Source organism: Onychostruthus taczanowskii, unplaced genomic scaffold (assembly GCF_017590055.1).
Source record: "Onychostruthus taczanowskii isolate IOZ18803 unplaced genomic scaffold, ASM1759005v1 scaffold112, whole genome shotgun sequence".
In the NCBI taxonomy this organism is placed as follows: Eukaryota; Metazoa; Chordata; class Aves; order Passeriformes; family Passeridae; genus Onychostruthus; species Onychostruthus taczanowskii.
Genome location: NW_024497852.1, coordinates 846,227 through 984,962, shown reverse-complemented (window position 1 = coordinate 984,962; position 138,736 = coordinate 846,227). Strand labels below are relative to the sequence as shown.

General features: G+C 55.7%; 3 protein-coding genes across 4 annotated transcripts in view; 2 read left to right on the top strand and 1 right to left on the bottom strand.

The window, feature by feature from the left end:
* TIMM44 (translocase of inner mitochondrial membrane 44) overlaps positions 1-13,468 on the top strand; it is a 15,932-nt gene extending 2,464 nt beyond the window's left edge. The window contains exons 5-12 of the mRNA XM_041424906.1: positions 722-861; positions 1,480-1,565; positions 3,066-3,158; positions 4,070-4,194; positions 5,497-5,547; positions 6,604-6,693; positions 8,791-8,901; positions 12,298-13,468. Of these exons, the coding sequence (XP_041280840.1) occupies positions 722-861; positions 1,480-1,565; positions 3,066-3,158; positions 4,070-4,194; positions 5,497-5,547; positions 6,604-6,693; positions 8,791-8,901; positions 12,298-12,417 (816 nt within the window). The 3' untranslated portion in view covers positions 12,418-13,468. The remainder of the gene's footprint in view (positions 1-721; positions 862-1,479; positions 1,566-3,065; positions 3,159-4,069; positions 4,195-5,496; positions 5,548-6,603; positions 6,694-8,790; positions 8,902-12,297) is intronic.
* A 14,846-nt stretch (positions 13,469-28,314) lies between these two features.
* CTXN1 (cortexin 1) lies at positions 28,315-34,363 on the top strand. 2 transcript variants are annotated; one of them, XM_041424978.1, is made up of 3 exons: positions 28,315-28,442; positions 32,086-32,161; positions 32,828-34,363. In XM_041424978.1, exon 3 carries the CDS (start codon positions 32,973-32,975, stop codon positions 33,225-33,227), a length of 255 nt encoding a protein of 84 aa, XP_041280912.1. In that variant the 5' UTR covers positions 28,315-28,442; positions 32,086-32,161; positions 32,828-32,972; the 3' UTR covers positions 33,228-34,363. The 2 variants fall into 2 exon arrangements, with proteins under 2 accessions (XP_041280912.1, XP_041280903.1); XM_041424969.1 differs by lacking the exon at positions 28,315-28,442 and adding an exon at positions 29,681-29,777.
* A 2,615-nt stretch (positions 34,364-36,978) lies between these two features.
* Positions 36,979-114,743, bottom strand: FBN3 (fibrillin 3). Its single transcript, XM_041424737.1, has 61 exons — positions 114,562-114,743; positions 105,653-105,735; positions 104,736-104,834; positions 101,330-101,425; positions 98,485-98,580; positions 89,666-89,863; positions 87,935-88,060; positions 82,141-82,367; positions 77,042-77,255; positions 75,868-76,011; positions 75,632-75,751; positions 74,545-74,820; positions 74,110-74,163; positions 72,814-72,939; positions 71,188-71,313; positions 69,997-70,116; positions 69,420-69,557; positions 69,097-69,147; positions 68,671-68,796; positions 67,217-67,444; positions 66,981-67,106; positions 66,444-66,572; positions 64,763-64,888; positions 64,215-64,340; positions 63,779-63,901; positions 63,347-63,472; positions 63,119-63,244; positions 62,636-62,758; positions 61,882-62,004; positions 60,754-60,879; positions 60,277-60,399; positions 59,879-60,001; positions 59,109-59,270; positions 58,602-58,670; positions 58,240-58,365; positions 57,659-57,784; positions 57,165-57,314; positions 56,839-56,910; positions 55,756-55,881; positions 55,404-55,529; positions 54,418-54,543; positions 52,486-52,602; positions 52,260-52,388; positions 50,407-50,526; positions 50,032-50,157; positions 49,800-49,952; positions 49,223-49,288; positions 48,828-48,953; positions 48,473-48,592; positions 47,746-47,868; positions 47,182-47,313; positions 46,154-46,279; positions 45,524-45,730; positions 44,696-44,821; positions 44,012-44,134; positions 42,475-42,591; positions 41,189-41,317; positions 40,652-40,771; positions 39,633-39,864; positions 39,142-39,310; positions 36,979-37,353 (listed from the first exon to the last, which is right to left on the bottom strand). The coding sequence occupies exons 1-61, from the start codon at positions 114,726-114,728 to the stop codon at positions 36,979-36,981; spliced, it is 8,334 nt and encodes a 2,777-aa protein (XP_041280671.1). The 5' UTR covers positions 114,729-114,743.
* Between the last annotated feature and the right edge of the window lie 23,993 nt (positions 114,744-138,736).

The window sequence follows — 138,736 nt, the reverse complement described above, 5'->3', positions numbered from 1 at the left end:
GTGTGAAATCCTGAAGGGCTGAAATCCTTCAGGGATGAAGTCCTGAAAGGCTGAAATCCTGCAGGGCTGAAATCCTTCAGGGATGAAATCCTTCAGGGGTGGAATCCTTCAGGGATGAAATCATGCAGGGCTGAAATCCTGAAAGGCTGAAATCCTGCAGGGCTGAAATCCTGCAGGGGTGAAACCTGAAAGACTGAAATCCTGAAAGGCTGAAATCCTTCAGGGATGAAATCCTTCAGGGGTGAAATCCTGCAGGGGTGAAATCCTGCAGGGGTGAAACATGAAAGACTGAAATCCTGCAGGGCTGAAATCCTTCAGGAATGAAATCCTGCAGGGATGAAATCTTTCAGGGCTGAAATCCTGCAGGGATGAAATCCTTCAGGGATGAAATCCTTCAGGGATGAAATCCTGCAGGGCTGAAATCCTTCAGGGATGAAATCCTGCAGGGCTGAAATCCTTCAGGGCTGAAATCACACCTCCCCATCAGGGCTGAGCTCCTGGGGAGCTGCCTGCTGCAGGGTTGGAAGATGTCCCTCTCCAGAGGGATCCCAGCCTCCTCAAATCCCTCTTTTTGCAGGAATACAGAAAATCTCCAATCTTCTGTGGCTGCCCCACGCTGGCAGCGCCCCGCGCCTTCTGCTCTCCCAGCCCATCACAGGATGGGATTTTCAGCTCCTGGGAGAGCCATAAACCCACACTAACGGGGCTGTTTTCCTTGCAGGGAGTAGAAACTGTGAAGAAGGAGCTAGATGAGAGTGTTTTGGGCCAGACGGGTCCCTACAGACGCCCGGAGCGGCTCCGGAAGCGGACGGAATATTCCGGAGAGAGGATCAAAGAGCAGCGAGTGTTTGAAGCCAATGAGTAGGTGGGGGGTCCTCTGGGGGGGGGATATTTCTGTGTGTAATTTGATGGAAAAGGTAAAAAACGGGCCAGGGAGTTAAAATCCAGGAGCTGTGGGGTGGGAGCAGCTGGGTCTCCAGCACATTCCCAGCAGGAGCGGATGATCCCGGATCTTCTGTGGTAAAACTGGAAATTTCAAATTCTAAAGGTGAAATTTAATGTTCTGAGGTGAAATCCTGAGCTGAGCATTGTTTTGTGTTCAGTTTTAACTGTGCTGCTGGGTGAGGCTGAGCTCCTTTTTTCTGGACTGCTTTGCTCCTCTGAGTTGAGTTTTATTTGTCTGGTGCTTTATTAATCTGGGGTTTTGTTTATCTGATGTTTTATTTATCTGGGTTTTTATTTGCCTGGCGTTTCATTTATCTGGTGGATCATTTATGGGGCTATCATTTATGGGGCTGCAATTTCTTTTATAATTGATGAGGCCATCGTTTATCTTGTAATTGAGCTCATCATTTCTGTGCTGTCAGCCTCGGTGATGCCAAGTGCTGCAGGGATATTCCTCAGGGTGTTGTCTGTATTTGTTACAAGTTAATTTTTCCCAAATATCCACATTTTATCCCTGTTTTCTGCTCTCTCTAGAGAAGCCATGGGCATGGTGCTGCATAAAGACTCCAAGTGGTACCAGCAGTGGAAAGATTTCAAGGACAACAACGTGGTTTTCAACAGTGAGTTTGAGCCCATTCCCTTCCCAGCTCCCATCTGAGCCTCCAGCCCCAGCAAATCCCAAATTCCCACTTTTCTCTGTGGGTTTGGAGCCAGTGCTGGGAGTGCTGAGAAGGGAGGGAGGCAGAGCTGAGAGCTCTGCAGCTTCTCCAGTCCCTGTTCCAGGACACCAGACCCTGCTCAGGGGGAGCTGAACTCGTGGGTTTCCTGTTCTTCCCTCCTCAGCTTTGTTCTGGCACCAGGGAGAGGGAAGGCAGCTCTGCTCCTCCCCAGCTGGAGCTTAAAACCAGGAAAATCCTGAAAAAATCCAGGGAGTTTCACACAGCTTCCAAATTGGTGAAAGACTTAAAAAAAAAATGCTGTGATCTTTCTGTCGTGTAAAGCTGATTTTTGATATCATCTGAGGCTGTTTCTGGTGCAAATGCCCTGAAAACAATCCCAGAATTTAGCTTGGAAAAGGCCTCCAGGACCTTTGAGTCCAAGCTGTCCCTGACCCCCACCTTGTCACCCCCAGGGCCCCAAGTGCCACCTCCAGGGATGGAGACTCCACCAGTGGGAGCAGCACTGCTCAGAGTGAGCCTGATCCTGCATTTGCTCATTCCACTGGATAAATACCCTTCCCAGGGGTGTTAAATCTGAGTGTTAGCAGAGGAGGAGTTGCTGAGAGATCAGAACATTGCAGGAAAACGGGGAAGAACATGGGGAGAAAAACAGGGAGGAAAATGGGGAAGAACTTGGGGAGAAAACAGAAAAATGGGGAGGAAAATAGGGAATAAAATGGGGAGAAAACTTAAAAATGGGGAGGAAAATGGGGAAGAACATGGGGAGAAAAACAGGGAGGAAAATGGGGAATAACATGGGGAGAAAACAGAAAAACAGGGAGGAAAATAGGGAATAAAGTGGGCAGAAAAACAGAAAACAGGGAGGAAAATAGGGAAAAAAATGGGGAGAAAACAGAAAAACAGGGAGGAAAATAGGGAAAAAAATGGGGAGAAAACAGAAAAACAGGGAGGAAAATAGGGAATAAAATGGGGAGAAAAACAGGGAGAAAAATAGGGAATAAAATGGGGAGAAGACAGAAAAAATGGGGAGAAAAATAGGGAATAAAATGGGGAGAAGACAGAAAAAATGGGGAGAAAAATAGGGAATAAAATGGGGAGAAGACAGAAAAATGGGGAGAAAAATAGTGAGTAAACTGGGGAGAAAAACAGAAAAGTAGGGAATAAAATGGGGAGAAAGCAGAAAAATGGGGAGAAAAATAGTGAGTAAACTGGGGAGAAAAACAGGGAGAAAAATAGGGAATAAAATGTGAAGAAGACAGAAAAATAGGGAATAAAATGGGGAGAAGACAGATAAATAAGGAATAAAATGGGGAGAAAACAAAAACGGGGAGCAAACCAACTCCCAGCTGGTGCCTGGTGCTGAACAAAGGGATTGAGCAGAGCTTGGGCCCTGCAGGTCGTCCCTGGCTGGGAGGGCTCTGAGCTCTCTGTTCCCTGCAGGGTTCTTTGAGATGAAGATGAAATACGACGAGAGCGACAACGCCTTCATCCGAGCGTCGCGCGCCGTCACCGACCGCGTCACCGACCTCATAGGTACAGGGACACCAGGGTACACCAGGGAGGTGTCATGGGTACAGGGACACCAGGGAGCTGTCATGGGTACAGGGACATCAATGGGCTGGTCATGGGTACAGGGACATCAGGGAGGTGTCATGGGTACAGGGACACCAGGGCGGTGTCATGGGTACACCAGGGAGGTGTCATGGGTACACCAGGGAGGTGTCATGGGTACACCAGGGAGGTGTCATGGGTACAGGGACATGAGGGAGGTGTCATGGGTACACCAGGGAGGTGTCATGGGTACAGGGACATGAGAGAGCTGGTCATGGGTACAGGGACATGAGAGAGCTGGTCATGGGTACAGGGACACCAGGGAGGTGTCATGGGTAGAGGGACACCCCGGGGCTGCTCCTGGGTACAGGGACACCCTGAGCTGTTCCTGCAGCTGGGGCTGCCAGCCCTGGGCACATCCCCGAGCTCTGCAGCGCTTCCATGGGTCACTGTCCGGGTGAGGGATGGGAGGACAATCCTTGGGATCCTCCTCAGGTTGAGCTTCAAGGCTGGAGTCGTTCCCAGGGTGGCTTTCCCTCCCTCTGTCACCAGAGGTGTCCCTGTTCCCTGGTGGCTCTCCTTCTCTGTCACCAGAGGTGTCCCTCTCTCTGTCACCAGAGGTGTCCCTGTGGCCATGTGGCTTTTCCTCCCTCTCCTCTGTCACCAGAGGTGTCCCTGTGGCCATGTGGCTTTTCCTCCCTCTCCTCTGTCACCAGAGGTGTCCCTGTTCCCTGGTGGCTCTCCCTCTCTGTCACCAGAGGTGTGTCCCTGTTCCCTGGCTTTTCCCCTCTCCTCTGTCACCAGAGGTGTCCCTGTGGCCATGTGGCTTTTCCTACCAGCGGTGTCCCTGTTCCCCGGTGGCAGTGCCAGCCCCCACGGAGCCGTTTTTGCAGGGGGGCTGTTCTCCAAGACCGAGATGTCGGAGGTGCTGACGGAGATCCTCAGGGTGGACCCCTCCTTCGACAAGGATCGCTTCCTGAAGCAGTGCGAGCGCGACATCATCCCCAACGTGCTGGAGGTGCTGGCAGCCCCTGCTTCCCTTCGCTCTCCCCTTCACTACCCCCTGCAAAATTGGGGGTTTTTTTTTAAATTTTTCCATGGCTAAAAGCAAAAGTTGGGTCAGGATTTGCTTCTCCAGCTTTGCACAGGAAAGGTCTTTGCACAGACCTTGGGAAAGGAATCAGATCCCACATTTGGGTTAAAACTGTGGGATAAAATATTATCCCATATATATATATATATTATATATACTATACATAAAATCTATATATTTTATATATAAAAATATAAGTATTTTTATATATATAAGTCATATATACATATAAGTCTTTATATACATATATGTATATATGTATATATAAATATATAAATAAATAGATATAAATAATAGATACAATAAATAGTTATAAATAATGAATTTTTCTGGCCTGGAAAACAACAAATGAGGTGGGATCAGAGGGAAGTGGGTGAGCAAATGGTGATAGCAGAGGGATAGGGGAAGGAATTTGGGTTTTGATCTGGGATTTGGGAAGAGCAGCAGCTTGTGAGCAATGGTTCCGTGGTCATGGAAGTGTCTGGAATTTGAGGTTTTTAGGGATTCAGAGTGATGGGAGATGTGGCTCTAAGTGGATGTGGGTCCCTGTCCCTGCAGCAGGAAAGACAGAGGGATTTGGGATTTGAAATGGAGCAGGAATTGCTCTGAATTTGGGATTTGAAATGGAGCAGGAATTGCTCTGAATTTGGGATTTGAAATAGAACAGGAATCGTTCTGAATTTGGGATTTGAAGTGGAGCAGGAATTGCTCTGATTTTGGGATTTGAAATAGAACAGGAATCGTTCTGAATTTGGGATTTGAAGTGGAGCAGGAATTGCTCTGATTTTGGGATTTGAAATAGAACAGGAATCGTTCAGAGAGACTCAGGAGAGGCTGGAAGAGCTGGGGCTTGAGGAGCCAGACGTGGGATTGTTCTGTTCCTTCTGAATTTTTCAGTGTGGGAAATTGCAGCTCTGCTCCTGTTTGCTCCCAGGCTTTCTGAGCCCTGGGAGCTCTGCTGGCTCTGGCAGGCTGAACAGGAAGATTTAATGGCAAGATCCAGCTGGAAGCTTTAAGAGAGTTTAATTATCCAAAGGTTTATTGGTTTATTTATCCCTTGGCCTGTGTTTTCATAGAAATCCTTTTTGCTGTTCCCCTTTGCAGCTCCAATTTCCCCCAGAGCCCCACAAAAAGTGGGATTTAAGGTGTTTTGCTGCTGGAAGGGCTGCTTGGTCCCACTTTAATCTAGGAGGAGCTTTAAAATATTCTGTCTGATTTCCTCCTCAGGCTCTGATCTCCGGGGAGCTCGACATCCTCAAGGACTGGTGCTATGAGGCCGTGAGTGAAGCTCCCAAAAACCTCCCAAAACTTGGGATTCTCCCTTGAAAATGGGGTTATTTGGAGGGGTTGGAATTCAGGGAGATCCTGGAAGCAGAGCCTTTCCTGACAGTGTTAGTGGGCTTTTATTTGGGTCTCCATTCCTCCAAAATTGCCGTGCTGTAAAATCCAAAATAATTCTGCTCTTCCAAATCCCAAATTAATTCAAGAGCTGAATTTCTCCAAGTGAATTGTCTGTTCTGTTCCCCACCACCAGAGGGCTGGGAGAGCCAATTTTTTTCATTTAATAAATCCTGATCAGCCTTTTCTTTTTTTTGTAACAATAATCCAGTCTGAAAGCAAAGAATCTTCCCTGCTTCCAGCAGCCTTGGGAATGACACCTTGGAGGGAAGCAGCAGCTTCACTGCAGTTTGTGAGGCCAAAATCAAACATTCCCAAGGCAGCTGGAATTGGAAATGAAGCTCCTGAGTCCAGAGTAATCAGTCACATAAGCCAGGGCAGGAAATGGGAATTTTATCCCTGAGAACCTGGGGGATGAAACCTCTTAATGGATCCCACGGGATGCTGATTCTGGTCACTGAACTCCCTGTTTCTCCATGCTTTTTCCCTGATTTTCCCAGTTTTTCCTTGTTTTCCCCTGTTTCTCCCTATTTTTTCCCTGATTTTTCCTGATTTTCCCAGTTTTTCCTTGTTTTTCCCTCTTCCTGCTGTTCACTCCAGTTGTGAGTCCCTCAGCTCTCAGCTGCTCTCAGGTCCTCACATTCTTCCCAGTAAAAATGGGATTTTTCAGTGGGATTTTTGTGCATCCCAAAGCATTTCCTGCAGTTCTTTGATCCCTTCCTTCAGCACATTTACAGAAAATGTGACTTTTTCTCCTGGTTTTTTTTTTTTTTTTTTTTTTTTTTTTTCGGAAAATTTGGTTTTTTTTCCTGGTTTTTTTTTTTTTGTTTTTTTTTTTTTGTGGCTCTCTCCAAGCGAAAATTCCCTTTTTTTTTTTTTTTAATGGTGACAGAACAATTCCAAACAATTCCCAACCCAAGTTTGTTCATCCCTCAGACCTACAGCCAGCTGGCCCATCCCATCCAGCAGGCCAAAGCCTTGGGGCTCCAGTTCCACTCCAGGATCCTGGACATCGACAACATCGACGTGAGTTCCCTGCCCAGCTTTCCCTTTCTGGAGGGAATTCAACCCAGGGGCTCAGGAGGGGATTTTTAGGGTCAGGGAGAGTGGAAAAATCCTCCAGGATCAGCAAGTGCAACCTTCTTTGCTCTGACTGCTGGGTTTGAGCTCTGGGGTTTGGGATTTCTGCTCCCAGAGGGGAAATCCTGGGATTTCCCCAGGGAGAATCCCAGGGAAATCCCATTGCTGGAAGAGAAATCCCAGTGCTGGAGGGGAAATCCCAGAGCTGGAAGGGAAATCCCAGTGCTGGGAGGGAAAATCCCAGTGCTGGAAGGGAAATCCCAGTGCTGAAAGGGAAAATCCCAGTGCTGGAAGGGAAATCCCAGTGCTGGAAGGGAAAATCCCAGTGCTGGAAGGGAAATCCCAGTGCTGGAAGGGAAAATCCCGGGCTGGAAAGGGAAAACCAGATACTGGAAGGGAAAATCCTATTGCTGGAAGGGAAATCCCATTGCTGGAAGGGAAATCCCAGTGCTGGAAGGGAAATCCCAGTGCTGGAAGGGAAATCCCAGTGCTGGAAGGGAAATCCCAGTGCTGGAAGGGAAATCCCAGTGCTGGAAGGGAAATCCCAGTGCTGGAAGGGAAATCCCAGTGCTGGAAGGGAAATCCCAGTGCTGGAAGGGAAATCCCAGTGCTGGAAGGGAAATCCCAGTGCTGGAAGGGAAATCCCAGTGCTGGAAGGGAAATCCCAGTGCTGGAAGGGAAATCCCAGTGCTGGAAGGGAAATCCCAGTGCTGGAAGGGAAATCCCAGTGCTGGAAGGGAAATCCCAGTGCTGGAAGGGAAATCCCAGTGCTGGAAGGGAAATCCCAGTGCTGGAAGGGAAATCCCAGTGCTGGAAGGGAAATCCCAGTGCTGGAAGGGAAATCCCAGTGCTGGAAGGGAAATCCCAGTGCTGGAAGGGAAATCCTAGTGCTGAAAGGGAAATCCCAGTGCTGGAAGGGAAATCCCAGTGCTGGAAGGGAAATCCCAGTGCTGGAAGGGAAAATCCCAGTGCTGGAAGGGAAATCCCAGTGCTGGAAGGCAAATCCCAGTGCTGGAAGGGAAATCCCAGATATCCACGATATCTAAAATATCTTGGAAATTGAGTTAGGCTTGGGTTTGGGTGGAAAACTGGTTTTTGTTTGGATGGATTCAGCTCCAGTGTGGATGGGGCAGCTCATTCCCTGGGATCAGGCATGGGAACGTTGCAGAGCTGTTGAGATTCCCTCAGGGAGCAGGAAAATCACCCTAAAAATAAATGTATTCCTTTGTGACACAGCCCAGCCCTGTCCTGGTGCTGCTTCCTTTATTAGGGATAAAACAGAATGTTTGGGGACATTTCAAAAGAGGAAAATCCTGCTGTCCTCAGTCCCTGTGATTCCTTTTGGGGCAGCACAGGCAGGAATTCCAGAGCTGAAGAGCAGCAGAGCATTCCATGGCATCCTGCATTCCCACAAAAAAAAGGGATGCAAAGAGATTTCCCACAATGGGCAGAAAGAGAATTCTGGGTTTTTAAAAGGAAAAAAGCTGAATTTCCACTCCTCTTGCATTCCAGTGAATAAAGTCTTTAAACATTTAATGGAACAGCCTGGGAATAGAGGGAAAAAATCCTGGCAAACAAAAGGTTCCCACCTTGAAGTCTTTCTGGTACAGTTTTTGTCTGGTTCAGAACAACTTCCTGGCAAAAAGTGATTTAAAAGCAGGAGAAAAGCTCTGTTTGATCCTTGTGGGTCCTTCCAGCTCAGGATGTTATGATTCTGAGTGTTTCCTTCAGAAAATTCCGTTTTTTGGAGAGCAGGGTGGCTTTGATTTGGCTTTCTAATATGGGAATAATGGAGCAGAGCTCGTTCCCATTTCCCAGATTTATGGACTTGGGGAAATAATGAAAAAATCCACAACACTTTTGGGGAAAGCTTTGACGGTTCCCAAGTTTTTCACTTGGAATCTTTTTTGGGAAGCAGCTTTTCCACCATATCAGGATCACGGAATTGATGTGATGGAGCAGCCAGGGGGAGTTTGGGGTGGTGGGAGCCCTTCCCTGAGCCTGCAGGAGTGGGGTGATTCCAGGGAATTCCCTGTCCTGCAGCTGGCCATGGGGAAGATGATGGAGCAGGGCCCGGTGCTGATCATCACCTTCCAGGCCCAGGTGGTGATGGTGATCAAGAACCACCAGGGAGAGGTGGTGGAAGGGGACCCGGTGAGTGGGGACACTGGGTCTGGGGCAGCTTTGGGGTCTGGGGTGGGTTTGGGGTCTGGGGCAGGTTTGGGGTCTGGAGTGGGTTTGGGGTCTGGGGCAGGTTTGGGGTCAGGGACAGGTTTGGGGTCTGGGGCAGCTTTGGGGTCTGGGACAGGTTTGGGGTCTGGGGCAGCTTTGGGGCCTGGGGCAGCTTTGGGGTCTGGGACGGGGTTGGGGACAGGTTTGGGGTCTGGGTCATGTTTGGGGCCTGGGGCAGAATTGAGGTCTGGGGCAGGTTTGGGGTCTGGGTCACATTTGGGGTCTGGGGCAGGTTTGGGGTCAGGGATGTGTTTGGGGTCTGGTTTTTTGGAGAGCAGGGTGGCTTTGATTTGGCTTTCTAATATGGGAATAATGGAGCAGAGCTCGTTCCCATTTCCCAGATTTATGGACTTGGGGAAATAATGAAAAAATCCACAACACTTTTGGGGAAAGCTTTGACGGTTCCCAAGTTTTTCACTTGGAATCTTTTTTGGGAAGCAGCTTTTCCACCATATCAGGATCACGGAATTGATGTGATGGAGCAGCCAGGGGGAGTTTGGGGTGGTGGGAGCCCTTCCCTGAGCCTGCAGGAGTGGGGTGATTCCAGGGAATTCCCTGTCCTGCAGCTGGCCATGGGGAAGATGATGGAGCAGGGCCCGGTGCTGATCATCACCTTCCAGGCCCAGGTGGTGATGGTGATCAAGAACCACCAGGGAGAGGTGGTGGAAGGGGACCCGGTGAGTGGGGACACTGGGTCTGGGGCAGCTTTGGGGTCTGGGGTGGGTTTGGGGTCTGGGGCAGGTTTGGGGTCTGGGTCACATTTGGGGTCTGGGGCAGGTTTGGGGTCAGGGATGTGTTTGGGGTCTGGAATGTGTTTAGGGTCAGGGACACATTTGGGGTCAGGGACATAGAGTCAGGGATACGTTGGGGACCTGAGTCACATTTGGGGTCAGGGGCAGGTTTGAGTTCAGGGGCAGGTTTGGGATCTGGACGTGTTTGGGGTCTGGGACACATTTGGGATCAGGGACACCTTTGGGATCTGGACACCTTTGGGATCAGGGACACCTTTGGGGTCTGGACACCTTTGGGATCAGGGACACCTTTGGGGTCTGGACACTTTGGGGTCTCCCACTGCAGCTCCAGCTCCATCCCGTTCCCGCCTGGCCCTGCTGGGTTTCCCTCCCCCTTTCCCTTCCCCGGGGCCCTGGCAGGGCAGAGCCCTCTGGCAGACAGGCTGGGAGCAGGGCTGAGTCCCTGGATCAAAACACCCCAAATCCTCGTTTTCAGCTCCCCACACTCACACCAAGAGTTCCATGGAAATCCCACAGGAAGCCCTGGCTGGAGCTGGGGCTGTGAGGGGTTCCTGGGGAGCAGGGAGGGATCTGTGACACAAATCCCTCTGGACACCTTTGGGATCAGGGACACCTTTGGGGTCTGGACACTTTGGGGTCTCCCACTGCAGCTCCAGCTCCATCCCGTTCCCGCCTGGCCCTGCTGGGTTTCCCTCCCCCTTTCCCTTCCCCGGGGCCCTGGCAGGGCAGAGCCCTCTGGCAGACAGGCTGGGAGCAGGGCTGAGTCCCTGGATCAAAACACCCCAAATCCTCGTTTTCAGCTCCCCACACTCACACCAAGAGTTCCATGGAAATCCCACAGGAAGCCCTGGCTGGAGCTGGGGCTGTGAGGGGTTCTTGGGGAGCAGGGAAGGATCTGTGACACAAATCCCTGGCACAAATCCCTGGCACCTCCTGAGTGCCCTGGGCTGGCCTTGGGGCTCTTCCCTCCTGGGGGGTTCCAGGCTGAGCCTGGCCCATGGAATTCCCTGAGTTTGTGGCAGCAGCTAGAGGAGGTTCCTGGAGTCCCTTTATTCCCAGGGAATGAACATTTCTCTCTCCAGAAATAATAATATTTATATTTATACTTGTATTTATTTATATTTATATTTATATTATTTATTTATCTCTCCAGGCAGCTCCAGCCTGTCCTGGGCTTTAGTGCCTCAGTGACACCTCACAGTGTCAGAGCTGGAGCTGCCACTTCCCAGCACATTTTTCTTGGAATTAATACAGGCATTTAACAAATATTGGCTTTTGCAACCCTGGCCTTTGGTCCAGGCTGGAAAAATGGGATTCATTTGAATGATGGGGCTCATCTGGGCTGATTCACAACCAGGGCAGAAACAGCTGATCCAGTGATTCCCTGCATTAAATTCCTGCATTCCTGGGAGATAAATATTGATGGGATAATTATTGAACAGGATATCAAAGTCTGTTTGCTGTCAGATTCCTGCAGGGCTGCAATAAATCAGGGAGAGGAATTCAAATTCTCCAGTGGAGCCCAAAGCTCAGCTTTAATCAAGAGCCTGGGGTTGGGTGGAGCTGCTGCAATATTGAACACGGAAAGGTTTGGGGAGAGAGGAGCCTCAGATCCCCAGAGTTCTGGGGGTGGAAGGAGCTGGAAGGATTGGAGTGTGAGTGTTGGGTTTTGGGGCTGGAAGCATTGGAGTGTGAGTTTTGAGTTTTGGGGGTTTGGGGCTGGAAGGATTGGAGTTTTGGGCTGGAAGGTGCTGGAAGGATTGGAGATTGAGTGTTGGGTTTTGGGGCTGGAAGGATTGGAGTGTGAGTGTTGGGGGTTTGGGCTGTAAGGATTGGAGTGTGAGCGTTGGGTTTTGGGGCTGGAAGGATTGGAGTGTGAGTGTTGGTTGGGGCTGGAAGGTGCTGTAAGGATTGGAGTGTGATTGTGGGGTTTGGGCTGGAAGGATTGGAGTTGTGAGTGAGGATTGGAGTTTTGGGGCTGGATGGATTGGAGTTTTGGGGGTGGAAGGATTGGAGTTTTGGGGTTGGAAGGAGCTGGAAGGATTGGAGTGTGAGTGTTGGCTGGGGCTGGAAGGATTGGAGTTTGAGTGTTGGGTTTTGGGGCTGGAAGGATTGGAGTTTGAGTTTTGAGTTTTGGGGCTGGAAGGATTGGAGTTTGAGTGTTGGGTTTTGGGGCTTTGGAGTGTGTGTTGGCTGGGGCTGCAGGGTGCTGTAAGGATTGGAGTGTGAGTTGTCTGGGGCTGCAGGGTGCTGTAATGACTGGATGTGAGTGTTGGCTGGGGCTGCAGGGTGCTGTAAGCATTGGAGTGTGAGTGTTGGGGCTGCAGGGTGCTGTAAGGACTGGATGTGAGTGTTGTCTGGGGCTGCAGGGTGCTGTAAGGGAGTTTTGGGGGTTTTGGGGCTGTAAGGATTGGAGTGTGAGTTTTGCGTTTTGGGGGGTTTGGGGCTGTAAGGATTGGAGCGTGAGTTGTCTGGGGCTGCAGGGTGCTGTAAGGATTGGAGTGGGAGTTGTCTGGGGCTGCAGGGTGCCTGCAGCTGCCTGCAGTGACATCTCTCTCTCTGGCAGGACAAGGTGCTGCGCATGCTCTACGTGTGGGCGCTGTGCCGGGACCAGGACGAGCTGAACCCCTACATGGCCTGGAGGCTGCTGGACATTTCCTCCTCCAGCACGGAGCAGGTGCTCTGAGCAGGGCTGGGCTGGGCCCTTCCCACCCCTCTGGAAGCAGCTCCAGCCTGGAATTCCCCACGGGGAGCAGCCCAGGCTGGGGGTTTGGGAGAGCTCCAGCTTATCCCAATCCCTGAGGAATGGGAATTCCTGCTCGGGAACGTCTGGGACGAGCAGCTGCTGCTTCATCCTCGTGCCTCAGGAGGCTCCTGGGCAGCTGGGAACCCCCAAAGCTGTCATTCCCACCTGCTGGCACCCTTGGAGATCCCTGGAAAGGCCTTGGAGGGGCTCCTGGCTGCCAGTCTCCTGCCCTGCCGTGTCTTGCACTTTCCCAAACCAAATACAACCAGGACTTTGCACATGGAGGTGTTGGATCCTCAGGTTGGTGGTGGGATGGGGCTGATAATTGCATATCCAGGGCTGAGGTTTGTTTATGCACAGCTTGCAAGGGGCAATGCTGTTGGTTCTGGTCACAAAGAGCCACAGCTGCGTCCCTCGGGGTGCTGGGGAGGGTGTGGGACAGGAGGGGAAGGGCAGAGGGAGTGTCTGAGCAGTGGGACTGCTTTTGGGAAGGCTGAATTTTTCTGTCCCATCCTGTCTCATTCCCAGGAGGAAAGCTGTGCTCCTTGCTCAGCTCTCTGGGCTTCTCTGCTCCTCATCCCTGCACAGATCCCAGGTCCAGGAGCAGAAACTTCCCCATTTTGCTGCTGGAGCGTGGGGTGAAATCCCCTTTCAGGCCCAATCTAAAAAATGGGGTTTGAAAATCCCAAATCATGGAAGAAATTCCCTGAATTAATTTTCCATTGGCAGCGTTCAGTGGGGTTTGGGACCCTCTCCTTCTTGAGCTTCTTTCTTCTGGGAGGAAGAGCAGGGGAATGGCTGAGGGGGAGCAGAAATTGTGGGATTTGGGCTTCTGGAGGGGTTTGGGAGCTGAGCCAGGGCCGAGGCACCTCCTGCCCGTGGGAAGGGAGCTTGGGAGAAGGTTTGGAGAGGAAATCCAAGGATTGCTGTGGTGCTGAGGGTGAGGCAGGGGAGCTCTGCCCCGCCAGAGTGATTAAAGAGAATAATTCCAGTTCCTCTTCTCTTGTGAGTGTCCAGAGCTTTGAACATCCCTGGGGTCTTCCCTGAGCCCTTTTCCCTTGGGATGTGACAGCTCCAGCCCTTGCAGCGTTCCCAGGGTGTGGGGATGCCACATCCCCTGTCTGGACCAGCCCCAGGGCAGGCTGGGGGTGACATTTGGGTCACAGCCAGCCCAGGGGATGCTCCAGGCTGGAAAGCTGGGATGGAGCAAGTCCAGGGAAGGGGCTGGAGCCCCAGGGGAGGATGAGGGAGCTGGGAGGGGGCTCAGCCTGGAGCAAAGGAGGCTCAGGGGGACCCCTGCACAGCTCCTGCCAGGAGGGGACAGCCAGGGGGGTCAGCCTCTGCTCCAGGGGACACCAGGACAGGAGGGAACAGCCTCAGGCTGTGCCAGGGGGGGTTTAGGCTGGATATTGAGAAAATTCCTTCATGGAAAGGGTTGTAAAGCCCTGGCACAGCTGGAATCCCCATCCCTGCAGGGATTTAAGATCCACGGGGATGTGGCACTTGGGGACAGTGCTGGCTTCATGCTGGTGGCCTTGGAGGCTTTTCCAGCCTTGGTGGAAGGGCCTGGGGGGTTCTGTGGTTCTGGGCTGGGCACTGCCAGCCCTGCCTGGGCTCCATCCCCGGGATGCCTGCGGGGTGAGCGGGGTTGCCATGGGGATGGGGATGCTGGGATGGTGACTCAGAGCTGCTCTGCAGCCTCTGACATCCCGTGGGCTGTTCCCATCACTCGTGGGGGGCTCTGAGCCCCCACGTCCCCCACACCTTCCCAGGCTGCTCCAAACCTGCAGCCTGGCCTTGGGCACTGCCAGGGATGCAGGGGCAGCTCTGGGAATTCCCCTGCAGGGCCTCGCCAGCCTCAGGGAGGGGTTGGAACCATGATTCCAGCCCATTCCAGCATTCTGTGATCCCAGAGCTGCCCCTGGGAAGGCTGGGCCATCCCTCACTCATATCCCGAGGCTTTTGGGGCTTTTCCCCAGATCCTGCAGCGCTGGAGTTCGGACAGCCAGCCCTGCCCTGAGGGGTTGGTTCAGGATTTTCCCAGTTCCGTGCTGGATTTGATGGAATGTGATGATCCCCAGTGCTCCCTCAGTGCTCTTTGCTCCTCCCTTCCTCCCTCCAATGCATTTCTGGGATGCAGCCCCTGCTGCCAGGTGAAATTGTCCTCCCTGGGCCTTTCTGGCACGGGGGCTCTTCTTTCCAGCCTTTAGCACACAGAGCATCCCTGCCAAATGAGAGCTCCGAGGGCAGAGCTGAGCCAAGCCCGGAGCACCAGGCTCGTTTAGGAACAATTCATTAGAGGGGGGAGGATTTTTTGAATGAGGTGTTTTTCATCTGGGAAGGGAGCTGGGACAGACCCATGGAGCAGCAGCCTCCTGTGCTGCCTCTCCAGAGCTCAGCTCCTCTGCCAAAGCCTTGGAGATGGTTTTTTTTTTTGGTTTTTTTTGGTGGTGAATGATTCCAAAATGATTCTTCTCCTGTCTCAGATCAGCTCCAAGAGCTGTGAGTTCTCCCTGGAGCTGCTGGAAGGAGCGGGGGCTTTGGCAGGCTGGGTGGAGGGATGAGTTACTGAATTCTTCTGGCTCTGACTATTCCTGCCAATTAAGAGAAATAAATAAAGCTCAATTAAGGCAAAGGCTTAGAGAACGCTTCTCCCCACGGAGCACGGGGAGGAAATTCCACTTGGAAAGGTCCTGCCTGTGGCTGCCCCATCCCTGGAGGAGTCCAGCCGGGCATGGTGGGAGGGGGTGGGACTGGAGGGGCTTTCAGCTCCCCCCCAGCCAAGTCCCAATTCCCTGGCTCAGCCCTGGAGCAGCAGCAGGAAAATCCCAAAGGCCAGCGCTGAGGCTGGGCTGGGCAGAGGGCAGCAGAGATTTTTTTTCCAGAGGGAAACATCTTCCAAAATCCCCGGGGAGTGGCTGGGAGCAGGATCCTGACCCAGCATCCGGAGGGGCTGGAGCAGCTGGGACGTGCCAGCAGCCCTGGCTGTCACACAGCTCCCGGGGATGTCCCTGCGGGGCTGGAAAACCCCGGGAATGCCGCAGGGAGATGGGATCCAGCACCTCTGAGCTATCCCTTCAAAGCCACGCCGGTTCCAGGGCGGGTTGGAAGGGCTGGAGTCCAAAGCAGCCCTCGGGAGGGAAATGACCGCGGGCTAAGGGATGGATCCATTGATTTCATCCTGTCCTTGATCTCCATCTCGCCTTTCCCTGGGATGTTTTCAGCGGAGGTGCCTTTTAAAACGGCTTTAATTCATTTTCCCTTGGCTGCTGTAGTGCTGCTAATTGGGAACTGGGACTATCTGACAGGATTTACATAGATTTTGAAACGGGAAAGGAAAAACTTCCAAAAATACCTCCCTTTTTAAACGCAAATGCAGCAGAAACTTCATGAAACCGTTTTCTTAAAATACCCTGAAAATCCGCGGTGATTTTGATGGATCCTCTCTGCCAGCGAGGTTTGCCCTGGGAGAGGATGGATCCGAGATCCCGGCAGGCTCTGGCTGCAGCGGGGTCTGCGAGAGGCTCGCCATTCCCTGGGATTGAGGGAGGCTCGGCATTCCCTGGAACTGAGAGTGATTTGGCATTCCCGGGAGCACAGGCTCAGATTTCCCGGGAACACAGGCTCTGATTTCTTTGGGAGCACAGGCTCGGCATTCCTGGGGGCACAGGCTCAGCATTCCCGGGAACAGAGACTCAGCATTCCCGGGAGCACAGGCTCAGTTTTCCTTGGGAACACAGGCTCAGCTTTCCCGGGGGCACAGGCTCAGCTTTCGGGAACGAGCCGGGCGCTGGACCCGCGGCTCCCTCCATCCCACCCGGCCGTGGCACGGGCTCTCTCCTGGCGTTGTTTTGATCCCCGGGCTGTGAGCGGGACCTGCCCAGGCGGGGATGAGCCCCGCGGTCTCCATTGGCACCGGCACGTCTGAGTTCCCCGGGAACGTCTGCCACGAGCTCCCGTAGCCATGGAGACACCGAAGCCGTGCACAGAGACACTTTTCCAGGCGTTTTCTCCCTTTTTTTTTTTTTTTTTTTTTTTTTTTCCCTGCCAGCCTCCTCGGGTCCGTGTGACTCTGTTGTGCCCACGGCAAGGGCTGATAATTTTAAGGGAATAGTGGAATTTTCTGTGGAATGCCAGGTGGGAGCTGGCAGAGCTTATCCTTGCTCCCAGCATCCCGCTGCTTCCCAAGGTCTGTGCCACCCCAACGGGCAGCTCTTCCCATCTCCAGCCCAAAGGATTCCGTGTGGGATGGGGCATCTCTGCTCTGCAGCCGGGCTGGGAGAGCTGGGGGTGCTCAGCTGGGGAAAGGAGGGATCCAGGGAGAGCTCAGAGCCCCTTGCAGGGGGCTCCAGGAGAGCTGGGGAGGGACTGGGAACAAGGGATGGAGGGAAAATAGAGTCACCCCCTGCTCTGCCCCGGGGGTGTGGAAGGAGTGCTCCAGAGGGACGGATCCAGCCAGGAATGGTGCAGCAGCAGGGATGTGCTTGGCTGCAGGGAGGCTCCGAGGGTGTGCTGGAAGCTCCTGGCTGGAGAGGAGCAGCAGCTCCATCACCACGGTCCTGTCCCTGCTGCCAGCCTGTGCTGGCCTCGGGAACATCCCAGAGATCCTGGGCAGGGTGGGATGAGAGGGGTGGGATAGAGGGGTGGGATGAGAGGGGTGGGATGAGCAGGGTGGGATGAGAGGGATGGAATGGGCAGGGTGGGATGAGAGGGGTGGGATGGGACAGCATGGGATGGGCAGGGTGGGATGAGAGTGGTGGGATGAGCAGGGTGGGATGAGCAGGGTGGGATGAGCAGGATGCTGACCACAAGCAGCAGCAATGCTGGAATTCCAAGCTGCCATTTGGAAGGGATCTTGGCCAAAAACCCCCATGGGGCCTGGATCCCTCCTGCCTGTCCCAGCACGGCGCTGCTCCAAGGCTTCCTGCCACCCCCACGGCCCTCCTGTCCCCCACATCCCCAGGGCCACTCCCATGGGTGCCCCTGCAGCCACCTAGACCCCCCAATCCCGTATTTTCACAGCATTCCCATGGTTCTGCTCCCCCCTGCATCCCCAGGGTCCTCCTGCAGGACCACACCCACTGCAGCCCCCTGTCCCCAGGGCCCTGCACATCCCTGAAATCCCCCAGGAACCACATCCCTGCATCCCTCCACTTCACCTGTATCTCCAGTTTACCACATCCCTAAAATCCCCCAGGAGCGGCGGGGCGGGCGCGGCCCCCGCCCGCCGCCCGGAGCGCAGGTGAGCGGGGAGGAACCGGGGGAAAGCGGGGGGAACCGGGAAAGTTTGGTGGCGGAGCCCCGGGGCTGCACCGGGCACCGCCCGGCCGCGGCTCCGCAGGGGCGGTGCGGGATGCGGGGGGACTCCGCTCCCGGGGCCGCTCCCGGGGCCGCTCCCGGGGCCGTTCCCGGGGCCGTTCCCGGTGCCGGCTGCTCCCGGCCCCGGGTGGGCTCCCTGCAGGGGTGGGGGGTCCGGAGAGGTGCGGTGTCCCCGTGGTCGGGGTGCGCCCGGGGGTCTGTGCCAGCCTGGGGTGGGGGGAGGAGAGGGAAAAAAAAGGGAATTTTGGGCGGAATATCGCTGTTGGATAAAATCTGGGATGGGCATTTTGGGGAAGAAGAAGTGGAAAACAAGGAATTCCCGCAGCTGCTGCAAAGCCGCTGATTTTGGGGTTCCGCTGTCGGGGAGCAAAGGCGAGGCTGCCGAAGCCCCCGAGCGCTGAGGGGATTTGGGGGTCCCCACCCGGGGTCTGGGAGACGCGGGGAGGGGGGCGGTTTCGGGAAACTTTGGGATGAAACGGAGCCGCTGGGTCCCTGCTGGAGCCGGGGGTCTGTGCGGGGGCCGGGGGGGTCCCGCGGAACCCCGGGACAAAGGGCAGAGCCGCGGAGCTGCCCCTTGGAGGAGCCGGGGCCGTTTCGCTCTCAGCCCCTCGGGAGGAGCTGCGGGAGCTCTCCGGGAGTGCCGGGGAGTGGCAGAGGGAATTCGGGCAGGCTGGGCTCGCTGGAGGCAGTTTTTGCTGCAGAGCCTCGTGTTGCACATGAGATGAAGCTCCAGCAGTGCCAGCTGTGGGACTGACGGCGCTTTGGGGCTCCCGGGACCCGCTGCCATCCCCTCGTTCCTGCATTCCCGGCGTTCTGCCTCCTCCCAGCTGCTGTTACCGGGCAGGAAGGTGTCCCAGAGCCGGGGGGACTCCGGTGCTGCCCCGCGGTGGCTCCGGCGGTGCCGGGCAGGGCTGTGCGTGGGACAGGAGCCGGGGATGGTTTTCCTGGCCAAGGGACGCGGAGGGAGCAGGATGTGCCTGGTTGCTGTGGCAGCGCAGCCCCGGCCGCTCCTGGCAGTGCCCAGATCCTCGGGTGAGGCTCAGTTTTACCCTGAGCAGCCCTGGGAGGCTGCCTGGGAACGTGTTCGGGGTCTCTCCGCACGGTTCCTGTGTCAGGAGGGGAAGGGACAGAGGTGGGATCATCCCTGAAATCTGCACGGGTGGAACCCCCGAGCTGCAAATCCCCCCGGGAAATACAGCTGGGCACGAGGACAGGGCCTCAGGCTGGGCCAGGCAGGGCTTAGCTTGGATATTGGGGGAATTTCTCCACAGAAAAGGTGTCCAGGCGCTGGCACAGCGGCACTGGGGGTGTCCCCATCCCCGCAGGCACCTCAGACCGTGTGGATGTGACACTTGGGGACGGGGGTCGGTGGTGGCCTGGGCAGTGCTGGGAAACGGGCTCGACGGTCTCGGGGGACTTTTCCAAGGTAAAACAATTCCCTGATTCCATAACCTGGCACAGCTCCGGGGCCACCCAGCAGCGCCTGCTGTCCCCATCCACCTGTTGCCGGCGGCCCCGGCCGGGCGGCTCCCGCTGCCGGCGGAACCCGCTCGCCGCCGGGGCCGGGGCAGCGTTCCCGGGGCTCAGCGGGACGGAGCGGGCCCTGCCCAGCCCTGCCGGGCCGGCCCGGGGCTGGAGCAGCAGCAGGACCGTGGGCGGCTGCCGGAAAAACCGGAGCTGGGAGCGGCAGCCGCGGGTCGTGAGCTCCGCGCCTCCCCCGGCGCTGCCGCGGTGACAGCAGCGGGTGACAGCAGCGGGTGACAGCAGCGGGTGACAGCAGCGGGTGACAGCCTCGGGCTGGCGGCGCCGAGCTCGCTGGAACTGCCCGCTGCCGGTAAATCCCGAGCCGTGCTTTGGGAGCGGCTGGAAGCGCCGCCGGGCTGGAGCCGCGCTGCCCCCGAACATTCCCCACAAAGTCAAAGGGATGGAGCGGAGCTCCCGAAGGGAACTTCAGGGCCATTAGGCTGCGGCTGCAGCCCAGGGCGGGGCGTTAAACCCGGGATTAAAGGAATAACCAGGGATGGGGAGGGAATTGCGGGATGGGAGCGCTCCAGGGGGGGAAAACTGGGATTCAGAGGGGAGCTGGAGGCTGTTTCTGGAAGAAGGAGCTGAAACCTGCAGAGAAGAGCTGTGGGGACCCAAAAGAGGGATCTGGAGTGGGTCTGGAATTGCTGATCCCGGTTGTGCCTGGCTGGTGGGACAGAACCTGCCCGTTCCCATTCCAGCCGAAACCTCCAGGGAAGAGCTGTGGGGACCCAAAAGAGGGATCTGGAGTGGGTCTGGAATTGCTGATCCCGGTTGTGCCTGGCTGGTGGGACAGAACCTGCCCGTTCCCATTCCCACTCCAGCCGTGCCTGGCGCTGGATCTGCCTGGAGAACCCCGAGGGAGGGACCCACCAGACCATTCCCCGGCCACCCTGCTGAGGGATTCCGTGGTGTGGGAAGGGCAGACGCTGCTGGGAAGCTGGGACCTGCCTGAGGTGCAGAGCTGGAGCCAGGGAAGCTGCCAGGGTCGGGCAGCACAGCTGTGCCCATGGAATTTCACATCCTCCCAAGCCCTTGTGTGCCCTTCCCTTCCTGGCCTGGCAGACCTTGGTGCCCGCCAGGTCACCAAGGCAGAACCTCCATCAGGGGAAGAATTTTGGAATCCAAACCTTTCTTTGGAAGCACATTTGGCTTCCGCTGGAATTCCCCAGTCCTTGGGAATGGTTTGGAGCAGAGAGCCCTGAGCCCACAGGACAGCAACAGCTTTGTGGTCATGGAGAGGAGCAAACTGCTGGGAGCTCCCAGAGAGGCAGGGCAGGAGCTCCTGGATGCTCTTCCAGCCTGGAATGGGCCTGGGACAGTGGGGGGTGTCCCTGACCCCATTCCAAGGTCCCACAGCTCCCTTGCTGGTGTCCCCGTGTGAGCAGAGGTGGCTTTGCCATCCCAGCCTCACTGTCCCCACTGCCCTGGGGCTCCTGGCCGGCCCAGCCCGGGGGGATCCTCTGGGCTGGGAGAGCTCTTGCTGTGGTGCCAGCTCATGGAATTCAGCCGGAAAATCCCTGGATCAGCCCCACGGAGCTGCCCGGGGTGGGAAGGGCTCCTCGGGGCTCCTCAGGCCGGAGACTCCGGTGCCTGAATTCCCGGGATCTCCCGCAGCCCCTCTGCATTGCAGGGCTGGGAGTTCCTCTCTAATTGTGCCTGTGCTAACGAAGGGATTAAGGTCTGGGAGGGCGAGCGGTGCCGGCCAAATTCCCCTCCCTGCTCCAGGGCTGGTGTTTTGTAACGCTGGGGCTGGGCCACGAGTCCCCAGCAGCTGCTGAGCCTTCCCGGGGCTGTGGGATGAGGGAACACCGGGATGGAGCCGGGCACTCCCTTCTCCCTGGATTCCCCGTGCTCCAGCAGGGATGGGGATGGGCTGCAGGGAAGGGGAGAGCTGGGGGATGCTCTGGAAGGAGCAGCTGCTCTCTGCTGGACCCCACGGAGCTGCTCCATCCATGGGCTCCTCTTCTTTCCAGGCCAGGAGCTCCTGGGATGCACCCAAGGCTCCAGGAAGGGAGGGGGCTGGACCTGGAGCCGCTGCCAGGAGCAGGGGATGGAGTAAACACATGGATTCTCCAGAGCTGTGCAGGACAGGGGCATCGGGAGCATTCCCTGAGAGCAGCAGGGAGGGAGCCTTGTCCCCAGGGGACCTGCTGTCCTGCCAGGCTCGGGGCAGACGCCGGCCCTGGAGGGGATCCCGGCCCCAGCCCGGCCCGGCCCGGCTGCCAAGGTGCTTCCAGGAATGCCTCCCTCCACTGGGGCATGGCAGCGACACAAATCAGGCAGTGATGGAGAGTGCTTGGCACTGGCATGGCACAGAGTGTCCTGGCACGGGCGGGGACAGGCGGGACCGGGCTGGGATCCTGGCACGGGGCCGGAGCCTGGAGCCACGGGAGCTGCAGGGCTGGGGGAGCTCGATCCCCGGGCAGGACAGGGGGTCCCGGCTGCAGGGGGACAATCCTGTCCCCCTGTCTGTCCCTGCCTGGCCCGGGGGGAGCAGGAAGTGTTCCAGCAGGGGGATGAGAGGATTTGGGGTCTGGTGCTGAGGATGCTCCGTCCCTCCTGCCCTGTCCCGTGTGTGCCACTCACCCCAGCCCAGCCCAGACATTTCTGGCCCTGGGGAAGCCATGGAGGAGCCTTTGGGTGAGATGGGAGATGGGGATGGGCTGGAGGACCCTGCTGGGATTTAGGACCCTGCTGGGATCTGGACCCTGCTGGGATTTAGGACCCTGCTGGGATCAGGACCCTGCTGGGTCTGTGGCCATTCCCGGTTTCCCTGATCCTGCCCATCCCACAGCACATCCCTGGAGCAGAGTCTGCATCCGGGGAGCCTCAGGAAGCTCAGGGCAGCCCCTCTGATCCACCAGCAGCTCCCAGGTCCTTTCCCTGCCTGGTTTGCTCCAAGTGCTGGGAACCGTGGCCAGGTTTGCTCAGGACCCTCTCCGAGGGAAGCAGGAATGGGATCCCCCGGCTCCCCGCAGCCCTGAGCCTCCCGAGGGTGGATAAAATCACCGTGAGTTCTCAGCATGGGAACGGCATCGATTTCCGGGAGCTGAGCCCTGGCCCTGCCATCGATCTGCATTTTTATCAGCTCATCTCGGTGACGGGAGCGGCTCTGGCACTGCGGGGGAGGAGAGGAGGAGGAGGAGGAGGAGGAGGAGCAGCAGCTCTGCTCTGGGGGTGCTGGTGGTCCCTCAGCTCCTCAGGGCTCCTGCTCGGTCCTGCAGTGCCTGGAGGGAAGGAGGGAACGAGGGATGCAGGGAATGAGGGATGGAAGGGATGCAGGGAGGGAAGGAATGAGGGATACAGGGATGGAGGGAATGAGGGATGCAGGGATGGAAGGAATGAAGGATGCAGGGATGGAGGAATGAGGGGGATGAAGTGATGGAGGGATGGAAGGAATGAGGGATGCACGGATGGAAGGAATGAGGGATGCAGGGATGGAAGGAATCAGCCATGCAGGGACGTTCTCCAGGTCAAATCGCTCCCCAGGGAGAGAGGCTGGGACACTTGTTGTTCTTTTCAGAAGGACATGGACCCAATCCAGCCAGGCTTTGCTTTCCGTCTCCACCTCCCTCTCCTGCTCCCGTTTGCCTCTGAGCTGGGTGGGTGGAGGGGCAGAACAATCCCAGAGAATTCCCGGGGCTGGGGGGCGGGTCGCTCTTGCCACCTCTGGAATTCCTTGACGACAACAATCAGCCCGTGCTGGCCCTGGGAAATCCTTTTCCCTGGGCCGGGGGGCACTTTGCATTCCAGGGCAGGGAGAGCTCGGGCCGGGCTGGCCCCTCCAGCCCTGGCTGCACCCCTGGCGTGGCAGGAGCCGCTGGAATCCCACCTGGAGAGCTCTGGGATCCCACCTGGGGAGCTCTGGGATCCCGCCTGGAGAGCTCTGGGATCCCACCTGGGGAGCTCTGGGATCCCACCTGGAGAGCTCTGCGGGGTCAGCCCTGGCCTCAACCCCTGCTTGGACCTCCCCAGGGGCAGACCTGGACCTTCCCAAGTCCAGACGTGGATTTGGGATGTTCTCCCCTCTCAGCCTCTGCTGCCTGCCCAGTCTGGGTTTTATGGGGCTGGGAGCACCCGGGGACAGCAGGAGGGGTCCAGGGCTGGCACTGGGTGGGATTCAAGGTCCCCCAACCCAACCCAGCCCAGTCTGGAGTTCTGTGACAGGAGCAAAGCTGGACAGCCTGGGATCGGCGATCCCACCCTTGTGCTTTTCCAGCCCGGATTATTTTGGGGGAATTCAGCTCCGTGATGCGCTCAGAGCCTCGGCGGCTGCTCCGGGTCTTGGAGCACGTGGAGGGCGCCTCCCACCCAGGAATGATTAAAAAACCCTTTAATTGCAGCACCGGAGTTCCTCGGAGCTGAGTCTTTGCCCATTAGCTCAATAATTCATGGCAGAGCCCGGTAATTAAATGCTAAAGACCCGATTTGCCTGGCATTGTTTGCAGTTCCATTGCTGCTTGAATGCAAGAAATTACCGAGTCATTTAATTGGTAATTAAAAGTAATGATTGCTTCCCATGCTCCAGGAATTACTCAGCATTTCTGGGGTTGTTTGCACACAGCAGAAACGCCCTCCCTGTTTTCCAGGCTGAATTCCTGTAAACTTATGCCTGGATTTGTGCTGAGGGAAGCCTCGTGCTGCCCCATCCTCTTTTAATGGCTCATAAAGGCCGGGAAAAATGCAAATTAACACCAAATGAGGCAGCGGGGGCTGCCCGTGGGAAACCCCTGGGTTTGATCCCTGTCCCCTTCCCAGGCTCTCCCACTGCACGTGGCCTTGGCTGGGTGGGTCTGGGGGAGTTTGGAATGTCCAGGTGCTTTTGGGGCTGGATTTGGGATAAGGGAATGTGGGGCTGTGTTTATAAATATTTATAAATATTCCATCCCTTAAACCGTGCACGGGCAGGGCCCTGGGGGAGCTGGAACCCCCCGGGAGGGGCTGGAGCTGACATTTCCCAGATCCTCAGGGAATGCTGCCCCAGCCTCGGACTGGGATTGCAATTCCTAAATTGGGGCCAGGGAATAATTTCCATATTTTTGTGCAGAGCCCTGGAGCTGAGCGTGGCTGTGCCATGCAGAACTCCAGGCACGGATAACCTTTGTTATTCCCAGCCTGGAGTTACCCTGAGCTGGTTTTTTTGCTGCCTAAGCCCTTCCCTGCCCTTTCCTGCTCTGATTCCCAAATTGCCGGCTCTGGAGGCATCTCGGAGCCAGAATGTGAATTAATAATGTGCTAAGAAAATAAAGACACTTCAACAGCCTTTAAATCAAGGGGAACAGCCTGTTAAAGGCTTTGGACAAATCCCATTACTTTGTGTGCAGTTTTAGGGCTGGCAGGAATAAATCTCCCAGCAATTTATGGATGGTGACAAATTCTTTCAGGAAGAGCCGGCCCAGGGGATGCTCCTCGTTATCCAGAGATGCTCTGCAGGAGTTATGGAGCAGATTGATGTGTCCCACTGGGAGTGGCAGCACAATTTGTGGCCTCAGGGTCACCTGCCTGCCATCAAACTCCATTTTGGAGCCTGGGATGTCCCTCCCTGGGCTCTGGAGCAGGGCTGGGGTGACAGGACCAGAGCAGCAGGAGGGGACAGGGGCTGGGAGTTTCCTGATGTTGATGCATGGCAAGGAAAGGGGGATCAGGGAATTTTGTGGCTCTGGAGCTGCTCAAGCCTCTCCTGGGGTGGCTGCAGGGAACTGGACCCTGCTGGTGTCACCGTGTCCCCAGAGCTCCCTGTCCCCTGCCCAGCCAGGCAGGACTGACCCCTCTGTCACTCCTGTTTTTGGTGTCACAAACCTCTCTGGCTCGACCAGGAAAGGCTGCTTTGGATGGAAAACTGTTGGAATTTGGTTGGGATTGCCCACAGCCCCGGGTTCCTGTCTGGGGACACTCAGGGCTCCCTGGGAATTGGGGTTTCCTCCCTGTGTTTGCCTGACCCTGGAAATTCCTGCTCCGGGAATTTCCTTTTCCTCTTTTCCCCTTTGGAGCATCCAAAGGACCAGGACTGCCCTGGTGCCCTCTCCCCAGAGGTTCAGGGAAGCTGCAGGGGCCAGGATTCTGTGCAGGGAGAGCAACCAGGGAACAGCTCAGGTGTGAAACATCCCTCACCTGGCCAGGAGAGCTCTGCGGGGCTGGGTTTGGATCGGGAAGAGGCAGCGAGCTGGAATTCTCTGCTCAATTGAGCAGGGGAGCCTGGAAAGGACAGGACAGGACAGTCCCTTCCCTCAGTGTCACCAGGAAATGTTGGGAATGAGGCCTCAGCCCTCGGGAAGGGGCATTGTGTCCCCCTCAGTGCTGCCCAGGAGGGGTGGGAGGGAACCCCAGCAGTGCCAGGGTTTTGGTGTCACCCAGAATAATCATGGAATTGGATAAAACCTCCAAGGCCATCGAGCCCAACCATCCCCAGCCCTGCCAAGGCCACCCCTGTCCCCAGGTGCCACATCCCCGTGGCTTTAACCCCTGCAGGAATGGGAATCCAGCCCGTTCCGAGGCCTGCCCACCCTTTCCATGGAGGAATTTCTCCTCCTGCAGCCACCCAGGCTCCCAAGAGGTCCAAGGTGATTTTATTTCACAAATGGTTTTCCCCCCAGCCACGGGCAATGTTTTTTTGCCTGGAACTGGAGCAGCCAAGTGTGGGATTGTCCTCCAAGCAGGAACAGTCACTCGGTGCCACAGGGCTGTACCCAGAGCAGCCAGTGCAGGCTCCACAGATCCCTTTGTCAGCACAAAAAAAGGGCTCAGATCCTGCAGGAGGTTTCTGGCATTTTGTAGGGAAGGGAGCTGAAATTGGAGAAACACTGGGATTTTCCTCTCCCCACCCTGCAGGGCTGAGTGTGGGACAATGCAAAGGCTGAGCCTCGTTTCATTATCCAGCAGGAAGCAGCTCCTTTCCTGCCTCCACCTGGAATTTCTTCAGCATCCCCCAAACCCCAGATCCCCCCGAGGCTGCAGCTCCAAATCCCAGCTCTGAGGCAGGGCTGGGATTGATATTCCTGCATGCCAGAATTCCTGAATATTCCTGGATCCCTGTGCCTCAGGGCACCTCTGTCCCCAGCTTTTTGTGTCGTGAGAGGAACAACTCCTCAGCACGGGGATCTCCTCCAGCTCTGAGAGCCTTCCAAGGAGAGAGGGCAGAGTGGGAAGCTCCACTCAGCAGCTCCCACAAGGATTTATCCCTCTTTACCAAGGACTTTCTCCTTTATCAAGGACTTCAGGAGAGGCAGAGGAATTTTGAGACAAAAGTCTTGAAATTAAACTTGAATTAAAGCGATGAATCCCAGAATGGCTTGGGGTGGGAGGGACCTCAAAGCTCCTCCAGTCCCATCCATGTCCCAGGGTGCTCCAAGCCTTGTCCAGGCTGGCCTTGGGTACTGCCAGGGATCCAGGGACGGATGGATGGATGATGGATGGATGGATCCATGGATGGATGGATGGATCCATGGATGGATGCATGGATCCATGGATGGATGGAGGGTTGGAGAGGGAGGCACTGAGGGACTTTTGGCCACATTTGGGCTTTGGGCACAGGGACAGAGGATGGATTTTTCCAGAGGAACTCTGGGAACCGCCAGGGCAGCCACACCAAGCTCCAGTGGCTCTTCCAGGAGCAGGTGGGAAGGAGACCTTCAGGAATTGTCCATCCATAGGAGCAAAGCAATTTCAATTTGCCCCTGCTGAGGCTGCCCAGCGCCCCGGGCACCGAGCGTTCCCTGGGCTGCTGGAGTGTGGAAAACTGCCCTGGGCACCTCCCAGAAACCCCCCCTCCACCAGAACCGAGCCTGGCACAGCAGGAAAGCACGAGGCTGTTTCCAAATATTCCCAAGGAATTTTCCCTGCGGGAAGGGGACGCGGGAGCTGCAGCACTCTGATCCCAAAAAGCTGCATCCCTGCAGGAAGGTGCCTGTGACCCCAGCTGTGAGCCCAGCGTGTCCTGAGGCTGATCCTGGTCCCAGTGCCATGAGCAGGGGGGGCTGTGCCTGCCTGGGAATCCTGGAGCACCCCTGGACAGACACGGACACGCCGGGGACAGTCCTGGACCTCGGGGGGACAGGGCAGCAGGAACTTCCCGGGATCAGCAGGATGGATTTTGGGATGCAGGATCTTCCCAGGGGTCAGAGCAGATTTTTGGGATGCAGGAGCTTCCCAGGGATCAGAGCAGATTTTTGGGATGCAGGAGCTTCCCAGGGGTCAGAGCAGATTTTTGGGATGCAGGAGCTTCCCAGGGGTCAGACCAGATTTTTTTTGGGATGCAGGAGCTTCCCAGGGGTCAGAGCAGATTTTTTTGGGATGCAGGAGCTCCCTGGGGGATCAGAGCAGATTTTTGGGATGTAGGAACTTCCCAGGGACCAGAGCAGATTTTTGGGATGCAGGAGCTTCCCAGGGATCAGAGCAGATTTTTGGGATGAAGGAACTTCCCAGGAGTCAGAGCAGATTTTTGGGATGTAGGAGCTTCCCAGGGATCAGAGCAGATTTTTTTGGGATGCAAGAGCTTCCCATGGGTCAGAGCAGATTTTTGGGATGCAGGAACTTCCCAGGGATCAGAGCAGATTTTTGGGATGCAGGAACTTCCCATGGGTCAGAGCAGATTTTTGGGATGAAGGAACTTCCCAGGGATCAGAGCAGATTTTTGGGATGCAGGAGCTTCCCAGGGATCAGCAGGGAGGTTTTTGGGATCACAGGGATGCAGGAGCTTCCCAGAGATCAGAGCAGATTTTTTGGGATGCAGGAGCTTCCCAGGGGTCAGAGCAGATTTTTTTGGGATGCAGGAGCTCCCTGGGGGATCAGAGCAGATTTTTGGGATGTAGGAACTTCCCAGGGACCAGAGCAGATTTTTGGGATGCAGGAGCTCCCCGGGGGATCAGAGGGGTTTTTTTGGGAGCGCAGGGTGCGGAGCCGGGGCGGGGGCTCAGCTCAGCCCCAGAGCCCGAGCACTCCCACGGTCTGGCTTTCCCAGGGAGGCGCCTCAGGAAACTTCTCCGGCTCCGATTGCTGCGCTCCACCTTTTATTCTAATTGATTCCGCATCGCCATAGGAACCCGCTCCGGCGGCAGCGAGCGCCGCCGCTCCCGGGGCTCCGGGGATGGCCGGGGATGGAGCGGCGAGCCCGGGGCAGCCAGGTACCGCATCCCGGGGGGCAGAGCTGGCAGCCCGGGACCCCCAGCTGGGTGGGCTCGGGGGCTGGCAGCCAGGGAATGTTCCAGTGGTGCCGTCCGGGAGGGTGGAGAGGGCAGGCGGGCGGGATTTGGGGTGGGAACAGGGTTGGATGGGGTTGGGAGAAGGGTCCTTGGCAGGGTCAGGGGTCTCAGAGCCTGGGATTTGGGGAAATCCATCCCTGCTTGGCTGGGGCCGGGCTGAGCCTTCCCCGCGGCTGCTCCTGAACGGGATGGGACATCCCAGACACTCCGTGGGGCTGATCCTCTCGGATCTCCCTGGATCCGGGCTCCGTCTGCCCCGAACTGCTGGATCCGGGCAGGATTCCAGCCTGGGGGAGCTCCATGGCTTGGGAGAGGGGCTGGAGCCCCCCCAGCATCCACAGGCTGCTCCAGCAGGGAATGCCCCAGCTGGAGGAGACCCTGGGAGCAGCTTTGGGACGTGAGGGGACTCCAGACATCCAAGGAATCCTGAGGAGGCTCAGGATCCTCCCTGGGCACGTCCAGACCCAGGGCAGGATCTCTCCTGGATCCCTTTGTCCGTCCCACGGGGCTGGGGGATGGAGAGGGAGCCCCTGGATCCTGCTGGCTCCTTGGGAAGGGCTGGCACTGCCTGGTCCTGGCTTTGCCCGCTTCTCCAGGGTGGGATGGAGCCGCTGGAGGGGCAGGGGGGGCTCAGCACCCCCCCAGGCAGGGACAGCATGGGAAGAAGGGTCTGGCCCTGGCAGGGAATAACAGGGAAGCTGGGAAGGGGAGCTGGATCCCAGTGATCCCAGTGGATCCCAGTGATCCCAGTGGATTCCTGGCATGGGGAACCCCTTTACTCCTGCTGGGCCTGGGGAGAAGCCCTTGGGGCAGCCACAGGCAGGAGTAGATTCCAGGGATAAATACAGCTAAATAGGGATAAAATCAGGATAAAATCAGGATAAAATCAGGATAAAATCAGGATAAAATCAGGATAAAATCAGGATTGTCCCAGCCCCATAAAACAGGGGAACAGCCCTGTGCTCTCCAGGAGCTCACACCCTGCTTTGATTGGGGCACAAACCCCCGGGGCTGGAGCCAGCTCCCTGTCCTGGGCTTGGATCCCCTTGGAAGTTCAGGTTTCCCTGGCAGAGCCCCTGGATGTGCTCCAGAGGCAGCCAGGCCCCGTCCCAGCAGCAGCATTTACTGAAAAAGGCAATGCAGAGGCTCCAGGAGCTGCCGGGGGAGCACCAGGGTATCCAGAGGGGCACGGAGCTGCCTCTGTCCCTCTGGACACGGCTGGGACACGGCTGGGACACCAGGACCGCTGCTGTGGAGGTGAAGGGAAGCAGGGAGGGACCCCCATGACCCGGCCAGTGAAGCCTTTCCCCACCTTTGAGGAGTTCAGGCACCAAAAAAACCCTGGGGAAAAAACGCTCCGAGGAGATTTTCCCACGCTTATGAGCAAGATGAGGGGGGGTAATGGCTTTGAGGGAAAACAGGGGAGATTTGGGAGTGGAAATGAGGGAGGATGAGGGTGGGGAGGGGCTGGGATGGAATTCCTGAGCAGCTGTGGCTGCCCCATCCCTGGAGATGCCCCTGGAAGGTGCCAGGAGTGGCTCTGGATGGGCTTTGGGGTCCTTCCACCTTGATCCTGCCCTCCATCCCACCTGGATCTCACCCAGATCCTGCCTGGCTCCGTGCTGCCTCCCTCCTTTGTTCATAATAAGCATCTCATTAGATATTCGCCGTTCCCAAATTAACATTTAATTCGTGCCTCATTCCCAGAAAAACCTGGGCACAGCCTCCTGGAATTGTTGACAGTGATCCTGTTCCTTTGTGAGCTCTGTCCCTATTAAGCAATTTCCTCGCCTGTGTCTTTTGAGTTACTAAGGGAACGGGAATAAAATCTTAATAAAACTCCATCAACTGTTCCTGAAATAACAGCAGCCTCCTTCGAGGGGCCTGAGCACAGGGATGGGGCTCTGCTCCAAATTCCCAGGAAATCCAGAGCACAGAGCCATGCATGGGCTGGAAGGGCCCAAAGCTTGTCAAATTCCACCCAATTCCACCCAATTCCACCACCCCAGGCTGCTCCAGCCTGCCCTTGGACCCATCCAGGGCTGGAGCAGCTCTGGAACCCCCAGTGATGAAAAGGCAACACATCCCAAAAGGGAACAAATCCTTTATTTTCAGGATAAATAATATTTAATACAAACAATATCTAAACGATAGGAAGATATGTATTATTAATACCTAAATAAATAATACCAGGGTTACCAATTAGCAGGAATTTTTCTCTTTTCTCCTGACTGTGCCTGATTCTCCCTGGATTTGGGACCTGAGCCAGTTGGGCATCTCCAGGATTTATTTGTTTATTTATTTATTTATTTATTGCTATCCTGAGCACCACAAAGGGGAATTATTTAACCCAATATATCCGTGGGAAGCACGGGGAGAGGTTTAGGCTGGATGTTGGAAGAATTCCTCCGTGGAAAGGGGTGGAATCCCCATTCCTGGGGGGATTTAGGATCTTGTGGATGTGGCACTTGGGGACAGGCTCAGTGGTGGCCTTGGGATTGCTGTGTCTTGCCCTTCCCCATGGATAATGGGTATTGGATTTTGGATATTGGGTATTGGATTTGGGGTATTGGGTATTGGATATTGGATAAATTGGATATTGGGTATTGGATATTGGGTATTGGATTTTGGATATTGGATTTTGGGTATTGGATTTCCCTGCCAGGGAGGGCAGGGGATGCTCCTGAGCTCTCCCAAGGAGATTTGGGGTTTTTTTTTCCTGGAGCCTGATTGGATTTTGGGTATTGGATTTTGGATATTGGATTTTGGGTATTGGATATTGGATATTGGATTTTGGGTATTGGATTTCCCTGCCAGAGAGGGCAGGGGATGCTCCTGAGCTCTCCCAGGGAGATTTTGTTGTTTTTTTTTTTTCCCTGGAGCCTGGATTTTCTGGAGCCCGAATTCAGGCTCCAGGATGCTGCAAGGGGATTTTTGGGTGGACATTCTAGGGGGGATGGTGTGGATGTTCCAGGGGGGATGGTGTGGATGTTTTCCCAGGGGGGATGGTGTTGTGGATGTTCTCCTGAGGGGGTGGTGTCAATGTTCTCCCAGGGAGGATGACGTGGATGTTTTCCCAGGGAGGTTGTCATGGATGTTCTCCCAGGAATGTTGGTGTGGATATTGCAGGGATATTGATGTGGATATTGCAGGGAGGTTGATGTGAATATTCCAGCCACCCAATTCCACCAATTCCAGGGGGTTTGGTGTGGATATTCCAGGTCTTTGGTGTGGATATTCCATGGATATTGGTGTGGATATTCCAGGGTCTTTGGTGTGGATATTCCATGGATATTGGTGTGGATATTCCAGGTCTTTGGTGTGGATATTCCATGGATGTTGGTGTGGATATTCCAGGAATGTTGGTGTGGATATTCCAGGGGGATTGGTGTGGATATTCCATGGATATTGGTGTGGATATTCCAGGGTCTTTGGTGTGGATTTCTCCCGTGCTGGCCCGGGAGCCTCTGGGAATTGCAGAGGTGTCCCGGGATGTGCTGCTGTGCTCCCTGCAGTGGCCACAGCCCTTTTAACCCTGTCCCTGTTCTCTCTGTCCCTCCCACAGCCCCGGACAGCCGGACCCCAGCTCGGTGACGGGGCTGTGCCTGGCCCTGCTCCTGTCCCCACGCCGCTGCAGCCAGGTGGGTGCCCCTGTTCCCTCGGGAATCAGCTCCCTCTGCTCCAAACCCGGGGAAGCAGCAGCTGGACACGAGTCCCCAGCAGGAATGAGCCCCCCTGTCCTTGCTGAGTCCATCCTGGGGCAGCTCCAGGCCCCCCCTGAGCAGCCCCTGTGTCCTTTTTGGTGGGGGTCACCTGGGATTTGGGCTTCCAAAGGGTCCCTCAGCACCAGCCTGGGCCTCTCCCGGGATTGCTGGGGATTCATGGTCAGAGGAGCAGCCTCTGCACAGCACCTGGAGCTGCCCACCCGTGCCTTGAGCCCTCACGAGTGGCTTCCTGAGCTTGCCAGGAAACCCAGAACTCCCTGAGCAGCTCCCTGGGCCTGTTGCTGCATCCCAGGGCTGGTTCCTCCTCCCCAGCCATCCCTGCTTTCCCCACATCCCATTCCTCTTCCTTCACCATCTGTTTTAACACATCCAACTCCTCCTCCCTCACCATCTCTGCTTCCCCCACACCCAATTCCTCCTCCCTCACCATCTCTGCTTCCCCCACACCCAATTCCTCCTCCCTCACCATCTCCCCATGCCTGTATCCCATCCCTGCTCCCTCACCCCATCCCTGCTCCCTCACCCCATCCCTGCTCCCTCACCCCATCCCTGCTCCCTCACCGCCTCTGCTTTTCCCCCCAGGAGCTCTGGGCTCTCCCAGGAGCCCATCCCGAGGGGTTGCCCATGGAATAGGCGTTTTTCCAGGCGCCTGGGCACAGCGGGAGGCTGAAGTTGGTTGCCCCGGGGCACCCGAGCTCGCCGTGCCCTGGAGCCCCCGGCCTCTGCCATGAATGATGCATCCACCATGGATTATGAACTGCTCTCCCCGTCCCTGGTGGAGCACCCCGCCGGCGCCGCGGGCATGGACGCCGAGCAGAAAACTGTCTTTGCCTTCGTCATCTTCCTCCTGGTGTTCTTGGTGATGCTGATGGTGCGCTGCTTCCGCATCCTGCTGGACCCCTACAGCCGCATGCCCGCCTCCTCCTGGACGGACCACAAGGAGGGCTTGGAGAGGGGCCAGTTCGACTACGCCCTGGTGTGAGGGGAGCCCGGGGTGGGCTCCAGGTCCCCTCCCCGCGCTGGCCCCGGCCCCGGCCCCCCTTCCCTCCGCGGTGCTCCCCGCAGGGATGCTCCGGGCAGGGGGGCTGGCGGGGGGCTGCGGCCCCGGGGAGGTTTTCTAGGGGTTTCTCTCTTTTCTAAGCACTTTTCGGTTCTCTTGGCAGCCCGCGGGACGCTGGGGGCTGGACGGGGCTCGGGCTCCGCGCGGGCCCCGCTGCCCCTCGTGCCCCCGGGCACGGCGGAGGGGACGGGACGGGGCATGGCGGGACCTGCCCCCGGCCCGCGGGACCCCTGGGCTGGGCTCTGCCCGGTGCCAGACCCGAGCTTTGACCCCTCCTGCCCCCCCGTGCCCCCCGGCGGTGCCCCCCGGGGGTGCCCCCGTGCTCCAGTGCGTGTCTGTGTGTCCTGTAGCTGAGCTGTGTCCGTCAGGGGTTTCTCGGCACCAGCCCCCAGTGCTGGCTTTGTTCCTCTCTGTGCCAGTCCCCAGCACCCCAAAAGGGAGGGGAGGGTGGTCACCCCCCCTGTGCAGCCCCCCTTGGCCTCCAGCCCTGTTCCCTCCCCTCTGTCCCTGCCCAGCTGGTGACAACGCAGCGAGGGGCAGTCCTGGGGACACCAGGACGGGTCAGGGGTCCCCAAAACCCCCGGGAGAGGCTCCTGTGCCAGCACGGCGCTGGCAGCGCCCCGAGCATCCCTGCTGGGGTGCCCGGCCCTTCCGCGGCTCTGGCAGGGCTCTGGAAGTGCCGAGGGGCGAGCGGGGGAGCTGCGGGGGGCCCCGGGGCTGCCAGAGGCCGAGCTGGCAGCGGGAGGGTTCGTGCCAAGGGATTTGGGCCCGGGAGGGGTGGAAACCTCGCCCCCCCCTCCATGGAAATAAAGCAGCACCGTGCCGACCCCAGCCGGCTCCTGCTCCGCTCTGTGACGCGTCCGGGAGGGGAACGGAGCCTCCCCAAATGCTGGGAGTGACCAGCAGGACACGGGGACACGGCCCGGCCGCCTCCTGTCCCAGCACGGTCCGGCACAGATCCCCTCGCACGCACGGAGCTGTCCCAGGACATTTTCCGGCTGGCCGAGCTCCCGTTTGTCCCCTGCCCGGTTCTGTCCCCTCTGCCCGGTTCTGTCCCCTCTCTCCCGGTTCTGTCCCCTCTCCCGGTTCTGTCCCCTCTCTCCCGGTTCTGTCCCCTCTCCCGGTTCTGTCCCCTCTCTCCCGGTTCTGTCCCCTCTCTCTCTCCTGTCCCCTCTCTCTCCCGGTTCTGTCCCCTCTCTCCCGGTTCCGTCCCCTCTCCCGGCCCGGTGCTGCAGTCCCGCCCGCCCTCTGCTGGCACCGGGCTCCGTCTGTGCTGGCAGCCGGGAAGCGCTTCCAAAAACCGGGAATATCAGCCTGGAAGGAGCGTCTGGGCTCCAGCCCTGCCATGGCAGGGACACCTCCCGCTGCCCCGGGGACTGCCAGCCCCAGCTGCTCTGGGAATTCCATCCCAGCCCCTCACAGCCTGTCTCCCCCTACGCTCCCCTCTCCCGACCTGTTCTGTCCCCTCTCTCCCGGTTCTGTCCCCCCTCCCTGCCCGGTTCTGTCCCCTCTCTCCCGGTTCTGTCCCCTCTCTCTCCCGGTTCTGTCCCCTCTCTCTCTCCCGGTTCTGTCCCCTCTCTCCCGGTTCCGTCCCCTCTCCCGGCCCGGTGCTGCAGTCCCGCCCGCCCTCTGCTGGCACCGGGCTCCGTCTGCGCTGGCAGCCGGGAAGCGCTTCCAAAAACCGGGAATATCAGCCTGGAAGGAGCGTCTGGGCTCCAGCCCTGCCATGGCAGGGACACCTCCCGCTGCCCCGGGGACTGCCAGCCCCAGCTGCTCTGGGAATTCCATCCCAGCCCCTCACAGCCTGGAATTCCCTCCCAATACCCACCCAAATTCCCCCGCTCCCGTGTGAAGCCATTCCCTGCGTCCTGTCCCTCCATCCTTGTCCCCAGTCCCTCCCCATCTCTTTCTGGAGCCTTCTCCAGGCTGGACAATCCCAATTCTGCCTCCAAGGAATCCTTCTCCAGGCTGGACAATCCCAATTCTGCCTCCAAGGAATCCTTCTCCGCTGGCAGCCGGGAAGCGCTTCCAAAAACCGGGAATATCAGCCTGGAAGGAGCGTCTGGGCTCCAGCCCTGCCATGGCAGGGACACCTCCCCCTGCCCTTGGCACTGCCAGCCCCAGCTGCTCTGGGAATTCCATCCCAGCCCCTCACAGCCTGGAATTCCCTCCCAATACCCACCCAAATTCCCCCGCTCCCGTGTGAAGCCATTCCCTGCGTCCTGTCCCTCCATCCTTGTCCCCAGTCCCTCCCCATCTCTTTCTGGAGCCTTCTCCAGGCTGGACAATCCCAATTCTGCCTCCAAGGAATCCTTCTCCAGGCTGGACAATCCCAATTCTGCCTCCAAGGAATCCTTCTCCAGGCTGGACAATCCCAATTCTGCCTCCAAGGAATCCTTCTCCAGGCTGGACAATCCCAATTCTGCCTCCAAGGAAGCTCCAGGTCGGAGCTGGACGGGCCCAGTCTGTGCCCACACAAAGACACAGCCCCACTTAACCCAAAATAATTTTATTGTTGCCGTTGCTTCTGATACAAAAAAGGAATTCCACAAAGAGCCACCTCTCTGTGCGGGACAAGGGGCACAGGTTTGGGGTTTCAACATTTCCCCCCAAAAAAACCAACCAGCAAGAAATGTCAATATAAAACAAATTTTAAAAAAACCAAAAAAACAACCAAAAAAAAACACCAACCAAAAAGAAAAACCCAGAAAACAAACCAAAACACCACACCAGAGAGGAGGAGAGGAAACTGAGCTTTGAGACTTTGGCTCAACACACGCACACAAACCCAGCTCTGCTAATTTATTATTATTATTATTAATACTTTTTGGATTTTGGTTTTTCTTTTTTTTTTTGGTTGGTTTTTTTTTTTTTAATTATTATTTTTGGTTTGTTTTTTTCCGACAGGTGCTTTTTTTTAAAAAAAAGCACCTGTCGGAAAAAAACAAACCAAAAATAATAATTAAAAAAAAAAAAAAAAAACAAACAGAAAAAACCAATCCCAAACATCAGGCCACCCATCCTGTCACAAGCTCTGGGACTCTTGTAAAATCCAGAGTCTGGAGCTGCTTTGAAGAGTTTTCAAGTTTGCCTGGAGCCCCGATACAGTAAACACACACATCCCCCACCCCAGAGAAATTCCCACCCCTCCAAAAACAGGGAAAGCTACAGGAAAATGCACTCCTGACAGCACCGAGCCAGCATTCCTTTGGTGGTTTTCCATAAATATGGGAGGGTGGAGAGATACAGTGCAGAACGCTGGCCAGGAACCAGCACCCAGGAGGCAGTTCCGTGGGGCCCTGCAGGGATCAGCTGGGAGAGGCAGGAGGGGAAGCCCAGCCGGGCAGAAGGGGCTGCAGACCCCCCAGAGCAGAGCATCATCCCCAGAGGTGCTGACCCCACGGGGACATCCCCCAGGGCTGATCCCAGGGACATTCCATGTGTCTGATCCCAGGGACATTCCCGCGGCTGTCCTGCTGGGTGCTGACCCCAGGGACATTCCCCGTGGCTGACCCCAGGGACATTCCCCGTGGCTGACCCCAGGGACATTCCCCGCGGCTGTCCCAGCGCTGGCGGCGGCGGTGGCAGGAGAGGAGCCCGTTGTTCGCGGGGTGGGTGGCGAGGGGCAGGGCTGCGCTGTCGGGTGGGACTGGGGGGGTCTCTGGTGCCTTCTTTAGTAGAGCTGGAGCTGCAGCTTCATCCTCAGCGCCTGGCCCAGCTCCCCCGCCAAGTAGTCGAGGTGGTTGCTGGCCTCGAGTTTGTGCAGTTCCCGCCGGCGGGGCAGGGCCACGCTGACGATCTCCAGCAGGTAGGTGCCCGGCAGGATTTTCTTGCGGCCCAGGTGCAGGAAGCTGAGCCCCTCCTTGTGGTGGATGCGGAACAGCCCCTCGTCGTTGCCCTGGGCGATGGCGTAGCGCACGCGGTTCTCCAGCGGCTCCAGGGCCGGCAGCAGCTCCAGGATGTGCTCCTTGTGCGCCAGCTCCGACAGGTTCAGCGTCATGGACAGCGGCGCCTCCACGTCCATGCTGGCCAAGTTCACGGCGTGCTCCTGCCAAGGAAAGGGGGCAGGTGTCACCCAGGGGACAGCGGGGACAGTGGGTGTCACCCAGGGGACAGCGGGGACAGTGGGTGTCCAGCAGAGGCAGTGGGTGTCACCCAGGGGACAGCGGGGACAGTGGGTGTCCAGCGGAGGCAGTGGGTGTCACCCAGGGGACAGCGGGGACAGTGGGTGTCACCCAGGGGACAGCGGGGACAGTGGGTGTCACCCATGGGCAGACAGCCTGTGGTCAGCAGGCGGGAAGAGACACTTGGTTATGAGAAACCTGCAGTTCTTACAGAAATCTTATAGAGTTCTTATAGAAACCTTATAGAAATCTTATAGAGTTCTTATAGAAATCTTATAGAGTTCTTATAGAAATCTTATAGAGTTCCTATAGAAATCTTATACAGTTCCTATAGAAACCTTATAGAAATCTTATAGAGTTCTTGTAGAAATCTTATAGAAATCTTATACATTTCTTATAGAAATGCTATACAGTTCTTAGAGAAATCTTAGAGAAATCTTATAGAGTTCTTATAGAAACCTTATAGAAATCTTATAGAGTTCTTGTAGAAATCTTATAGAAATCTTTAAAAAATCTTATAGAAATGCTATACAGTTCTTAGAGAAATCTTAGAGAAATCTTATAGAGTTCTTATAGAAATCTTAGTTCTTGTAGAAATCTCATACAGTTCTTATAGAAATGCTATACAGTTCTTACAGAAATCTTATAGAGTTCTTATAGAAATCTCACATAGTTCTTGTAGAAATCTTATACAGTTCTTAGAGAAATCTTATACAGTTCTTGTAGAAATATCATACAGTTCTTATAGAAACAGTGGTGGAATTAAGACCTGATTGGCCTTTAAGAATCTTCTTTCATGCTATGTGTGACCTATGAGTAGTACACTCTGGAGAACTATATCTATAAACAGATGAACTATAGATGAACTATTTCTATCTATATATTTATATATATATCTAATAGAGAACTGTGCCTATAAACAGATTAACTATATTATCTATCTATCTATCTATCTATCTATCTATCTATCTATCTATCTATCTATCTCTAACAGAGAACTATATCTATAAACCATATCTATGTGGTTACAGAGAGAGAGATAATAATTGCTGGAATTCTTTAGTCTAAGTTTCTCACAGCTTCCCAGGATTGTCTGGGAGAGCTATGGCTCTCTCAGTTCAGAGAATATGGAATTACTACATTCAGGGAAGGCTCAGGGGCAGGAAAAGGTGGGTTTGGTTTAGGGAAATTCAGCCCTAAATCAACTTTGGGAAGTGACAGCTTTGGGTTTCTTGGTGTGCTGGTTGTGCCTCTGGCACTGAATTCCCAGCACACAGCTCCCACCCCGGGGAGGATCAGTAACTTCATTCTCCTTCCAAGCCCTAAAAGGACCTCTCCTGCCCAGGGCTGTGAAATTCCCGGGAGAGCTTTGGACAGAGGCCAGAACTCCCTCTGAGGAACAGCACCATGGAGTGGTCTGGGCTGAAAAAGACCTTAAAAAGTCTTGTTCCAGCTCCATGGGACACCTCCCACTATCCCAGCTTGCTCCAAGCCCTGTCCAGCCTGGCCTTGGAGAATTCCAGGGACGGGAAACGTGAGCTTTATTCCCTGTTTTCACAAGAAGGGCTTGGGGATGCCAAACCTGGGCAGACAGGGATGAGCTGCTGGCTCTGCCTGGACTGAGGGAATGGGATCCACTGCAGTTGTGTATTCCTGAAGGGATGCAGCTCCTGCCTTGCTCCAGCCCCTCCAGGATGCCCTGGATTTCTCACCTGGTGCCTCTCCGTGCCGTTGACGCTGCGCCGCTGCCGGCCCCTCTTGGGGTACCCGTTGATCTTGCACTCGTAGCAGGTCTCGGGGGACAGCAGGTTGTCCTCATCCTCCTCCTGGGGCGCAGGCAGGTAGGGACCCTTCCCAAATCCCAGGCCAGAAATGCAGTGGCTGGTGGCAGAGGAGCAGAGGGAATCCATGAACCCAACGGAAATGCCACCGCTGCCGGGTTCCCCGTGTGGGAAACACCCAGGGGAACGTGTGGGGTGCGGCAGAGGACGTGCCCAAGAGACACCACAACAAGGTGGTTTCATTAATTAACAGATTAATTAATGCACTGGGTGTAACCACAGAGCACCTGCTGGCACCCCTGGCATCAGGCACGCAGGGCAGGAGACGCGCTGGCACAGGCTGAAGGAGGAGAAGCTGGGGGCTCCTTGTCCCACATCCCCCCACAATTCCCAGCTGGGGACGCCCCTCTGGCCCTCCTTACCCCTGTCCTGCTCGGAAGTAGCCCCCAGGGCAGCCACAGAGGTACCCCCCGTCCGTGTTGGAGCAGCCGTAGCTGCAGGGGCTGCCCCCGGCCGAGCACTCGTCCACGTCCTGGCAGCCCCCGAAGGCCTGGTCGAAGTCGAAGCCCGAGGGACAAACGCACTTGAAGCTGCCCAGGGTGTTGTAGCAGGAGGCAGAGCCACAGGCAGAGGGGCTGGAGCACTCGTTCTCATCTGCACGGAGCCGTGGAGGGTGGAAAGGTGGGGACACGGAGTCACCGAGTGATGGCATGTCCCCCATGGGTACAGGGTAGCTCCCATGGGTACAGGACACTCCCCATAGGTATGGGGTACACCCCACAGGTATGGGATACACCCCACTGGTACAGGATACACCCCACAGGTGTGGGCTGCATCCTACAGGTACAGGATGTATCCCACAGGTATGGGATACACCCCATGGGTACAGGATACACCCCACGGGAACAGGATACACCCCACGGGTATGGGATACACTCCATGGGTACAGAATACACCCCACAGGTACGGGATACACCCCACAGGTGTGGGGTGCATCCTACAGGTACAGGATGTACCCCACAGGTATGGGATACACCCCACAGGCACAGGACACCTCCCCCAGGCAGGGGACACCTCCCAAGAGCAGGGGACACCTCCCCAGGGAGGGCACAGCTCCCAGGGCAGGGCACAGCTCCCCCAGGGCAGGGCACAGCTCCCCCAGGGCAGGGCACAGCTCCCCGGGCAGGGCACAGCTCCCCAGGAAGGGGACACCTCTCCCAGGCAGGGCACAGCTCCCCCAGGGCAGGGCACAGCTCCCAGGGCAGGGCACAGCTCGGGCAGGGCAGGGCACAGCTCCCCGGGCAGGGCACCAGGGCACAGCTCCCCCAAGCAGGGCACAGCTCCCCCAGGGCACAGCTCCCCCAGGGCAGGGCACAGCTCCCCGGGCAGGGGACACCTCTCCCAGGCAGGGCACAGCTCCCCAGGTGTGCCCCCCACTCACCCACGCACTGGTTCCACTGGTAGTGCTGCACGTAGCCCTGGGGGCAGCCGCAGCGGTACCCCCCGAGCACGTTCTGGCAGCCATGCTGGCACCGGTGGTTCCCGTCACACTCGTCCACATCTGCACCCGAGGGACACACAGCGAGTGAGGCACTGTCCCCTGGCCCTGGCTCAGCCTGGCACCCTCCAGGCTGCTCCTGTGCCTCCCTCTGGCTCTGCAGTTCTGCAGTTCTGGGAGATGAGTGACACCCCCGGCTCCCAGGCATCCCTGCTGGGATGTCCCTGACTCCAGCTGAGGCCTGGGCTGTCCCCAGCTCTGCTCTGCTTCAGGCTGAGATGTCTCCTGCTGGAATTTGGCACCATTCCCTTCCCCAAGGATCATCCAGTCCAACCCCCAGCCCTGCCCAGACCCCCCAACAACCCCACCCCGACCCTAAGAGCGCTGTCCAGACACCCCTGGGAGCTCCCATCTGGACTGGGGCTCCTCAGAGAACCTCAGAACTGCTCCCATGGAAGCTCCCTGGAGCCCCAGCCTCACCTTCACAGTTGACCCCGGAGCTGTCCAGGGAAAATCCCTTCTGGCACTCGCAGTTGTAGCTGCCCGGGGTGTTCAGGCACTGCCCTTTGGCTCCACACAGGGAGGGCTGAGCTGTGCACTCGTTGTTGTCTGCAAAACACCACCAGGAGGGCTTTGTGGCCACCTGGAAACCCATCCCTGGCCACTGGAAATCCACCTGGAAATCCACCTGGAAACCCATCCCTGGCCACATGGAAATCCACCTGGAAATCCACCTGGAAATCCATCCCTGGCCACATGGAAATCCATCCCTGGCCACTGGAAACCCACCTGGGAACCCATCCCTGGCCACCTGGAAACCCATCCCTGGCCATCTGGAAATCCACCTGGAAACCCATCCCTGGCCACCTAGAAATCCACCTGGAAATCCACCTGGAACCCCATCCCTGGCCACCTAGAAATCCACCTAGAAATCTACCTGGAAATTCACCTGGAAACCCATCTCTGGCCACCTGGAAACCCATCCCTGGCCACCTGGAAACCCATCCTTGACCACCTGGAATCCCATCCCTGGCCACCTGGAAATCCACCTGGAAATTGGAAACCCACCTGGGAACCCATCCCTGGCCACCTGGAAACCCATCCCTGGCCATCTGGAAATCCACCTGGAAACCCATCCCTGGCCACCTAGAAATCCACCTGGAAATCCACCTGGAACCCCATCCCTGGCCACCTGGAAACCCATCCTTGACCACCTGGAATCCCATCCCTGGCCACCTGGAAATCCACCTGGAAGTCCATCCCTGGCCCTGTGGCCACCTCAGATGCTGGGGCAGAGCCCAGGCTGAGCAGCAGAGGGACAATGCAGCCACTGCCAGGGTGAGTGCAGAGGGGCAGGGATCAGTTTGGGGAGTCTGAGGGCTGGGAAGCCTCTCCTGAGCCAGAGCTGCTCCGAGGGAATGGGCAGGGCAGGAATTCAGGAATTCTGCACTCACCAATGCAGGAGGAGTGGTGCTGGGTGAAGCCAGGGGGGCACTTGCAGTTGAAGCCCCCGATGACGTTGACACAGAGGAACTGGCAGTTGTGCTGCTTGGTGGAACACTCGTCCAAGTCTGGAGGGACAAGGAAAAGGTCTCAGCTCATCCCCCTGAGGCTGTGACACCTCAGTGGCCCTGTGGATGCACAGCAGCAGCCCCGGGAACAACACCCCTGAAGTTCTCCCAGGGGAAGGAGAAAGGAAGCCTCTCCTGAGCCAGAGCTGCTCCGAGGGAATGGGCAGGGCAGGAATTCAGGAATTCTGCACTCACCAATGCAGGAGGAGTGGTGCTGGGTGAAGCCAGGGGGGCACTTGCAGTTGAAGCCCCCGATGACGTTGACACAGAGGAACTGGCAGTTGTGCTGCTTGGTGGAACACTCGTCCAAGTCTGGAGGGACAAGGAAAAGGTCTCAGCTCATCCCCCTGAGGCTGTGACACCTCAGTGGCCCTGTGGATGCACAGCAGCAGCCCCGGGAACAACACCCCTGAAATTCTCCCAGGGGAAGGAGAAACCTGTCCCCACCTCGGGGTAACACAGACACATCTGGAAAATGCAGGGGTGCTCCCCTGCCTCTCCTGCAAGTCACAAATCCCAAGGGCACAGGATACACCCCAAGGGCACAGGATACACCCCATGGTACAGGATACACCCCAAGGGCACAGGATACACCCCATGGGCACAGGATACACCCCAAGGGCACAGGATACACCCCATGGGTACAGGATACACTTCACAGGTACAGCATACCCTCTCCTGCAAGTCACAAATCCCAAGGGCACAGGATACACCCCAAGGGCACAGGATACACCCCATGGTACAGGATACACCCCAAGGGCACAGGATACACCCCATGGGTACAGGATACACCCCATGGTAGAGGATACACCCCATGGGCACAGGATACACCCCAAGGGCACAGGATACACCCCATGGGTACAGGATACACTTCACAGGTACAGCATACACCCCATGGGTACAGAATACACCCCACAGATACAGGATACACCCCAAGGGCACAGGATACACCCCATGGGTACAGGATACACCCCATGGGTACAGGATACATCCCAAGGGTACAGGATACACCCCATGGGCACAGCATACACCCCATGGGTACAGAATACACCCCACAGATACAGGATACACCCCAAGGGCACAGGATACACCCCAAGGGCACAGGATACACCCCATGGGCACAGGATACACCCCATGGTACAGGATACACCCCATGGGTACAGGATACACCCCATAGGCACAGGATACACCCCAAGGGCACAGGATACACCCCATGGTACAGGATACACCCCAAGGGCACAGGATACACCCCATGGGCACAGGATACACCCCAAGGGCACAGGATACACCCCATGGGCACAGGATACACCCCATGGGTACAGGATACACCCCATGGGTACAGGATACACCCCACAGGAAGATGCAGGGATGTTCCCCAGCCTCTCCTGCACGTCACACCTCCCAGGCTCTCCCAGATCCTCAGGCCAGGCTCCTCAGCACTGGGGGGGTGGGCACAGCCCCAGCCTGCCTGGTGACAATGCCACGTGCAGGGGACATCCCTCTGAGCTCCCTGGAGCTCAGGATATGCTGTGCAGATTCCAGCCAAGGGCCAGGAGCATTTTTTTCCCCTGATCAGGCACACCTGGAGCGTGGGAGGGTGAAAGCCTCACGCAGCAGCCCAGCGTGGCACCTTTCCCCACATCCTCCTGCTGACATTTGTCCCTGTCTGGCTGGGCTGTCCCCTCTCCCCCAGCTGCCAGGGGGAGGCAGCTCTCTGCTCCTGGCTCTGTACCTTTGCAGATCTTGCCGTCCTCCTGCAGGACGTAGCCCCGGGGGCAGGAGCACTGGTAGCTGCCCTCGGTGTTCTTGCAGATGAAGTTGCAGGGCTTTGGGGACTGGTTACACTCGTCCAGATCTGCACTCCAGACACAAAACACATCAGGTTGTGCTGCTGGGCAGGGTCCCCTGTACCCTTCAGACCTCCCAGCCCACTCAGGGTCTCCTGAACACAAGGTGGTGCCAGGGGTGAGATATCCCCATGGATTCTGGCATTTCTGGACAAACACCCCATTTTCACTCTCCAGGAAGCAGCTGAGCAGAGCCAAGGGCTTTGGGGGAGCAGCTCAGTTCGAGCCAGCACAACAAATCTGGGACAAATCCTGCTGAGAGAGCGCTGTGACTCCAGATGTGCCTTTTATGCCTACATCTGGATCCCAGCACGGCGCTCAGCCTGGGGGGGGGTGGGGGCTGGCAGCTCCCAGATCCCAGCTCAGCATCCCAGTCCTTGCCAGCCCCTGGGCTCGGGGAAGACACGGAGCTCATTTTTAAGGAGTTAAAGAAGGACCTGGAGGTGAACAGGGGGGAGCAGCACAGCCACAACCCTCGAGGAGCCGAGGGAAGGGCGGGTCCCGGGCGGGGCTGAGGAGCGGGGAGGGCAGCCCGAGGATGCTGGGGTCGCACAGGGGGCCCGGCTCACCCTGGCACGCCGTGCCCGTGATGTCCGGGGTGTAGCCCAGCCGGCAGTGGCAGCGGAAGGAGCCGATGCTGTTGATGCACTGCCCGTTCCTGCACAGGTTGGGCAGCACCTTGCACTCGTCGATGTCTGTGGAGGGGCAGGAGGAGCTGTCAGCGCCACAGCTGCTCTGTCCCCAAATGCCAGGGCAGCTCGCTGGCCACGAAAAGCTTATCTGGTGTTTGTTATCAGATAATTCACACAGCACAAGTGCCTCGGAGTTATTTTGGCGCCGTGGTCTGGCAGCTCCCAACTGCCAATAAACATCCCCCGGCTAAAGTGGGAGCTGGGAAGAGAAACTGGGTTTGTGGCTGAGCTGTCACAAAGCAGAAATCCTCTGCCCATTCCCTGGAGGTGTGTGGGGCTTCTCCCCAGAGCAGGGATGGAGGCTGAGGGGACTCTGTTAATTTATCATTATTTCCATGCTAAGTTACATTTGGCTCCTGATCAATCCTATTTCTTTTGCCAGCTTTAACACCCCGATATCTGCACAGTTTATGTTCTGCTGTAGTCTACCACTTTTCATTTTACACTGTGTGATAAGTAATTCTGATTAAGATCTTTTATCTCCTTTGTTAATAAACAACTCATTCTACAACAGACCTGATCTTAAAGGCCTAAACCCTTGAAGGCCAGAGGGATTCCTTAAAATTAATCCAAAAATCCAAGGCTGGTCTGAAGCTCCCCTCACCCCATGACAGGCTGGATTCTCCCACAGAGCTGGGGAACCCTGCAGAGGCTCCGTGTCTGCTCTGGGGGGACCATCCCTGTGCCCACCCCTGCCCCACTCACCTCTGCCATCCGTGGAGTAGCCGGGGCCGTGGGGACACATCTTCTTGTAGTGGGCAGTGCCAGGCAGGGGGCAGAGCTCGCACTGGGGGCCCCAGCTGCGCCCGCTGTTGCAGCAGCACTCGGACTTGGTGACCAGGTTGCGGTTGGTGGAGGACATCTGGCACATGGTCTGCAGCACCTCCGTGAAGCAGAAGCCCTGGCGGGTGTCTGGGCACGGAAAGGGGACACACAAATGCAGGGTCTGAGGCAGTGCCAGCACCAGGGGGGATGGAGCAGGCGGTGCCAGGGAACCTGGGGGGGTTTGGATAAAGGCGATGCTCCGACAGTGGTTTGGGTTGGAGGGACCTTAAACCCACCCTGTGCCACCCCTGCCGTGGCAGGGACACCTCCCACTACTCTAGGGTGCCCCAACCCCCATCCAACCCGGCCTTGAACAGCTCCAGGGGCAGCCAGAGCTTCTCTGGGCACCCTGTGCCAACCCCTCCCAGGGAACAATTCCCATCCGCCAGCAGGAAGCCATCCCCTGTGTCCCTGTCCCCAGTCCCTTCCCGCTCTCTGAGCCCTTCTGAAGACCCCCAGAGCCGCCTGCTCCGCCGGGGGGGCGCTGCAGCAGCCCGGGAGGGACATTACCGATGCACTCGGTGCCCGAGGGACTGACTTCGAAGCCCTCGTTGCAGTCGCAGCGGTAACTGCCGGCCGTGTTCACGCAGCGCCCGTTGGGGCAGATGCCGGGCTTGGTGCGGCACTCGTTCTCATCTGCAGGGAGGCACCACACACACACAGCCCTGCTGAGGCCGGGCACAACCCTCCCCAGCTCCCCACTCCCCGTGGAGAGCCCTCACTGAGCCCCTGAGGATCCCTTCTGTGTTTGGGCAGCTGGGAGGAACCTCCACCTGCCCTGGGGAGAACATCCACCCATCCCAGACCTCTTCCAGAGTAGGGTGGGCAGAATTCAGCTTCCCTGGCTTGCCCATGCTCCAGCTGCTGCTGGGACTGGATTGGACTGGATTGGATTGGACTGGACTGGATTGGATTGCATTGGGTTGGATTGCATTGGATTGGATTGGATTGCATTGGAATGGATTGGATTGGATTAGATTGGACTGGACTGGACTGGATTGGATTGGATTGCATTGGATTGGACTGGACTGGATTGCATTGGATTGCATTGGATTGCATTGCAATGGATTGCATTGGATTGGATTGGATTGCATTGCATTGCATTGCATTGCATTGCATTGCATTGCATTGCATTGGAGCCGTCTCTGTCCCTGCAGCTCTGGGTTGCTCATTCCTACCCATCCCAAAAGCAGCTTGGAACACTCAGGAAAACTCAAAGACAAGGACGCGTGGCCCAGGGCTGTGTCACCCTCGGGGTGACACACAGGTCCAGGGATGGACAGAGGTTTTGTGTGTCCTACTGGGACACTCAGGAAGTTGTGACACGTGGGAAAGCCCAGGGAGGAGCCCGAGGATGTAAACCAAGAAGGATGTAAAGCAAAGAGGGATGTAAAGCAAAGAAGGATGTAAAATAAAGAAGGATGTAAAGCAAAGAAGGATGTAAAGCAAAGAGGGATGTAAAGCACAGGTCCGTGGGTGATCCCTCAGAGAGGAACATTCCTGTCTGTGCCCCAGGAATGCCCAGGCTGCCCTGGTACCTGTGCAGCCCTCGCCGTCGGGCCTGCGCTGCATGCCAGGAGGGCAGATGCACATGAAGGTGCCGATGAGGTTCTTGCAGAGCATCCCCCGGGACTCGCAGTCATGCAGCCCCTCTGCACACTCATCCAGATCTGCAACGAGACCCATCAGAGCCCCTGCCAGCCCTGCCAGCCCAGCCCTGCCACCTCTGCCCTGCCCCATCCCTCCCTGCAGCCTCGGGCCAGGCCGGCTGGCACACAGGTTAAAAAACATCATAAAATGAGTTGGGACTTTGAAACTCATCCAGTGCCAGCCCTGCCATGGCAGGGACACCTTCCACTGTCCCAGGCTGCTCCAAGCCCTGTCCAGCCTGGCTTTGGACACTTCAGAAATCCAGCCCCAGCTTCTCTGGGAAACCTCCCCACCCTCCCAGGGAAGAATTCCTTCCTACCAGCAGGACACCAAGGCGGGTGACGGTGAGAAAAGCCAGCGCAGAATTCCCACCTTCCCTGTGCACACCTGGCCAGGTGCAGGGGCTGGGGACACTTTGGGCCGTGCCCTGCTGGCTGCAGAAGGGGTTTTACCTCTGCACATCCTCCTGTCCTCCCGCAGGGCGTACCCAGAGGGGCAGGTGCACTCGTAGGAGCCGAAGGTGTTGATGCAGCGGAAGGCGCAGAGCAGGGGGTTCAGGGAGCACTCGTTGATGTCTGCAGGGAGGAGGGGACAGAACTCACCTGGGTGCCCTCAGCAGGGGCAGGAGCTCCCCAGGGCACATCCACCCTCGCTGGGCATCCATCCCAGCAGAGCTTTGCTCCACCAAAGCCTCCTGCTGTGGTCTGCCCTTGCAGAGGGGCAGAGCCCTGGTGTCCCAGCAGCTTTGGTGGGAATGGGCTGCTGCTCCTTGGGGAGGCAGCTCCTGTGCTCATCCAGGGCTCCAGGGCTCCTCCTGGGCTCCAGAGGGAGCTGAAGGAGCCCAATGTGGAGAGGAGCCTCATCCAGCTTTTCCACCCCATCCACGGGGGGCTGGTCCAGGCAGGGACCAGCATGGTAGGAATGAAGGGATGAGCCCAGGCAGGGACCAGGGGGTCCCACAGAGCCCACATGGTGGGGATGAAGGGATGAGCCCAGGCAGGGACCAGGGGGTCCCACAGAGCCCAGCATGGTGGGGATGAAGGGCTGTGCCCAGGCAGGGACCAGGGGGTCCCACAGAGCCCAGCATGGTGGGGATGAAGGGATGAGCCCAGGCAGGGACCAGGGGGTCCCACAGAGCCCACGTGGTGGGGATGAAGGGGCTGTCCCCCAGGTCATTACCTTCACAGGTCATCATGGGCCCTGGCTCGAAGCCCTCGTCGCAGGCGCACTCGAAGCCTCCCACCACGTTGGTGCAGGTGCCATTCCCACAGGGATTGCCAATGGAGCACTCGTCCGTGTCTGGGGAGCACAGCAGCGTGAGGAGGAGGAGGAGGAGGAGGGTGGGGAAGGGCTGGGCTGGGCTCTGGCAGGCAGAGCACTCCAAGTGTCCCAGCAGAGCTGGGATGGAAGGGAAGGGGCAGGGGAGCAGCAATTCCCTCCCTGCACGTGCACACACGGATCCATCCCCTCTGGAGCGAGGGGGATGGAGCAGGAGGGAGCAGGGCACCCCCCCCAGAGCCCCCCAGAGTCTCACCCACGCAGTTGACCCCGGTGTAGTCCAGGTTGTAGCCGAAGGGGCACTCGCAGCGGAAGGAGCCGTCGGTGTTGATGCAGGCGCCGTTGATGCACACCCCCAGGTTCTCCGAGCACTCGTTCACGTCTGGAAATGGAAAATGCAGCTTCACACGGCCACAAAGAGCCCTGTCCCCTCAGCACTGCCAGGGGATGCTCAGGGGAACCCGGGAGTTTCGGGTGTTGCCTTTCCAGAGCTGAGGGATGAGCCCCTGGTGAGCAGTCTGGGGGGTTTGGGGGTGCCCGGCCCCGTGTGCCCCCAGGATCCCACCCTGCTCTCCAGCAGCCCAGGTCTGGTCGATTCTAGGCAACAACCCCCCAGCCCAAACTTCTGCTCGTCCCTCCACGCAGCCTCACCTTCCCTGGTGTCACCTGGGCCTGGGATGGCCCCGTGGCCATAGGGACACAGCTCCTGGAAGGCAACTGCAAGAGAGAGGAAAGTGGGAATGAAAAGAGAAAGGCAAGTGGGATGTGCTGATGGGATTCTGCTGCCAGCAGCTGAAACGGGCTTTGAAGACCACCACTGCTCCCATGGGGACACACCCACTGCTCCCAGGGGGACACAGCCATCTCTCCATGGGGACACAGCCATCTCTCCATGGGGACACATCCACTGTTCCCATGGGGACACAGCCACCACTGCTCCCATGGGGACACAGCCACTGCTCCCAGGGGGACACAGCCATCCCTCTTCCATGGGACACCCACCACTCCCATGGGGACACAGCCTTCTCTCCACGGGGACACACCCACTGCTCCCATGGGGACACAACTATCCCTCTCCCATGGGGACACACCCATCCCTCTCCCATGGAGACACAGCCATCTCTCCATGTGGACACATCCACTGCTCCCATGGGGACACAGCCACCACTGCTCCCATGGGGACACCCACCACTCCAATGGGGACACATCCACTGCTCCCAGGTCGTACCGTTCCCCTCCTGGGGGCACAGCTCGCAGGGGTCTCCCCAGCCCTCCCCGGGCATTTTGCTGCAGCAGCACCGAGCCTTGGTGGTGTTGAAGGCCTTGGGCACCGAGCACTTCCCGTTGTCGAAGCGAGTGAAGCAGAAGCTCTGGCGAGTGTCTGGGGGAGGATGGGGACGTGCCAGGGTCAGGGAGATTGCCGGGAATTTGTGCGGGAATTCCGGGAATCGGGCACTGACCGAAGCAGCGGCGGCCGTTGTCGGACAGCACGAAGCCCGGGGGACACACGCACTGGAAGCTGCCGGGGGTGTTGGTGCACGTCCCAAAGAGGCAGATGTTGGGCTCCTCTTCGCACTCGTTGATGTCTGGGAGCAGCAGGGACACAGCCAGGGGTCATTAGAACAGCTGAGGGGGGTGGACACCCCCCCTGCCCCACCCCACAGCCCACCCGCAGGGAAAACGGGCACAGCAACACCCCCGAGCCTCCCGTGCCACCGAGCCGGGCTTGCCCGGCTCCCAGCAGGGCTTTGGGGGTGCTGGGGTGCCCTGGACCCCTCGGGAAGGACAGGCTGGGCTGTGCAGGGGCCGTGCTGGGGGCACAGAGCCGGCCTCACCAATGCAGTTGTCGTTCTGCACCTCGTAGCCAGGGGGGCAGATGCAGCGGAAGGAGCCCTCCAGGTTCTGGCAGGTGCCTGGGGAGCACGTCCCGGGCAGGCTCACGCACTCGTTGATGTCTGGAGAGGGGAAAACAGCCAGGGGTGGTGTTGAGGTGAACACCCCATGTGTGGAGACACAAGGCTTGACCCCATTTCAGATTTGTTATGTTATATATGATACTAAAATACTACACTAAAACTATACTAAAAGAACAGAGAGAAAAGAAAGATCAGAAGGCTACAAAGAACAAGAATAGAATAGAATAGAATAGAATAGAATAGAATAGAATAGAATGGAATGGAATGGAATGGAATGGAATGGAATAGAATAGAATAGAATAGAATAGAATAGAATAGAATAGAATAGAATAGAATAGAATAGAATAGAATGCACAACAAAATCCTGTGACTGCTCACAGCCTCAGGTGGCTGTGGTTGGCCATCAATTGAAAACAATCCACGTGGAGCAATGGATGATGAACCTGTTGCATCCCACAGCAGCACACAGTTATTGTTTACATTTCTTTCCTGAGGCTCCCAGCTCCTCAGGAGGGGAAAAATCCTAGGAAAGGATTTTTAATAAAATGTCATAGCTACAGGGGTGGGGTCTGGGCTCTGCTCTGAGCACCTGGGGGTGCACCAGGCCCTGGTTTCCCCCAAAGGTGACAGGGAACAGGGGAAATATTTCCAGGATGGTTCCCAGGGCATCCCTGGTGGGACTTTAGGGCATGGACAGGACTTTTGTCCCACTGCCTGCAGGTCCCAACATGTGAGAGGACAGGTCTGGAGGGAGGTGGAGGCAGGGAGGGAGCAGTCCAGCTTCCCAGGGGCATTTCAACAGCAGGCTTTGCTTCCAGGGGACTTGTGGGTGCTCCTGGAGAATGCCACCGCTGGGACCAGCTTGGGGACCTCATGGGCAGCACCAGCCGGGCCAGAGGAGCGGACACTGGAGGGGACATTGGAGTGGGCACTGAAGGGGACACTGGAGTGGGAACTGAAGGGGACACTGGAGTGGGCAGTGGAGTGGACACTGGAGTGGACACGAGTGGACACTGGCGTGGGCACTGGAGTGCGAACTGAAGGGGACACTGAAGGGGACACTGGAGTGGACACTGGAGCAGACGCCAGAGTGGGCATTGGAGCGGGCACTGAAGTGGACACTGGAGTGGACACAAGCAGGCACTGGAGTGGACACTGGAGTGGGCACTGGAGTGGACACTGGTGTGGACAATGGAGTGGGCACTGGAGCAGACACTGGAGTGGACACGAGTGGACACTGGCGTGGGCACTGGAGTGGGAACTGAAGGGGACACTGAAGGGGACACTGGAGTGGACACTGGAGTGGACACAAGTGGACACTGCAGTGGACACCAGAGCAGACACTGGAGGGGACACTGGAGCGGGCACTGGAGTGGACACTGGAGCAGACACCAGAGTGGGCATTGGAGCGGGCACTGAAGTGGACACTGGAGTGGACACAAGTGGGCACTGGAGTGGACACCGGAGCGGACACTGGAGTGGACACTGCAGTGGACACCGGAGCAGACACTGAAGGGGACACTGCAGTGGACACAAGCGGGCACTGAAGGGGACACTGGAGCAGACACTGGAGTGGGCACTGGAGTGGACACGAGCAGACACTGGAGTGGACACTGGAGCGGACACTGGAGTGGGCACTGGAGTGGGAACTGAAGGGGACACTGAAGGGGACACTGCAGTGGACACTGGAGCGGGCACTGAAGTGGACACTGGAGTGGACACGAATGGACACTGAAGTGGGGACACTGCAGTGGACACGAGCGGGCACTCACCCACGCAGTTCTTGCCGTCGGGCGTGCGGTCGTAGCCCTCCTGGCACAGGCACTGGAAGGAGCCCACGCTGTTGATGCACTGCCCGTTCCTGCACACCTGCCCCACCAGCGACGAGCACTCGTCCACGTCTGCGCAGAGCCACGGCAAGAGCGTCAGGTGCCACCTGCGGCCACCCCGGCCCGGTGAGCCCGGTGAGCCCGGTGTCCCCGGGGCCCGGGGACTCACCCATGCAGTCGTTGTTGTGGGTGAGCTCGAAGCCCGGGAAGCACAGGCAGTTGTAGGAGCCCACGGTGTTCTTGCAGGTCCCGTTGCCGCAGGGCTGCCGGTCACACTCGTCGATGTCTGCGGGGACGAGGACACGCCTGAGAGGACAGGTGGTGGCAGGGCACAGGGACAGCCTGGAGGGACACTCGGCTGTCCTTGGCAGCGGTCTGGAGTGGCACTTGTGTCCCTCTGGAGTGGCACTGACCAGGGGAGTGACCTGAGTGTGACACTGACCCAGGGGATGTGACACTGACCCAGGGTGGATGACACTGACTCAGGGTGGGTGACACTGACTGGGGGGGTGACTCTGACCCAGGCGGGTGACACTGACACAGGATGGGTGACACTGACCCAGGGGGGTGACACTGACCCAGGTGGGTGTGACACTGAACCAGGATGGGTAACACTGACTGGGGGGAGTGACACTGACCCAGGTGGGTGACACTGAACCAGGATGGGTGACACTGACTGGGGGGAGTGACACTGACCCAGGGGGTGTGACACTGATCTGAGTAGGGTGACACTGACCTAAGGTGGGTGACACTGACCCAGAGTGGCTGACACTGACCCATGTGGGTGACACTGACCCAGGGTGGGTGACACTGACCCAGAGTGGCTGACACTGACCCAGGATGGGTGACACTGACCCGAGCAGGATGACACTGACCCAGGCGGGTGACACTGACCCAGGGTGGGTGACACTGACTGGGGGGGTGACTCTGACTCGGGGTGGGTGACACTGACTCAGGGTGGATGACACTGACCCAGGGTGGATGACACTGACTCAGGGTGGGTGACACTGACTCAGGGTGGATGACACTGACCCAGGGTGGATGACACTGACTGGGGGGGTGACTCTGACTCGGGGTGGGTGACACTGACTCAGGGTGGATGACACTGACCCAGGGTGGATGACACTGACTGGGGGGGTGACTCTGACCCAGGCGGGTGACACTGACACAGGATGGTCAGGGTGGGTGACACTGACTGGGGGGGTGACTCTGACTCGGGGTGGGTGACACTGACTCAGGGTGGATGACACTGACCCAGGGTGGATGACACTGACTGGGGGGGTGACTCTGACTGGAGTGGGGTAACATTGACCCAGGGTGGCTGACACTGACCTGGGATGCCTGACACTGACCCAGGATGGGTGACACTGACCTGGGATGCCTGACACTGACCCAGGATGGGTGACATTGACCCGGGGGATGTGACACTGACCCAGGGGGTGTGACACTGATCTGAGTAGGGTGACACTGACCTAAGGTGGGTGACACTGACCCAGAGTGGCTGACACTGACCCAGGGTGGGTGACACTGACCCAGGTGGGTGTGACACTGACCCGGGAGATGTGACACTGACCCAGGTGGGTGTGACACTGACCCGGGGTGGGTGACACTGACCCAGGATGGGTGACACTGACTGGGGGGAGCGATACTGACCTGAGCAGGGTGACACTGCCCCAGGATGGGTGACACTGACTGGGGGGCTGACACTGACTGGGGGGAGCGATACTGACCTGAGCAGGGTGACACTGCCCCAGGATGGGTGACACTGACTGGGGGGCTGACACTGACTGGGGGGAGCGATACTGACCTGAGCAGGGTGACACTGCCCCAGGATGGGTGACACTGACTGGGGGGCTGACACTGACTGGGGGGAGCGATACTGACCTGAGCAGGGTGACACTGCCCCAGGATGGGTGACACTGACTGGGGGGCTGACACTGACTGGGGGGAGTGATACTGACCTGAGCAGGGTGACACTGACCCAGGATGGGTGACACTGACCCAGGATGGGTGACACTGACCCGGGGGATGTGACACTGACCCGGGGTGGGTGACACTGAGCCAGGTGGGTGTGACACTGACCCGGGGGGGTGACACTGACCCATGCACATGGTCTGCTCCCCGGTGGCCTTGAAGCCGTTGTGGCAGATGCACACGTAGCTGCCCTCGGTGTCCACGCAGTCGCCGTGGCTGCACACGTTGGGGATCTCCTGGCACTCGTTGCGACCTGGAACGGAGCCCAGGGGTGCAGGTGAGGGGCAGGGAGGGACAGCTGGGGACAGCAGAGCCCTGCCCACGGTTTTGGAGAGCTGACTTGACAGACAATGAGATTTATGGGCTGTCATCCCCGAAAAAAGGGGGCTGTGATCAGGTGTGGGCTCAGGTGTGTCCCAGGTGTGGGCTCAGGTGTGTCCCAGGTGTGTTTCTCAGGTGTGAGTGGCTCAGGTATGACAAGGTGTGTCCCAGATGTGTTTTCCAAGTGTGCCCAGGTGTGATCAGGTATGACTGAGTGTGGACCAGGTGTGTCCCAGGTATGTTTTTCAGATGTGAGTGGCTCAGGTATGACCAGATGTGATCAGGTGTGGCCCACGTGTGTTTCCCAGGTGCGATCAGGTGTGTCCCAGGTGTTCCCAGGTGTGTCCCAGGTGTGTCCCATCTGTGCCCAAGTGTTTCCCAGCTGTGCCCAGGTGTGTTCCAGGTGTGTCCCAGGACTGCCCAGCTGTGCCCAGGAGTGCCCAGCTGTGCCTGGTGTGTCCCAGGTGTTTCCCAGGTGTGTCCCAGCTGTACCCAGGTGTGTCCCAGCTATGCCCTGGTGTGTCCCAGGTGTGTCCCAGGTGTGCCCAGGTGTGTCCCAGCTGTGTCCCAGGAGTGCCCAGCTGTGTCCCAGGTGTGTACCAGCTGTGCCCAGGTGTGTCCCAGGTGTATCCCAGCTGTGCCCAGCTGTGCTAGTAGTGCCCAGGTGTGTCCCAGCTGTGCCCGGTGTGTCCCAGGTGTGCCCAGGTGTGTCCCAGGTGTGTCCCAACCGTGCCCAGGTGTGTCCCAGCTGTGTCCCAGCTGTGCCCAGCTGTGCCCAGCTGTGTCCCTTACCCACGCAGGCGCCCCCCGGGGACAGGCGGTAGCCGGTGGCGCACTCGCAGCGGAAGCTGCCCGGGATGTTGACGCACTCGGCGTGCCGCTGGCACAGCGTCTCCCCGCTGCTGCACTCGTCGATGTCTGCGGGGACAGAGGGCACAGGGACACCGGGATGGCACCGGGATCGGCCGAGGCGGGGCTGGGATCGCTGCTCCCGGCGGCAACAGCCCGGGATCAGGGAGCGCAACTCCCGGTGCTGTGCAGGACATCCCGAAAATCCCCCCTGGAGCTGCCGGCAGCCCCGGGGCCGTGTCCCGGGGCCGTGTCCCGGGGCGGGAGGAGCGGAATTCCCGCGGGGAGGCGGTACCTTCGCAGATGAGCAGGATGTTGTTGTAGCTGAAGCCGATGGGGCACTCGCAGCGGAAGCTCCCGATCTGGTTGATGCACACGCCGTTGGTGCAGATCGCGGGGATCTCGCTGCACTCATCGATATCTGCAGCAATGCAACATCAGCGTCCCAGCCCTGCATCCCGGGAATGCTCCACAGCATCAGCGTCCCAACCCTGCATCCCGGGAGTGCTCCACAGCATCAGCATCCCGGGAATGCTCCACAGCATCAGCATCCCAGCCCTGCATCCCGGGAGTGCTCCACAACATCAGCATCCCACTCTTGCATCCCGGGAATGCTCCACAGCATCAGCATCCTCCCCTCTACATCCCGGGAATGCTCCTCAACATCAGCATCCCACTCTGCATCCCGGGAATGCTCCACAGCATCAGCATCCCCCTCTGCACCCCGGGAATACTCCACAACATCAGCATCCCACCCTCTGCATCCCGGGAATGCGGGGAGGTGTGCATCCCGGGAATGCTCCACAGCATCAGCATCCCCCTCTGCACCCCGGGAATGCTCCTCAACATCAGCATCCCACCCCCTGCATCCCGGGAATGCTGGGAGGTGCTGGGAGAACACTCCCATTCCCCTCAGAGGATCGGAAGGAAAGGGCCACCAGGAAAGCAGCCCTTGGGTGGTGCAGGATGAACCCTGCAGGTCATGCCAGCCTCGGGCTGCTCCACAGAATTTTGGGAATGCAGCAGAGCCACACAGGTTTTCGGAGTGTGGCATTGCTGACACGTTTTGGGAAGGCTCCCCCCAGGACGTGGCCCCTGCTTGCTCTGAGTGTGTCCCTGCAGTGACAGCTCAGCTCTGGGAGCAGGCTGGAAATGGGGAGCCCAGGGGGTCACTGGAATACTGGGATGGCTCTGGGGTCCCACCACCAACTCCCTGTGTCACACTTCCTTCCCAGGAAGAGAAGATTAACTCATCTCCACCACTTCAGTCCCTGCTGAAGCCTCTTCTCCTTGCCCCAGCCTTTAATTCCCTAAGTGGGAAGCTCCCAGGGGATGACAGGAGCAGCCCTGGCCCGGTGGGGATGCAGGATTCACTCACCAATGGGCTTCCCTGTGTGGATGTCAATGATGAATCCGGGGGCTTGGTTCCCACACAGGATCTGGTACTCGGCTGGAAAGGGAACACCGAGGTCATGGCAGTGCCCAGGGAGGGCCAAGAGTGCTGGAATTGGGGTCTGAGGGGCACCAGGGGCTCCCCACTGTGCTTGGAGTCACCTCCAGAGCGCTCCCCTTTCTCTCCATTTACTTTGTTGGTGTCCATGCCCCAAATTTCATGGGAAAATGGGAAAACTGACAGGACAGGGATCACACGGGAAGGACTTAGAGTGGGCAGGGGTGGCACAGGGACCCTGTGGGGGCACTTACGGCTGGCAGGGGTGGGACAGGGCTCGCAGGGTTTGTTCCAGGCCTTGCCAATGTTGTAGGAGCAGCAGCACATCTTCTTGGTCATGTTGAAGGACAGCTCGTTCTCACAGGTGTCGTTGTAGTTGCGGTAGCAAACGCTCTTCCTCATGTCTGCAATGGCAGTGCCAGGCTAGGGACAGCCCCGGGAATGGCACTGCCAGCCCTGGGAATGGCACTGCCAGCCCTGGGAGTGGCACTGACAGCCCTGGGAATGGCACTGCCAGCCCCAGGAACAGGAGGACAGATCTCCAAATGGAGCCCAAACCATGCCCAATCTGTCACCCAGAGCAGAGCCCTGAGTGCCACATCCAGCTCTGAATCCCAGCCCCTGTTTCCAGCACTTCTGCTCCATCCCCTTGGCACAGCCCCTCTGGGATGGCAGTGCCAGCCCCCTCCCCAGAGATCTGGACCATTCCCCGTGGATCTGAGCCCTCCCCATGATCCCAGGGCCGTACCCATGCAGTTGTTTCCCCCGTTGACCTGCATGTACTCGGGGGGGCACACGCAGGTGTAGTTGCCCAGGGTGTTGTAGCAGGTGCCAGGGCCGCAGATCCCGATGTGGGCAGAGCACTCATCAATGTCTGTGGGAGAAAGGAGGCAGAGCACTGGGCACGGGTGGAGAAGGGCACGAGGTGGGCCGGGGGTAGGCTTGGCACGAGGGACGGGTGGGCTTGGCACAGGGACAGGTTTGTGATGAGGGAATGTGGAAAGGAAAGGGGAAGGGGTGTTCCCAACCATTCCTGGGCAGCTGGTACACACGGTCATCACCTTGGCACACACACAGGGTGCCACCCCTGTGTCCCCAGCCCCTGGAGCAGGTGCCACCCCCTAGAGCAGTTGCCACCCCTGTGTCCCCAGCCCCTGAAGCAGACGCCACCCCTGTCCCCAGCCCCTGGAGCAGGTGCCACCCCCTGTCCCCAGCCCCTGGAGCAGGTGCCACCCCCTGTCCCCAGCCCCTGGAGCAGGTGCCATGCCCTGTCCCCAGGCCCTGGAGCAGGTGACAGCCCTGTCCCCAGCCCTGTCCCCAGCCCGGTACCCTCGCAGATGCGGGTGTCCTCGTTGAGGTAGTAGCCCAGGGGACACTCGCACTGGAAGCTGCCGAAGGTGTTGACGCAGTTCCCGCCCTGGCACAGCCCTGGCAGCTCCTGGCACTCGTCAATGTCTGAGGGGGGACAGCAGTGGGACATTTTCACTGCCTGTGCCACCCCCCAGCTGCAGAGAGCTCAGCCCAGCCCCGCTCTGGATCGTGGCTGGAGCACGGCCAAGGAAAGCCACACTTTGTGCCCATCACTTGGGGGTCAGCGGGCACCCAGGGCCATGGCACAGAGTGTGCCACAGGGCTGGCATCCCCCAGCACCCCGTCCCTCAGGAAGGGCCGTGGGAACAGGGATAACTCACCCTCCAGGATGACAGTGATGGGGTTGGGCCGGAAGCCTTCTCCCCCAGGGCACAAGGTCTTGTACTCGGCTGTGGAGAGAGGCAGCAGGGGGGCTGAGGGGCTCCCGGGGAGCAGCAGGGTGGGCAGAGCCAGGAGAAGCCCAGCAGGAGCAGCCGTGGGGCTGTGGCCAGGGCTGGCATGGAGCAGCTCCATCCCCATCCCCAACTGAGCCATCCCACAGCCTGCCCTCCCTTCCAAGGGGGAATTCCACATTCCCCCCCTCCAGCCCACTGCACTGGCAATGAAAGATCCCAGCCTGGCCTACCCCACCCCACTTCACCACTGCCCTGCCCTGGATGGATGGATGGATGGATGGATGGATGGATGGATGGATGGATAGATGGATGGATGGAGCAGCACATCCCAAACTCAGCACCTCCAATCCGGGTCGAGGATCCACCAGGGAGCCACCCTGCCCCTCTTCCCTCCTTCCCAGCCGTGTCCATGCCAAGCTTGTCCCCACTCACTGGTGTTGGCTGGAGGGCAGAGCTCGCAGGGGTTGCCCCAGGCACGGCCCAGGGAGCAGCAGCAGGAGGCACGAGTGACCCCCACGCCGATCTCGGCGCTGCAGGAGATGCCCCCATCCCCTCGGTCCTGCGTGTCCAGGAAGCAATTCCCAACGCGGGTATCTGCACAGACACGGCTGCTGAGCAAAGGAACCTCCCCTGCAAAGCTTGGGGTGTGGGAGGAATGGAATCATGGGATGGTTTGGGATGGAGGGGACCTTGGAGGTGACCCCGTTCCACACCCTGCCAGGGGCGGCAAAAATGGGAAATCTTCCAGGGATAAGGAAAAATTGGGGGTTACTGGGGCCCTGTGCTGGGAGCTGGGTGGGATCACGGAATCCCAAATGGTCTGGGCTGAAGGGAATCTGAAGGATCATCCTGGCCATGGGCAGGGACACCTTCCACTGTCCCAGGCTGCTCCAAGCCCCATCCAACCTGGCCTGGGGCACTGCCAGGGAATAAACACAGCTCCAGAGCTGCCCTGGAGCAACATGGCTGCAACAAGAGGGGCACCCACAGCGGTGACAGTGACACCAGCTGGGGCACACTCCACAGCACGTGGGTTCTGCTGCTGCTGCAGGGTTAAACCCACGGGGGACAGCCAGGCAGGGACAGCCAGGCAGGGACAGCCAGGCAGGGACAGCCACCCTCGTTGTGCCCAGCTCCAGCTACACAGGACCAGCAAGAAGGACCCCGAGGGTGGGTCTGGGTGGGTGGGAGGTCGCACTCACCCACACAGCCCACCCCCGTGGGGTTCAGCTCGAAGTCCTGGGGGCAGTTGCACAGGTAGCTGCCCGGGGTGTTGACGCAGAGCCCGTTGATGCAGTTCACAGGGTCTGCACACTCGTTGATGTCTGAAAGGACGGACGGACGGACGCTGAGGATCAAGGTGAGCACCGCCGGGAGAGCCCAGCCCAGCCTGAGCTCTGTGCCCAGGTGTACCCCCAGCCCACGGTGCCCCCTCCAGAACAGCCCCTGCCCTGTGCCACCCCCAGCTCCCTGCCCAGAGGAGGAGCAGAGCCACCCTCAGCAGCAAAGACACCTCGGGGACCACGGATTGCTTTGAGGGTGCCATGGATGGTGCCAGCTGAGCCCAGCAGAGCCCAGAGCAGCAGCCAGGAGCCCTGACCTGTGCAGTTGCCCCCACTCCTGTCCAGCTCATATCCATCGTCGCAGGCGCAGCGGAACATCCCGGGCAGGTTCTGGCAGGTGCCAAAGACACAGATGTTCTGGAAGGTGCATTCGTCAATGTCTGCAAAACAGGGACAGCTGGGGACAGGCTGTGGCAGGGTGAGGGCCAGGACAGGCTGCTCCTGCTCCCACCTCCTCCCAGCTGTGACCAACCCAGCCCAGGATGGTCCTGGTGCCATCTGAGACAATCTCCTGGGGGAGCTGGGCTGCCTCTCCCACTGTCTCCCCTCAGCCCTGCTCTCCTGGCTTTCCATTCTGCAGGAATCCAGGCTCAGCCCAACCTCTCTGAAGGCTGGGGACCGAGCGCTGCCAGGGGCAGAGGTGGCACCTCAGTAGCCTGGCACCAGCAGGAGGCTCAGGAGGTGCCAGCAGAGGACAGAGAGGGCCAGGAGGGGGTCAGAGCCCTGGCACTCACCCTGGCAGGCCTTGCTGTCCTCGGTGGGGTTGAAGCCCATCTCGCACTCGCAGCGGTACCCGCCGGGGGCGTTGAGGCACTGCCCGTTCTCACACAGGTTCACGTTGTCTGCACACTCATCCACGTCTGCAGGGAGGGACACGGGGCTGGGGGCTGCCCTCAGCCAGCCCAGGGGACCCCAGGAGCGTGCCCACCCTCTGCTGGGAGGCTGCAATTGCTGCCATGGCCCTGAGCCTCCCCAGAGCCCTGTGAGGAGGTGCTGGATCCTGCTGGAGGTGTCTGTGGCACAGACTGGGCTGCCCTGTGCTTCGGGGAGCCCCAGCCAAGGCAGCACCCAGCAAGGCTGGTGGCTCAGAGGGGCTGTCCTGGATTGAAAGGTTATGTGTGTGCTCTACTTCCTCTGTCAGAGGTGGGACAGGTATCTCCTGTTCACTGGGCAGTTTTCTTTATCTCTTCCACAGCCAATCCTCCCTCCAGGAGATCTCTGCTGTTAATGGGCCATTAATTGTTAATTATCTTCTGTTAACAGGCCAGTGAGTGTCAGTGCATGGCTGATAAAATCCCATCATCCCACTGGGAGATGCTCCGCCCAGGGGAGGAGCCAAGCATTCCTTCCTGGATATAATCGGAGATTTTGGGATACCACAGCAGTCTTTTCCCACTGCATTCCCAGAGGAGCAGCTTTCTCCTGCCCTGCATTCCCAGAGGAAGAGCAGGCCCATCTCCAGCAGCCCTGGAGCTCCAGAGGAAAACTCCAGCCTTGTGCAGGATCCCTGCTCCAGCAGAAGCACAGCTGGCACTGCAGGAGGGCTGAGCCCCCATGGGATGGGACTGTGCCACCACCCTGACCCACAGGGCTCAGCTCCTGCTCTGACTCTGTCAGCAGCTGTGGGTTTTTTTGTTTGCACCATTACATTGGTATTTTTAATTTCCCTAGTAAAGACCTGTTATTCCTACTCCCACATCTTTACACTTAATTTCAAAATTATAACAGCTCGGAGGGGAGGGGGTTTACATTTCCCATTTCAGTGGAGTTTCCTGCCTTCCTTAAGCAGACACCTGTCTTTTCAGGCCAGGAGAGGGGCTGGTCCCTGTGCCAGCCCCGCTGCTGTGCCAGCCTGGGCTCACCTGAGCAGGAGAAGCCGTCGCCGTTGAAGCCGTCGCGGCAGGCGCAGCGGTAGGAGCCAGGAGTGTTCACACAGTTGGCGTTCAGGTTGCACTTGTGCTCCTCAGTTGCACACTCATCCAGGTCTAGGCATGGATTACAGCCTGTCAGTGCCTGGCTTGGCTAGTCTGGAATGAATCTTGGGCTCCTGGATGAGCTGGGCTCACTTATGGAAGCACGGAGTGGTTTGGGTGGGAAGGACCTTAAGGATCATCCAGTTCCAGCCCCAGGGATGCCTTCCACTAGCCCAGGTTGCTCCAAGCCCATCCAGCCTGGCCTTTTCTCAGCTTTGCCCTGAGCCTGAGCAGCTGCAGGTGCACACAAATGGCCCAGGAGACTGTCTGGGCACTTGGAGGTTTCAATACATCCCTGAGAGCCTCTATGGCCACCACCAGGACACTGCCAAGCCACTGACCATGTCACCAACTACCACACCTGCACGGCTTCAAACCCCTCCAGGGATGGTGACTGGACACTTCCACTAAGACATTTTCCCAACATCCAACCTAAACCCCCCCTGGCCCATCCTGAGGCCGTTCCCTGTTGTCCTGCTGTCCCCTGGGAGCAGAGCCCGACCCCCAGCTGTCCCCTCTGAGCCTCCTTTCCTCCAGGCTGAAGCCCTCCATCCCCTGGGGCTGCAGTGGAAGCTCAGCCCAGCCTCTCAGGTGCCTGCAGAGCAGCTGCAGAGGGATGTCCCTGCCCTGGGGGGGGACTCACCGTTGCACTTGAGCCCGTCCCCGAGCCAGCCCGAGCGACACTTGCACTTGAAGCTGCCGGGGACGTTGATGCAGGACGCGTGCATGTCGCAGTTGTGGGCCCCAATCTCACACTCATCGATGTCTGCAGAGGAAGGACAGCAGGGCTGGCACAGCTCAGCTCCCCCAGCACAGCAGGGCTGAGCCCGCTCCGGGGTTTGGGCAGCTCCCAGGGCTTTGGGGGAGAGGCTGCCTGGGGTTGGACCCTGCAGCTGAGGAGCTCAGCCCTGGCAAACGTGCAGGAGGAAGGGCAAGCTCCTGGCTTGGCCATCACCTGAGATGATGGCCCACAAGGTGGGTCCTGGCCCTCTGTGCCTGCCCAGCACATCCCACAGCATCCCCACCCAGCACCCCGGGGTGGGGCTCTCTCCAGGGCAGCTCTGGGAGAGGTTTCCCCGTTTTTTTCTCACTGGCAGCCCCAGCTGCAGGTGTGCTGAGCTCCCACCTGTGCAGCCTGTGGTTCCCTTCTTGACGAAGTAGCCCAGCTGGCAGTGGCAGATGAAGGAGCCCTTGGTGTTCTCACACTCGCCGTGCAGGCAGATGTTGGGGTTGAGGTCGCACTCGTTCACATCTGCAGGACAAAACCACCCATGGGACACCCCGAGGACCCCAGCATGGCTCTGGGGACAGGAGGCAGAGCTGGGACACGCCCAGGGCACAGCCAGGGCCTCACCAATGCAGGTCTTCATGTCCAGGGATGCCATGAAGCCGTCGAAGCAGAGGCAGCGGTACTCCCCGGGGATGTTGGTGCACTGCCCCCCGTCACAGATCTCAGGGTTATCCTCACACTCATCAATATCTGCACAGGGGAGACCATGGCAAGGTCAACACAGTGAAAGCTGGAGCACGAGGGGGAAGGAGGAAACCCCAGATTGTGAGCGGCTGGATGTGGCAGTGCAAAGCAAAGTTATCCACCCAGGAAAATCCTTTCTCTGGAAGGGACTTAAAAATGAGACCCCCCTCATCCTGGAGCCAGCTGTGGGGGACACAGAGGTCCCCTAATCCTGGAGCCAGCTGTGGGGGACACAGAGGTCCCCTCATCCTGGAACCAGCTGTGGGTGACACAGAGGTCCCTGGGGCAGCAAGAGCCAAGGTGGGCACTGACCTGCACAGGACCTCTTGTCTGGCATCAGGGCGTAGCCTTCGCTGCAGCTGCACTCGTAGCTGCCCTCGGAGTTGGAGCAGTGGGTGTCACAGCCCCCGTTGGTGATGGTGCACTCGTCGATGTCTGGGGACAGCCACACAGCGCCCTGAGCTGGGAGGGACCCACAGGACCCAGCCCAGCCCCTGGCACTGCACAGACGAGGGTCCAGCAGCAGTTTGGGTGGGAGAAGAGGACACAAATCTCCCCCAGCCACAAGAGAAGCCCTCATCCCTTCTGCCCAGCCCCTGGCAGTGCCCTCGCAGCCGGTGACAGTCCCTGTGCCAGCAGCACAGATCTGGCTGTCACGCAGCCAGGACATTCCCTGTTTGCCTGTGTGTCTGGGAGGGTTCTGGGCTCACCCCGAGGGGCTGGAGGGAGCCTTTGGAGCAGCACTCACCGACACAGCCCTGCCTGTCTGGCGTGGCCTGGAAGCCCGAGTCGCAGGAGCACTGGTAGGTGCCGATGACGTTGACGCAGCGCCCGTTGCGACAGAGGTTGTCACTGAGGGAGCACTCGTTGATGTCTGAGGGGACAAGAGCACTTGGAGCAGCCAGCCCTGCTCAGGCCATCACCTGGTGCCCACCCCTGGGTGTCCAAACTGTGTCCAAACTGGGATTTGTCCCACTGGTCCAAAGGGAGCAGCAAAAGGAACAACACCAATGCAACAAAACGCTGGGAATGAGCTCGGTCTGGAGGAGATCTTGGTCTTGGAATGAGCTCCTCTTGGACGAGCTGGACACACTTAACATGGAAACACAGAAGGCTTTGGGTGGGAGGGACCTGAAGGATCATCCACGGGCAGGGACACAGGCAGGGACACTTCCCCTAGCCCAGGCTGCTCCGAGCCCGTGGCCACCCCCAGGGATGGGACGTACAGGACAGGCAGGAGATACCCACAGCCCTGCAGGAGCTCTCCCTGTGGGCATTCCCTGCTGTGCCCCTCACCAATGCAGGTGTTGCCCTCGGCTGTCAGCTCGTGCCCAGGGGGGCAGATGCACTCGAAGCTGCCGTCGGTGTTCATGCAGATCCCGCCCCGGCACAGCAGCGGGTCCCGCTCGCACTCGTTGATGTCTGCACGGGAAAATGGGATTGGTGCCTTCCAGAGGCTTCTCCACTGGAGGAACATCCCAAAACGGGGATATCACAGGGTTAACAGGGCAGGGAGTGCAGGGCTGGGATCCCAGAACAGGGAATATCACACAGGTAACAGGGCAGGGAAAGCTGGGCTGGGATCCCAGAACAGGGAATATCACAGGGTTAACAGGGAATATCACAGGGTTAACAGGACAGGGAGTGCAGGGCTGGGATCCCAGAACAGGGAATATCACACAGGTAACAGGGCAGGGAAAGCTGGGCTTGGCTCCAGTGGTCTCCTGGTTGGAGTCTGAGCGTTGGGAAATCCCAGCTCGTGCCTCGACCTCAGCAGAGCCCAAGAGCCCCTCAGTGACAGCACAGAAAGGGACTGAGGTTGGATGTATTTTTAAAAACTCATTTCCCTCTCATGTTTATTTTCCTGGCTCCAGCACTGAAGTTAAGAACGGGTTATTTTCCCTGACTTGGCTAAAACACTGATGAGATTTTCAGGTAAAGAGGGCTGAGATAGACCTGAAAATGGGGGTGACAGGGCCCTACCAAACACCCCCAGCTCAGTGGGAGCCTGTTCCTGGTGAATCCCAGGCTGCTGTCCCCTGCCCAGGGTGGAAAGAATTCCTCCCTCAGGAGGCTGAAGCCAAATTCTTTTGCCAAACACAGGTGGGAAGAAGTTAAGCCTTGACCACAGGGAATGACAAAACGTCACCACCCCCTTTGGGGTGAGATGACTCAGCTCCCTGTCACCCAGAAAAAAAAGGATAAAGTGGAATTGGACAAGTAAGAGTGAGCATTAAATTTCAAAAAAGAACAATGAAAATTATATCCTTCTGTAAAGATTAGAAATACAACTACTGCAAGAAGGCAGCAGGTCATGGGTGAGGACTGTGACATCCCCAGGTCCCAGAAATGGAGCAGGAGGAGGAGGATGATCAGTGGGAGCTGTGGAAACCCACGCTACAAAGTGTATGGAAAAGACAAAGCCCCTGCCAGGGGCAGTGATTTATTTTAAAGAGCACAGAGAATAAAACATGAAAAATAAATAGATGGTGTTGAATCATAGCTTGAAGTGGTTTGAAAGTCCAAGCCAAAGCAGAATATTAAGAGCAGGTCAGTGAGACAAGTGAGTCTGGCTGGACAGAGGACAGGAACGTGGAATGCCAGGAATTAGAGGACAGCAGGAGTCTGGCTGAGCTGTTGGAGACAAACTGAGGTACTGAGGTCACTGACGGGATTTTTTAAGCTCCAAACAAGAATTATTCAATTGAAAACAGATGAGACTCTGACAGAATAAAAACAAGCCTTGGGCAGACAGGACGAGCTGTAAGGGACTGTGTGAGGATACAGGGAGGTCAAAAGGGCAGGTGAAGGAAGGGAGCCCCTAGAACTGAGAGGGTGGAAGGGGGCACAGGGTGTCCCAGAGCTCCCCGTGGAAGGCTTGATCCGTGCAGTGTTTGGGGAGCTGGGCAGCTCTGGCAGGGCCCTGCCCTGTGCCAGGAGGGTCAGCAGGTGCCCTGGGGGGCTCAGCCTCGCTCACCCATGCAGTTCTTCATCATCATGAAGCCGCTCTCGTAGCCCTCGAAGCACTCGCACTCGAAGCTGCCCGGGGTGTTCACGCACGAGCCGTGCCCGCACAGGTCGGGGGAGATGCGGCACTCGTCGATGTCTGGGGACAAGGACAGGCACTGGGGCAGGGCAGGCCACCAGCAGGGCCAGAGCCGGTGCTGGGCTGCCTGCAGGCACAGCAGGGACCAGCAGGAAAAGGAATTCCCCATCCTTGGAGAGGCTGCGCCCTAGGGCGGGGCAGAGCCTTCACCCCACAGGCAGGAGGAGCCTTGTGGAGTCATGGAATTCCAGGATGGTTTGGGTTGGAGGGACCTTCAATCCCACCCAGTGCCACCCCTGCCGTGGGCAGGGACACCTCCCACTGTCCCAGGCTGCTCCAAACCCCGTCCACCCCAGCCTTGATGCTCCTGCTTATGGTCCTCCCCACAGCAGGGACCCCTCTGGGCATCCCCATCGCTCTGAGCCCCCCAAAAGCAGCAGCAACAACCCAGAGGGGGGGGTCCCTCACCTGTGCAGTTCCTCTCCTCAGCATCCAGAGCAAATCCATTGCCGCAGATGCACCTGAAGCTGCCGATGGTGTTCCTGCAGGTGCCGTGCGTGCAGAGCCCGGAGAACACCTTGCACTCGTTCACATCTGAGGGGGGGGGGCACCAGAGACACCCAGCGAGGTGGGTGGGCTCTCCGTGAAACCCCCCCTCATCTCGAGCTGAGAGCCCCCCTGAGCCCGAGCAGAGCACCCCTCACCTTTGTAGAAGGGCCGCCCCGAGAGCACGTCGCCGCGGTTGGCGAAGCCGGGCCCGCGGGGACACAGCGCCTTGAACTCGGCGGAGCCGGCGCGGGGACACTCCTCGCAGTCGGAGCCCCAGGCCGAGCCCACGGAGCAGCAGCACATGTCCATGCGGAATTTCCCGGGCAGGGGCTCCGTGCACTCGTCCTCGTCCCAGCGCATGTAGCACTGCTCCACCCGCACGTCTGGGGACACAGCACACAGCACGGCTTTGCTGCCCGCCACGGCCTCGGGGTTACATTTATCTAAGCCTTCGGATGTTTATGTTCTTGTAACGAGCTTTCTCACAAGCTTCATGTAAATAATTTATTGTTTTGAGTTCTTTTGTGGAGGAGAAATTTGATGGACGGTTGGTTGGTTTGTCCAGTGTCATTGGAGAGGTGGCACTGTCGCCCTCCAATCCACTGTCACTTTTGAAAGTCTGTCAGTGTTGGATCAGAAATCTAAAATTCTCTTTTTACCCTTGAGAGAGCTACGTGTCTGTGTTTTTATTTTGTGTCCTGTAATAACACACGGGCTGGGGGTGGCTTTGGCCGTGGGGTGTTGTGCGTGCCAGCCAGCGAGGGAGAGAGAAATGGCAAGTGTTTCTCACAGTGGTGGCTTGTGAGAATTTTTAGGGAGTTGTAAGTATGTGGTAACTTGTTTTAAGGTGTTTTTCCACAAGAATTATTCAATTGAAATTGGAAATTGAATTATTCAATTGAAATTGAAATTCAGTTGAAAACTTGTTTTCCTGTTCTCCTCAAGGACCGTGTGTGAGAAAGGTGTTTTTTGTTAACTAGCCAATCAAGTGGAATGTATCAGTCTACAAAAACTGAATATTCTTTTGCAATAAACCCTTCTTTTCTCCTCTTGTGTTTGGGTCATTCGTCTGCTCTTGTGTCATTCTTGGTGCAAGGGTGACAGCGTGTTCTCCAACACAGGGGTTAGAAAAGCTTTTTGGGGAGGGCTTCCACAGCATGGACTGCTGGCAACAGGGCCAGAGGATGGAGCTCCACAGAACCCCAGAATTTAGGTTGGAAAAGACCTTTGAGGTCGTGGAGTCCAGCTGTGACCCAAGTGCACCTTGTCACCCAGCCCGTGGCACCGAGTGCCACATCCAGGCTTTCCTTGAACACGGTGCTGCAAGCACAGGTGGCCCCTCCAAAGGGCAGGAGTGTGGCACTGGGTGCCCAGGGGGTTTTTTTGGGGGCTGCTGGGCCATGTCCTTAACCCCTGAGGTTATTTGGCCACTCCTGAAGCCCACCCAAGAAGGACAATGCCGTTACGGGCTGGACTTGGGGACACGAAACTCTGGTTCAGCCGGGAGGTTTTTTTTGGGGTCTTTCAAGTACGACTGAATTCCCAAAAAATTCCTGGTGGGGAGGGAGCAACCGGGAGGGCAGGATGCGGGTGGAGGAGGTGTCCTTACCCACACAGGTCCTGGCAGTGCCATCCAGGGTCAGCCCCTCGGGGCACTCGCAGCGGAAGGAGCCGGCCGAGTTCACGCAGCGCCCGTTGGGGCACACGCCCGGGAACACCTCGCACTCGTTCACGTCTGGGGGGTGGCACAGGGCGAGGGGCGGTGAGGGATGGCACGGGGGCACGGCCAGGGGGGCCTCAGGGGGCTCCTGGAGGAGCTGGGAGGAGCCCAGAGCTGCCCACCTGGCTCCAAGGGGCGACTTACCCAGGAAAACTGGGCAGAAACAGAGCCGGGATCTGGGCACAGACACCCAGACAGACACAGACAGACAGACAGAGGGCCAGAGAGTGGAGATCCCCCCCAAGACTCGGAGAGGCAGGAGAACAAAGCCCACATTGCCAAGAAAAGCAGTTTTCCATTCCTGCAGCTCTTTACCTTCGCAGGTGACCCCCTTCATGCGGGCGTACCCCCGGGGACAGGCGGTGTCTGCAAGGGACAGGGATGTCAGCAAGGAAACCCTTCCAGCTCTCCCGCAGAATCATGGAATACCCAGAGCTGGGGGGGACCCACAGGATCATCCAGCCCAACTCCTGACCCTCCACAGCCCCCCACCAACCCCACCCTGTCCCTGAGAGCGCTGGCAGTGCCCGAGCACCCTCTGGGGATCTTCCCCTGTTCCTGATCTCCATCCCCACTCCAGCATTTCCTCGGGAATGCCCGAGCCTGGCAGAGCCTGGCAGAGCCTGGCAGAGCCTCACCGATCTCGCAGCGCTCGCAGGGGCTGCCCCAGGCTGCCCCCAGGGTGGCACAGCACTCGGATTTCAGCGTGGCCCCGTTGATGTTGACCTCGCAGCGCCCGTCCTGGATGTTGAGCCAGCAGGTGCCCTTCATGCTGTCTGCAGGGACACACGGGGGGCTCAGGGGCTGCTCCGTGCCCCCAGCCCCGGGCTGGAAGCCCTGAGAGGCAGCTGGGAAGAGCTGTCCCTCCCCACTGCTCCTGGGAGTCGCTGATCCCTTTGGATGAGGCTGGTCCCACAAACCAGGCTGGTCCCCAGAGCCTCAAAACCCTTCCAGTGCCACCCGTGCCATGGGGACACCTCCCCTGGTCCCAGGCTGCTCCAGCCCGGCCTTGGGCACTGCCAGGGATCCAGGGGCAGCCAGAGCTGCTGTGGGAATTCCATCCCAGTGCCCCAACACCCTCCCAGGCAGGAATTCCCCCCCAGCACCCCATCCATCGCTGCCCTGTGGAATTCCTGTCCCTGTGCCAGGCCAGGTGACGGTGCGGGGTGACACTGGCAGTGCCACCCGGGCCTGGCAGGAGCTGGCCCTGCTCACCCACGCAGATGGTGCCACTGGGGTCCAGTTTGCTGCCCGGGGAGCACTCGCAGGCGAAGGAGCCGGCGTTGTTCCGGCACAGCCCGTTCACACACGGGTTGGACGTGCACTCGTTGATGTCTGCGGGGACAAGGGACAAGGGGACAAGGGGACAAAGGTCACTGGGGGGTGTGAGAGGGACACGGCCTTGGGGGGGACACAGACTGGAGGAGGTGAGAGCACAGAGAGTGAAGAGTGGTGGGTTTAAATTGGTTTTTGCGTTGTTTTAAATGGAAAAATAAAATTTAAAATATGTTAAAATATACAAATAATATATAAATATATAAATATATAAGTATATAAATATATATGTATATAAATATAAAATATATAAATATATAAAGTATGTAATATATAAACATATTGTGATATAATAATTTGATATAGAACATTAAAATACCATATAATATACTAATACAATATATATATTATATAATGCATATATAACATATATGGCATCTTATGCAAATTATATATTATAAAGTATATACTATATATTATATACTATATATTATATGCTATATGCTATATGTTGTATATTGTATTATATATATAATATATTATATATATAATATATTGTATAATAATATAATATAGAATGTAATAAATACTACATAATATATTACATAAATAATAAATTATTAATTATATTAAAATTCCATATAACTATATAAATTATAGATATAAACAGGTAACATAGAGAGCCTTAATAGCAATATAAAAAAATACAAAATTTTTTTAAAAATTATTTGGACTGAGGGTGGTTGGGGCACTTGTGTGCAAAGTGCCAGTTCTCAAATATTTGAGGCCTCTGCGCACAGGAAACCATTTCTCCTCCTCCCAATCACAGCCTTTCAATTAAATTCCCCAAACCTTGCAATTTCAGTCAGGCCCCAAGCTCAAATTTTATGGCCCTGGAGGAAATTGCTCTGGTTTCCAGGCTGGGATGTTTTGAGGTCAGGTGTCCACTCTGCTTTAAACCCAGTGTGAAACATCACCAAAAACCACAGGGAAAAAACCCTAAAAATGAGTTAACCCCCCCTGAAGCCCAACGGCGCGGCTGCTGCAGCGCAGAGGGAGGGGAGCAGGGATTTGCAGCGGGGCTGGCCCCAGGCAGGAGCTCAGGTGCTGGAGCTGCCCCGGCCCCGTTACCTTCGCAGGTGTCGGTCTCGGTGCGGAACACGAAGCCCTTGGGGCAGGTGCAGGTGTAGCTGCCAGGGGTGTTCCTGCACAGCCCGTTGTCGCACAGCAGCCGGTTGACGCTGCACTCGTCCACATCTGCGGGGGCAGACGTGGCACCCGTGAGCTGCTTTGGGCTGGGAAGGGTTAATTTCCCCCCCCCGCGCAGCCGCAGGAGGGAGCCAGGGGATCGTAGATCCAACCCCAGCCCCTGCACAGGCCCCCCAACAATCCCAGCCTGTCCAGAGCGGCCCCAAATCCCTCAGCCTTTCCCTGATCTCCATCCCAAATCCCTGAACCTTCCCGTGATCTACATTCCAAATCCCTGAGCCTTCCCGTGATCTCCATCCCAAATCCATGAACCTTTCCTGATCTCCATCCCAAATCCCTGAACCTTCCCGTGATCTCCATTCCAAATCCCTGAGCCTTCCCATGATCTCCATTCCAAACCCCTGAACCTTTCCCTGATCTCTGTCCCAAATTCCCAGAACCTTTCCCTGATCTCCACCCCAAATCCCTGAACTTTTCCTGGTCTCCATCCTAAATCCCTCAGCCTTTCCCTGATCTCCATCCCAAACCCCTGATCTCCACCCCAAATTCCCAGATCCTTTCCCTGATCTCCACCCCAAGTTCCCAGAACCTTTCCCTGGATCCTTTCCCTGATCTCCATCCAAATTCCCAGAACCTTTCCCTGATCTCCACCCCAAATTCCCAGAACCTTTCCCTGATCTCCATCCCAAATTCCTGAACCATTCCTGATCTCCATCCCAAACCCCTGAACCTTTCCCTGATCTCCATCCCAATCCCCTGAACCTTTCCCTGATCTCCATCCCAAATTCCCAGAACCTTTCCCTGATCTCCACCCCAATTCCCAGAACCTTTCCCTGATCTCCACCCCAAATTCCCAGAACCTTTCCCTGATCTCCACCCCAAGTTCCCAGAACCTTTCCCTGATCTCCATCCCACCCCCTGGCACAGCTCCAGCCATTCCCTGTGTCCTGCCCCTTCTCCCAGAACACAAATCAGAGCTGCCCCTGCTCTCCTGGAGGTGCTGATCACCCACCCACGAGGGGCAGGGAACGAATTCCTTGTTTTCCTTTCCCCACTGAACTCTCCTTATGCCACCCCACGAGCTCTCCAGCTTCCACCCTTCCCCTTCTCCCCCAAGTCCAGCTCCTGGGGAGAATCTGGATGATGCTGAAGGGGATCAGGTGCTGCAGCAGCTCCTGGAGGTGCCTTGGCACCCCCTGCACCCCTGAGTGCCACCCCTGAGTCAATCCCTGAGTGCCAGCCCTGACTGACCCTGGAGTGCCAGTCCTGACTGAGCCTGGTGTGCCAGCCCTGACTGACCCCTGAGTGCCAGCCCTGACTGACCCCTGCACCCCTGAGTGCCAGCCCTGACTGACCTGACTGACCCCTGAGTGCCAGCCCTGACTGACCCCTGCACCCCAGAGTGCCAGCCCTGACTGAGCCCTGCACCCCGGAGTGCCAGCCCTGACTGAGCCCTGCACCCCAGAGTGCCAGCCCTGACTGAGCCCTGCACCCCAGAGTGCCAGCCCTGACTGAGCCCTGCACCCCAGAGTGCCAGCCCTGACTCACCCACGCAGTTCTTGCCCGTGGGGTCGGACTCGTAGCCCAGGTTGCAGATGCAGCGGTAGCTGCCCCGCAGGTTCTCGCACATCCCGTTGGGGCAGATGTCGGGGTTCAGGGCGCACTCGTTGATGTCTGACAGGGAAAAGAGGCACGTGAGCTGGAGCCCAGCAAATGCAAAGGCAGAAACCTTCCACCCCTGGCTCTTCGCTGCAGGAATCCCGGAGGCACAGAATAGTTTGGGTTGGGAGGGCCCTTAAAGCCCATCTCGTTCCACTTCCACCATTCCAGGCTGCTCCAAGACCTGTCCAGCCTGGCCTTGGACAGTCCAAGGATGGGGCAGCCGCAGCTTTTCCCTGTCCTGACCCAGCCTGGGGCTCTGAGCTCAGCAGGAGAGAGCTGGGCAAGGGGCTGGGATAAGCCCAGTTTTATGTCAAGGACCTTATGTGACATCCCAGAGTCTTCTTTATCCCAGTACCAAGTTCAGGCCCTTGAATTCCCCCTGGGTGCAGCACTGAGTGACCCAGCAGGGTGGCAGCCAGGTGGGCACTGTCCCTTCCCTGCTGGGGCATCCCTTCCTCTGCTCTCTTAGAGCCAACCCCCAGTGCCAGGGCAGAGATTCCACCCTGGCAAGCCCCAGCCTCGCCCAGCCCAGGCAGTCTGTGCTGGCACCGCAGGGTCCCCGCAGTGCCAGATGGCCACGGCTGCCCAGGCACTGCTGGCCTTTGTCCCCACGCTCTTGGAGCTCAGTTCCATCCAGGGAAACCCATCCTGGAGAGCTCTGAGTGCAGCCCTGGCTCCAGGCAGGGGTGGAATGACCAGAGCACGGCCTTGCTAGAAAGAGTCTCATCATTCCCATGGGATTGCCTCTGGCCAGGACACAGAGCCCTGGATGGGAGCCCAAGGAGCCACCGGGGCTTTGCCTCTGGCTCCTTCCCCCTGGAAGGCTTGGCAGGGCCGTGGCTGCCTGGCTGCTCTGTGCTCTCCCTGCTGATCCAAGCACTGCCCAGGGCTGGCACTGGGACCTCTTGGAACTCAAAGCAGCCCCTTGGCAGCACAGCTTGTCACCTCCCTCTGCCTGGGACACCCCAGGGAGGAGCTGGAGAGCAGAGGAGGGAAACAACCAGGAGGGTCCCACTGCTCATTCCCATCACAGCAGGGATGGGAGCCCAGCCTCTCCTGGCACAGCTCCCACAGATCCATCCCTGCTCCAGGAAAAGCAGCTGAAGGTGCTGTGGGATGTGCCCGTGGAATCCTGCATGCCCCTGAAGAATCCTGCATGCCCCTGAGGAATCCTGCACCCACCTCTGCCATCAGCCGTGATCCCGATGCCGCTGCTGCAGAGAGCCTGGAATTCCGCTGGGGACAGAGCACAACAGAGCCATCAGTGTGGCAGGACAGTCCCCACGGGGGGGTTCACTGAGCTGAGTGCTTCGACCCACCGAGGGGTTAATTCTAGGCCTGTTTATGCTCATACAACACAATCACAGAACGAGCTGAGCTGGGAGGGACCCCAAGGACCATCCAGCCCAACGCCTGGCCCTGCCCAGACCCCCCAACAATCCCACCCGTGTCCAAACCCCCCTGGAGCTCTCCCAGCCTTGCTGCCGTCACCTTGCACATTTTCATGCTCACAGCACCACATTTGGCCACCCACTGTCCATTTTTCGGCCTCGTGACACACTTTTCCCCATCCCCACAGCTCCCCCAAACCACCCCACACCTCGGGTGTGCCCTCACCCGAGTTCTTGGCCGGGCAGGGCTGGCAGGGCTCCCCGAAGCCGTGGTCGGGGTTGGCGCAGCAGCACTCAGATTTGGTGACGGCGCCGGGGAAGGGGCGGGCGCAGGTGCCCTTCTTGATGCCCCCGTAGCAGGTGCTGCGCATGTGGGTGTCCACGCAGACGCGGCCGTCCACGCCGATGGCCAGGCCCCCCAGGCACTCGCAGCGGAAGGAGCCCTCGGTGTTGATGCACCAGCCGTTCATGCAGATCCCCGGCGTCTCGCACTCGTCGATGTCTGCGCGCGGAGCGGGGGGAAACGGGGTGAGATCGGGGCGGGGGGCGCGGGGAGGGGAGAGAGGGCTGGGACACACGGGGAGAAGGATGGGACATGAGGAGAGAGGGATGGGACACGGGGAGAGAGGGATGGGACATGGGGAGAGAGGGATGGGAGACAGAGAGAGAGGGATGGGACGTGAGGAGAGGGATGGGAGACAGGGAGAGAGGGATGGGACACGGGGAGAGAGGGATGGGACACATGGGGAGAGGATTGGGACACACGGGGAGAGAGGGATGGGAGACAGGGAGAGAGGGTTGGAACACGGGGAGAGAGATGGCTGAGACATGAGGGAAGGGGACTGGGACATGAGGAGAGGGGACTGGGACACAGGGAGAGGGGGCTGGAACACATGAACGGGGGCAGGCAGGAAGGGAGAAAATGAACATCTCAAAGCTCGGGCACTGCCATGGGAATCTGCCTTTGCTCGTTGTTCCCGTGGTGGAACAGTCCCTTCCCATCTCTCCCTCACCTGCAGCAGCCTCTTGGCAGAACAGCCTTGCTGGAAATCCTGCCTCCACACCAACATGGCCCAGAATCCCCCCTTTTGTCAAACGAAGTTCTCCCAACACAATTTTATTCTTGGGGAGGGCTCTGCAGGTCCCTTGATTGCCACCAGAAAATTTTAAGGAAAGCCCAGGCAGAGAAAACTTCTCCTGGAGAGATCCCATCCCACACCCGGCCCTGCACTTCACCCTCACAACCCTTTTTCAGTGCCAGGGGCTCTGCTGACCCCCCTGCCACCCCCCAAAAAGGGGGGAACAGCCCTTACCAATGCAGGCCTGCTTGGTGGGGGTGCTCTGGAAGCCCTCGTGGCACTTGCAGTGGTAGGAGCCCGGGGTGTTGACGCAGTCGCCGTGGACGCAGGGGCTGCTCGAGCACTCGTCCACATCTGCAAGGTGGGGGAAAAAAAACCCCCCTGTGAGGGACCCTGAGGCACAGCAGAGCCCAGGAGCAGCAAGAGCAGCCTGGAGGAGCTCTGGGAGCTCGGGAGCAGCCCCTACTCACCGATGCACTCCCCTCTGACGTCCTGCTTGTAGCCCATGTTGCACTCGCAGCGGTAGCTGGACGGGGTGGGGATGCAGCGCCCGTTCAGGCACAGGTTGGTGAAGTGTTTGCAGATGTCGATGGTCTGGTTCAGAGTGGCCGTGCCTGGGGGGCACAGCGAGGGTCACAGAGCCCTTGGGGGGAGCACTGGGAGGGGTCACGGAGCCCTGGGATGTCCCCAGGACTCAGGATGGGGTGGCACTTCCTGGGGGACACTGGGAGGGTCACAGAGCCCTGGGATGTCCCCAGGACTCAGGATGGGGTGGCAGCTCCTGGGGGACATTGGGAGGGTCACAGAGCCCTGGGATGTCCCCAGGACTCAGGATGGGGGCAAATTTCCAGTCGGACATTGGGGCAAATACAGAGCCCTGGGATGTCCCCAGGACTCAGGATGGGGTGGCAGCTCCTGGGGGACACTGGGAGGGTCACAGAGTCCTGGGATGTCCCCAGGACTCAGGATGGGGTGGCACTTCCAGGGGGACATTGGGAGGGTCACAGAGCCCTGGGATGTCCCCAGGACTCAGGATGGTGGCAAATCCTTAATCTATACTGCCAGCAAATCCTTATGAGTGCATTATAAACTAATTGTCCTCCTGGCTGTGAGCAGGATGTGAAGAACACACTTTAGGTGCAAATACTTTCAGTGTAATATTGAAAGTTCTCTCTCCTTTAGCTGCAGCCACAGTAAATCTCTTTAAAATACATCCAGACAGCAGGATTTCTGCTCAGCCAGGCACTCCTTTTTCAAGGGAGATGTCAGAATAGGAGACAGCACTTGTCCCGTTTCTGGGGGACACAGGGACATTTGGGGACCCCTTGGATGTCCCAGGAGCTCTCTGGGGGGATGCCAGAGGGGTCCAAGGTGGGCAGGATGAGACTGAGGTGGTGATGGGAAAGCTCTGTCCCTATCTGGAGCTTTTGGGAACCCATTTGGGAACCAGGGAGCGATTCCAGACCAAACCCAGCCTCGCTGGATCTGAGCGCGGGCTCAGCATCAGCGCCACATCCCCGCTGTCCCCCGAGCCAGGACAACCCCTGCGTCCAGCTGGGAGCGGCATTCCAGCCCCGGGGAAGCCGCCCTGGGGCTGGGCAGCCGGGACAAAGCCGGGAATCAGCAGGGAAAGCCGGGAATTACCGATGCTGGAGCTCCCCGGGCCCATCCCGGGCAGCCCCGGGATCCCGCCCTGTCCGTTCGCCCCGTTGGGGCCGATGCCCCCCGGCCCGTTGAGCCCCGGCCCGACCCCGTTGGGTCCGAATCCAGGAATTCCTGGGAAGTTCCCGGGGAAGCCTGGCACCACCGGGAGTCCCTCGATGCAGAGCCTGCGGTACTCGTCTGAAAAAAAACAGGGCTTTGGCAGCAGAGCCCCGATCCCCTGCGGGGGGCAAAGGGCGGGTCCCGATGGGAACGGGAGTGGGAAATGATGGGAACGGGAGTGGGAAATGATGGGAATGGGAGTGGGAAATAATGATGAGAATGGGGCAGAAGGACCAGGAGGGATGGAATAACCCTCACCCCATGGTGGGAATGGGGCAGAAGGACCAGGGGGGATTGAACACCCTCACTCCTTGATGGGAATGGGAATGGGAATAGGCAATGATGGGAATGGGAGTGGGAAATGATGGGAATGGGGCAGAAAGACCAGGAGGGATGGAATAACCCTCACCTCATGGTGGGAATGGGAATAGGAAATTATAGGAATGGGGCAGAAGGACCAGAGGGAATGGAATAACCCTCACCCCATGGTGGGAATGGGGCAGAAGGACTAGGAGGGATGGAATAACCCTCACCTCATGGGGGGAATGGGAATAGGAAATTATAGGAATGGGGCAGAAGGACTAGGAGGGATGGAATAACCCTCACCTCATGGGGGGAATGGGAATAGGAAATTATAGGGATGGGGCAGAAGGACCAGGAGGGATTGGTGCCTGTGACTGTGCATGTTGATTGTTTCTAATTAATGGCCAATCACAGTCAGTGGCTCAGACTCTCTGGGAGTCACAAGTTTTGTTATTCCTCTCCTGTTCTTTCCAGCCTTCTGATGGATCCTTTTCTCTCTGCTCTTTTTAGCTAAGTTTTAGTATATAATTTTAATATAATATATATAATAATATAATTAATCAGCCTTCTGAAACATAGAGTCAAGATTCTCCTCTCTTCCCACGTCCTGGCACCCTCGAACCCAACCATAGATTTCCCCACGGTGCTGCTTCCCGGGTTGCTGGGGAGCCCCTGGTCCAGCTCGCCCTGTCCTGCAGCACTGCTCATCTCCATCCCCTCCAGCAATGGGGACAGGGGTGGGGACAGGGGTGGGACAGGGCGGGGACAGCACGGGGACAGCACGGGGACAGCATGGGGACAGTGCGGGGACAAGGAGAGGGATGGGGATGGAGAGAGGGACAGGGACAGGAACAGGGATGGGGAGAGGGACAGGAACAGGGACAAGGACAGGGAGAGGAAAACGGACGGGGACAGGGAGAGGGACAGGAGAAGACACACGGTCACAATGTGCCACCACCACCCTCTCGGGCAGCCCCCGAGGGCCCGTTCCCGATGGAATCCCTCCCATCCATCATCCATCCATCATCCATCCCTCTATCCATCCATCATCCATCCATCCATTCATCCATCATCCATCCATCATCCATCCCTCTATCCATCCATCATCCATCCATCCATTCATCCATCATCCATCCATCATCCATCCCTCTATCCATCCATCATCCATCCATCCATTCATCCATCATCCATCCATCATCCATCCCTCTATCCATCCATCATCCATCCATCCATTCATCCATCATCCATCCATCATCCATCCCTCTATCCATCCATCATCCATCCATCCATTCATCCATCATCCATCCATCATCCATCCCTCTATCCATCCATCATCCATCCATCCATTCATCCATCATCCATCCATCATCCATCCCTCTATCCATCCATCATCCATCCATCCATTTATCCATCATCCATCCATCATCCATCCATCTATCCATCCATCCATCCATCATCCATCCACCATCCATCCATCCATCATCCATCCATGCCCTGTCTCAGCCCCCCTGAGCCCAGCCCTGGCCCTGCTGGGCTTTTGGGGCTCCTGGCCAAGCCCAGGGCACTGAGGGTCTCTCACATCCAGCAGGCTCCACTGGGCCCTGGCCCTGCTGGGCTTTTGGGGCTCCTGGCCAAGCCCAGGGCACTGAGGGTCTCTCACATCCAGCAGGCTCCACCTGGCTCCAACCCCACCAGGAAAACCTGGAGCCTTCCCCTCCTTCCTCTCCCACCTGGCCTTTTCTCAAGCGGGTTAATGAGGGGGAAAGTCTCCCGAGATGTGGCTGCCACTTCCCGCCATGGTAATTGGAATTAATTGCCCGGGGCTGTTTGATCTGCGGGCTCTGGGTGTGTTCTGCTCCCAGCACAGCTCGGGGACCCCAGGGGACAGTGACCCTGCTTCAAAGCAGCAGCTCCTTCCTCAGGCACGGCCCCAGCCCTGCTCAGAGCTGGATTCAGCAGGAATTGCTCCTTTCAGGAAACTTTAGACACCAAAAAAAACCACTAAAAACAGACACAAGGTCAGGCCTGGAGAAGGGGAGTTTGAAAGCAGGGATTGAATGTAAAACTGGATCAGCCCCTAATCCTCAGGAAGGGGAGGAGAAGCCCTGGGGGTGTTTGGGTCCCAGGGCACCAGCTTGCACAAAACCCCAGAAAAGCAGAAAATGCTGCAGGAGAGAGGGGAGGGGAAATTCCAGCTGGGATTAGAGCGAGCTCAGGGGTGGGCATGGAGCCCGGGGGGCTCAGGGGGTGACCAGGTCCAGCCAGGACGGCAGAGCAGGAGGGGGAGGTGGTCCCTGCTCATCCTGAGGGGACAGGAATGATCCCAGGCTGGATCTGGGGGTCTGGCAGGGCCTGCACCCCTCCCGGGGGGGGTCCTGATGCCAGGAGAAGCAGGAGAGATTATCCAGCACAGCCAACCCCACAACACTGGGCTGGTGGGAGGTGTCCTGGATGAGCTCTGGGATCCCTCCCAGCCCATTCCAGGGTTCCACAGCCCTCAGGTTCCATTTTTCCTCTTGCTTAGATCCAAAAAAAAAAAAAAAAGGGCTTTTCAGGCAGGCAAAGCCCTGAGTGAAACCCTCCCAGGGCTGAGCCAGGCTCGAAAGGAAATGAAAGGGAAAGGGAAAGGGAAAGGGAAAGGGAAAGGGAAAGGGAAAGGGAAAGGGAAAGGGAAAGGGAAAGGGAAAGGGAAAGGGAAAGGGAAAGGGAAAGGGAAAGGGAAAGGGAAAGGGAAAGGGAAAGGGAAAGGGAAAGGGAAAGGGAAAGGGAAAGGGAAGGGAAGGGAAGGGAAGGGAAGGGAAGGGAAGGGAAGGGAAGGGAAGGAAAGGAAAGGAAAGGAAAGGAAAGGAAAGGAAAGGAAAGGAAAGGAAAGGAAAGGAAAGGAAAGGAAAGGAAAGGCATGTGCACATCTGGAATGCACTGAAAGGCCCTTTTCCTTCATTTGGGAATTATTCTTTCAAGCTGCCCTGGAAGAGGAGCCCTTTGAAGCAGGGACAATGCAGGGACCCCCCCAGCTGCTGGAGCAGCTCTGGTGCTGCCTGCAGAGCCCTGCACAGCAGGGATGAGTGAGGCTCCCGTGCCCAGCCCAGGTGCTGGAATGGTTCCATGAATGCTTCTGGGTGTTTGTCCTGCTGGGGTTTTCCTGGGGCAGGCTCTGGAAGCAGCTCCAGCTCTGGGTGTTGCTGTGCCAGCTGGGAAAAACTTTTTGGGATTCTTGCAGTGCCATAAAAAAAGGGCTGAGGAGGGAGGGGAATGGACCAAGAGCCCCTAAATACCTTTGCTGTGGCCACCTCCAGGGTGGCAATGTCCCCTCTCCTGATGCTTTAAAAGTGCCCACATTATTTATCCATTTCCATTTTCCTTGCTTTATTTCACGGGGTGGAAACCTGGAACCCCAAAACTCTCCAAACAAGCCCCCTCCCCCGGAACAGAACTGGTAAATTTGGGTGCCAGGGCAGCCCCAGCCCAGCAGGAGCTGTGGGTTCTGCCAAAACAAAGCCAGCCCGTCCCAAAAAGGAGCTCAGGGAAGGCTGCAGCACCCAGAGCCAGCCCAGGTGGAGTCAGAGCCCACTGCAGCTACATCAGCTCGGCACTATTTTTAAATCTGGGCTTTCTAATTTGATTTATTTTCGTTTCTCGAAGCTCTTGGTTTCAAGGGAAGTGGGGAATGTCCACATGACTCATCCCAGGGCTGTCACACCCCTCTGGGCTCATGGCAGGGGCTGGGAAACAGCAGGAAAAAATTCCATTCCCATTAAAATCTATCAGTTTCCCAAACAAGAGGACTTGGGCTTTACTTTTTACTCACACTTCACAACATTTTTTTTTCCCCCTCCTGGAACTAAAACATTCAATCCTGCTCCAGGATCCGTGGCTAGAAAAGAATTTGGAGCTGATTTTTTTTTTTTTTTTCTGAATTCATTTCCACAGAAAGCTGTGCCTGCACCACCAATCCCTGCCTGTGCTGGAAGAATTCCTCTTCCCAAATCTCCCCATCCTCATCTTCCTGAAGGCAAATGGACTTTCAGACCAAGGGAAAAAAAACCCCTGGGATTTATTTGCTGAGTGTGAGTAACCACAGAGCTGCTCCTCTGTCCCAGGAATGGGGTTTGACACCAATGGATCATCAAATATTTACAGGAAAGGAGTTTTGATCTGTTAAAAAATTCAAAAAATTCACTCCAGGCTCTGGGGGCCGGGGGCAGCACAGCTCAGGCTGGGGAGAACTCTGAACTGGGGCCAGTTTGGGGCTTTGGGATGGGAGCACTGGTGGAAAACACCAGAACAGGAGGGGAGGGGGAGTCTGGGATCCTCCTGCAAACCGGGAACACCCAGATGGGATATTCTGTGAGAGGAGCACGGGGATCCCTCCTCACTGCCCCACACTCCCATCCCAAGCCTTCCTCCCAACCCTCCTCCTCATTCCCATCCCCAAGCCTTCCTCCCAATCCTCCTCCTCATTCCCATCCCCAAGCCTTCCTCCTAATCCTCCTCCTCATTCCCCTCCCCAAGCCTTCCTCCCAATCCTCCTCCTCACTGCCCCCACACTCCCATCCCCAAGCCTTCCTCCCAACCCTCCTCCTCCTCCTCACATCCTCACCAACCCTCTCCCCCACTGAGCCCCCCCAGCCCAAACCCCGGAGAGGCACAAGGACCAGGAGCTCCCAGCCGGGCACCGGGAAGGAGGAGCAGCTCCCACCCAGCCAGCACCGCTCCCACCCCCGTGCGCACCCCCCCGGCCCCGGTCCGACCCCGACCGCCGCGGTTTCCCCCTCACCGAGGCAGCGGGAGCCGTCGGGGCTGCTGACGAAGCCGCGGGGGCAGGAGCACACGTAGCTGCCCGCCGTGTTGGTGCAGTCGCCGCCGTCGCACACGCCGGGGATGGCCCCGCACTCGTCCACGTCTGCAGGGGAGGATGGAGAACCACGGGCAGGATGGAGAACACATGGGCAGGATGGAGAACCCACAGGCAGGATGGAGAACCCATGGACAGGATGGAAATTCCATGGGCAGGATGGAGAACACATGGACAGGATGGAAATCCCACGGGCAGGATGGAGAACCATGGGCAGGGTGGAAATCCCACGGACAGGATGGAGAACCCATGGACAGGATGGAGAACCACGGGCAGGATGGAGAACCCACGGGCAGGATGGAAATCCCACAGGCAGGATGGAAATCCCATGGACAGGATGGAAATCCCATGGGCAGGATGGAAATCCCACAGGCAGGATGGAGAATCCATGGACAGGATGGAGAATCCATGGACAGGATGGAGAACCCACGGGCAGGATGGAGAACCCATGGACAGGATGGAGAATCCACCGGCAGGATGGAGAACCCATGGACAGGATGGGGAACCCATGGGCAGGGTGGAGAACCCATGGGCAGGATGGAAAATGGCTCCTTCCCCACCCAAATCCGGGCAATTGGGTTTTAGGAGTCAGCCAAACTGATGGAAAACCCACGGGTAGGATGGAGAATCCATGGGCAGGATGGAGAACCCACGGGCAGGATGGAGAACCCATGGAGAGGATGGGGAACCCATGGGCAGGGTGGAGAACCCATGGGCAGGATGGAAAATGGCTCCTTCCCCACCCAAATCCGGGCAATTGGGTTTTAGGAGTCAGCCAAACTGATGGAAAACCCACGGGTAGGATGGAGAATCCATGGGCAGGATGGAGAACCCATGGGCAGGATGAAAAATGGCTTCTTCCCCACCCAAATCCAGGCAGTTGGGTTTGGGGGTCAGCCAAACTGATGGAAAACCCATGGACAGGATGGAAAATGGCCCCTTCCCCACCCAAATCCAGGCAGTTGGGTTTGGGGGTCAGGGGATGCTGGGGGTCATTAAAACTCTGGCATTCGTGGAGTTCCTGCTTCTGTCCACAAGGGAAGTTTGGGATGGACAGGGGGAAGAAATTCCTCCCAGAAAGAGGGACTGGACACTGGAAAGGGCTGCCCAGGGAGGGCTGGAGTCTTCTCCCCCAGGTGACCTTGGTCATGGTCTGCAAGTCCAGCCCTTGGTGATGGGTTAAACTTGCAGACCCCTGTGAGCCCCCTCCCAGCCCAGGATATTCCACAATTCCATCCTCTGTTTCTATCCCAGTCAAGAGGAGCAGACAAATTCCTGCTTGGCTCTTTAGGACTCTCAAATTCTGCCCCTGGCCACCACCTGAGGGGTCCCCTGAGCCCCCCCGGTGCTGCTCTGGTTCTTTGATGCTCAGAAAAGCCCTGAGAGCAGAGCAGCAGAGCAGAACACAAAAAACACCTCCCCCACCTGGGCCCCTGCAGCCAAAAAGAGATTTTATCAGCCAGCCTGCCCTGTCGCTCCATCCCAGCCCTGCCCTGGGCTCCAACCACTCAGCTCTGCAAGGAAAAGAGCTTTTGGGAAGGCAGAGTTGGAAAAAAACCAGCCCAAACCTTGGTGTGGCGCTGGGGAGGATCCCAGACCTGGGGCTGCTGACAGATCTGTGCCTCTGTCACCCCTCCCTCACCCCAAGGCAGCACCAGGGCCACCAGGGGATCCCATCCCTATGGAAAACCAAACTCCAGCTCCTTTTTTCTTTTTCAGAAACCCCTTGAAAATCCCGGTGCTGAGGAGCAGGAAAAGAGCCCATTCCTGCAGGACTCCACATCCTGTGCTTCAGGAACCTGATCCCTGGGCTTTGTTGTCCTTTCAGCCCTTCCCCAGCACATTTTCCTGCTGGGTTTTCCCTCTGTGAGTGTCCCGTGGTGGTTTGGAGCCGCTCAGGCAGCGCTGACCCAGTGGGATGGGTTCATTCCCCTCTCATTAACACCCAGCACCAGGCAGGGAACCCTGCCAGCTCCAGCCTGGCTCCTTCCCGACTTTTCCAACCTTCTGTTCAAAATTAAAGCAGGATCCTGTGCTCTGCTGCTCAGACAATGGCAGGATTCAAGGCAAAGGTTGATTTTGGAGCCGGGCTGGGGTTGGAATTGGCCTCCTCCTTAAGGTTGAAAAAGCTGGAAAACCAAAGGCTGCAGAGCCTCTGGAAGAGCTGGAGCTGCAAAGCTCATCCCACACAGCTGTGGGAACCCCAACCTTTCCTAATGTGCTAAAAACCCAGGGTTTGATGGAGAAAACACCCCCAGGGCTCGTGCCTTGGGGTCACCAGAGACTCGCTGCCCTCCCCTCCCAGAAAGGAACCACAGAGGGGAAAATGGAAGCTCCAAACCTCCCAAATCCAGGGAAATGAGCTCTGGATGGAGCCAGACAATGAGCTCTTCACAGGGGTTTTGTGAGGAAATGGAAAGAAAGTAGTTATGGAGCTCCATCCATCCCTGGAAAACTCTGGGGAGCTGCAGGAAAATCAGGATTTTGTGCCCTGGTGGCAAAAGCCTGGCCTGTGGGGGCATAAGGAGCCCCTCACGTCTAAAGGGGTGAGGAAAAGAGGTGAGATTTGGAACCCCAGCATTTGTTCCCTCTGGCAGACTATCCTGGAGAGGCCAAAAATGGGCAAATCCTGGCTGGGGTTGTTGCACACAGCTTGCCTGGAGCCTTCCACTCCCTTTCCTGGTGTCTCTCCATGGATTCTTTTTTTTTTTTTTTTTTGTCTCTTATCACCCTGGATGATTTTGGATGCAGGACACATTCCTTTGGGAAGCATCCTGGATGAGGCACTGGCATTACCTCACTGATAGCAGAGCTTGGCCTTTGTCCTGCAGCACAGGAAGGGCTGTTAAAAAGTGAAATTCTTGGCAGAGAAAGCCTGGAATTATGGCAGGAAAAGCTTTGTCCAGCCAGTGATTCCCCCTTAACTCCACACCACGGAATTGTTCCCTTCGGTGTCATTTTTCCAGCTGCTTCCAGGATCATTTAAAAATGCCCCAGCCCCCCTTTCCCTGTGATTTATGGCTCCAGGTCTCTGGAGCAGCAGGATGTGTCCGAGTTCAGCTTTGATGTTCCCTCTCTCCACTCTGCACCAGGAATTTTCTTGTGTCCTCAACAATTTTCCTCCCGCCGCGTTGAGAACTCAGCTGGATCCAAACCTCCCTTCTCCCTGGGCTCTCATTCCCTTAAAACCTCAACAGATCCCGCTTTCCCCCTTTTTTCCACCATAATCCAGTGAGATTGGTTAATTCATCCCTAACCTGACAACTCCTGCCCTCTTTGCTCCTCTTTTTGCACAACACAAACACAATTTTTGGCGCTTCCCAAGCCGACCTTGTCTCCAGCGCTTTTTGGGGAGCAGCCTGAGCCTTCCCCTCCCTAAATCCAGCATTTCCCTGTTTCCCAGACTGCTCAGATCCCCAGAAAGGGAGCAGTGCCAGAAGCTCTCACCAGCTCCTGGAATACCATGGACAATGGGACACAGGAGCTACCCTCTGGAAGTGCCCCATCCACCAGGGATGAGCCTGGAACGGAACAACCCCGGCCTTGGAGGAGCTGCAGCTCCAAATCCGGCCTGGATGTTCTTCCCTGAGAGCAAAAGGATTCGTTTTCCTGCTGGAGCTGAGAATCCATCCAGGGAATATCCAGCTGCAGCTGGAGCCTCCGTTATCAGCGTGGAATATCTGGGGCTGGGAAAGCGTCTTTATCCTCCGGGAGCGAATTCCAGGTGTTGGTGTTGGGAGATAAGGAAGGCACAGCCGTTATCTCTGTTCCCTCCAGGACACAGCCGGGGGGCATGGATCGTTAATGAGGGGCATTGTTAATGAGGGGACATCGCTAATTAGCGGGCTGGGCTGGGACCTGCGGCTCCAGCACAATCCCAGCTGCTGACTTCCCACCAGGAATCCCCCAGCACCAAACTGGAGCTCTGGGAAGCTGGGGAGAATCCCCCAGAGAGGTTTAATCGAGGTTTGATATTCCCTGGATGCCAGGCTTGGATGGGGAATCTTGAAAATGAGAGGGAGGCAGAGAATTCCCTCCTTTCCACGCTGTGAAATGAACCCAAAACTCAGCAAGGGAACTCCTGCCCAGCTGGGATTCGGAGCCTGGAGCACACCTGGAGCACAAATCCATCCTCTTTGATCAAACCCTGGGCTCAGTGAGGACCAAGGCAGAGATTTTGGCAGGTTCAGCAGGAATGTGCAGCTCAGGGATTTGATGCTCCACGTGCTGGACCAAATTCCTGATGGATCAAAGGGTGCAGGAAACTCGGGGCCCAAATCTTCTTGTGCCCACGAAGTGGGAGAGGAACCCTCTCCAATCTCCTATCCACACAATTTTAGGGAATCCCAAAGGTGATTCCACTTTCCTGGGATCCTCCTTCCCTTCTGGTGGCCCCATGGAGGTGACAGAGCTGGGAGAGGAGCCCTCAAACCCATCCCTTTGGAGCATCCCTCCTGTTTGTGTCGTTGCCAGCAGCACTCCCAGATCCAGAGGGACCCTTGGTGGTGATGCCAGGGAGGGAGCAGCTCCTGGGAATGCTGGAGCTGTCCCTTTGTGGGCAGGACAGGGAAGGGGAGCAGTTTGTGGCCACGTGGGGCTGCTCTTCCAGGCTCTGGGGGGAGTGGGAGGCCCCTCACATCTGGAGGGCAGATCCAGACAATGGGTTTGGTTTAATCTGGGGATGGAGGAGATTCCAGCTCAACAGGTTTCAGATGTGCTCTGCTCCCCAGCTGGTGTGGGACAGGCAGGGAGGGCCAGGAGCAGCTTTCTGCTGCCCCTGCTCCCACCTTGGCCAGGCAAATTCCTGGAATGCCACTGGATTCAGGGTCCTTCAGCTGCCACAAGAAAAGGGCTGGTTTGCATTGTCCTGCTTTCAGTCCTTGGATGTGGAGCTCTGCAGGAATTCTGTCAGGATTTTAGAGAAAGTCTCCTGGCGTCCTGCCCAGGAAGATGCTCAGACACAGATGTTTCCTGGGATGGAGGAATGTCCATCCCCCAGCAGGGATTGACCTCTGGAGCTCCTGGCTCAATTTGGGAAACGTTTCCTGAGGGGCTGAACCCAGGGCACAGAATCCTGGAATGGTCAGGAGAGATCCTCTCATCCCACCTCCTGCCATTCCAATTCCAGGGGCTTCCAGAGGCAGCCAGAGCTCTCCCTGAGCTCCCAGCACCAGCCTGATGTCCCATTTCACAGTGATTAAATCTTCACAGCCCTAATGAAGATCCTCCAAATTAAAAGTTGTTGAGTTTTCAAGGCTTGATCAGACTCAGAACCTGGCAGAGCTTTGGAGGCAGCCCTGAGCTGAGCCTGGCTAAAACCTTCCCGAGGTCCCTCCTGTGCCATCAGCCTGTGTTCCCACTAAAATATCCTTTAAAAAACCCCTCTGTGAACAAACCAAACCATTTCCTTCTGGTCTGAGGCCAGCTCAGGAGATCAGGCAAAGCCTATTCCTCATTTCCTGCCCTCGGCCTGTGGCAAGCAGATCAAAAACCCCTTTGGCAGGGCTGGCTGGGAGGTGGGATCCAGCCTGGAACGGGAGCTCTGTCCCACCTCCACCTTGGAAAAACCCAGGACTGAATCCTCCTGGGACCTTGGGCAGTGGAGCATCCCTTACCTTCACACCTGTGGCTGGTCTCGCTCTGCTTGTGCCCTGCAGGGCACTTGCACTCGTAGGATCCCACGGTGTTGATGCAATTCCCACCTTGGCAGAGGCCAGGGATGGCCTGGCACTCATCCACATCTGCAGCAGGAGGAGGAGGAGGAGGAGGAAGGGTGTGAGGGAGCAGCAGCCGTGGATCCCTGGATTTCCCTGTGCTCAAGGAGCTGGATCACATTCCAGAGGGAATTACCCCCCCCAGACTGCACCAGGGGATGGACAGGAATGAATTCCTGGCTCAAGCAAGAGGGAGACAAAGGTATGGGAATGCTTCCCAAAGGATCTGTCCATCCCATGGTTCTTTGGGAGAAACACCCCGTGGGATGGGGCAGCTCACCCAAGAGCCACAGTGTGCCCTGAATCTCTGGGATAAAATGGTGCTGGAAGATCCCAGGGGACACTCCAGAACCATGGAGGTGCTCCGTGACACACAGGGGGGATTTGGAAAATTCCACAGAGAGTTCTGTGCTTTGGGGCTCTGCTTTGGGGGCTTTCCTCTCTGTATTCTCTGGTTTAGGGCTCTGCTTTGGGGCTCTGCTCTCTGTGCCCTCTGCTTTGGGGCTGTTTTGGGGCTGTTTTGGGGTTCTTTGTTGGGGCTCTGCTCCTGGTGTTCTCTGTTCTGGGGCTCTGCTCAGCATTCTCTGCCTTGGTGCTGTTTTGGGGCTGGTTTAGGCTCCTGCTCCACGCTCTGCTCTCAGTGTTTTAGGGTCCTGTTTCAGGACTCTGCTCTCATCATTTTAGGGCTGGTTTAGGCTCCCATTCTGGGCTCTGCTCTCAGCACTTTGGGGCTGTTTCAGTCCCCTGTCCCAGACTCTGCTTTCCCCATTCTCTATTTTCTCTATTTCAGTCCCTGTCCCAGGCTCTCCTCTCCCCACCTCCCCCATCCCTGCTCGCGGTCTGTGCCATGCCCAGCTGTGCCCAGCTGTGCCCAGCTGTGTCCTCCCATGCCCAGCCCTGCCCAGCCCTGCCCTCCCGTGCCCAGCCATGCCCAGCCATGCCCAGCCATGCCCAGCCATGCCCAGCCATGCCCAGCCATGCCCAGCCATGCCCAGCCATGCCCAGCCATGCCCAGCCATGCCCAGCCATGCCCAGCCATGCCCAGCCATGCCCAGCCATGCCCAGCCATGCCCAGCCATGCCCAGCCATGCCCAGCCATGCCCAGCCATGCCCAGCCATGCCCAGCCATGCCCAGCCATGCCCAGCCATGCCCAGCCATGCCCAGCCATGCCCAGCCATGCCCAGCCATGCCCAGCCATGCCCCGCCCTGCCCTCCCGTGCCCAGCCCTGCCCAGCCATGCCCAACCATGCCCAACCATGCCCAGCCGTGCCCTCTCGTGCCCAGCCCTGCCCAGCTGTGCCCTCCCGTGCCCAGCCATGCCCAGCGACTCCCAGCCGTACCATCTCGTGCCCAGCCCGGCCCACTCGTGCCCAGCCCTGCCCTCCCGTGCCCAGCCCTGCCCAGCTGTGCCCTCCCGTGCCCTCCCGTGCCCTCTCGTGCCCAGCCCTCCCCAGCCGTGCCCAACCATGCCCAGCCGTGCCCTCCCGTGCCCTCCCATGCCCAGCCCTGCCCTCTGGTGCCCAGCCGTGCCCTCCTATGCCCTCCCGTGCCCAGCCGTGCCCTCCCGTGCCCAGCCATGCCCAGCCCTGCCCTCCCGTGCCCAGCCGTGCCCTGGTTCCCGCCGCGCTGACCCTGGCAGGCTCCGGTGCGGATGTTGGGGATGAAGCCGCGGCGGCAGGGGTGCGGCTGGGCCGGGCACATCTCGCAGGGGTGGCCCCAGGCGCGGCCGATGGTGGCACAGCACATGGTCTTGGTGCACACGATGCCGCTCAGCTGGCCCTGGCACATCTGGTTGTTCACCTGGCTGAAGCACGGCCCCGTGCGGTAATCTGGGTGGGAAGGGGGAGAATTCCGGGGTTAGAGCCGCGGGGATCCTCACAGAGAAAAGAAAGGCACGGTTCTTCCCAGGAATATTCCTGGGATTCACATTCTCTGAACCTCAGAGAAAGAAAACACAATGCTTATCCTTTTCTGTGCCTGTGTTTGTGCACAGGCAGAATGAAACCGGGATTGTACACCCACAGTGAGGGTGTTTTGGTTCCTTGGCCTGTCAGGCCAGGTGTGCAGCCCCACATTTCCCTTCACAGAGAAAAGCAAGGCACAGCTCTTCCCAGGAATATTCCTGGGATTCACATTCTCTGAGCTTCAGAGAAAGGAAAAACACAATGCTTATCATTTTCTCTGCCTGTGTTTGTGCACAGGCAGAATGAAACCGGGATTGTACACCCACAGTGAGGGTGTTTTGGTGGGTGTGCGTGTGTCAGGACTGTTGGGACAGCCACGAGATTCTGGGCAGTGTGTGCAGGGCTGAGAGCTTGGCAGATTCAGTCTGGATGTAATGCAATATAGTATGGAATAATGCAGTATAATAAAGTCATTAATTAGCCTTCTGCCAAGATGGAGTCAGCTGAATCATTCTCTCCCCTCACAGGGGGTTCCCTGTGAATTCCAGGATCCAGTGTGTAAATCCCAGGATTTCTGCCTGGCTCCCTTGCCAGCACAGGGTGGGATTTGGGGGGAAAACTGCGATGGTGGAAAACTGTGGTGTTGGAGGTGCTGGTGGCCCTAAAAGGAGCTGAAAATCAAAAGTCAGGCAAAGAGGCAATTCCAGGGCTGCAATTCCACCTGCTCTGGGAATTTCAGGGATGAGAAAAGCAATCAAATTTCAATTTAGTTACAAAGATCCTTCCCTGGAAGTGCCCAAGGCCAGGCTGAACAGAACCTGGAGCACCCTGGGATAGTGGAAGTAGCTGGCAGTGGAATTCCATGGTTTTTATGTTCCCTTCCATCCCAAACCAGTCTGGGATTCTGGAATTCTCACACACTGGGATTCTGTCTCATGATTAATCCCTTCAACTCCCAAACACCTCCTGGCAATTTCAGCTTTAAACCCCAGACACTGCAGGAACAACCAGCAGGTTTCCCATTCCCAATTAGGATGTTCCTATCCCTTAAACCCCAAGGATTTTAACCCAATTTTTGCAGGGCTTTGCCCTCAGGAATGTGGGTTTGCCACTGCCTGGGCTCCCGTGACCCTTGATGAGGGATATTGGCACAGCAGGAATCCAGCAGGAAGCAAAATCCTTCCCTGGGGTTTTCCCTTCAGCTGGGCAGAGGTGGTGGCACAGAAGTGTTTGATCTGTGGCTGGGAAAAAAAATAAAATAAAATAAAACCTTGGAGCACATCCTGGTCAGCCCAGAAAATTCCTGATGAAGTGTCTGGGCAGTCAGGTGCTGGTCAGGCAGCCAGAGCCTGGCTGAGATGGGCTCAGGGAATTTCCAGGCTGGAATTAGGCAGTAATTAGGAACTGCCCTGACCCCAAATCCCTGCTCCTGGATTAACCCCCAGATGTCCCTGCAGGGAAAGGTTTGGGTTTGATGTGTTTGAAGCAATAAAAATCATTTTGGAGGGGGGTGAGAGCACTGGGAGCCCCAGGTGACCATGTCCCAAAATCCATGGAAAACACCCAGGAAATCCTCCTGGCTGGGAAAGAGTCAATTAGCAAAGAATTCCTCATTTCCAGCCTAATGCTCCCTCTGGTTTGTGTTCTGGAGCACTTTGTCCTGGGAAATTAAAGCTGAGAAAATTGGGCTGTGGGTGCCACTGGGAGGTGAGAGGAGAAGGATTTGAGAGGGGAAAAAGGAATGGTTTGCAAGTTAAATCAGTGTGAAGGTGATGGCATCTCCCAGAAAAGCCTTTTTTTGGGAATCTGACCAGAAACATGAACCATGTAATGATCCTCTTTTTTTTTTTTTTTGACCCAAATTTTACAAGTTCCCAGATGTCACTGCGGGGTGGACCCCAAAAAACTCAGATTAATAAATGAAAAACCCCAAATGATGTTCTGAACAGACAGAAAAGTGGCCAAACCTGCACCTCCCACCTCATCTCCTACCTCATCTCCCCCAGGCACTGCAGGAATTCCTGGAGAGGGATAATGAATGAGGGATTGTGAGGAGAACACCCCCTTTTAAGCCCATAATTGCCCAAAATAACTTTTCCTATGCAGATGACTCCTCTGGAGGGAAAGAAGCCAAGGAAATCTCAGTCTGGAGAGCCCTGGCTGCCTCCCAGCCCCAGCTGGTGCTAATTTTAATGGGCAAATGATTAAATTTTTAATGAGGCACCAATGAAATTTTATGAAGGAAATAGGGACGCTTAGGAGATGTCTGAAGCCTTTCCCAGTCCCTGCATGGGATCTGTGTTCCAGGAATCCTGCTGCAGGTAGCTGTCCTTCAGGAGCTGGCTTTTTTCCTTGGAAAATTTGGGATTGCTGCTCCAAATTCCCAGATCCCTCAGCCTCACAAAAGCAGAGCCCAGTGTGGGAGCAGCAGCACATTCCCAGCTCCAGGTAAATCCCATTAAGGGATTGCAAGAAATCCTGGATGTGGGGGGATTTAGGGAGCCCCTGGAGCTCTGAATCCCTGGCAATTCCAATGGCAATTCCCACTGAAGGACTGCAAGAAATCCTGGATCAGGGGGGATTCTGGGGGGGAGGGTTTGATCAGGAACTTCTGAAAATATTCACAAGAATAAAAGAGTTTCCTCCACTCCTGCAACATCCGTGGAGGCAGGAGAGTGTCCCTGAGTCAATTCCAGCTGGAATTTGGGTCCCTGGAGATGGAAAAGTGGGGTAATTCCAGGATTTTCTGTGTGTCTAAAGGACAATCCCAGCCACACAAATCCATCAAGGGAAGGGAATGAGGAGCTTTTCTCTTCTCCCACCCTCTGGAATTCCCTCCTGAGACAGGCCAGGGGCTGAATTCCTCCTCTCCAAAACAAACAAACAGAGCTGAGGAAGAGGAGCTTTTTCCTTTGCCAAAACTCCAATCCCCTCTCTCAGCAAACAATGGAGGCTTTGCCTCGGAACCTGCAGGACAGAAGTGGCCTGTGGAGCATCCCTAGGGAGCTCCAGCTGGGATGGGGCCACAAATCCTGGGATGGGGCAGGAGGACACGGCTGGGACTGAGCCAGAGCCACCAGCGGGAGGGACAGGGACTGGGATCAGAGAGAGACAGGGATAGGGATCAGGGACAGACAGGGACTGGGATCAGAGAGAGAGGGATAGGGATCAGGGACAGACAGGGACTGGGATGAGGGATTGGGATCAGGGACAGACAGGGATTGGGATCAGGGACTGGGATCAGAGAGAGAGAGGGATTGGGATCAGGGACTGGGATCAGAGAGAGAACGGGATTGGGATCAGGGAGAGACAGGGATTGGGATAGGGAGAGACAGGGATTGGGATCAGAGAGAGAGACAGGGACTGGGATCAGGGAAAGACCAGGGATTGGGAGAGACGGGGACTGGGAGAGACAGGGATTGGGATCAGGGACAGACAGGGCTTGGGATCAGGGACAGACAGGGATCAGGAGTGTCAGGGATCACAGGGGAGCAAGGTTAGAATCAAATGCTCAGTGGAGCAATGGATGCTCTGCCCACAGAGACCTTGGAACCCTGGAATGCTCGGGGCTGGGAGGGACCTCAGAGCTCATCTCCTCCCTGTCCCACAGGCAGGGACACCTCCCCCTGTCCTGGGCTGGCCTTGGACACTTCTAGGGATTCCCCCTCTGGGAATTCCATCCCAGCCCCTCCACACACAGAGGGAACAATTCCTCTCCAATATTCCACCTAACCCTGCCCTCTGTCCATGGGAAGCCATTCCCTGTGTCCTGTCCCTCCATGGACATGAGGGACCAACGTCCCAGAGCCACCAGCCCAATCCCAGGGGAAGGAGCCAACCCCAGAGGATTGTTCCTGTTCTTCTCCAGGTGTTTTCCAATTCTTCCTGTTCTTCTCCAGGTGTTTCCCAGCCTGGATCAATTGTCCCTGTTCTTCTCCAGGTGTTTTCCAGCCTGGATCAATTGTTCCTGTTCTTCTCCCGGTGTTTCCCAGCCTGGATGGATAGTCCCTGTTCTTCTCCAAGTGTTTTCCAATTGTTCCTGTTCTTCTCCAGGTGTTTTCCAGTTGTTCCTGTTGATCTCCAGGTGTTTTCCAGCCTGGATCAATTGTTCCTGTTCTTCTCCAGGTGTTTTCCAGTTGTCCCTGTTCTTCTCCCGGTGTTTCCCAGCCTGGATGGATAGTCCCTGTTCTTCTCCAAGTGTTTTCCAATTGTTCCTGTTCTTCTCCAGGTGTTTTCCAATTGTTCCTGTTGATCTCCAGGTGTTTCCCAGTTGTCCCTGTTGTTCTCCAGGTGTTTTCCAGCTGTTCCTGTTCTTCTCCAGGTGTTTTCCAGCCTGGATCAATTCTCTGTTCCTGTTCTTCTCCAGGTGCCAATTGTTCCTGTTGATCTCCAGGTGTTTCCCAGTTGTCCCTGTTGTTCTCCAGGTGTTTTCCAGCATGGATCAATTGTTCCTGTTGTTCTCCAGGTGTTTTCCAGCTGTTCCTGTTCTTCTCCAGGTGTTTTCCAGCCTGGATCAATTGTTCCTGTTCTTCTCCAGATGTTTTCCAGTTGTTCCTGTTGTTCTCCAGGTGTTTTCCAGCATGGATCAATTGTTCCTGTTGTTCTCCAGGTGTTTCCCAGTTGTCCCTGTTGTTCTCCAGGTGTTTCCCAGTTGTCCCTGTTGTTCTCCAGGTGTTTCCCAGTTGTCCCTGTTGTTCTCCAGGTGTTTTCCAGCCTGGATCTGGCTCTCCAGCCCCAGAGCTGTCTCAGCCCCTGGGCTCCAGGCAGGGAGGGGAGCAGCCCGAGGGTCTCCCTCAGGGGCTCCTTTCTCATGGAATACTTTCTCCAGCTCGTCATTTCCTCACTTCACCCAAACACAGCCACATTCCTCAAGTTTAACTGTTTGGACTTCTGCAGAAAAGAAAAAGCTGGCGGGGGCCTCTCTCTAAGGCCAGACATTCCAAGTGCTGGAAAAACACATCCAAAGGAAATTGTAAAGGGGGAACTTTTTCTGAGCTTTCCTATCATGTTTTTACTATTTCCTGATGAAGTCTCGGCCTGGTGAAACCCGAGAGAGTTTCAAGGAGGCACAAAAAGCATGGAGAAACGAGGAGATGGTGGCTCCAGAGCAGGAGGAATGGCTGGAAAAGTCAGGGCAGGGCTTGGAAACTCCTGGAAGAGCCCTCTGGGTCAGGACTTGTCCTGGTTGGTCAGGGGAGGGGCTGGGGTGGCACTTCCAGAGATCCAGACTGTCCCCAAGCACTCAGGTGGAAAGCTGGCACTGCCCAGAGTGCCCTGGGAGAGACCACAGCTCCTGGAGCCCAGGGAAAGCTCCTGGGAAAAGCTCCTGGAGCCCAGGGAAAGCTCCTGGGAAAAGCTCCTGGATCCCAGGGAAAAGCTCCTGGGAAAAGCTCCTGGATTCCATGGAAAAGCTCCTGGGAAAAGCTCCTGGAGCCCAAGAAAAAGCTCCTGGGAAAAGCTCCAGGAGCCCAAGAAAAAGCTCCTGGGAAAAGCTCCCAGATCCCAAGGAAAAGCTCCAGAGAAAAGCTCCTGGATCCGAGGGAAAAGCTCCTGGGAAAAGCTCCTGGATTCCATGGAAAAGCTCCTGGGAAAAGCTCCTGGATCCCAGGGAAAAGCTCCTGGGAAAAGCTCCTGGATTCCATGGAAAAGCTCCTGGGAAAAGCTCCTGGATCCCAGGGAAAAGCTCCTGGGAAAAGCTCCTGGAGCCCAAGAAAAAGCTCCTGGAAAAAGCTCACAGATCCCAAGGAAAAGCTCCAGAGAAAAGCTCCCAGATCCCAGGGAAAAGCTCCAGAGAAAAGCTCCCAGATCCCAAGAAAAAGCTCCTGGGAAAAGCTCCTGGATCCCAGGGAAAAGCTTCTGGGAAAAGCTCACAGATTCCAGGGAAAAGCTCCAGAGAAAAGCTCCTGGATCCCAAGGAAAAGCACCTGGGAAAAGCTCCTGGGTCAGAGGATAAAGCTCCTGGATCCCAAGGAAAAGCTCCCAGATCTCAGGGAGAAGTTCCTGGGAAAAGCTCCTGGATGCCAGGGACAGGCTCCACAGGGAAGGTTTCATTTGGCTGGAAAAACAACCCCAAATGAAAAACCTCATCCCTGGAGCACAGGAGGAGCTCCAAGCATCACCTGATGAGTCAAACTCAGTCATTTTTTCCTGCTCGAGGGAGGGTGGAATCAGAGCCATGACATCAAAATCCAAATCCTTCATTTTGCCGTAAATCCATGAGCAAGCCCTGGCCCCACAGCCCCGGCTTTTGTGGGCTGCAGCTTTTCCTCCCACACTGATGTAATGGGAGCTCAGGTTCCACAAAATATCCCCCAGCCACTCGTCCCCGAAGATGTCAGGGAGAGGGAGGAAATGATGCTGGAATTCTGTGAGTGCCTGCTCCGAGGGTATTTCCCTCTGGAGGGGGGAATTTCCTGGATGAGGTGTGAGGGGGGTTGTTCTGCTCCCAGTACAAAGCAGCCTCTTACCGGAGCTGCTCTCAGCACTCAGAAATTCACTTGGTTCCAATTTAAAATTCAAATTATTTCTTGTTAACGGCGGCGGCAAAGTGAATTCAAGTGAAGCCCTGAAGTAAATCTGGAATTGGATGGATTTGGGGTGGATGGGTTCTTTTTGTTGGGGATGGGGCTCACAGAATCCCAGGATTCTGGGGCTGGACAGCACCCAGTCCAGCCCAGGGTCACCTGGAGCAGGTGACACAGGTCCAGGTGGGTTTGGAGTCTCCAGACAGGGAGAATCCCCAGCTCCCTGGGCAGCAGCTCCAGGGCTCTGCCGCCTCCAGGGAAAGAAGTTTTCCCTCCTGCTGAGGTGGGATTTCTTGTGTTCTGCTGGTGTTTGTGCTCCTCCCTCATCACTCCAGTGATTAACGCAGAGAATTCCACCTCTGGCAGAACCCAGGGCTGGAATCCCTGGCTCTGTCAGGAGATTTATCCTTTCTCCCTATCAGGAAAGGGCTCCAGGCTTTGAATTCATCCTGCTCCAGGAAAACCCTTGGGCATGAGGACTGGAGCTGAAGCGGGAGCTACAGGAGATGCTGGAATCTCCTCCTGGAGACCCCCAAGGATCCCTGCAGACCCACCAACACCCCCTGGAGCAACAGGACACAAATCCTGCTGCTCAGAGACTCCTCTCAGCTTCCCCTGGGGAGGGTGAAGCTGTTCCCTGGCTCCCAGGTTTTCCCTGGAAGGTCAATCCCAGGCACTCACCTGGCTGCAAGCCCCCCAGGAGCCCGTTCCCAGCCCAGCAGAGCAGGCTCTGTTTGTCTTGGCAGGGAGGAGCAGTGTGGACACAGCTGCAGGATTTGTTTTGTCTCTCACACAAGTCTGGCTCGGCCAAATCTCTGCAGGCTTTGTGAAAATGCTCCTTTATGTAAAGAATTTCAGACAAACGGCCCCAAAGTCTGGCCCTGCTCAGCCCCTGCCTCTTCCCCTCTCTCCAAGCACAGGACACTTGGATTTTCCAGCCTTCTCCAGAAGTTTCCTTCAGGAATTTCCAGCTCTCTGCTCACACACAGCCAATGTCTGGCTGGATTTGGGAATCTCAGTGCTTCAGGAGGAAAAATGAGGAGGAGCTCACCAGGAGCCCTGGAGCTCAGGTTTAGGGGTTTGGGGGGGAAATCTCCCAGGGTAGGGCCCCCAGAGAGAAATCCTCCTAATTCTCCATAACTCAAGCAATTCCTGTGTGTTGGGAAAAGCCAAGGAGAGGGTTTAAAGAATCTGTAACTGCTGCAGAACAGCAGAATTGTCCAGAAAATTGGGGATGTCCCATTCCTGGAAGCATCCAAGGCCAGGCTAGAGCAGCCTGGGGTAGTGGAAGGTTTTAAGCTCCCTTCCAACCCAAACCACTCCACAATTCCCTGATGCTACAAAGGAGACCAGAACAAGGCAAGGTGACTCCAGGGGATGTGTGGAGGCTTTCACAGAGCTTCCCCTTCTCTGCAGCCAACAAATGAAGCTCAGACTTCAGCAGAGGCCTTGAACGGGGCTCAGCTGCACCCTGAGCTCCAGGAGATGCTTTTGGAGCCCCGGGATTTTGCACAGCCCTGTGGAACTGGGTGGATTCCTGCTGGCTGGAACCCCAGCTTGTAAACCAGGGGGAAAATCCCAGGAAAGGCAAGAGCAGCCCAATCCTTGAGAATGGAGCTGCACAGAACGAGCCCAGTCCTGGGAGAGGCAGGGGCTGGAAAAGCAGGACATTTCCAGGGCCTTTGGTCTCAGATCTGGGAGCTCAAGCACCGGCTCCGTGTTTCGGTTTCATTTCGCATCTGGGCCGCTCCAAACCTCGCCAAAAATCCTATCAGAGCTGGGAGTGTCCATCTGAGCCAGCAGGAAAGGGAGGAATTCCCTGGCTCAGCCCAACCTCGAAGAGCCCAAACCTGCTGTTGCACGCACACAGCAAAGCCACACCGAGCCCCATCCCGAGGAAATCCCATCCCACAGCCAGGAACCCAGCAGCACAAACGCCACAAAATCCAGAAGTAACCCCAGCCCGGGCTCCCCCAGGCCCGGAGCTGTGCCCTGGCAGGGCAGGGGCTGCGGGACCCTCACCTCTCTCGCACTGGGGCCCGGTGAAGCCGTAGACACAGGCGCAGCGGTTGGGGCCGATGCACCTGCCCCCGTTCTGGCAGCCGTTCTCACACACAGCTGAGGGGGGAAAAAAACAGAAAAACAGAGAATTCCATCACTCCTGCTCCTGGAGAGCCCCCTCCGTGCTGCTGGCAGAGCCTGGGGTGCCACCTCTGCCGTGGGTGGGGTGTCAGAGTCGGGGATATCAGCTCCGTGCTCTCCCTCCCGGAGAAATCTGGGATTTTTGTTCTTTTTCCTTGGGAAAATTGTTCCCTGTTGCTGGCTGAGCCCCCTTCTGCAGAGCCATAAGCTCCCCTTGCACTGGGGAGGATTTCCTGCCCTCTGGAATTTTGGTTCCCTCGGCTCAGCGTTGGGATTTCAGTGGGGTGAGTGGGTACGAGCAGGAAAATGCACACAGGGATGGGAGAAGGGGAGGGTGGATGGCAGGGACTTAACCCCAGTGAGGTCTGAGCAGCACTTGGGTGTTCCCTGACCTAAAATATTCCTGACTTAAGACATCCCAGACTTAAAATATTCCTGACTTAAATATTCAAGACTTAAAATATTCCTGACTTAAGATATTCCAGATTTAAGATATTTGAGACTTAAGATATTCGAGACTTAAGATATTCCAGATTTAAGGTATTCCAGACTTAAATATTCCAGCATTAAAATACTCCTGACCTAAGATATTCCAGATTTAAGATATTCCAGATTTAAGATAGTCCAGATTTAAAATATTCCTGACTTAAGGTATTCCAGACTTAAGATATTCCTGACTTGAGATATTCCAGACTTAAAATATTCCTGAACTAAAATATTCCAGACTTAAAATATTCCTGAACTAAAATATTCCAGACCTAAGATATTCCAAACTTAAATATTCCAGACTTAAGGCATTCCAGACATAAGACACTCCAGACTTAAAGTATTCCTGACTTAACCTGAGTCGTGCCGCCCCGAGGCGAGGCCCTGCACTGCGGGCAGGAGCCAGAGGCAGCTCCTGGCTGAAATCACGGACTGATGGAATGTGCAGAGCAGGAAGGGCCCCCCAGGCCAGCCCTGCCCTCGGTGCCAGGGCTGGGCTGGGGCCAGGGGTGCGGAGCTGCCCGGGATGTGCTGCCAGGGGAGCCGAGGGGATGGAGCTGGAGCAGCACAGAGCGAGGGCTGCACGTCCCAGCCCGCCCCGGCTGCTGCTGCTGCTGAGAATTTTCCCAAGCTTTTGCTGCTCAGGATGAAATTTTCCATCTGGAGCCTCTGCCTCCGGCTGAACTTTGGGGAAATATTCAGCACTGAGGGATCAGGGAGGAGCTGAGGGGGACTTTGGGGAGAATTGGGGGATTTTGGCTTTAAAAATCCTCAGCGGGAGTGATTCCCACGTGGATCCAGGGATCTGGAATTTGGGAAGTTCTGATTGATCTAATTGATAAGAGATTCTTTCAGAGATATTGTGCTTATTTGCTAACTAAAGGCTTCTTAAAATGTGTTACATGCTAGCATATCTATATTATCTATAAATATATATAATCTATATTTTATATAATAATAACATGCTACATATATCATTATACTATAGTAAGAGAATATATAATTCTAGAGATGTATAACTGTATATATAATACATAGGTGTATACTATATATAATATATTGTGCATATATTATCTCATATATAATAATATAACAATATATGAGATATAATATTAATATACTATACATTACATCCTATATTATGAATATATTATATATTAAAAGACATATCTATATATTCTATATTATCTATATATTACATACAGATAATATAGTGTATACAATACTATCCATATCTATTACCTATATATTATAATAGATTGAAAAATCTACATTATACTAATATATTACACATTATATTGGGAAATCAATTAACCCATTAATTATGTCTAATATCTGTATTTTGATACAGAGCTGTGCTGGTCACAAGAGAGGGCTGAGCTTCCAAGGGAGGGAGAACATGGCGCTGATGTTGGAGTGGCCTGGGTGCCCTTCCCTCTTCCCATTCCTGTTCCCGTTCCCATTCCCATCCCCATCCCCGTTCCCATCCCTGTTCCCATCCCCGTTCCCATTCCCATTCCCATTCCCATTCCCATTCCTATTCCTGTTCCCATTCCCATTCCCATCCCCATTCCTGGTCCAGTTCCCTTTCCCATCCCCATACCCATTCCCATCCCCATTCCCACATTCCCATTCCCATTCCCATCCCCATTCCCATTCCCGTTCCCATCCCCATTCCCATTCCCATTCCCGTTCCCATCCCCATTCCCATTCCCATTCCCGTTCCCATCCCCATTCCCATTCCCATTCCCGTTCCCATCCCCATTCCCATTCCCATTCCCGTTCCCATCCCCATTCCCATTCCCATTCCCGTTCCCATCCCCATTCCCATTCCCATTCCCGTTCCCATCCCCATTCCCATTCCCATTCCCGTTCCCATCCCCATTCCCATTCCCATTCCCGTTCCCATCCCCATTCCCATTCCCATTCCCGTTCCCATCCCCATTCCCATTCCCATTCCCGTTCCCATCCCCATTCCCATTCCCATTCCCGTTCCCATCCCCATTCCCATTCCCATTCCCGTTCCCATCCCCATTCCCATTCCCATTCCCGTTCCCATCCCCATTCCCATTCCCATTCCCGTTCCCATCCCCATTCCCATTCCCATTCCCGTTCCCATCCCCATTCCCATTCCCATTCCCGTTCCCATCCCCATTCCCATTCCCATTCCCGTTCCCATCCCCATTCCCATTCCCATTCCCGTTCCCATTCCCGTTCCCATTCCCGGTCCCGCACTCACGCTGCCCGCAGTAGGTGCCGGTGAATCCCTTCTGGCACAGGCAGGACTCCTCGGAGCAGCTGCCCCCGTTCATGCAGCGCACGCTGCAGCTCTGCACTGGGGACAGGGACAGGGACAGGGTCAGCCCCGGGAATTCCTGTCCTGGGAGGGGCTCCCGGGGTCACGGATCCAGCTCCTGATTCCCGACAGCCCAACAATCCCACCCTCTCACGGAGGGTTTTCCAAAGGCTCCTGGAGCTCTGGCAGGTTGGGAATGTGCCCATTCCCAGGGGAGCCCGGGCAGTGCCCACCACCCTGGGGGCAGAGCCTTTCCCTGAGCTCCATCCCAGCCCTCGTTCCCCACAAACCAAAGGCATCCATCCATCCATCCATCCATCCATCCTTTTACTTCCTTAAGGAATCCACCCCAACCAAACCCTTCCAGCTTTGTCCTTCCTGCAGGATTTCCTGCAGACGAGGGCATGGATAATTCCTGATGTCTCCCTGTCTTTGACACAACCCTGTCACAATCTTTTCTTCCAGCATTTTATCCTTGGCCAGTATTTTCCCACCCTTTTTATCATTGTTTTCCATTATTGCTCCATTTTCAACCCTTTTCACACTTTGGGCTGTCTAATCTTCCAAATTCCTCCCTGTCAAAGCCTTCTGAGGAGTTTGGGGAGATGGAATTTCTTTGGTGGAGGAAAATCATCAACTTCAAGATATTTCTCCTCCTTTTGCAAACAGAACGTGGCCTCCTTGACAAGATCCAGTTACTGGGAGAGGGTTTTTTTTAAAGGAATTTGGAAAGAAAAGCACGAATCCTCCATTCTTCCATGTGAGAGCTCAGCTTTCCCACGGGATTATGACCCACTGGATGTGACTGAGGCACTGCAGGAAAACAATAGCAATAAATAAATCGGGAACTTTTATCCTGCTCTGGACACCAAGTGTTGCCTTTAACTGTTTCCTCACTCCACGATGAAAGAATTTGGGATTAAAGCAGCCCAAAGAGGGATTTTTGGGGCTCCACAGTGAGTTACAAACACAACTTTCCCTCTGGAATGCCTGGAACAAAACATTCCTCCTCTGGAAGGTGTGACCACCCCAACTCCAAGGTCTGAGGTTGGAGCAAATCGTGTGAAAAGTGGATTTCACACAAAAACCCCACGGAGAGCCCAGCTCTGGCTGCCAGGGGAGGAGGGGCTGGGATCTGGCAGCTCCAGGGGTGGATTTATGGGATGGAGGCTCAGCTGTGGCTCCTCCAACACCAATTCCAGGCTGGGAAGAGCTGGGGCCAAGCGCCTGTGCAGGAGCAGCAGCACTCCCGAGTGTCCAAGTGGGAGAATTCAGGTTTTTGGGAATGCTGGGAGCAGGGAGGGCTGGGCTGGGAAGTCTCAGTGCTCCAAGTGCTGGGCACAAGGGCTGGACATGGGATTTGGGGCTGGGCTGGATCCATCCCCACGTCTGCTCATCTTCCTCCCTCTCCACAGCCAGGGATCAGCCCCAATTTAAATGGGAGTTTAATCCTCCAGGAAACTCCAGGCTTCAAAGCCTTGCCTGGATCGTCAGACACGAGGCTGCTCCGACTGGGAAAAGGCTCCAATGTGGAAAACGCTTCCCTACAGCCCTCAGCTGGCTCAGGCAGCCCTGGGAGAGCAGGGGAGGGTCTGGTGCCAGAGCTGTGCCCATGGCAGGGCTGCTCCCAGCCCACCCCGCAGGGAGCTCGGGATCAGCTCCAGTGGAGCTCAGGAATTTGGGGGCTTCAGGCTTTGGGCACAGGAAGAGCCCTGATCCTCACCCAGAAATTTCCAACCAACTGGCAAACACCTTTCCAGGTCCCATTTCTGACCCATGGCATGATCCCAAAATCCATGAGGTCCCATCAGCCTCTGATTTATCGGGGAATCCCAGACAGGTTTGGGCTGGAGGGGCCCTTAAAGCTCATCCCATTCCAGCCCTTCCATGGGCAGGGACCTTCCACTGCCCCAGGCTGCTCCAAGCCCTGTCCAACCTCAGATTGTCCAAGCCTGGCTCTGTTGGAACCCCTTGGGGATCTGGAATGCAGAAGGACATCTTCCAACCAGGAATTTCAAGGCTTTGCCAGGGGAGCAGAGGTCAAAGTTGTAGGAAAAGGAGGATGACAGAAAAAGGAGAAATGACAGGAAAAGGAGGAATGAGAGGGAAAGGAGGAATGAGAGGGAAAGGAGGAATGACAGGAAAAGGAGAATGACAGGAAAAGGGGGAATGAGAGGGAAAGGAGGAATGAGAGGGAAAGGAGGAATGACAGGAAAAGGAGAATGACAGGAAGAGGAATGACAGGAAAAGGAGGAATGAGAGGGAAAGGAGGAATGACAGGAAAAGGAGAATGACAGGAAAAGGGGGAATGAGAGGGAAAGGAGGAATGACAGGAAAAGGAGGATGACAGAAAAAGGAGAAATGACAGCAAAAAGAGGATGACAGAAAAAGGAGAAATGACAGGAAAAGGAGGAATGACAGAAAAAGGAGAAATGACAGGAAAAGGAGGAATGAGAGGGAAAGGAGAAACGACAGGAAAAGGAGGATGACAGCTCATCCTTGTTAACTTTTCCCAGGATTTGACTGGACTGGATTTGTCCTACAAATTATTGGAAGGGATCAGTGGCTCTGCCAGGGATCAGCTGTGGGGTTTTTGTCCCTACTCACTCCCTACTCCACCTGAACAGCCCCTAAAACATCTTCACTCCCTGAGTAGGAAACCAAGCAGGAAACGCCGCTCTTTGTTATTCCAGAGGAGGCACAGTGGCTTTTCTTGCCTCTGGAATGCACAGTTTGTCTGCTTTTCCACAGAAATCCAGCCCCCAACAGCGAATTCCAGATTGGAGGAGCCCCCCGCAGAGGAGCCCCCCCCTCTCGCAGCCAGCCCAGGCTCCCGGGAATGCCAGGGCCGTGCCCAGATGGATGCAGGGCTCTCGGCATTCCTGGAATTCCTCCCTGATTGCTCCCACATGGACCCTGACTCCCGCAGTTCGGTGGCTCCAGCACCTTCCCCTCCCCAGGCTCCGCTGCTTCCCGGGGATCTGCCGGCACAACGTGGCACTTGGGAAGCAGATCCCAGGAATTTCCTTCTCCCAAACACCCCCTGTGGCTTTGAGGGGTCACTTTACCACAAAGGCTCCTCTGCAGGAGGAAAAAATTTAATTAAAAAAAATTAAAAATAAACTAAACGGATGGGAAATGAATCCTTGGGATGTCTCTCTCCATCCTTAAAATACTCCAAAATCCCATTTATTTCTGCAGGGAAAACCCCCTCAACCCATAAAATATATTCTGAAACATGGAATATTTGGTGAGTTCTGCCCAGTTCAGGGTGGAGCTGCAGGGATTGGGTTCCTGTCCCTTTTGGGAGAGCACAGGAGCCCCAGGATGAGCAGGAGAATTCCCTCACCTCCAGCTGAGCCGCAGTTGGGGGAGAGCTGTCCATTGGAGCAGGTGCACATGTTGGGCCGGGAGCAGAATCCATCCCCGCAGGAATTCCTGCAGATTGCTGCAGCACACAAGGGTGGATCACGCTGGGGTCACACCTCGGGAATTCCCAGAGCTGGTTCTGCCCCTGGGTTCATCCCTCGGGAATTCCCAGAGCTGGTTCTGCCCCTGGGTTCATCCCTTGGGAATTCCCAATGCTGGCCCTGGGTTCATCCCTTGGGAATTCCCAGAGCTGCCCCTGGAATTCCCAGAGCTGCCCCTGGGTTCATCCCTTGGGAATTCCCAGAGCTGGCTCTGCCTCTGAGTTCATCTCTCGGGAGAGGAATCACCCAGGGAGGAGCTGGGGCTTCTCTGTGGTCACAGCAGGAGTGGGAAGGAGCAGAAATCCCATCCCATCCCATCCCATCCCATCCCATCCCATCCCATCCCATCCATCTTTATCCCCACAGAAATGCAGGACATCATCCAATTCATGGATTCTCCAGCCCAGACAGGAAGGAAAACTCCCAACCCAGCTGAGATTTATCTCAATCTTCCTCCCCTGGCCCCTTAAAGATGCAAATTCCCGCTGGGAAACACCTCTGGTGACACCAGGATTGCAATGTCCCCATCAATTAACGGAATTTTTCCACGGGAACGAGCAGGAAATCATTTCCTCAGGAGCCTCCTGTCCCAAAGCAGGCACTGCCAGGGGACACGGTGACACTCCAGAGGATTAATCTCAATCCAATAACTGGGACCAGCTGGGAACTGGGATTAGCAGAGCTGGGAATTGCCAGCAGCTCTGCTCCTGCTCTGCAGCGGGAGCTGGGAATTCCTTCCCCGGGGACACCAAGGGATCCAAGGATCCTTTTGATCCTTGGGGTGAGGGATACTCACGGACAATGCACTGGTTCCCCCCAGGCAGAGTTTTCCAGCCAGGGCAGCAGTAGGAATGGAACCTCGAGCCACAGACGTTTGGGCTGAAAAATCAAACACAGTTTTGGGGTTTTTTTCCCTCTGTTTCAGGGGCTTTGGATAAATCCAGGCAGTGCAGGAAAACAGGGAAGAGCTCCCTGTGGGATGTTTCCCTCCCAGCTCCATCCCCTCCTGTTTATAATTGTGGTTAAAATCACTGGAGGAGGAATGTGGCATCAATCCCCTGCACTGAGAGAGAAGGGATAAAGTGGAATATTTTTAATTAGGGGGTAGACACCACCTCTTTCCAAAAGGGATTCACCCCAGGATCCTGGGAGAGGGAGGCTGGAACTCAAAGATGCCAATTGTTCCTCCCAAAGTGAACCTTGCTGAGCATCTGCTAAAAATTAGCAAAGTTTCAAAATAAACCACGGGGAGAATCCACACTGAAGGGGGCTGGGATTAATGATGTCCCAGGAATGACCCAGGGGGAGAAGGGAATGAGATTCCAAAGCAAAAACTCCAGAAGGACAACGCTGGTTTGTAAGGGGTTGGGAAAGAAAATGTCACCTTCAGCAAATTTGGGATAAAATTCAGAGTTATCAGCAGTTTGCTCAGGGCTGGGAAACACGAGCTGGGGTCCTTCAGTTCCATCAGGAAGGTCAGGATAAAAGGGATGTCCTAAAATCATGGAATTACAGAATGGTTTGGGATGGAAGGACCTTAAAACTCATGGAATTCCAGCCCTGCCAGGGATAGGGACCCCTCCCACTGCCCCAGGCTGCTCCAAGCCTGGCCTTGGACACTTCCAGGGATGAGGGCATAATTTTAAAAAAAATGTTAAAAAATTAAATTTAAAATTAAATTTTAAAATCCAGAGGGTTTTTTTCCCCCTGCTCTCAGCTCTGCCTCCTTGGGGTTTCCATGGAAGCTGGAGCCTTTTTCCATGGATGCTTCGTCCCTTCTCACCTTGTGAGCCGCTGAAAGGGCTCATTAGCTAATGAGAATTATGCAAATGAGGTGAATGCGACCCAAAGAAGGAAGGACAGAGGGAAAACAAACGCTCGGCATCGCCTTTGTGCTCCTTAAACAAACGCCGGGATTAGCGATAAAAGGGGAGGGAGCCAGCGGGAATTGCAGAGCTGGGAAATGAGGGGAAAAAGGGGGAAAGAGGAAAAAAGAGGGGGGAAAAAAAGAAGAAAAAAGAGGGGGGGAAAGGCGGAAATACAGGGGAAAACCAGGGAAAAACAGAGGAAAAAAAAGAGGAAAAAAGAGGATAAAAAGAGGAAAAAAGAGGCAAAAAAGGGAAAAAAGAGGAAAAAGAGAGAAAAAAAGAGGAAAGAAGAGGGAAAGAAGAGGGAAAAAAGAAGGGAAAAAAGAGGAGAAAAAAGGAAAAATAGAGGAAAAAAGAGGGGGGAAAAGAGGGGAAAAAGAGGGGGGGAAAAGAGGAAAAAAATAATTAAATTAAAAAATAAAAAGGAGGAAAAGAAGAGGGGAAAAGAGGAAAAACCCACTGGAACAGAGCCCTGGGCTGGGAATGCTGGATGGGAGCCCCGGGCAGGAGGAGCCTCCTCCCAAAGCCATCCAACATTTTGGGGCACCCCGAGATTTCCCAGTTCTTTCTCCTTTCTCTCTCTGCATTCTCTGGGTAATTCCAGCTGTGAAATTCTGCTCTGCCAGCTCCTCCAGTCTGGGGAGAATGGAATTCCCAGTTCCCACCTTCCCTGTCCCTTCTCCTTATTGGAGATTTTTTTCTGTCTTCAAGTCTCATCCTGAGCAAAATTTGTGAGAAAAACCAAATTCTCCAGGAGCAGATTCAGCCAAATCCCAACTTGTCCACCTTTTTTAAAGAAATGACCATTGACTCCAGGTTTTCCCAACCTTCCAGAGCCACCTTTTGCTTCAGCAGTGAAAACTGACCTAATTCCAGCTTAATTTCAGTGCCAAAAGTTGGGATGTCTGCTACCCATGGAAAAGCTTCTTTAAGGAAGTTTCTTTTGGGATTATTTCTGACCCAGCCTCTTTTCTCTCATTGTGAAACTCAAACAAAATGAATGTGGATGACTTCAGCCTGTGGTTTTTCCAGGGACAATGATCCCACCTCTCCATCCGAGCTGGAAATCCTTCCCCCAATTCAGGATTTGCTCCGCGCCCGGATTTTTGCCGCGCCCTTGGGATCGGCTCTGACAATGACTGGGGGCAGCTCCGGAGCCCCCCTGGCCTCGGTGGGGGTCACAGGGGACAGGATCTGCTGCCAGACCTCAGGCTGGGTCTGGGAAAGCATCTCCCTTCCCACCCCGAGGGATTTGGGATTTGGGATTGTGCCAGATCCCAACCACCGCTCTGGGGTCTTGGGGCCCTCCTGCCCTGAGCAGATCCCCCAGGAAGTGCTGATGGGGTTTATCTCAGAGAATTCCCAGTTTGAGGAGTCCTCTGCTCATTCCCCCCCCCAGCCTGGTGGTGTTTGGTGAGGAATTTGGAATGGGAAAATTCCAGAAATCCCCCTGGGAAAGGCAGACCTGCCCCTGCTCAGTGTGGGGACAACGGCAAGGTGCTGCAGAGGGAATTCTGAATTCCTCCCACCTGGAAGCCACCCCTGGTTCTCCAAAGCAGCTCCCGAGGGCTTCGAGGAACGGGTTCAAGTCCCAACAATTCCAATTATTTTTGGTTCTGAGAGCTGGTGTTTAAAGGTGAGAGGTGCTGGATGTCTGCACCACGAGGAAAAGCCACAAAGCTCACAACTTCCAACAGAAATCTGGATGTGTGACACTGCCAGCACAGAAATATTCCAAACTCAGCACGTAGAAACACGGGATCATAAAATCCCAGCCTGGTTTGGGCTGGAAGGACCCTAAAGCCCACCCAAATCCAGCCCTGCCATGGGCAGGGACCCCTCCCACTGTCCCAGGCTGCTCCAACCCAGCCTTGGACCCCTCCAGGGATGGAGCAGCCACAGCTGCTCTGGGAATTCTCTTCACCTCTGGGAGATGGAATCAATATTTTTAATTATTCTTATTCGGTTTCATCAAAGGGATGAAGGAAAACAGAAGGAAAGCCTTGCAAAGGCTGTGCAGGGCTTGGGTTCCAGCCCAAAAATCCCGATTATTTTCTATTTCATGTTTTTTCAGCAAGGGGGGGATCTATTAAAATCCTGTTAAACACCTTTGCTTTGTCCATAAGAGCATTTTTCCCCCTTTATTGGGTTCTTCCCACATCTCCTCTGAGTGATGGTAGGAAAATCTCCCTTCTTGGTGCACATTTAATTCAACCCCTACAGACCAGCAAGGAACCTTTTCCTTTGAAAAAAAGACTAAAAACCCAACAGATTTCCAGGAACTACTTCACACTTTCATTTGGAATGCAGCACTACCAACTCTTCAATATTTCCCCCCCCCCTTTAAATTCAGAAATAAATCAAAACTTCAAATAGAGCCCTTAAAACTTCCAGACAAAACCCACACAACCTCTGGCTCCTCCGCCAGATATTCCTTGGCCATTCCAATATTCTCCCTCACGATTCCTGCCAAAAACAAGAGAGCCCAGCCACGGCCGGGAGGCCAAGATCAACCATTTCACAACATAAATCAGGGCCCAGAGGAAAAGTGAGGAACAAAAGTCTCGAGTCAGAGGTTTCCAAGTGCTGCCTTCACGTTGTTCCTGGTGTTGTTCGTAGTATCCCAGCCCTGGCAGGGGGAGCGAGGCTGGGACGTGGAGCTGGAAGCAGGAATGTGCTCCAGAGGTGCCTGGATCACAGGGGCAGAACTCCAGCTGCTCCTTTGCTGAGGGAAATCTGGGGCTCTTTTTGCTAATTTGGTTTTTGAAGCGTTTCAATCGTTGCTTTTCCTCCCCCTCCCAGCTCCCCCCAGTGAGGGGTTCTGGCTGCCTGGAACCCAGGATTGGGTCAAAAATTGGGAAATTTCAGCTTCTTAGGAGCACCTTGGTTCAGAGAATCATGGAATTGTCGAGGCTGGAAAAGACTTGGAGGTGCTCAGCTGGTGCCACCACCACGGTCACCAGCACGTCCCCAAGTGCCACCTCCACGTGGCTTTGAAACCTTTTTCCTTCCCAAAATTCTGGTGGAGCTGCAGGGTCAGGGGCGGACTCGGATGAAAGTCCAGCTGGAAAACCCCCGTGCCCCTCTCTGAGGACACTCAGGGGAGCTGCAGCTCCATCCTTGGCCTGCAGCATCACCCCAGAGTCAGGTCCAGGCCCGTTTGTGTCCCCTGGCCCCACGTCCCAGCCCGTGGCTTTCCCTCTCCTCTGCATCCAAGCTCTGGGAGGTTCTGGAGAACCCCTGAGCTCCTGCTTTGCACCTCCAGCACTTCCCTGATTTCCCTGTCCATCCCTCAGTGGCAAATCCAAGCTCAGGGAGGTTTTGGAGAACCCCTGAGCTCCAGTTCTGCAGCTCAAACACTTCCCTGTCCTTTCCCCAGTGGAAAACCCAAGCTCAGGGAGGTTCTGGAGAAACCCTCAGCTCCTGCTCTGCAGCTCCAGCAGTTCCCTGTCCATCCTTCAGTGGAAAATCCAAGCTCAGGTAGGTTTGGAGAACCCCTGAGCTCCTGTTCTGCAGCACCAGCATTTCCCTGATTTCCCTGTCCATCCCCCAGTGGAAAATCCAAGCTCTGGTAGGTTTGGAGAACCCCTGAGCTCCAATTCTGCACCTCCAGCACTTCCCTGATTTCCCTGTCCATCCCTCAGTGGCAAATCCAAGCTCAGGGAGGTTTTGGAGAACCCCTGAGCTCCAGTTCTGCAGCTCAAACACTTCCCTGTCCTTTCCCCAGTGGAAAACCCAAGCTCAGGGAGGTTCTGGAGAAACCCTCAGCTCCTGCTCTGCAGCTCCAGCACTTCCCTGTCCATCCTTCAGTGGAAAATCCAAGCTCAGGGAGGTTTGGAGAACTCCTGAGCTCCAGTTCTGCACCTCCAGAACTTCCCTGTCCTTTTTCCAGTGGAAAATCCAAGTTCAGGGAGGTTCTGGAGAAACCCTGACCTCCAGTTCTGCAGCTCCAACAGTTCCCTGTCCTTTCCCCAGTGGCAAATCCAAGCTCAGGGAGGTTTTGGAGAACCCCTGAGCTCCTGTTCTGCAGCACCAGCATTTCCCTGATTTCCCTGTCCATCCCCCAGTGGAAAATCCAAGCTCTGGTAGGTTTGGAGAACCCCTGAGCTCCAATTCTGCACCTCCAGCACTTCCCTGATTTCCCCCAGTGGCAAATCCAAGCTCAGGGAGGTTCTGGAGAACCCTTGAGCTCCTGTTCTGCACCTCCAGCAGTTCCCTGTCCATCCTTCAGTGGAAAATCCAAGCTCAGGGAGGTTTTGGAGAACCCCTGAGCTCCTGCTCTGCAGCTCCAGCACTTCCCTGTCCATCCCCAGTGGAAAATGAGGTGTCAGAAACCAGCTGGAAGCTGCTCCCGTTCCCTTTCCCCCACAATTACCGCGGCCCCCTGTGAGTGCTGCCCTCCCAAACTCCCCTCCCAACGCCCCCTCCCCATCATCTCCTCACTGCAGGGGCCAGCTGGTAATTAACAGCTGGCCATAACGAGCTGAGGACACCCGAAATGGCAGTGCCAGCATCTGCTCCAGGCTGCCCTGCTCCTGGAATCTGCCCAGGAGCAATAATCCCACCCCAGCCCTGCCTCAGAGGGGATTTGCCAGGGCTGGGCCCTTCAGGAGAGGCTCCTTTGGAATTGTCTCTCCTGTAATGGGTTTAAGGCCGGATTAAAGCCGGGCCTGGGCTGGGATTTATTGCTCCCCATGCCTTTATTAATTGTTATTTGGGAAAGCAGGGCTGGATAAGAGGCTTGTTTATTTTGCCTTTAATCCCCGCTTTGCATTTATTTCATACTTTTCCCCTTTATTGAAGGAGGGAGTGAGCTCTAAATAAATATAATTCCAGCAGAGACAGAGCCAATGTTTGGGCTGAACTGCTGGAGCCTCTTCCCAAAGCCTCTCCAAGTGCCCTTGAGTAGGGACAGCTCATGTTGGGCACCTGGAGTCCCTGGGAGCAACTCCTCCCTCCCAGTCCCATGGTTTTGGTGGATTCTGGATGATCTTTGAGGTCCTTCCAAGCCAAACCACTCTGGGATTCTGCAAAACCCACAGGAAGTGGTTTGTGCCACTTGTGGGTGATGTTTAAGAGAAGCTGAACCAATGTTTGGGTATTTTTGTCTGCCAGAGTTTAAAAAACTCCCTAAAAAATCACCTGAGTCCCATTTCTCTCTCTGAACTTCTGGTGGGGCTCTGTTTTCTCATCCAGTTTGGGAAACAACAGGATTTGGAGATGGAGGGAGAAAAGGAGGCACAGATAAAGATAAATCCCAGGAGAATTAGGGCTGGAAAACACCTCGGAGATCATCCCAACCATTAACCCAGCAGGGAGGAGCAAAAGGGAAGGAAAAAATTCCCAAAGGGAAGGGAAAAATCCAAATCTTGTCAGGGTTGGTGACTGTCCCTTGAGTCCTTGGATGTGTCTGTCCCTCACCAGGTTTTTGGGGAAGGAAAACATGGATAAATGCTCCAGGAATGGCAGGAAAATGTAAGAGGCTTAATAAAAGGTGTGGGAAGGGAAAACTCTGATTAACTGGCATTGGGGAACTAAATTCCTTCAGGGGACAAATAAAGCAGAGCTGCAGCCAGCCCAGGAGCCCTGGGAAGGTTTTCCCATGGGAGAACTGCCAGGACCTTGCCCTGCTCACCCTCAAACCCAGCAGCAAATCCTCAACCTTTGTCCCTTTTCCTCCATCCAGACCCAACATCCACATTTTTGGACCCTCAGTGCCCCGGGGGTGGTGCCCAGGGAATCTCCAGCCCAGCCCAGGGGACACAGCTGAGCTCAGCTGGGCTTTAATTCCAGCTCTGGAATTGCAAATTCCTCCCTGCACGCCCTGGAGCCAAGGGAAGGCTGAGGCCAGGACAGACCCCAGGCTGGAGCTGGTTTATCTCCCTGAAAGGGAAAGCTGGAGGGGCTGGGGAGGAAAAGCCAAAGCAAATATTTGCCGTGGTGTCCTGAGCTGTTGAATGGACACCAGGGATAAATGGGATTAAATGTTCACCCAGTGGCTTTGGGGAAGAGACAATTCCACAAAATGCAGCTGTCAAGGTCACCCACGTGCCCACAGGGTGGAACAAGGCCAGGTTCAAACAGCTGAGCCAGCCTTTGCTGACATTTCCCCCTTGGTTCACTCCTTTGGGAGAAGCACACCTGGAACTGGGACTGGTCTGCTTTTCCCAAAGGGAAATCCCACGGCAGCAAAGCCCTGAGGCCTTAGAGCAGCAAAAGCCAGGTCAGGGAAGATCCCAGAATGATTAAACTTGGAATCAACTTCCGAGATCATCAAGTCCTACCTCCCAACATTGACCCATAACTAAACTTCCCAGAATTGTTTCAAGGATTCCCTTCCATGCAGGCTGGAATTCCAGGAGGAGATTCCTCCATCCCCAAAGGCTGGAATTCCAGGAGGAGATGCCTCCATCCCCAAAGGCTGCAATTCCAGGAGGAGATGCCTCCATCTGGACAGGCTGGAATTCCAGGAGATTCCTCCATCCCCAAAGGCTGCAATTCCAGGAGGAGATCCCTCCATCCCCAAAGGCTGGAATTCCAGGAGGAGATCCCTCCATCCCCAAAGGCTGGAATTCCAGGAGGAGATGCCTCCATCTCGACAGGCTGGAATTCCAGGAGATTCCTCCATCCCCAAAGGCTGGAATTCCAGGAGGAGATCTCTCCATCCCCAAAGTCTGGAATTCCAGGAGGAGATTCCTCCATCCCCAAAGGCTGGAATTCCAGGAGGAGATCTCTCCATCCCCAAAGGTTGGAATTCCAGGAGGAGATTCCTCCATCCCCACAGGCTGGAATTCCAGGAGGAGATGCCTCCATCTGGACAGGCTGGAATTCCAGGAGATTCCTCCATCCCCAAAGGCTGGAATTCCAGAAGGAGATGCCTCCATCCCCAAAGGCTGGAATTCCAGGAGATTCCTCCATCCCCAAAGGTTGGAATTCCAGGAGGAGATGCCTCCATCTGGACAGGCTGGAATTCCAGGAGATTCCTCCATCCCCAAAGGCTGGAATTCCAGGAGGACATTCCCCCCTCCCCACTTGGGCTCCATCCGCAGCCCAAAGCCAGCCCATTCTGGGGCAGTGCCCCCATTCCAGCAGCATTCCAGCATTCCCCAGCCTCTGGCACTGCCCAGCCCCGCGCGTGGATCCCGCTCTGCTCCTGCCCACGGGCCAGGAACGCCGCCAGGAGCTGCAGCCAGACAGGCTTAAAAGAACTTAAAATAACCCCGGATCAGCAGGGGCCAGGAACCATCTTAGAGCAGCAGAGCCGAGCTCAGCCCGGGCCTGGACTCCCTCCTCAGGGGGGAAATGGCCCCAAATTTGGGAGAGAGCAGGAGCTGCTCCAGGGGACCGAGCACAGCCCCTTCCCCGGGGTAAAACCCCCCCAGCACAGCCCCAGCACCTGGAGCTCAGCCAGAGGGACCCCAGGGGCAAATCCCCAGGTGACAGCATCCCCAGGGATGTGGGAAGGACAGGCACAGCCCCCGGTGCCAGGCGTGGAATGGGCTGGCTTGGAAGGGACCTCAGAGCCCACCCAGTGCCAGCCCTGCCATGGCAGGGTCACCTCCCACCGTCCCAGCTGCTCCAGGGATGGGATGTCCCTGGGAATTGCCTGGGAATTCTGCGCCCACCCGCCCAGGGAGGACAAACCCAGCCACCAGGTGGGTGTGGGGGCTCTGCAGTCCCTGCAGGTGAGCCCCAAGTGCTGTGACCCCAAAAAGAGCTCAGTGCCCAGCACTGCTCCCACGGGATCCTCAGGGAACGGCAATCCCGCCAGCCCAGCTCTGCTAACAACCCAAAAAAAAAAATCTGCTTTTCCAAAGAGGCGAGAACACCCACTCACCCTCGCAGCGAGTCCTGGCCCCTTCTCCTCACTCTGCTCGGGGGTCTCTCCTCGTAGGCAGCAAATCTGTCCGTCTGCAAGTCCCCCTCGTACTGTCCCCGCGCCGGGGCCACCGCCAGCACGGCCGTGCAGCCCAGCAGGAGCCGGGCCAGCCACCAATCCCCCATGCTGGCCACAGTGCCCAGAGTCCCCCGAGAGCTTTGTCCAGCTGCAGGCTCCCTGCTGCCCCGGCAGGAGGAGGAGGATGGATTTTGGCAGCAGCCCCCGGGTGCCAAGGACCCGTCCTGGAGTTCTGGAAGGAAAAAAGAGATTTTTTTTTTTTTTAAGGAGTTTCTTGTTTTTGAAGTCGTTGGTCAGCGCAGGCAGCTCGTCCTGGAGCTGATCCAGGGGGTCCCCAGTGTCACCCAGTGTCCCCACTGCCAGCCCCCACCGCTGCCCTGCCAAATCTTTCTTTCCCAAGAAAAGAAACCAGGAGCTGCCTGAGAGTTGTGGCTCTGCCTCACACTCATTTTCCTGATGGAGAAACAAAGAGCAACCAAAGTCCTCCAAGGCAAGAGGAGAACGTCAAGAAAGAGCAGCTCCTGCCCGTGGACCATCATCCCACAGCTCCAGCAGATCCCAGCTCATCCCTGCTGAGGGGACAGCCCCTGGCATGGGGACAGCCCCTGGCATGGCCCTGACCCCCCCAGGGATGTCCTGGGGGTGGCCCCTGGGACAGCCTGGGTGATTTCAGGGGGCTGAGGGGAAGGCAGGGGTGGCCAGGCTGGGATCGGGGGGGAGGAGATGAGAAATCCCAAGGGAAAAGCTCCAAAAGGGATCCCACCCCATCCCCAGGGCCACCACTCCCCAGTCCCCCAGCTGTGCCCCTGGGGAGCCCATCCTTCCTCCTCCTCCTCCCAGCTCTCACCTCAGGACCCCCAAAATTTGGAGCTGCAGGAGTGAGGAATCCTCCTGGAACAATCTGTGCTGCGAGAGGCCCCGGGTGGGGAAGGAGAGGCCCCCGAGCCACCCCTGACTGTCCCCCCTGCTCTCCCACTGCAGCTTTCCCGGGCCAGCCCAGCCTCGAAAATCAGCCCAGACAGCACAGAAAATGTGTCTGAAGCAAAAAAAAAAAAAAAAACCAAAAAAAAACCACCAAAAACCCAAACAACAGGAACAAAACCAAAAAGGTTTCTTTTCCAAGAGATATTTGCCATCAGAATTTCCTTGGGGTGAGGAAGAAAACCTCACACTCCAAAAAACCAAAAAAAAAAAAAAAAAAAAAAAAAAAAAAAAAAAAACAAACAAAAAAAAACCTAAAAATTATTAAAAAATAATTTAAAAATCATTCAAAGTTCAATTTCCCTCGCTGCTCCCAGCGTCCCAGCTGGGAATGTCTCAGCTCTTGAGGGCAGGAATTTTTCAGGCTCTAAGGTTTCAAACGCGGGGAGTGAGGAGAGGGGAAGGGGAAAGGAGACAAAGAAATGCCCTCCCCGCAGCCCCCCGAGCCTGGCTCTGCGGGCTCCGCTTATCTCCAGCCACACAAAAGGCAGAGTGTTCCTTCCCTGTCCCGCAGCTCCCGAGGAACGGGGGGAGGAAAAAGTGGCAAAAAAAAAAATATAAAAAAAAATTTAAAAAATAAAATAAACTTTAAAAAAGGCGCAAAAATGTTTCGCACTCCGGCGATTTAAAGCGAAGGAATTCCAGCTGCATCCATTTCCCCGCGGGGGGATGAGGAGCCTGACAAATGATCGATACACGGGACATTCCCGGAGAGCTCACACAGGCATGGAAAAGTCATTTACAGCCGCCAGAGAGTCGCAGCTTCAATGGAATAAAAGCCTCCAAAAAGTTCTCTGCAGCGCTGAGAAATTCCAGCAAACCCCACTTGCGAGAAATCCCAGCTGGGAATGTCTCAGCTCTTGAGGGCAGGAATTTTTCAGGCTCTAAGGTTTCAAACGCGGGGAGTGAGGAGAGGGGAAGGGGAAAGGAGACAAAGAAATGCCCTCCCCGCAGCCCCCCGAGCCTGGCTCTGCGGGCTCCGCTTATCTCCAGCCACACAAAAGGCAGAGTGTTCCTTCCCTGTCCCGCAGCTCCCGAGGAACGGGGGGAGGAAAAAGTGACCAAAAAAAAAAATATTAAAAAAAAATTTAAAAAATAAAATAAACTTTAAAAAAGGCGCAAAAATGTTTCGCACTCCGGCGATTTAAAGCGAAGGAATTCCAGCTGCATCCATTTCCCCGCGGGGGGATGAGGAGCCTGACAAATGATCGATACACGGGACATTCCCGGAGAGCTCACACAGGCATGGAAAAGTCATTTACAGCCGCCAGAGAGTCGCAGCTTCAATGGAATAAAAGCCTCCAAAAAGTTCTCTGCAGCGCTGAGAAATTCCAGCGAACCCCACTTGGGAGAAAGACACTGAGAAAGCGATGAGACAACGGAGCCCTAAAAATTCAGATTTTAAACCGGTTGGGAAGGAAGCAGGAAAACACTTCCAAGGCGAGGCTGTGTGAAACGAAATCAATTCAAAATAACTAAAAAATGTGCGAGACACAATCAAACGGAGAAAGGATTAAAAGAGGAAAGAAATGAGCTGCGCAGCTCCGGGGAGAGGCGGAAAGAGGTGAAATACCTTTGAGTCCTGGAGCTGGTGATGTGCCCGGAGCTCCTTTGTTTAGTGGAGGGCTGGGCAGGACAGAAGGGACTGCGAGGCTCACTCCTGGGCAGGGGAGAAAAGGTACAGCCTCATCCCGGCCGGGGGAGGGCCCGGCCGGTGGGAGTAGCTCAGCCCAGCATCCTCCAGCCAAAATTCTCCGAGGAGGGGCTGGGGGAGAGCTCGGCACCTCGGCACTGCCGGGCTCCGATCCCGGATTTTGGCCGCTGACAGCGGCTTCGCTTCAAAGGGGTCGGGGGTTAATTAGGGTGCAGTGTTAATTTTGGGGGAAGTGGTGCAGCAGGGAAAAGTTTCAAGTGAAAAGCGTTTTTTCTGGCTTGCCTGGGTTTAGTGGAACTCGCCTGAAACGTGGGTTTTTGAAGGAATAGGTGACCCAGCCCAGGATCTTCACAGCCAAAAGTTACCTTGGCTCCGGAGGAGAAAAACCTTGGTGGTTAAGAAGAATTTTCGCAAAAGAAATCATTTTTAAAAGAAAAGCATGATGCAGATATTCAGTCTTCCTCCCGAGGAAGAACTTTGTCAGTTGGGAGTTCACTCTTGGGCTCTGTGAAAAAACAAAACAATAAAACCAAAAAAAAACCCCCAATTTTCTTCTGCCTCTCGCTGTAGGCCCCACCACCGATGGCTTTTCTTCAAATAGAATAAAATAAAATAGAATATTTCTTCAAATAGAATAAATCCTCTGTCTGCTCCGTGCCACTGCACACCCACGGCTCTTCCCAGGGGTGCGAGCCTGGAATCCTCCAAGGAAAGCCCAAATCCGGCTGATTTCCACTCCAGGGCATTTAGGGGAGCTCCTGCACCAAGTGGGGTGCAAAGGGAGACCCCAGGGAGACCCCAGGGAGACCCCAGGGTGACCCTGGCTCTGCTCCAGCCCCGTCCCCTCCTGACCCCAGCCCGGCAGGCTCCAGCCGCAGCCGTCGGCTCCGAGCAAACCTGGAATTCCGAATTCCAGGGGAGCCTGAGCCCTTCTCCCCCGCTCCCTCTGAACCCCTCGGCGCTCCTTTGTTCCCAGCGCTGTTCCCAGTCAGCCCCTGCCGGCTCCGGAGGGGTCAGGAGAGGCTCGGCCTAATTAACAGCGGCCTAATTAGCAGCGACCTCGCGGGATGCCGGGGGAAAGGCAGAGCCGGGAATGGAGCCGGGCAGGGAAGGCAGCTCTGCCAGGAGACAATTCCCACTCCAGCTCCTGTTCCCACTCGCATTCCATCCCATTCCCATTCCCATTCCCATCCTCACCCCATTCCCATTCCCTATTCCCACTCCTACTCCCATCCCATCCCATCCCATTCCCATTCCCACCCCATTCCCATTCCCACTCCTACTCCCACCCCATCCCATTCCCATTCCCATTCCCACCCCATTCCCATTCCCATTCCCACTCCCATCCCATCCCATCCCATTCCCATTCCCATTCCCATTCCCATTCCCATTCCCATTCCCATTCCCTTCCCATTCCCATTCCCACTCCCATCCCATCCCATCCCATTCCCATTCCCATTCCCATTCCCATCCCATTCCCACTCCATCCCCATCCCCATTCCCATTCCCACCCCATTCCCATCCCATCCATCCCATCCCATCCCACCCCATTCCCACCCCATTCCCACTTCCCAATCCTGCCCCCATTCCTGTGAAATCCACTGGGCTTTACCAGGTGGGAAGGGCAGGACTGGGACATCCCACGGGGAAAAAGAGCCAGCAAAGACCCCAAAATGCCATTTTCCTCCCCCTGGAGGAGAGGGGCTTTAAACCCAGCTTAGGCTCAGCTCAAGGAGCTGCCCGGGAAGGGTTTCACTTCTTAATGAGTGAAGCACAGTGGAAGAATGCTTGTAATTAATTATTGTTGTTATTAATTACGTGCTTGGAGCAGAACCTTCAGAGTAATTGAGTTTTTTGCTGCCCTGAGCAGAGTGAGAAATGAAGACACAGGAGGAGTCATTTAGGGGCGATTTGATGAATGTTTTAGTTTGACCTGAACACAGAATTTAGATTTTAGATCACACAAATTTGGGTTCAAATGGCTTTTTAATTAATTTTCAATTATTGTATCTCTTCAAGCTTCTAAAAGGAAAAAGCACAGCCTATAACTTTACCATTAATAAATCAAATATTTGCAGATGATTCATCACCTGTCCAAAGCATTTAACAAACCCAGAACGGATTTATGAGCTTTCCCAGTTTGGATTCAGGAATTTTTGCCACGTCTCCTGTGCAAGCAGGTGGAACTTTGAGCAATAAATAATGCAAATGAGGGCAGAGAAAAAGATCCAATCTCTTCATTTTGGGGAGCTCCAGGAGGTGGGAAAATCCTGTGGGAAAATGGGATGAGATCCTTGTTCATTCATGTCTTTGGAATCATGGAAATGCCCAGGGGAGGGGGCTTAAAGCTGCTTTAAAAGTTGTTCAACTCAACGTTTTAATGTTCATGTTCTACATCAAAACTCGTGGCACTTTCTCTTGGAGGAAAAGATACCAGGAACTGGGAAATGAGGAACTGGGATATCGGGAATTGGGAAATGAGGAATTGGGAAATCAGGAACTGGGATATCAGGAACTAGGATATCAGGAATTGGGAAATCTGGAATTGAGAAATCAGGAATTGGGATATTGGGAACTGGGACATTAGGAACTGGGATATTAGGAATTGGGAAATCAGGAATTGGGAAATTGGGATATTGGGAATTGGGAAATCAGGAATTGGAATATCAGGAAATGGGAAATCAGGAATTGGGAAATCAGGAAATGGAAAATCAGGAATTGGGAAATCAGGAACTGGGATATTGGGAATTGGGATATTGGGAATTGGGAAATCAGGAATTGGGAAATCAGGAACTGGATATCAGGAAATGGGAAATCAGGAATCGGGAAATTCAGAATTGGGGTACCAGGAATTGGGAAATTGGGAATTGGGAAATCAGGAACTGGGAGTCCCCAGTGGAATTGGGATGTGCCCCTGGATCCCTGGAATGCCCAAGGATCCCTGGCACACCGGGAGCTGTCCCCTGCCATGGAGGGGGAGGGATGGGATGAGATTTAAGTTCCCTTCCAACCCAAATCATTCCAGGGTTCTTTGATCTCCCGGGTCTGACGAGAGCTGGGAATTTGGGTGCCAGCCCTGATTCCTTCACCTCTTTCCTTCATTCCTGCATCAAATCCGAGCTGGGTCAGCCCCAGCAGGGCTGTCAGGAGCCCCCAGGCTGCCCGGGAGCCCCTTGAGCTTCTCCATTCCTGCCTTTAAGGAAAAGTGTCACCTAAAAACTGCCTGGGCTAAAATTAGCCCGCGTTCCCAATCCTGCCCCCATTCCTGTGAAATCCACTGGGCTTTACCAGGTGGGAAGGGCAGGACTGGGACATCCCACGGGGAAAAAGAGCCAGCAAAGACCCCAAAATGCCATTTTCCTCCCCCTGGAGGAGAGGGGCTTTAAACCCAGCTTAGGCTCAGCTCAAGGAGCTGCCCGGGAAGGGTTTCACTTCTTAATGAGTGAAGCACAGTGGAAGAATGCTTGTAATTAATTATTGTTGTTATTAATTACGTGCTTGGAGCAGAACCTTCAGAGTAATTGAGTTTTTTGCTGCCCTGAGCAGAGTGAGAAATGAAGACACAGGAGGAGTCATTTAGGGGTGATTTGATGAATGTTTTAGTTTGACCTGAACACAGAATTTAGATTTTAGATCACACAAATTTGGGTTCAAATGGCTTTTTAATTAATTTTCAATTATTGTATCTCTTCAAGCTTCTAAAAGGAAAAAGCACAGCCTATAACTTTACCATTAATAAATCAAATATTTGCAGATGATTCATCACCTGTCCAAAGCATTTAACAAACCCAGAACGGATTTATGAGCTTTCCCAGTTTGGATTCAGGAATTTTTGCCACGTCTCCTGTGCAAGCAGGTGGAACTTTGAGCAATAAATAATGCAAATGAGGGTGGAGAAAAAGATCCAATCTCTTCATTTTGGGGAGCTCCAGGAGGTGGGAAAATCCTGTGGGAAAATGGGATGAGATCCTTGTTCATTCATGTCTTTGGAATCATGGAAATGCCCAGGGGAGGGGGCTTAAAGCTGCTTTAAAAGTTGTTCAACTCAACGTTTTAATGTTCATGTTCTACATCAAAACTCGTGGCACTTTCTCTTGGAGGAAAAGATACCAGGAACTGGGAAATGAGGAACTGGGATATCGGGAATTGGGAAATGAGGAATTGGGAAATCAGGAACTGGGATATCAGGAACTAGGATATCAGGAATTGGGAAATCTGGAATTGAGAAATCAGGAATTGGGATATTGGGAACTGGGACATTAGGAACTGGGATATTAGGAATTGGGAAATCAGGAATTGGGAAATTGGGATATTGGGAATTGGGAAATCAGGAATTGGAATATCAGGAAATGGGAAATCAGGAATTGGGAAATCAGGAACTGGGATATTGGGAATTGGGATATTGGGAATTGGGAAATCAGGAATTGGGAAATCAGGAACTGGGATATTGGGAATTGGGATATTGGGAATTGGGAAATCAGGAATTGGGAAATCAGGAACTGGATATCAGGAAATGGGAAATCAGGAATCGGGAAATCAGGAATTGGGGTACCAGGAATTGGGAAATTGGGAATTGGGAAATCAGGAACTGGGAGTCCCCAGTGGAATTGGGATGTGCCCCTGGATCCCTGGAATGCCCAAGGATCCCTGGCACACCGGGAGCTGTCCCCTGCCATGGAGGGGGAGGGATGGGATGAGATTTAAGTTCCCTTCCAACCCAAATCATTCCAGGGTTCTTTGATCTCCCGGGTCTGACGAGAGCTGGGAATTTGGGTGCCAGCCCTGATTCCTTCACCTCTTTCCTTCAATCCTGCATCAAATCCGAGCTGGGTCAGCCCCAGCAGGGCTGTCAGGAGCCCCCAGGCTGCCCGGGAGCCCCTTGAGCTTCTCCATTCCTGCCTTTAAGGAAAAGTGTCACCTAAAAACTGCCTGGGCTAAAATTAGCCCGCGTTGCTCCTGCCAGGGTGACACAAGTGCTGTCAGGGCAGCAACAGCTCTGAACCGTGATGTCATCTCAGAAAAAATCGGGGGGGAAAAAAAAGGCAAAAAAGGAAATGCAGGGAAAAAAAGGCAAAAAAGTAAATGCAGGGAAAAAAAGGCAAAAAAGGAAATGCAGGGGGAAAAAAAGGCAAAAAAGTAAATGCAGGGGGAAAAAAAAGGCAGAAAAAAAAAGGCAAAAAGCAAATGCAGGGGAAAAAAAAGCAAAGAAGCAAATGCAGGGGAAAAAAAAGGCAAAAAAGCAAATGCAGGGGAAAAAAAGTCAAAAAGCAAATGCAGGGGAAAAAAAGCAAAGAAGCAAATGCAGGGAAAAAAAAGAAAAAAAGCAAATGCAGGGAAAAAAAGCAAAAAAGTAAATGCAGGGGGAAAAAAAGGCAAAAAAGTAAATGCAGGGGGGAAAAAATAGGCAGAAAAGCAAATGAGGCTCTGGTGGTGCAGTCCTTGCAGAGAGCCGGGCTCGGGGAGGTGGGATGGACGCTGCTGCTGCTGTGTCCTGGCCAGCCCAGGCTGCTCACAGAGCAGGAATGAGGGATTTATTCGTGGGAATGGGCTGGAAGGGGCTGAGGGGGGCAGGGGGTGAGCACAGGCTGGACCTGCGCTGCTCAGGATTCCCAAAACCGCCTCCCCCTGGAATTTCAGAAGGAATTGGAGATCAGAAGTGGCACCGGGAGGCACTCAGGAACCAGCCCAGACAAAGCTTTCCTCGGGGAAATTGTTCCGCAGCGTTAACTCCTTCCCTGGCTTCCCAGCCCCGCACACGGCCAGCAGGGGTTTGGCCCCAAACCAGGCTGGTTTCTCCTCATCCCTGGTGATAAATCAGGAATCAGCTTGGAGCACCTTCCTGCCTCACCTCTGGCTCAGCCCAGTGACCTCTGCTTGCCAAAAATCACTTTTCAAAGGTCCTGTGTGGACACGAGGGCTCCTGAGGACTTCCCAAGCCAGGGAATTCAGAGGATGAGCCCAGGTGATCCCAAGGATGTCAGTGATCCCATCTCCTGGAATACCAGGCAGTGCCTGGCACCTCCTGGGGTGATCCACTCAAATCTGCTCCTGCACCTTGTCCAGACGCCCTCAAAAATGTACAAAAAAAAAAGCCCAAAAAAAAATCCTGAACATAAAAAAAAATCCCAAGGATCCCTGTGGCAGCCACAGCTCCTCTGGGAATCCATTCCAGCACCTCACTGCCCTCCCAGGGAGGAATTCCTGCCCCTGGGGATTCACTGGGGTGAGTCTGTGCCCATCCCAAGGCTTTGGGTTTGGACAGGACCAGCTCGGACCTCAGGGAGCTCTGAGCGACCTCAGGGCTGGGACAAAGAGCCAACAGAATTCCCTAAATCCCCACAGCCTCCTGCCATTCCCAAGGCTGGAGAAACTCCCGAGTTTTCCCCACCCGTGGGAGGAATTGGGGATTCCAGGGATGTGGGGCTGGGGCCCAGGTGCCACCAGCCCCGGGTAACATTTCCAGCCTCCGAGCTCGAGACCAGGGTTGCAACATTCCTTTTGTTTTCTAGGAATTCGACTCCACCAAGGAGGGAAACCACAGGGAAATTGTTTCAGTGTGTGCTCTGGATTTGGGAGAGGAGGGATGGATGGGGCCGAGGGATGATGTATCACACGCGGCTCCACGGCCAAGAGCTTTAGAAAAACACCCTTTGCTTTAAACCCGAGGAAAAGGGACTTTTTCCCTCTTTGGCTTGGCAGGGGCTGAGCCCAGGCAAGGGGAGATCAAAGCCAGGCGAGGCTGCTGCGAAAAATCAAGCCCTGGACGTTTATTAAGATTTTATTCATAAAAAGCCCTGCTCTGAGTGCGGTGGGATTTCGCTGTGGAACTTTTGACACGGGAGCTGCCTGATTTAGAAGGAAAATTGCCTCTTTCTCCTGCCAGGAGTAAGGCGATCCCTCCGTTTCCTGTGAAATTCCAAGCAGGGACACAAACACCTTTCTTGTTGCCCTCAGGTGGGCTGGAGGCACACCCAGCCCTTGTTGCTGGGGTCTGGAGTGTCCCCAGGACGTCCCCAGGCAGATGTGACCCTCCCCAGCACATCTGTCTGCTCCAGCCCCACCTCACTCCCTTTGCCCCCGGTTGAATTCCGACTTTTCCGAGCTTTTTTTCGCGGCTCTTCTCTCCCTTTGTGCGAGCTGCAGCACAGGAGTTTAGCTTGGCAGCGGGGCTGGAGCAGATGGAGAGCCCTGGCCCAGCTCCCCAGATCCCAGGAACTCCTGCTCGGTGCCGTGGGCAGCATTTCCAGCCTCTCACTGCCTGGATCTGCCAAGGCAGAGCCTAAAAAAAACAAAAAAAACAAAACACTTTCAGCTAGAGGAGCTGGAATTTTCTTTAGGACAAGCGACCACATGAGCAGCCTCCCCCCCTGGAAGGTGAGAATTCCAGATGAGCTGATTTCAAGGGGAAACAAGAGGGTGATTTCAGGGAAAGCTGGAATATTGATATCCCTTCCTACAGCTCCATTTGGAGAAACCCTGGCATGGTGAATCCACACTGGATTCTCCTGAAGGTGAGGACGGGGCAGAGCTCTGCATTTGCCTTCCAAGCACATCCAAGGCATGGGCAGGCACAGGTTGGAGCCATTCCTCATGGAAAAGATCCTTCTTTTGTCTCCCAGCACCAGCAGGTGAGGAAAAGCCACGTCCATGCCCAGGAATGGGGTGCCCAGATCATCAGGTGGCACAAGGAGGAGCAAAGGAATGAATCCACAGGGACTGGAGAGGTCCAGGAGGGGAGCAGAGGGCAAGGATGGCACCCCAGGGTTAATCAGGAGTCTCTCCCCATCGCCCTCAGCTGAGCAGGGCTCTGTGGTGAAGCAAAAATGGGAAAAGAAAGGAAAAATATTGGAGAAAAATACCAAAATATCCACCCTGTTTGGTGTGTGGAGAGCCCTTCCTTTGAAAAGCAGGTGGGTTCACAGCTCAGGAATTGGGGCAGGAAGGGGAACATGGAAACAGGGTTCCAGAGGAACATGGAACAGAGTTCCAGGTGCTGGATCCTGCACGGAAAAGCTGCTGGGATTTCGGCAGGATGGGAGGACAGCCGTGAGCAAAGGCTGAGGAGCTGCTGGCAGGGGAAGATTCAGTGAAAATCTGTGTCCTGTCAGGGCTCCTGAGGCCTGGATCAGCCTGATTCTCCCAGCTTTTCCATCCCTCTGGCCACGGTGGTCACATGGAGGTGAAGGTGTCCCACGACAGGGGGGACACTGGAGGAGCTTTGGTTAAACCCCAAACCCCTTCAATTCCAGGCTAAAGGGGCCATTTAATTCAGGGTTGGGCTCAGTGGTCCTTGGGGGTCCCTTCCAGCCTGGAATATTCTGTGATTCCCTGGCTCACCAGGCTGAGCATGGGTGGATCCTGTAACTCTTCTCCAAGTGTGGATTTGCTCCTGCTCCAAGGACATCCAGAGGGTTTGATTTGCTCCTCGTGCTGCATCAGCTGGTAAACACAAACCCTCTCAGCTCTCCTCCTGCTTGGACATCCCTCCCTTCCCTCCCCGTGCCGGGATTCTCCCCTCAGAAGGGGCTGCACAAGGAGTGTCAGGAGCTCCAGACCACCCAGGACCAGCTCAGCCTGTGTGGAGCAGCTCGGCTATGGCACAGCTGCAGCCCAGGGCCACAAAAACACTGAATTTTGTTCCCCAGCAGCAAGTCCAGCCCCGTGGCCTCCCTGGGACGTCCCAAATGCTGGAGCAGAGCCCCACTCTGCCACTCAGAGGAGGAGGGGAACAGATTTCGTCCAAATGAAGCCAAGGACAGATGTCCTGCTCTGCAAACATCACCTCATGGGTGACATCCAGGTCCCAAACTCCCTTCCTGCCCCAGGTGGGCCAGGGCCTCACTTCCAGCCATGGAGGACTGCTCCAAACCTGGCTTCCAGAGGTTTCTACCAGTTTATCCCAAACCCGAGGGTCCGACTGGTCTAGGAAGAATCCAAAACCTTCAGGACACATTTGAAAGGAATTTCTGGAAAACACAGCAAGACCCAAAAGGGACGGGAAGAAATCTGCGCGCAGCAAAACCTGGGATCCGCTGGCTCCTTCCTGCACCAGGATGGAGGGGTTGGGTTTGATCCTTGAGGTCCCTCCCAAGCCAAATCACTCTGGGAGTCTGGGATTCCACGATTCCTGTCATTCCAGGAGATCTGTGCAGGAAGCACACACAGCACAGCCTTTGTGTCTGAACTGCTTGGCAAAGACCCCTCCACGTCCCCGGGGGGAGTTGCATCATTATTTTGTTGCCTTGCAGGCATTATTAATATTCCAAGGTCTGGGGAAGGAGATTTTCCCTTGGAATCCTTTGGCTCTGCCCGGCGGGGTCGTGTGCGAGCTGGAGTCGGCCCCTCAGTGATGTCACCCTTGGCCAGGACACCCCCAGTGTCCCCAGCCTGTCCTGCAGGGTCCCTTTCCCAGCTCGGGGTAATGAGAGAACAAACCCAGAGCCAGCAGAAAATCTGTTTCCTTTGGATATTTACAGCTTGGAGGGAACAGTTCAGCTCTGCCTTCCCTGGAGCTGCAAACCCTTTTCTCCTGCTCCCTCTGCCCGCCAGGCCCAGCAGCAGGAGCAGAATTCCCTGGGTGCCAGCAGCTCCAGGAGTCATTCCTTGGAAAAGGCCACTCCTGGCTGGCAGCTGCCACAGAGCAGGAGGTGGATTTGGCCTCTCAGGGCTGCGGGGGGAGCAGGAATTCTGCCAGGAAAGGTGCTGGTGTTTGTTGGCTCTGCTCCCACGAATCCTTATTTTTGGGATGTGTTCAAGGCGTGCACCAGGAGAGGAATTAAAAGGCTGAAGGAACAGAGGGAACATCAAATCCCACAGGCTGAGCATCCACCTTGGGCTGTGCTGGAGGGACAGGACACGGGGAATGGCTTCACACGGACAGAGGGCAGCACTAGGTGGGATTTGGGGAGGAATTGTTCCCCGTGAGGGTGGGGAGGCCCTGGAATGGAATTCCAGAGAAGCTGTGGCTGCCCCATCCCTTGGAACAACACGGCAAAAAATATCCAGGTACTGCTGGGAACATTTGCAGACCCCAAACTGGAGAGGTTTTCCACAGGGCCATCAAAGGGAATGAGCTGAGGCCCAGAAGCTGTAAAACAGCTCCAAAAGGGATCAAAGGCCTGGAGAAAGTCCCTGGTCCCAGGGCTGGCAAAGCTGAGGGAGCCACTTTATCACTAAAGGAATAGTTAGAGGGATGACTTGATTGCCAGGCGTGGATATCACTGGAGCAGGAGAATGTGGGATAGAAAAAAACCTTTTATCATTGGGGGGGGGGGGGGGAAATATCATCAGCTGGATGCCAAGGGCAAGGATTCCAAATGAGAAATAAGGAGGGAAGTTTTAACAGCACCTGGTCTGTGGAAGGTGTCCCTGCCCAGGGAAGGGGAACAGCTTTGAGGGCACTTCCAGCCTAAACCAGCCTGGGATTTGCATCCAGGAATTCATGGGTGCCCAGTCCTTGGTGTCCTGGGCACGCCTGGATGTCCTGCAGGAGGAGAGGCACCGCTCAGAGGGAGGGAATGGGCTCAGGACCAGGAAAAATGGGTGAAATTCCGAAATCTCTGGGATCTCTGAGGTCACTCTCCATGATGTAATGTCCCTTCTCCGAAGCTCTGTCACCACGCAGGTGTCACCACACCTGCTCACTGGAGGGGAGATGATTCCCAGCCCTTCCCAGTCCTCCCCAGGGCTGTTCACCCACGTGGAAACAACAACCACAGCGCTGCCAATTCCAGCTAAAAATATCCCATTACCCATTTCCCCCGAGACTCCTCCTCTGAGCCCTCTTCCCGGGGCATTCCTGCCCAAATCTGAATTCAAACGTCAGCTCCCCACGGACCCTGTGGCCACTCCTTGTGCCCAAATGTTTCCAGCCAGGCCAAGGGCAAATCCCAGACCTGGCCCTTCTCCTTTCTTGGGAAGTCTCCAGGGAGCTCCACACTCATTTCCAGGATGATCTCCTCATTTAAGGAGTGCCTGGTGGGTGCTGGAGACCCCAGAAGAGGACGGGGGGTGTTTAAACCTCTCTGAGCCTCCCTGGGTGGGGCAGGATCACTCCAAGCCCTCAGGAATATCCAGGGAATACCCTCAAGCCACACTTTCTACAATGAGCCACTTTCTCCTCTTTTTCCACTCTGGAATTTTTTTCCTTTTTCCTTTTTCCCTTTTCCTTGCCTTTCCCCCTCCCCATCTCCCCGGCCGTTCCCGCAGGGTTTGTGCCTCTCCTCCCGGTGTGTGCAGGTTTCCTGGTGCTGCTCACAGGAGACATGAGTTCATCCAGGCTCCCTCCTAATCATTCCCAGGCATGGAAAAAACCCCCTCACACCCCCGAGGAGAACATAAACATGGACGGGATGTGCACAGCTTATGGAGACGGGACTATGGGAAACACATGGTTCCAGTTTAATAAAACTCTTACATTTCCAGGGCCTTTTTTTTTTTTTTTCCTGCCTTTTTTTTCCCCCCCCCCCCCCCCATTTTATGGCTTGTTACAGAGCTGGGAATAGCAGGGCTTGTTTTGTTGTTCTTGTTGTGTTTTATGAGGACAATGCCTTGTCCAGAGCTCCAGACATCAGATTCTTTTTGGGGGGAAGATAAAGCTTCCGGCAAAAGCTCTTGGCTCCCGCCCAGGTCTCCCTTAACTCCTTCTGGGAATGCTCAGGGTCTGACAGCCAGGGATGGGGTGGTCAAGAAGCCCCAGATGCTCGGAAATATTTGATCTAATCTTGCTCCTTAACAGATTTCAGCCCTCAGTCGGATTCCTCCATTCTCTCTCTGTGTTTTTCCAGAGGGATTTGGGGTGCAGGGAAGGAGTTTGCCTGGCTGGGGCAGAGGAAGGGGATGTGGGACATAAAGGCACATTTGGGTCATAAATCACAGGATCCCAGGATGGTTTGGGTGGGAAGGACCTTAAGGATTATCCAGTCCCACCCTAGAGATTCCTGAGCATCTGTTTCCATTCCTTGTTCACAGCCGGGTGCTGGATTCCAGCTGCTTGGTGAAGTGAATGAGAGAAGGAGGGAGGAAAATCCAAGCAAGATCCAATCCCAGGGCTTTGGGACTGCCAGGGCTTTGGAGGGGATCACAAGTTCCTCCCTCACAGCAAAGGCTGGATCCACTTTTCCAACCATTCACTTTGTGTGTGTGATTCCCCAGGGAAAGGAATCGAATCAGGCTCAAAGTCAACACAACCCCAGGGTCTGAATCCCTCCCAGAGGGAGAATGGAACCTGGAAAATCCTTGGAGATGTCTGCTCGCTGCCATTCCATGGAGGCAACTTCTGCAAGACCTTTGGCCCCCACCAAAGGCTGTTTTTTTCTGATCCTGTTTTACTCCTGCCACAAGGAGTGGGGAAGTGACTCTGCTCATGTTTTCCCCATCACTACAAAGAAGAGCCCTGGAACAAACCCCAAACGCTCAGCACTGCCTGGGAAAAGGGAGAGAAATCCCACAAGGAACAATCCTGAGGCTGCAGGAGCTGGAAAATGACTCAGATCCCATCCCAGCTCTGCTGATTCCCTCAGGATTTTCCTGTCCTGCAGCACCTCCAGCTCTCTGGGATGTACAGTCCTGTGCTCCTTGTCCATCCCAGCCCTGGCTCTCCCCCTTCCTTCTCCCCTCCTGTGCTGGACACTGCTGTGTTTATTTTGTTATTAACCAGAAAATCCCATTTTCTGCCGGCTGCAGGGGAAAGGTTTGGTGGGATGAGAGGGAAGGGGATAAAGGGAGGGAAGCACTTGGGGGAAATGAGGGGCAGGGGGCTCCAAGCCCCAAACACCACCCAGCAGCATCCTGAGAGACCGAGCTGCAGGGAAATGGGGCTGCTCCTGCTCTCACCACACCAGGAGGCTCCTGCCCACTTCCTAGAACATTCCTGGAACTGAGGAGCGCCGAGGTGCCGCTCTCCAAAGCCGTCACGTTCCATGTGCGGAGCTGCCCCGGCGCTGAGCTCAGGCTCTGCTCTGCTCCCAGCCCAGGATGGATTCCAGGGCCTTGGCTGCTTCCCCACCTCTGGATGTGCTGGAGTCGGGCTCAGCTCTGCTCCCTCCGTGCCTGGGACTGAGCACAGCAATCCTTCCAAGAGGAGAGGCACGGAGGGACTTGGGACAAGGGATGGAGGGACAGGACGCAGGGAATGGCTTCACACCCACAGCAGGCAGGGTGGGTGGGATTTTGGGAAGGAATTCCTGGCTGGGAGGGTGGGGAGGGGTTGGGATGGAATTCCCAGAGAAGCTGTGGCTGCCCCTGGATCCCTGGAAGTGTCCAAGGTCAGGTTGAAGCAGCCTGGGACAGTGGAAGGTGTCCCTGGCCATGGCAGGGCTGGCACTGGATGATCCTTGAGGATCCTTCCAACCCAACCCATTCCATGATAAATCGGGAATGTGAAAAATACAACAAATACAAACCACAGCCTGACACAAAGAGATTGTGAAAGGGTCACTGGGATGCTGGAAGAGGGAGCTGGGACAACCAAAGTGCTGCAGGGATCAGAGCAGCTCCAGATTTCAGGTTCACAGGCAATAGAGCAATCAAAATCCAGTTGGGTTCAGCGACTGGCTTGGAAACCTCCCAGAAATCTCTGGTTTCAGGCAAGTTGGAAATAAAACAAACTATTCTGATGGTATTCAGCCTCTGTGTTCAGACAAAACTCAGCAGCCAGGGAGCCTGAACTTGCTGTTTTTGCAGCAGTTTTTCACAGCCCAAGGATGCTTTGTTCCTGGTCAAAGCTGATCCCAGTTTTTGGACTGTTCTGATGTAAATTATCCATGCCACCTACCGAGGCTGCCATCAGCTCTGGGGATGGTACTGAGGACAAAAACGCTGAGACCCTACTGAGGACAGCAGGGAAATGGGGGGATTTGGAGCCCAGGAGCACTGGGAAAGTCTTGCCCACTGCCAGGAACAGCCCACGAGGGTGAACCATGCCCTGATCTCCACCCCAACACTGACACAGCTCCAGCCCTTCCCTGGGTCCTGCTCCCACGGGGAAGAGATCAGTGCCTTTCTCAGGAGGGAGGGAATGTTGTTAAACACCCCCAGCAGACACCTTGTCTGAGGTCCAAGCCACCCCTTCAACTGCTGCCACTGTCCCTCTGTCCCCAGACAGGACTCTGGGAATGCTCCCAACCCATCGCTTTTCCCAGCCCAGAGCACTGCCCTAAGTTGCTTTAATTAACCAGAGCTGTGTTTAATTCAGGAACAGCTCAGCACCTGCCAGGGCGGCCCCATGCAACCTCTGGGCTCCAGCTCCTCCTCCTCACATTCCAGGGGTCACTTGTCCCCTCAGGAGCCATTCCTGGCCTGAGACAGGGACAGGGATGGTGACGTGTCCAGCCAGTGCAAACAGACGTGGAAATGGTGCTCCCAAGAGGCTCGGAGGAGACACGCCTTGAGAATGTGCCTGAGCAAGGCTGAGGCTGGGATAAATCAGGAAAAATCGGGGTAAATTGGGCACCTCAGCAAAAGGCTGATGGAGGGAATTCTTGGCTCACACTTCTGGAGTTTTTTCCACAGTTTGTTGCTGGTACCATCAAGGCGTGGAGGGTGGAAAATGCGTCCAATATCTAAAACAAATCAGCATTGTTGTTACATGGTTCTGCTGTGGAGGAATCCTTAAATCACCTCCAGTGAGGGAGGCTTTAATTCAGCTTCTTTATCCAGCTTCCCTCATCCATGGAGAGCTCCTCCAAGTGGGGTCCGGATCCGTCAGGAGGGAGAACTCACACTGGAGGAAGTTTTTTGGAAAAAAACATAAGAGCTATAACAGTCCTGGAAATTCTGAAATGCAACCACCACCCACACATGCACAGATGGACACACACTGAGAACCTCCAATGCAGAGGAAAATCGAGATCTTTTAGAAATAGCACTGACATTTAGAATCTCAGAATGATTTGGGTTGGAAAGACCTTAAAGATTATCCCATTCTAGCCCCCACCATGAGCAGGGACACCTTCCACTCTCCCAGGTTGTTCCAAGCCCTGTCCAGCCTTGGACACTTCCAGGGATGGGGCAGCCACAGCTTCTCTGAGCAACTTCCTCCAGTGTCTCAACAAAACCAGGATTTAGTTTGAACCTGGTAGAAAAGAAGAAAAGAAATAAAAAGGAGAGGTGTGAAAACCCAAAGTTACAGGTGGACAAAACTGATGAGACAGAAATCCACCGGGATCCTCCCACTGATGGGGAACAGATGCCACGGAGAAAGTGCAGAGGGATGGAAAAGGATGTTTCCTGAGTGCCTCATTCCCTACAGCTCCAGCAGGAGTTAAATCCATTCATGGACTCTTGGAATGGGTTCCACTGTTCCGTCACAAAATGAGACCCAGCCTCATCCCGTGTCCCAGTCATTTTTTCACCTCTAAACTGGCTGAGAGATGCCATCAAAAACCACTCCAAAGTTATTTTCCAAGCTCTCAGCTCAGGGATGTTGAGTTTCTCTTCACTAACGATGGAAAGAAACTCCACAGAAATTCCTGACTGGCACCACTCCAAATTCAGCCAGATCCAAGCTCGGACATCGAAGGTTGTAAACCCCCAAAAAAATCCCATCTCCAGGAGACTCTAAATTAAAGAAATGTCAGGATTCCTCCTGCATGTCCCTGCTGCAAGAGGAACATCTGTTTCCTGTGGAGTGGAGAGATATCCTCTGATTGAATCAGGTTGGGGAGATTAGAAGGATAATGGGAGCCATTTGCAAATTCCCAGTTCCCTAAAACTTCTCATTTTCATTTCGGAAAGCCTGAAGGGAAAGGGTTGAGTGTGTGCTGCAGTAAAAGTGGGCTGAGCAAAGCTCATTAGGGATGACAGGAAAGCAGGGATAATTTACATATCTCTTATCAGCTTTGATCCAGAGCTCCTGCACAAGGAGAGGTGAGCTCAGATGTCACTCCAAGCCTTGGGCGAGTTCCTGAGACACAGAGGGAAGAACCAAAGGTGGGTCGAGACTTGTCCCAGATTTGTGCAACTTCCAGCAGGAAACATCCCCAGCTTCCAGCAGGAAACATCCCCAGCTTCCAGCAGGAAACATCCCCAGCTTCCAGCAGGAAACATCCCCAGCTTCCAGCAGGAAACATCCCCAGCTTCCAGCAGGAAACATCCCCAGCTTCCAGCAGGAAACATCCCCAGCTTCCAGCAGGAAACATCCCCAGCTTCCAGCAGGAAACATCCCCAGCTTCCAGCAGGAAACATCCCCAGCTTCCAGCAGGAAACATCCCCAGCTTCCAGCAGGAAACATCCCCAGCTTCCAGCAGGAAACATCCCCAGCTTCCAGCAGGAAACATCCCCAGCTTCCAGCAGGAAACATCCCCAGCTTCCAGCAGGAAACATCCCCAGCTTCCAGCAGGAAACATCCCCAGCTTCCAGCAGGAAACATCCCCAGCTTCCAGCAGGAAACATCCCCAGCTTCCAGCAGGAAACATCCCCAGCTTCCAGCAGGAAACATCCCCAGCTTCCAGCAGGAAACATCCCCAGCTTCCAGCAGGAAATATCCACAGCTTCCAGCAGGAATCCAGGCTCCATTTGGAATGATCTGCCCAGACTGGAGCTGGGTGTTGCCAACACTTTTTCTCCCTTTCCAGAGACTTCCCCACAGGTGAAGTGGCTCCTGAAGGGTTGTTAGCTCTGCTTAATCCCTGGGGGAATGTTCTGTGTCCTTCCCATCCATCTTCCCTATTTTTCCCTATTTTCCCAAGTCAGTGAGGTAATTCTGCATGAGAAGGAGAAGCCTGGGTGGAAACCTCTGGGATGTGGCATCATTCCCACTGCTGCTGGACACTGGTGGGATCTCCTGGAGCTGGCCATGTGGTGGGGAAGACAGTGGATGTGTGTTCTAATTTAGCCTAAATATCCAAACCAGGATAATCCAGACCCGTGGCTCCATAAACCTCATTTGGAGAGGGCTGGAGAGTCCTGGTGCCTCAAGCGAGGGGCTCCAGGTGGGACAAGCTCCCCAAAACACCTCAAAATGAACCAAACCCCAAAATACCCATTCCCATCGAGGCTGGGGCAAAGTCCCCTGACGGATCAATGTGCTGGCTTCCATTCCAAAAGGAAAATATGGCCCTAAAGCCACCCAGCCCTTCTGCTCCTCTTGGGCCTGACCCAAATCTGCACCTCCCCTCCCCCTGCATTTCCCCCCGACACACCTTTCCTTCCACTGGAACATAACCCCAAATAAGATGTTGGCCTGACATGAAAGGAAAATGTATAAATATTTTTAAAAAGAGAAGAATTCCTGCCTCTCCACCAGTTTGCTCCAACTAATAGGTTTCAGATGTCTCACATACTTCATTCATTCAGCCCCATTCAGTCTCCTAGGAGCCCCCGCTGTATTTATTAAACACAGCAATTGTGGAATGTTCAGCACTTACAGAATCAAACACACCATTTTTTTCTTTTTTTCCCCCCAAAAAAGCGTAATTAGAAAGCTTTGTGAGTGACCTAAAAACCACCATCCTGGTTCCAATCCCAGTGCCCACTCCAGCATCCTGCAGCTGTCCCAAACCCTTTGCCATGGTTTAACCCTCCCTGCCTGCCCAAGAACACTATTTTTGGGGGAGTTTTATCTTCAGCAGGATGATTTCCCTGCCGTGCTGGAGCACCTCCTGCTCACTGTGCTGTTCCTGAACGTGTTCTTTTGGACACTTGGCTCTCACATCCAACTTGTCTCCGCAGTCTCGGCAGCTCTTCCCACTCCTGGAGGCGCGAGGCGAGGCTGGAATCCTGCAGGATGCCAGCGCTAATTTCAGCAGCACGGAGCTGGAGAACACGAGCTCTTTCCTAGAGGGATTCGAGTGGAAGCAGACAGAAGAGCAGAGCCATTTCTCATTCCAGAGCTGGCAGGGAGAGCCGAGGAGGATGTCTGGGCTGCAGAGGCAGGACATGGGGTTGGTTCCAGCACCGGTGACCTGCCAGAGCTGGGGGACTGCTCTGAAGGTTTTGCTGGAGCCTGGCACTGGCCCAGGACTTTTTTTGGGGAGAGACACATGAAAAGCAGAGCTGAGAGGGGACGTGAGGCCCTGAGCCTGGGCTGGGACCATCTGGCAGGAGCCAGCGGCGGAGAAATGGCCTTTGCTTGAGGCCACAATCAGTTCATGCAGCTGCTGAGTTCTGTCGGTCTGGAGTGCTCCAACAGGAGGTCACGGCCCCCAGCCAGCCTCCCTTGGACCAGCAGCTCCATCCCAGCCTCCCCTGGGTCTCAAACTCCATCCCAGCTTCCCTTGAACCAGCAGCTCCATCCCCTGGGCCTCAAACTCCATCTCAGCCTCCCTTGGAGCACAAAGTCCATCCCAACCTCCTCTGAACCAGCAGCTCCATTCCCTGGGCCATCAGCTCCATCACCTGAGAAATATGCTCCATTCCCTGGGCCAGCAGCTCCATCCCAACATCCTCTGAACCAGCAGCTCCATCCCCTGGGCCTCAAACTCCATCTCAGCCTCCCTTGGAGCACAAAGTCCATCCCAACATCCCCTGAACCAGCAGCTCCATTCCCTGGGCCAGCAGCTCCATCCCAACCTCCTCTGAACCAGCAGCTCCATTCCCTGGGCCAGCAGCTCCATCCCAACATCCTCTGAACCAGCAGCTCCATTCCCTGGGCCAGCAGCTCCATCCTCTGAACCAGCAGCTCCATCTCAGCCTCCCCTGGGTCTCAAACTCCATCCCCTGAACCCTTGAACCAGCAGCTCCATCCCCTGGGCCTCAAACTCCATCTCAGCCTCCCTTGGAGCACAAAGTCCATCCCAACATCCTCTGAACCAGCAGCTCCATTCCCTGGGCCAGCAGCTCCATCCCAACATCCTCTGAACCAGCAGCTCCATTCCCTGGGCCAGCAGCTCCATCCTCTGAACCAGCAGCTCCATCTCAGCCTCCCCTGGGTCTCAAACTCCATCCCAGCTTCCCTTGAACCAGCAGCTCCATCCCCTGGGCCTCAAACTCCATCTCAGCCTCCCTTGGAGCACAAAGTCCATCCCAACATCCTCTGAACCAGCAGCTCCATTCCCTGGGCCAGCAGCTCCATCCCAACCTCCTCTGAACCAGCAGCTCCATTCCCTGGGCCAGCAGCTCCATCCTCTGAACCAACAGCTCCATCCCCTGGGCCAGCAGCTCCATCCCAGCCTCCCCTGAACCAGCAGCTCCATCCCAGGGAGGGAGCACAGCCCAGCCCTGCACACCCATCCTGGGCACACCGAGCTCTTCCCAAAGGTGTGGTGGCTCCTTTTTGGGCTGCAGAGCCCCTTCCCCCACGGCAGACCCCTGGATGGTGGGAATGGTGCTGCTGTCACTGTTTCCACATTACTGCCCACTTCAAAGAGCCCACAGTGAGCCTTGTCCCAGACATTCCCAGGGGAGCTGTTGGTTTCCAGGCAGGATCCCTGGTTACTGGTCCCAGTGCAGGAGGCTGTACGGGAAGGGATGAATCCCCGTGGCTGTAAAACACCAAATGTGCTGAGAGCCACTCCAGAGCCTCCCAAAGGCTCGTTACAGCACTGGGTAATTAAAGTCCAGCTGCCACAGCCTCTGCCTGGGCACAAGGGCAGCTCCTTGCTCTGACCGCTTCCAGGGGTTCCCAGTTTTCCTTTGCTTTTGCCATCTCATTGTACAAGGAAAAACACCTCTACAAACCCTGGTTCCTGGAATTTGCAAGTGCTCTGGCCAGGGAATGGTCACGTTCCCAAGGCTGCCAGAGCTCCAGGAGTGTTTGGACAATGCTTCAGGCACAGGGGGGGATTGTTGGGGTGTCTGTGCATGGCCAGGAGCTGGACTCTGATCCTTGTGGATCCCTCCCAGCTCAGGACATTCCATGGTTCTACAATTCTGTGACCAATTAGCAATCCAGGTTAATTGTCTGGCGGGGACAGACCCTTCTAGAAGGACCATTTCTACTTGAGCAGTGTCTCCACACCCCCAGGAGCACAGCTGGGACTGGGATGTCCCAGGCAGTGCCAGGTATCCCTCTCTTCCATCAGCATCCTCACCCCCACCAGATCCCATCTCCTCTCTTCAGGGCTTTGCCGACTTGCAGGAATTCCCAGGTGAAACCCAAGGCAACTCCTGCAGCTTTGTGGGAGTGCAGCACCTCACATCCAGCTCATCCCAAGCTTTAGGAAACCCCAGCCTCCTCAGGGATCTCAGTCTGGATTCAAGGATCTGGGACAGGAACCCATGGAGCAGCCCGACCTTGCAGCTGCTCCTTTCAGAGTTGCTCCATCATTGTTCCCAGATACTCCAGTGTCACTCAGCTGTGTGCTGGTGGCACAATTCCAGATTTCTGCAGAGATGCCCAGGCCATGAGCACAAACCACTGCCCCAGTCTGACCATGTATTGGAAAAACCCCTGAGGAAGATTCCTGCCCATTCCTGAAAGTTGGTGCCTCTGGGACAGCGATTCCTCCCCATTCACCCCGGGTTTCAAGCCTTTTTTGTGAGGTTGGCTGAGCATCTGCTGGTGATTAAGGGTTTTGTCATCTGGAAAGAGCTGACAATTACCTCCAATTATTCCAACTAGGTCAGGTTCTTCAGCACGAGTTTATGTGATGACTCTTGGCTGGAATTTAGGATTTCAAACTCCAGTGAAGAACAGAATCCACCTCTCCTCTCTCACATTCAGGAAAAAATTCCTTCCATAAATAACAGCTCCTTGTCCCACAGGACCTGACCTGCGTGTCCCTGACCTCCTGTTGTTTCAGGACAACACCCCAGGAACTGCACAACAGGCCTGGTTCTCCAGAAGTGGAAAAGGGAGTGAAGGGAATTTCAGGATGCTCCAGCAATTTCAAGAAGAGATTTCTCATCAAATTTTCCATGTCAAAACACCCAGCTTCCTTGGAAATGTCCTTTGGGGCCTCAGGTGCCAGGTGAGAGAGTGGGGACCGAGGTTTAGACTCTGTGTGGGCAAAGGATGCCTCATTCCTTTTCCTGGGATCTCCTGTCCTGGACAGGCTCTAATTTCCCACTGGGAACTCCTCATTGTGTGAGCAGCAACCATTTAACAGGGGCTGCACTAAATTTCTTTAAAGATTCCTGCCAATCCCAACGATTCCAGGGCTTTTTGAACAGATGAATTTCTCCAGTCCCACAGCAGACTGGGGCTGTCCCCCTTCTCCAGGGAAGGGTTTTTCCAGGTGTCCCTCAAAAGCTCCCAGTTCCCATCCAAGATTCAACGTGCCTGAAAAGCTTCCTCAGGAATCTCCTGCAGAGCAGGAAAAGTGGAGAGAACTGAGCACCCAAAATGCCCTTTGTGGCTCTGCCCGTGCCAGGCTCTGTCCTTGTCACCCTGCCACCCTGCCCAGCACAGGTAGCTCGTGGTCTCCAGCAGGTTTCTGGCAGTGCTTCCCACCAAGATTCCCTTGGGGACAGGAGCATGTTCCACAAACCCCAGCTCAGAGCACACCCCAGGAATGAGATGGTCCAAATGGGACAAACACAACTGGAAAATGTGCTGCACTGCAAGGCCAGGAGATTCCAACTCCTTCTCCCTAATTACAT

Excerpts from the sequence above, each read along its gene's own strand:
- FBN3 (XM_041424737.1), bottom strand. The coding sequence starts at position 114,728 with ATGGGGGATTGGTGGCTGGCCCGGCTCCTGCTGGGCTGCACGGCCGTG. Across the intron at positions 88,061-89,665 it reads CCGCACCGGAGCCTGCCAGG|ATGTGGATGAGTGCCAGGCC; the intron begins GTCAGCGCGGCG and ends CTCCTGCTGCAG. Across the intron at positions 60,400-60,753 it reads GGACAGCAAGGCCTGCCAGG|ACATTGACGAATGCACCTTC; the intron begins GTGAGTGCCAGG and ends CCTGTTTTGCAG.
- CTXN1 (XM_041424978.1), top strand. The coding sequence starts at position 32,973 with ATGAATGATGCATCCACCATGGATTATGAACTGCTCTCCCCGTCCCTG.